This window comes from Megalobrama amblycephala, linkage group LG2, assembly GCF_018812025.1.
Source record: "Megalobrama amblycephala isolate DHTTF-2021 linkage group LG2, ASM1881202v1, whole genome shotgun sequence".
Classification (NCBI taxonomy): domain Eukaryota; kingdom Metazoa; phylum Chordata; class Actinopteri; order Cypriniformes; family Xenocyprididae; genus Megalobrama; species Megalobrama amblycephala.
In genome coordinates this window covers 5,357,453-5,479,348 of record NC_063045.1, presented here as the reverse complement: position 1 = coordinate 5,479,348, position 121,896 = coordinate 5,357,453, and the positions used below count along the sequence as shown (strand labels likewise).

General features: G+C 34.9%; 4 protein-coding genes across 5 annotated transcripts; 2 read left to right on the top strand and 2 right to left on the bottom strand.

Moving 5' to 3' along the window:
- Nucleotides 1-662: 662 nt before the first annotated feature.
- timm44 (translocase of inner mitochondrial membrane 44 homolog (yeast)) lies at nucleotides 663-11,271 on the bottom strand. Its single transcript, XM_048182270.1, has 13 exons — nucleotides 11,130-11,271; nucleotides 10,521-10,628; nucleotides 10,270-10,443; nucleotides 8,149-8,229; nucleotides 6,788-6,937; nucleotides 6,508-6,644; nucleotides 6,242-6,327; nucleotides 5,807-5,899; nucleotides 3,575-3,699; nucleotides 3,437-3,487; nucleotides 3,260-3,349; nucleotides 2,958-3,068; nucleotides 663-1,521 (listed from the first exon to the last, which is right to left on the bottom strand). Exons 1-13 carry the CDS (start codon nucleotides 11,157-11,159, stop codon nucleotides 1,402-1,404), a joined length of 1,356 nt encoding a protein of 451 aa, XP_048038227.1. The 5' UTR covers nucleotides 11,160-11,271; the 3' UTR covers nucleotides 663-1,401.
- A 1,073-nt stretch (nucleotides 11,272-12,344) lies between these two features.
- On the bottom strand, nucleotides 12,345-17,151 carry ticam1 (toll-like receptor adaptor molecule 1). The gene is made up of 2 exons (XM_048182269.1): nucleotides 16,862-17,151; nucleotides 12,345-14,509 (listed from the first exon to the last, which is right to left on the bottom strand). The coding sequence occupies exon 2, from the start codon at nucleotides 14,406-14,408 to the stop codon at nucleotides 12,741-12,743; it is 1,668 nt and encodes a 555-aa protein (XP_048038226.1). The 5' UTR covers nucleotides 14,409-14,509; nucleotides 16,862-17,151; the 3' UTR covers nucleotides 12,345-12,740.
- A 490-nt stretch (nucleotides 17,152-17,641) lies between these two features.
- uhrf1 (ubiquitin-like with PHD and ring finger domains 1) lies at nucleotides 17,642-36,013 on the top strand. Its single transcript, XM_048182268.1, has 17 exons — nucleotides 17,642-17,884; nucleotides 19,524-19,686; nucleotides 21,177-21,437; nucleotides 22,998-23,143; nucleotides 23,762-23,977; nucleotides 24,807-24,922; nucleotides 25,034-25,220; nucleotides 26,550-26,673; nucleotides 26,760-26,867; nucleotides 27,302-27,406; nucleotides 27,491-27,597; nucleotides 27,778-27,940; nucleotides 29,993-30,130; nucleotides 30,221-30,338; nucleotides 30,426-30,577; nucleotides 30,685-30,783; nucleotides 33,612-36,013. Exons 2-17 carry the CDS (start codon nucleotides 19,534-19,536, stop codon nucleotides 33,759-33,761), a joined length of 2,343 nt encoding a protein of 780 aa, XP_048038225.1. The 5' UTR covers nucleotides 17,642-17,884; nucleotides 19,524-19,533; the 3' UTR covers nucleotides 33,762-36,013.
- A 2,170-nt stretch (nucleotides 36,014-38,183) lies between these two features.
- kdm4b (lysine (K)-specific demethylase 4B) lies at nucleotides 38,184-97,332 on the top strand. Of its 2 annotated transcripts, none has more exons than XM_048182267.1 (22): nucleotides 38,184-38,332; nucleotides 43,756-44,167; nucleotides 45,170-45,345; nucleotides 45,572-45,686; nucleotides 46,701-46,894; nucleotides 51,456-51,505; nucleotides 55,880-55,983; nucleotides 63,171-63,308; nucleotides 68,077-68,273; nucleotides 71,163-71,392; nucleotides 71,836-72,017; nucleotides 72,125-72,248; nucleotides 76,208-76,386; nucleotides 76,599-76,800; nucleotides 85,570-85,646; nucleotides 85,729-85,784; nucleotides 85,878-85,986; nucleotides 90,851-91,036; nucleotides 91,110-91,277; nucleotides 91,520-91,639; nucleotides 94,884-94,976; nucleotides 95,155-97,332. In XM_048182267.1, the coding sequence occupies exons 2-22, from the start codon at nucleotides 43,775-43,777 to the stop codon at nucleotides 95,494-95,496; spliced, it is 3,435 nt and encodes a 1,144-aa protein (XP_048038224.1). In that variant the 5' UTR covers nucleotides 38,184-38,332; nucleotides 43,756-43,774; the 3' UTR covers nucleotides 95,497-97,332. The 2 variants fall into 2 exon arrangements, with proteins under 2 accessions (XP_048038224.1, XP_048038223.1); XM_048182266.1 differs by having other exon boundaries at nucleotides 71,833-72,017.
- The last annotated feature ends 24,564 nt before the right edge of the window (nucleotides 97,333-121,896 follow it).

Sequence of the window (121,896 nt, the reverse complement as noted above, 5' to 3'; positions counted from 1 at the left end):
TAATTTCAGTTAGCTAGTTTTTGCAAGTAGCTATACATCTTAATTTCAGTTAGCTAATTTTTGCAAGTAGCTATATACACCTTAATTTCAGTTAGCTAGTTTCAGTTAGCTAGTTTTTGCAAGTAGCTATACATCTTAATTTCAGTTAGCTAATTTTTGCAAGTAGCTATATACAGCTTAATTTCAGTTAGCTAATTTTTGCAAGTAGCTATATACACCTTAATTTCAGTTAGCTAGTTTTTGCAAGTAGCTATACAGCTTAATTTCAGTTAGCTAATTTTTGCAAGTAGCTATATACACCTTAATTTCAGTTAGCTAGTTTTTGCAAGTATAATTTCAGTTAGCTAGTTTTTGCAAGTAACAAATGTACCATTGCAGTTAGGACTACAGGCTATTTTAAACTACTTTAAATGGAATAGCTATGTATCTTATTGGCAGTTATCTAGTTTTTTCCTAGTAGCCTACAGTGTAGCTAACTGCTTTTTACATGATTCTGTTCTAACTTACTGTATATATTGGCAACAGTTTACTAAAAACAGTATGGATTAGCATTTCAAACACTATGATATGTGATTATTAGGCATTTTTAGCTCAATTTTGTGCAATATCGCCTTTTAGCAAGACAATAAAATGAGTGAAATAAATCAGCATATTAGCACATCTTTCATAGTGAGTGGTGAAGCATGGAATAGTTTTAATATACATTTCACGTTTTTGATCCAGATAATAAAGGTCTACAACAACCAGCAACTCATTTTTATACGAACGATATTCTACATACTGTCATTTTTGAAGACGACCTGCTATTTTAGCCTCACATGAGGCGGAAATTAATAAAAGACTATTTGATGGCTTAATAAATTCTTCGAACTCTCCCAAACACTCCGGAAGGAGAAAACATTAAGGCCGACCTTAAAGATGCAATCTGTAATTGATAAAACTACACAGCCAAATCTTTAATAAATATGTCGAACTGCCATTGGCGGCCTGTCAGTTGCAACAAGTCCAGGCTGTATCTGGGTTTAAGACGCCTGGGGAGATCTGGTTATCTTCAGATTCAATCCAATATAAATAAAGTACTTTTATTATAATTATTATTAAACATGGTTACTGATAGCTGTGTAGAATGGCACTTGATAACCACTCAACATATTCCTTACTGAACAGTTAGACAGACAGTACACACAAACAAAAATGAGTCTTTCAGTCTTTCAGACTGATGGGGTTTCGGTCCAATGGCGTGAGTCCAACCGTCGGCCATTTTGGCTCAAACACGAACAACCCTGCGGCTTAGTCAGAGTTCCTGAAAGGGCTCTGAAAGAAGCCAGTGGGGGCGTGGTTATGTAAAACAAGCAGATGTGTGTGTGGCCACGCCCCCTGAGTCCCCTTGTAGAACCATCTTTACAGGATCTGCTCAGTACTGGATGCAGAGATGTCTAGAAGTCTCCATGCAGCGTAGGGGTTCAACTCGTCCTGATCTCGACACAACGCCCAAACGTACATCATCCTCAGAACCTTTTCCTGTGAAACAAGCAAACGCAATGAATGGTTGTTTTTGGCGGCCTGTTTTAATTTTAGTTTTAGTCTAGTCTTTGTATCAAGCTGTCATTTTAGTTATTAGTTTTAGTCACGTTCATACTCTTTTTGTTCTAGTCAAGTTTCAGTGGACTAAAAGTCTGAGCATTTTAGTCTTATTTTAGTCAGAATTATCCATGACTATTTTCGTCTAGTTTTAGTCAATGAAAATTGTATTTTAATCTCTTTTTAGTAATGCAATTCTATTTAACCCAGTATAAGTACCTAGTAGTATAGATGAAACCCAAATTCTCTTTTAGCAAACAAGGTTATCTTATTATATTATTGTTACCTTATAGATAATAGCTTTTAATGCCTTCAGATGTCTCTTAACCCTTTAAGACCTGAAGGCTTTTTTTTAAAGTTTTTTTTTTTCTGAACAACATACACAAAAGTAAAGACTCATAACTCCAAAACTGTAGCAAGGAGAGTCAAAAGAGAGGTATCATTTGAACTCTTTTTAAATTTTTAGAAAGTATAAATTACATTTGGACATTTTCATGCTGAGAAAATGCTGATAAAAGACTTAAAATATATATAATTTTTTAAAATAGTTTTTCATTTTTTTATTTGACATGGAATAACTCAGGAAGGCAATAAGATTGGAGAAAAAAATCTTTTTTGGTGATGCTATTGGCTGCATCTGGTTCAAATTTTGTGGTGATAGCATAAAGTATAGTTGAATAAAGTGTTATTCATTTTTTCGCAGCTAGATGGCGCCCACGGGTGGTAAACTCTGGTTTAGAGGCACTTCTCACTCGCGTCTGCGCAGTGCGACCTGATGCAGCCCCTGAAGTGAGACACAGGAAACAGAAATACTGCAAAATAATAATAATAATGCGACTAAATGAGATGAAATAACGTTATAACATTTCGCCTCGTCTTGTTTTGGTCAACGAAAATTAAAAGACATTTTAGCATAGTTTTTATTTTGTAAACCACATTTAGTCTCGTTTTTATTCGTCAACAATATTGCATTATACATTTAATTATAGTCATAGTGACCAGCATTTACGTCGCGTCTCGTCTCGTCTTTGTAAAGGTTCGTTGACGAAAGCAACACTACGTCAGATTTATCCAGACACATGACAGCTGCTTCAGCAGAAGAGCGTTTCTAATATCCACGACTGTCTGAACTCAATGATTCGAGGGCAGCGGACTGCGATAATGAACTACAAACTTCTAATGTAAAAACATCCCTGGAGTGTCGTTACATTTGGCCTTTTAATAGATTTGTACCCGGTGATTTCTGTGAACTGCAGAGTCACGGCGGCTCCGAGTGAGATCATTGGAGGGGTTGCCGGAGGTGAATCTCAACCTTCGACTCGGCACTTAACGACGCTAATGGCTAGGAGTCGTTTGTCATGTGAGCGCTGACTCACCGGGTCTCCCTCCACGACTTCACCCTTCATGTTACGGATGACCATCACTAGTTGAGCCTGGAAGGTGATGATGAGGACGGGACCTTGTTCCATCATCTTCCCCATTGCCAGCTTCAGAGAAAACAAAACCAGAGTTATTTTATGCATCTGGACTTTTAAGAAGAAGAAGATGTCATAATGAAATTTAGATGATCTCATGTCTGATTATTCTGCATTATACGTCCATCAGGACGCTCTGATGGAGTTACTGAGCCATTAAGATGCAGCAGACGGATATTATGTGTCTTTCCTTCAGTACTTACATCAATGTTATCAATGTCCAGGATCTTGGAGTGAAACTGGAGGCCCATGGCTTTGGCCTGCTGGATGGGGTGAGCCAGCTGACTGTACGTCTGAAACCAGAACCAGTGTTAGAGCAACAAGTTTAACACCCAAAATGAAGCCTAGAAAACACCAGAGATGGTTTGTGGGACACTCACGGCCTCGTAGCACCAGTCTTTCAGCACGTCCAGTTCTCCCTGGATCATGGCCTACAAACAGAGCCAATGTTCAGTGTTTTATCGTGGATGTCTTTCGATGTTTCGGAGCGATGTACGCTGGGATTTTTTGTCTCTCACCTCTAGGATGTTGGGAATGATGTCCCTCTCGCACTGCTTGAGGAAGGAATCCTTTTCGAAATTCGGATCCACCTTCAGGATCTCAGTCAGAACCTCAGACATCTCGGTTTTGGAGAATAAACCGCCTGAGAAGAGCAGGGGACAGTTATGATGATGGATGGATGGATCTATCTCTCTATCTATCTCTCTGTCTATCTCTCTGTCTATCTCTCTGTCTATCTCTGTGTCTGTCTATCTATCTATCTACAAACCCGATTCCCAAAAAGTTGGGACACTGTACAAATTGTGAATAAAAACAGAATGCAATGATGTGGAAGTTTCAAATTTCAATATTTTATTCAGAATACAACATAGATGACATATCAAATGTTTAAACTGAGAAAATTTATCATTTTAAGGGAAAAATAAGTTGATTTTAAATTTCATGGCATCAACACATCTCAAAAAAGTTGGGACAAGGCCATGTTTACCACTGTGTGGCATCCCCTCTTCTTTTTATAACAGTCTGCAAATGTCTGGGGACTGAGGAGACAAGTTGCTCAAGTTTAGGAATAGGAATGTTGTCCCATTCTTGTCTAATACAGGCTTCTAGTTGCTCAACTGTCTTTGGTCTTCTTTGTCGCATCTTCCTCTTTATGATGCACCAAATGTTTCTATGGGTGAAAGATCTGGACTGCAGGCTGGCCATATCCTTCTTCTACACAGCCATGATGTTGTAATTGATGCAGTATGTGGTCTGGCATTGTCATGTTGGAAAATGCAAGGTCTTCCCTGAAAGAGACGACGTCTGGGAGCATATGTTGTTCTAGAACTTGGATATACCTTTCAGCATTGATGGTGCCTTTCCAGATGTCTAAGCTGCCCATGCCACACGCACTCATGCAACCCCATACCATCAGAGATGCAGGCTTCTGAACTGAGCGCTGATAACAACTTGGGTTGTCCTCGTCCTCTTTAGTCCGGATGACATGGCATCCCAGTTTTCCAAAAAGAACTTCAAATTTTGATTCGTCTGACCACAGAACAGTTTTCCACTTTGCCACAGTCCATTTTAAATGAGCCTTGGCCCAGAGAAAACGCCTGCGCTTCTGGATCATGTTTAGATATGGCTTCTTTTTTGACCTATAGAGTTTTAGCCGGCAACGGCGAATGGCACGGTGGATTGTGTTCACCGACAATATTTTCTGGAAGTATTCCTGAGCCCATGTTGTGATTTCCATTACAGTAGCATTCCTGTATGTGATGTAGTGCCGTCTAAGGGCCCGAAGATCACGGGCATCCAGTATGGTTTTCTGGCCTTGACCCTTACGCACAGAGATTGTTCCAGATTCTCTGAATCTTTGGATGATATTATGCACTGTAGATGATGATAACTCTTCAAACTCTTTGCAATTTTTCTCTGAGAAACTCCTTTCTGATATTGCTCCACTATTTTTCGCCGCAGCATTGGGGGAATTGGTGATCCTCTGCCCATCTTGACTTCTGAGAGACACTGCCACTCTGAGAGGCTCTTTTTATACCCAATCATGTTGCCAATTGACCTAATAAGTTGCAAATTGGTCCTCCAGCTGTTCCTTATATGTACATTTAACTTTTCCGGCCTCTTATTGCTACCTGTCCCAACTTTTTTGGAATGTGTAGCTCTCATGAAATCCAAAATGAGCCAATATTTGGCATGACATTTCAAAATGTCTCACTTTCAACATTTGATATGTTATCTATATTCTATTGTGAATAAAATATAAGTTTATGAGATTTGTGAATTATTGCATTCCTTTTATATTCTCATTTGTACAGTGTCCCAACTTTTTTGGAATCAGGTTTGTATCTATCTATCTATCTATCTATCTATCTATCTATCTATCTATCTGTCTATCTATGTATCTACCTATCTATCAATCTGTCTGTCTGACTATCTATCTTTCTATCTATCTATCTATCTATCTATCTATCTATCTATCTATCTATCTATCTATCTATCTATCTATCTGTCTGTCTGTCTGTCTGTCTGTCTGTCTGTCTGTCTGTCTGTCAGTCAATCAATCAATCAATCAATCAATCAATCTGTCTCTTTCTGTCTGTTCTATCTATATATCTATCTAATTGTGACTTTATATGTCTTTACTTCTTGTAGTTATTTTTTGACTATTTCTCATAATTGTGACTACCTGTAACTGACTATCTATAAATAATAAAAAGTAAGAGTAAGCATAAACGCAGTGGTGTCTTTACCGATGATGTCGGTCATTTTGTCTGTGACGGCGCGGGACGCTCTGATGAAAGCGTTGTCACTCTCATCATACTTCATCTTCATCTCAAAGAACCCTGGGAGGACAAAAGCGCATGAAGAGACTCAATAACAACACATACTGGCTGTCATTGTGTCAGCACAACAACCCGACACTAAAATGATCATCTCACATCATAGTTTGGGCAACACGGCAGCCTTTCCTCTGGAAAAGATTGTGATCATGAAGCGAACAGAGTCTGAGTCAACGGGCGGTGAGTGCTCGTTACTGAGCATCATTATCACTGCCCTTAACGAGGCTCTAATTGATGCAGTGAACTCTTCAACACCACATAACTACCAACTAACATCCAGAGCCTCTGTGAACATGCAGCTCTCGCCATCTATTGGTCAAACATGTGCACTGCAGCTCAACTCACTGTTAAAAACAACATTGTTGTCCTTGAAGTCCTTCCACTGCTGATACCATTTAGAGTCCTTGTGAAGCACGACACCCATCGCCTCCCTTTAAGAGAGAGAAAACCACTACGTTAAGACGTTATTAACGATTACATGCGATGATTACGATGAACTAGAGCTCATATTTCTATATACTTGATGTATACAATGCCACTTATTTTTCCATTTAATATACAGCAACATTTATTCTTCTTAAAATAAACATTTGCCGTCATATTAGACCTACTCGTTTGCCTCGAAGACTTTGGCTTCAGCGCCTCCTGCCTTGGATGAGAAATCGCTCCTCTTCCTCAGTCTGCTGGGCGGCCGGTACGGGCCGCTCTGTCCGAGTTCACCAATCTCTTTCTTCACGCTCTCGACACCCTGAAAACAACAAATAAAAGAGCTGAATCTATCGGCATATTCAGAACAGGGTCCATTTCATCCACTTTCACAACATCTAAGAAAGACAGAAAACTCATTGCTTATATGATATAAACAGTATTTCTTTGCATGGCAGTAGGGACCTGTGAGATCGCCCGAAACGCTCCGGTCTTTCCCAGTTTTTCTCCACCCTTAGACATCGTCTCTGCTGACTGTTTGGCTGTTTTGGCAGCCTCCTCCACGCCTTCTTTGATCTTCTTTCCGATGTCCGAGCGACCCACCTCTTCCAAACCCTGAGGAGAAACGCACACAATCAGCATTAAAGGATTAGTTCACTTTCAAATTAAAATTTCCTGATAATTTACTCACCCCCATGTCATCCAAGATGTTCATGTCTTTCTTTCTTCAGTCGAAAAGAAATGAAGGTTTTTGATTAAAACATTCCAGGATTTTTCTCCTTATAGTGGACTTCACTGGACTCCAAACGGTTGAAGGTCAAAATTACAGTTTCAGTGCAGCTTCAAAGAGCTTTAAACGATACCAGACGAGGAATAAGGGTCTTATCTAGAGAAACCATCACTCATTTTCTAAAAAAAAAAAGTAAAAATTATATACATTTTAACCATAAATGCTCATCTTGAACTAGCTCTCTTCTTCTTCTCTATTAGAATTCCAGCAATGTAGACACTGATAAGTGTATTACTGCCCTCCACAGGTCAAAGTTTGAACTAAATTGTCATATACAATATGCTAGTGCAAGTATATAACAATTAGTTCAAACTTTGACCTGTGGAGGGCAGTAATACACTTAGCAGTGTCTACACTGGAATTCAAATAGAGAAGAAGAAGAAGAGAGCTAGTTCAAGATGAGCATTTATGGTTAAAATGTATATAATTTTAAATTTTTTTTTAGAAAATGAGTGATGGTTTCTCTAGATAAGACTCTTATTCCTCGTCTGGTATTGTTTAAAGCTCTTTGAAGCTGCACTGAAACTGTAATTTTGACCTTCAACTGTTTGGGCTCCATTGAAGTCCACTATATGGAGAATAATCCTGGAATGTTTTCATCAAAAACCTTAATTTCTTTTCGACTGAAGAAAGAAAGACATGAACATCTTGGATGACATGGGGGTGAGTAAATTATCAGGAAATTTTAATATGAAAGTGAACTAATCCTTTAATCATTATCAGGTCAATCACTGCTTAAATATCAACTACAATATCGCAACATGACATGACTACAACACTGCGCAGTTATGTAAATCACTGCAGTTTAAATAAGTTTTTCCACACAAAATCAGAACAAAATCCAAAAGATTATTTTGCAATGTAATCCTTCACAGAACATCGCAATACTGCAGCCTAAACACTCTGCAGAAACGTAACGTTCAGCACTTATGCAAATGAAAACACTCTGAGTGAATAAATAAATATTAATGTCCTCTGAAATGAAACAAACTGCATGTCAAGTGCTGGAACACCCAGAAATAGCAGTAATTCTCACCTCCTTCACAGTGTCTGATATCGTCCCCAGAGTTTTCTTCAACACCTCAGAGGTTTTGACTGTTTCTGACTCAATGGTTTTCTGAAAGACACCAACAAATACACAATTCAGCACAATTTCACCGGGGACACACGATGCTTTCAGCCATTTCATAATCACAGTAATAGTAGGGCTGTCAAAATTAACATTAACATGCAATGAATTCAAAATCCTTAACACGTTAAAATAATTCAAATAAATGACTGAAGCATGTGAAATTACGTCATTAACATAATTTACGTCACGCACGTCAAGTTTATCTGTGATCAGATCATTTTAAGCGCTCGCGACACACTGATCAGACACATTTCAGTACATTCACGTTGTTTCCACACACATTCAGGATAGTGTTTTTATCTGTCGTGTGTGTATTTCTGTGTTTAGTAATTCTGAATGGATTCGTTTGCTGTAGTAGGCATACAGTATGCCAAGATGGTTGGTTTCCATCTGGTTCGGTATCACTAAAGACTATAGAATAACACAAGACGCGTCACTCGTATTGTTTTGAATGGGAGAAAGTGTAACGCGTAATATGGCGGAATAAGTCCCGCCTTCTAAATAAGAGCCAATCGCCGACTGGTAAAGTCATCGCGTCACTGCAGCAGCCGTTAGAAGCACCGGTTTCTATAGAAACAGTCAGACGCGCGCCTCAGAAGAGACGCGCATTTAGGTCTGCGCATGCGCATTAGCTTGATCCAGCCTAAAAAAATAGTTTTTTTTGTCATGATTCGAGCGTTTGGATAAAACATTTATAAGACAGCTGTTGTCAGATTTCATTGGTGATTTCAAATATGAAATGTAATCGTAAGGTTGGCGAACAGTTTTGGAGAATTTGATGTTTCCCCATTCAAAGAGATAGGGCATGATGCCCAGGATGCCTGAGAGGCGTTTCAAAGATGGCCGCCGAGAGAAATGACTTGTCTTAAAGGGACTTTGCCTAAAGTCATTGAGACAACTTGCCCCAAACTGAGATGTGTGCTAATGTTGGCTAAATCTCAAGGTTCGCTCAACATCGCACGTCAGCTAAAGTATCAAAAGACACGTTATTGTCTCCTCTATGTTGTACACAATAATAATTTTTAACATTCATATCTAACAAAGTTGTATTGCATAAAATTTAAAGTGCAAATTTTTTACTTTTTAAGCCAAAAAATAAGAAAATTGTGCTAAACTCTGATTAGAGCGATCTTGACCACATGTGAACAGGAAGTTGACTATAGAAGAAGTCACCACACAAAGTGGGATTTGCAATGATTAATCGTTAGCAAAATAAAAGTCTGTGTTTACATAGTGTATGTGTGTGTTCTGTGTATAATAATTATGTAAATATAAATACACACATACACGTATACATTTAAGAAATACATGCATGTTTAAATAAATATATATTTATATATAATTTATAGTACATGCAAATATAAATATTTTATATATAAATCTAACATTTTTCTTAAATATATGCATGTATGTGTCTGTATTTATATATACATAACTATTATACACAGACCACACACATATATTATGTAAACACAGACTTTTATTTTGCAAACGATTAATTTTTTTGAGAGAATGCAAAAGCATTTTAAAGTTTTTTTTCTTCCCCATCTCATATTCTTTCTAACACCATGTCCCTTTAGGGGCTCCGTAGAGCACCAGTAATCCAGATTTGGTAATCTGAAAAAGTGTGTATCTGGATCAGAGTGATCTAATCCAATTCTGCTTTGAAGAACCAGCACAAAAGTAAGATGAATTACCTGATCCTGGACAGCAAAACATGGGATTTCCAAATCCAGATCATTTTTGAACAACTGGCCCTTAGTTATTAGTCCTTATTAGTCCTATTAGTTATTAGTCCATTAGTTATTAGTCCTTAGTCCTTTTTTCAAATATATAATAAAAGCTTGCAGAAAATACAGTTGTGAGAATGACCCTTCAATCTTTACTGGATTTAGCAGCTGACAAAATAAACATGTTAAACAAGATGAATGGTGTATGTTTAATTTCACGATAAATGTGTTATTAATCGCGATTAAAGATTTGACAGCTCTAGTTCATATGCAGCATAAAAACACTCATACGTACATATTTCCTCCTGGCTTGCTTGAGCGCCTCGGATTCTTCTAGTTTTTTGGCCTCCTCGCGAAACTTCTTGATGTTCTCCTTCATCTCTTTGTTCTTGCTCAGTTCCTGCTTGAGATTGTCCAGAAACTCTCCCAGGAAGCCCTTCCGACCACCGCCGCCGGACATAAACCTCGCCTGCACATCACATGCATGTGAAAAACATGGTAAAATCCCAAATCTCCCCCCAAAAAAACCACTGACACACCACTCACCTGTGCCGTACTGGCCGCCGGGCCACATATCCTGTACACGTGAGCTCTGTCGTATAATGCTGCATACTGACGAGTGACTAACAGTGCAGAACTTCTCCTGACACACAGCTGAGCACAAAAACATGCATGATAATACAGTAATGTCATATTTATGAAGGGAAAACACCATTTAAACAAGCTCAGATGAGTTATCTGATACTGATGCCCCTTACAAAACATGATATTATTCATGCATTATTCATATTTCATAAGGTATTTCCATGGTACATAACCAAAATCCATGGTAATACCATGGTATTTTATTATTAAGAGATGTAAACACAATAATAAATACCTGCTTGGTGTTTTATTATGATTTAAACATAAATAATGTCATTTTAAAAAAGCTTTATTAGTTATGTTATAATATTTAATGTCCCATCAAGGCCAGAATCATGTTTCATCAGCATGACTAGAGAATCTTTTCACATTTCTGCATTAAACACATTCTAGTTCAGGTGAATCAAACACGCGCTCGTGCTGCTTTAATCGCAAACATTACGCTTATCATGACGGTATTGGTCGCACTGTTGATGAGCGCTTAATAAACTGTTTAAATGAGAAACTCACCTGGTAACACTGACACAAGGAGGCCGCCATCTTGGAAGCGCTGTGAGTGACCCGTTTGGCTGGTGACCTTGCGACGCAATTCCGGGGGAGGAGCGACGTCAGGGAAGCAGCCAATGAACAGTCGCCTGTTCTCTGACGTCTCACTAAGTATGTTTTTTTTTTATTATTATATTGCATGTAATTTATGTACAGCAAAGTACAACTATAAATTACTAAATTTATTATATTGTCTTCGACAATATTTTTGTCTCAGTGGCTTTCTTTTAAGAAATCGTTTAATCATTTAAAGTTTTAATTGTTTATATTTTATACGAATAGATATTTTTGACAATAATTCTTTCTTTTTCTGCATTTTTTTTTGAAAATTGCAATGATTTATTAATCTCTGTAAAGTTTAGTATAGGATTATATTGATATATATATCAATTTGTTAATTGTTTATATTTTATACAAATAGATATTTCTGACAATAATTCTTAAACTGTTAAAATTGCAATGATTTGTTAATCTTTGTAAAGTTTAGTATAGGATTATATTGATATATATATCAATTTGTTAATTGTTTATATTTTATACAATATATATTTCTGACAATAATTCTTAAACTGTTAAAATTGCAATGATTTGTTAATCTTTGTAAAGTTTAGTATAGGATTATATTGATATATATATCAATTTGTTAATTGTTTATATTTTATACAAATAGATATTTCTGACAATAATTCTTTCTTTTTCTGCGTTTTTTGAAAAATTGCAATGATTTATTAATCTTTGTAAAGTTTAGTATAGGATTATATTAATATATAATTCAATTTGTTAATTGTTTATATTTTATACGAATAGATATTTTTGACAATAATTCTTAAAGTGTTAAAATTGCAACGATTTGTTAATCTCTGTAAAGTTTAGTATAGGATATATATATATATATATATATATATATATATATATATATATAAATTTGTTAATTGTTTATATTTTATATGAATAGATATTTCTGACAAAAATTCTTAAAATGTTAAAATTGCAACGATTTGTTAATCTTTGTAAAGTTTAGTATTGGATTATATTAACATATAGAAATACATTTCATAAAGAAATCTTTCATAAAGGCTTATTTTTTATTCAGAAATTAGCACTCAGGCACAGCAAATCAGAATAATTTATCATAGTTTGTCATGAGAAAACATAATTGTAAATAAAACAGTCATATGGTCATGATTTTATTTATTTTATTAAAACAGCTCTTCACCTCACAGTAACACTATAATCATTTGTCTGTCAGTTGAGTTTTTTTGTAGCAAATTTAGAGTTTTAAAAGCAAAATTAACATACAAATTGTTGGAAATTGGGCTTAGCCTCAAATAATAGTAATAATAAAACAATACCTAGAACCATAAACCACCATGGGACATACTAATAGCCCTAATTATGAATTAATACAATTATATTCTTCAAACCCCGCCCCCAAAATCATATCAGCCAACCGGATGTGAGCATGCAAAATGACTGACAGGCAGAGAGTGTTCCGAACGATTAAAACAACAGTTCTGTCATAGAGAAAGATGGGATTTCTCACAACACCTATTTTAACGAAAAAAAGCAGAAGCTTTAAAAGTCAAACTCATCAGCCGAGTTTTTAACATGGTCAATATTCATCGTCGAGTGATTTCCGATCATAACGTTCTGCGCGTTCTCAATGTGGATGCATGATTGTTGCGGCTGCCATGATCCAGGTTGCGTATACATTGCTCCATTAAACGGAGGTGGTGCGGATGCTGTGTGAAACATCTTATTTTGTTGCATTTCGCTTTCTAGTTTCAGTCGCGCTAATTTTTCAGTCTCTCGTTGTAGTTCCGCGTTTCTGGCGTTCTCCTCTCGCAGTCTCTTCTGTTCCTCGTGTAGCTTCTTCTTCCGCTGGCCCATTAGCCAAATCTTCTTTTGATTTGCCACTTTGTCCGGTGTGATGGCCTTCAAGACGTTGCGTTCGAACATTCTGCTTTCATCGAGAAAGACCTTCGTCCTAAGCACCAACGGAAAACTTTCGCGAGACAAGCGGTTTTCGCGAGGTAGCAGCGGAATAACAGAGTTCAGTTTGTGATGGTTTTCCAGCGAATTCACGATCGCTGAATCGGCGGTGGTCTCGCTGAGGTTGGATTTGAAGTTCTGCGTGAGCAGCAGCAGTGTGAACGCCGAGTTCTCGATGGCGTCCTCAATGCATCGCAACGTCGACCTTCCCGGTTGGGCGAAGTCGTCGGAAAACGTCGCGCCAGGCGCGGAGATTATGCTCTCGAGTCTTTCTCTTAGTCTTTGCGCCTCATCCGCATCTTCTGCTTCGTGGAGGATCACGAAGGCGTAAAACGTATCTTCTACGTCGCTTTGGCTTGCTTCCGGAGAGCAAAAACTGTTAGCTTGAGTTGGTGGTTTGAGATCTTTAGCGTTAGCATCATTTGGGCTGGAAGAAAAACTAATATTTGTGCTTTTGGATGTCACAACTTGGGAGCTTCCTTTGGAGTCTACACACTGCTTTGAATTTGTCGCGTGATTGACTTCCGCTGTCTGTAGTTGGTTGTTCCCGCGAATATTCATAGTTGGTCGTCGTAGCTGGTCTTGACTGGTTGTACTTTCACTATTTGTTGGCGTGCGTAAACTCAACGGCTTTGAATCTTTCGTACTGGATTCTGTAGCAGTTGGCGAACTAATTTCCAGACTATATGAACTGCAGACCGAACTTGATTGCTGAGACAGCAAACGGGTATCGTTTCGCTCAGATACATCTGGAGACGTCAGATTGTAAGTTGCAAGTTCGGTGTTGGATTTATCGATAGCATCAGGTCCGCAGACTTGCTTTACTTCCTCCTCGACATCTAAAGATCGCAAACCACACGTTCTGCTCGCCGCAAGAGCCGCGAGGTAGGCTTGATCTCGTAGTGACTTGTCGCACAATCTCTCCTGCACCAAAATGGTGAAAATTCTTGCTATATCCAATAACGTTTTGGCATCTGTTGCCTTAAAACCGCCAATATGGCCGCCGTTCAAACGTTCTCCATGCATTTTGAGCATTTCGGCCAAGTAGCTTCCAATGCTGCTGTCGCTGTTAGCAGTTAGCTTAGCATACGCCTCGCTGTTCCGCTTCAGGAGAATCAAGCACATGCCGTGCACCAGCTCCTCGGGCCGTTCGCGGCCCATTTTGAAGGTCAGGCTGAACCATCGCTCCTGCGCAGCCTGGGAGAGGATCTCAAACACCTTAGCGAGATTCGCGAATTGCTCTTCTGCCATTGTTTACGCAAGTGCGGGCGATCATACGTGAATATGTGCTCTCATATGACATGTTCACGTCATTCCATTCAATCTGAAGTCACTCAGGTGAACATGAGGTCCTGAAAGATTAAAGACAAAGTGAAAGTTGATTATGAGTCTATTTGAATATTTCAATATTGATAACAATATTTTATAGACTATCAAAGCATTTTACATTTGAATTAAACGTATGCATCTTTCATTCACCAGAGATATTATAAATCAATATGTATGAATAATAAAATAATTAAAAAAAATCCTAATTAAGTGTTTAATGACTCATTGACAGTTTTCTTTAAAGAGCTTAAAGAATAGAGAGAGAAAGTCCAATATGGCTGTCAGCCACAATGTTGCTAAGTCTGCGGTTTTCCCGTGGTTTACTAGTTTTGGACAGTGTTGCCAAGTCTGTGGTTTTCCTGCGGAATTGGGTTACTTTTACACTGTTGCCGTGGGTTGTTTTTCATGTCCGCGGGTTGAAGCGATAACGCGATAACATGATATTTAGCCCCTGGAATGCAAATTTTACCAGAGGAACCCCACCAAAAACGCGAATTTTGCCCCCCGAAACGCGATTTTTACTGTGGGACCCCCACTGATATACGATTGGGCTAGTTTTGAGTAGCAATTGGGCGGGTTTTGGGCTAGTTTTGAGTAGCAGTTGGGTGGGATTTTCCACGATGTAGTAGTTTTGGGCTAGTTTTGAGTAGGAATTGGGCGGGTTTTGTTGTGAAAACCTGGCAACCCTGGTCAGCCATAACATTGACCAAATAATTCATAAATAAATACTACATACCCAGGTAACAGAAGGTTCCCAGAACTTAAGCTAACGATGTGGCAAGGTTCTCTCAAAGTTATGAGCAAAGTGTCTGCACCGATGGCCTCATGGGCAGCGCGCCGACATGTAGCGCCAATACACTTCAGGCGACCCGAGTTTGGGTCCCGGCTCGTGGTCCTTTCCCGATCCCGTCCCCCTCTCTCTCTCCCACTTCGCTTCCTGTCTAACCGCTGTTCTATCATAGTAAAGGCAAAAACGCCAAAAATAAATCTTAAAAAAAAAAAGAAGTTATGAACAAAGTTCTTCCAGTAAAGTTATTTGGTCTTTAAATTATGTTCTCAAAACATTAGCACAAAAACATTATTTATAAGTCGTTCATGGAATGTTATTACCTTAAACGTTTTAATTGCACATTCATCTAATGTTTTTTTAGCGCAACTACTTCAAAAATAACATTCCCATAATGTTTGAAGAGTGATAAAATGGACTACATTAGCATAACCACAAACATTTAAAACTGGACATTTTGAACGTTCAAAGAACATTCAGAAATACTTATTTTTAATAAGTATTTTAATGGCCGAATTCAAAACACTGCTTCAGGAAGATTTGGAGCGTAATGAATCAGCTTATCGAATCAGCGGTTCAGAGCACCAAAGTCACGTGATTTCAGCAGTTTGACACGCGATCCGAATCATGATTCGACACGCCAATTCATAACGCTCCGATGCTTCCTGAAACAGTGTTTTGAAATCGGCCATCACTATATTTAGTCGTTATTTTGTTTATTTTGGCACTAATTATTTTATTATTAATACTGAACCACTGTACTCACATAAACTGATTTAAATATGTTTTTAGTACATTAATTGATCTTGAGAGAGGAAATGTCATTGCTCCCTATGCAGGCCTCACTGAGCCATCGGATTTCAACAAAAAATATCTTAATTTGTGTTCTGAAGATTAATGAAGGTCTTACGGGTGTGGAACAGCATGAGGGTAAGTAATTAATGACATTATTTTCATTTTTGGGTGAACTAACCTTTTAATGACTCATTGACGGTTTTCTTTAAAGAGCTTAAAGCTTAGAGAAATAAGTCCTAAATGGCTGTCAGCCACAGTGTCGTTAAGTTTTCCCGCGGTTTAGGGGTTGGGCTAGTTTTGAGTAGCAAATGGGCGGGTTTTGTTGTGAAAACCTGGCAACCCTGGCCAGCCATGAAGTTGACCAAATAATTATAATAAATAAGCATACATACCCAGGTAACAGTGAGCGTTCTCAGAACTTTAGCTTACGATGTGGCAATGTTCTCTCAAAGTTATGAACAAAGATCCAGTAAAGTTATCTGGTCTTTAATGTTCTCAAAACATTAGCACAAAAACATTATTTAAGTCATTCATGTTATTACCTATTATAGTAGGACGTTCATCTAACGTTTTTTAACGTTACTACTTCAAAAATAACGTTTAAAGAGTGATAAAATGGACTACGTTAGCATAACCACGAACATTTAAAACGTTTTGAACGTTCAAAGAACATTCAGAAAACGTTTTTTAATACATAACTTAAAGGGATCGTTATAGCGAAACGTTCTTAGAGCATTTTTGTTAGCTATCGATTCATAATATTATAAAGAAACACAAAGTGCGTGTTTCTTACCTTTGTAATAGTTCTGCATTAATCCAGAAGCAGGAAGAAACAAACAGACATTCACACTTTCGCAAAAGAAACAGTGAATCTGTAGAAATTGATTGATTATCAAACACAAAGACGCTTATTTTCCCGGTTGTTTTACATCTAAAGCATTAAATGACACACTGATGTTTTTAAAACTGAATGTTTTTCGCTTTCTCTGTAATGCGGAAGAAGGTAAACAGCGTGTGGACTTTGCAGTGCTTCACTAGTTTAAGATGACCAAAAGATGGCAGTAAAAATTACTGGAATAATTTACACTAATGGTCTTGCATAAAAAGACCTGTTGATCTAGTATAACAAACATACTTTTACGTTATTTAGCATACATTTAAAAGTATGTATGACTCATAGATTAAAAGTCCCATTTTATTTGCATTTTTTTTTTTAAAGAGGCTTTTTAAAATTTGTTCTTGTAAGTACAAATATACTGATTGTGTATTAACAATGGGGAATAATCATGACTTTTAATATCCATATTTGAAAAACAAAACTTTTTTATTTTAAGATTCAAGATTAAAAACAGGAATGTTTTCATAAATCACTGAATTAGTCACTTGTAATAAACGAATCAGCGATTAAATATTATTTCTACATTATTTATAAATAAATAATTCTCTTAAGTATGCTCTTATTATATAAATAGGCCACCCCAAATAGCGCGAGATTACAGCTGAGCGGAGGAGCCAAGCATGTGCGATAACGAGAGCAGGGTTTCGCGCGCTGAGCCTAAGTTCCGGCAACGCGCGTAAGTGACGCGCAGCCCAACCAATCAGCGAGCTGATTATAACTTCTTTCCGCCAATCAGGAGCGAGCCGTGCCCGCGGCAGGAGGGGAAACACGTTGTTGAACACTTTTATTGATTCGAGCCCCAGTTTCAGTGCGTTTCGCGGCAGAATTGAACTGTAACAAAAAGTGCAACATTTTCACACTTTTTTCGCATTTATTGAATTAAAATCACGTCTTCTGTTTCCAAGAAGAAGATTACAGGTAAAGAGCTGCATTTAAAATCTCTTTCGGTTTATATTTAAATGTATTGTCTGTTAAACCATGCGCACGCGCCTTATTATACTGTATACATTCTAGTAAATTTGCATATTTATCTCGTGTATGTTAATATTTGGATAACTCATAGCGTTTTAAAATGTTTCTATCTTTGCATGTTACATTAATTTATTTATCAGCCTCAGACCCGAAATTAAGTCTAAATATCCTTAATTGTGTGTTTAATTGGATTTTTTGCCATTAAATTACTCAAAATGTTCCATATTAATGTTTTGTATGCTGAAATAAGTAACCATAACAAACCAAAACAAGCCCATAAGAGACAGGAAAGTGTTTGTGAAGGTCTAACTCGAGTAATGCAGGATTTAACAATGGGGTACTGTTGTAAAAATCACTTTTATACCATTAAAATGATAAATGTTTAATAATTTGACACAAATTTTGTTATTCTTAATTTAGATTTGACATTTAGGGGTCTGTTTTTGATACAAGACCACCCACATCATGGCCAACACACAACCCCTCATTTAAATGAACGCGATTTGCGCGATTTTCCCGTTTAAACGGGTTGATTTCTACAAATGAACATAAAATAACTAGACTCGTATATGAAGTTTATCTCATCCCAACTTCCTGTTGTTTTTTTTAAGTCGACAAGATAAAGACTGATGTTATTCCACCCCCTGCAGTACCTTTAAGTGACTGTTAGGGGGCGTTTCCGTCTATTTCCGCCAATAAAAGGCGAGGTTTGGATGTCAACAAGGGTTTATTACTCTATTATACACGATTGCACACATAGGAATGGATAATTAAGTTTTCCCATCCATTTTAATTTGATTCTGGAAAGGTATCATGATAATATCATGTTTTTGGGGCAAGTAATATGGTAATACCATGTTTTTGTGGCATTTACCATGGTAATACCATGTTTTTTGGGGCATTTACCATGGTAATACTGTTTTTTTGGGCAAGTAATATGGTAATACCATGTTTTTTGGGCATTTAGCATGGTAATACCATGGTTTTTTTAGCATTTACCATGGTTACGCTGTGTTTTTTGGCATTTACCATGGTAATACTGTTTTTTTGGGGGCAAGTAATATGGTAATACCATGTTTTTTTTTTGTTTGGACATTTAGCATAGTAACACCATGTTTTTTCAGGCATTTAGCATTGTAATACCATGTTTTGCCATTGGCAGTCTTTGGCGTATCTTTGAAATACCATTTGTACTATGATGTAATCATAGTCTGGGTTTTAAAAATAGTGATCGTAAATTGGAAAACTTATGGAAAATGTTGCTGAAATGGTGTGGGAATGCTTGTAAATCAAAGGATTTTATCATTCACTAGCATCACTTTACCAAGCTAACACCTGTTTTGTAAATGTAACAGGACTCTAATTAAAGCAAGGAAATGTAAATGGTTTCAAAGCAGCTTTACAGAGTATCAGTCTTAAAACCGCCGGAGGAGACGAACGAGGAAAAAGCTGGCCGTGTTGCTCACGTCACTGTGAAACGAACACCTTTTTCCTGCTCGTTTGAAGGTCCTGGCTTCGGGCCATTGTTTGAACTATAAAATAGAAGGCGGGGAACAATCTCACTTTCTGATGTCACTTGTGCCAGGTTTGCCGCCATGTGGATCCAGGTGCGCACTATGGATGGCAAGGAGACCCATCGGGTCGACTCCCTGTCCAAGCTCACCAAGGTGGACGAGCTCCGCGTGAAGATCACCGAACTCTTCAACGTCGAAGCCGAGAGGCAACGACTCTTCTACAGGGGCAAACAGGTGACGTGTGCCATTCGCAAGCTGTTTTAATTACATAGTGTGAAGTCATTTTCAGTCAATAAATGTTTTTACAGAAATAGGATTGGTTATTTAAGCCAAATTGTAAGGTTGAATTGATTTGGACGAGAAACTTTAAGTGAAAAATGGGCGTGGCTTGGACTTATCCTTCAAATTGATTGGATAGTGAAAAATTTTCCATTATTTTGTGTTATTTAATATATTCGCAAGAACGAATGTGTAAAAATGGTCAAACCACTTTTTTTACGCAAATAAAACAAATTTGCGTTGATTGCTCGTGAAACAATTCTGGCGCAAATTGTCGTTCGTTGAGCAAATCAAATTTAAAAAATTGTCTCGATTCTACAATAAACATTGTATCTTTTGGCTCCTTCATTAAGTTTGTCTCTTGTATGTTTAAATCATTATGTACAAACTTATTTTATTTTATTGTATATTATTATCAACAATTTTTTTTTTTTTATATATTTAAAAGGACTACATTAAAAATAGTCAAGACCAACTTTATGGTAGCTTGAGAAAGTTTAAGAAGTTTTTACGTTTGGAGGATTTCTTTAAGTTTAAAGCAGTTTTAAGTATTTTTTTTGCTACACCAGGCTCTAAAATCATTTCGAATTTGTGTATATCATTAGTATTTTACACATTTACACAATGACATAACATTGTTTTAATATTTAACATTATTCAACGACACTTTTACAGGGGCGAACAGGTGACGTGTGCCATTCGCAAGCTGTTTTACTAGCTGTTTTACTGTTTTACTGTTTTTTAATGTGTCATTTTCAGTCAATAAATGGTCTTACAGAAATAGTGTTGGTTATTTAGGCCAAATTGTAAGGTTGAATTGACTTTAAGTGAAAAATGGGCGTGGCTTGGACTTATCTTTCAAATTGATTGGATAGTGAAAAATTTGCCATTATTTTGTTAATATATTCGCAAGAACGAATGTGTAAATTGTCAAACTACTTTTTTACGCTAAACAAATTTCCGTTGACTGCTCGTGAAACAATTCTGACGCAAATTGTCGCGTTCGTTAAGCAAATCTAATTTAAAAATTGCCTCGATTCTACAATAAATGTATCGTATCTTTTGGTTCATTCACTAAGTTTGTCCCTTTATATGTTTAAATCATTACCTAAATTTAATAAGTTTAATTTTATATTTTAATATATATTATTATATCATACAACAATTTTTTTTTTTTTTTATATTTAAAATGACTAGATTAAAAAGTTTGTCAAGACCAACTTTATGTTGGCTTCAGAGTTTAAGAAGTTATTTTTTTTTTTTTTTTTTACGATTGGAGGATTTTTCAGTTTTTTTTTTTTTTTTTTTGTTACCCCAGGCTCTAAAATCATTTTTAAAATGTTGAATTTGTGTATATTGTTCGTATTTTACACATTTACACAATGTCATAATGTTGTTTTTAACATTTAATTTTATTTCGTCCACTACTTCTTTGGTCATGGCAGATGGAGGACGGTCACACACTCTTTGACTATAACGTGGGTTTGAACGACATCGTTCAGCTTCTCGTACGGCAGGCGCTCCCGAAGGCGGCTCTACCGAAGGACAAAGAGGCCGAGCTGTCCGACTCGGACTCCGGCTGCGGATCGGCCCAGAGCGAGTCGGATAAGGGATCCACGCACGGCGAGAGCGACGGCCAGAGCGCCGCAACCTCAGGGCAGACCGACGCACCGGACCTCATCGACCCGGGCTTTGGGTTTTACAAGGTGAGATGGGCGGGAAAATGAGCTTCTTATGAATCAAAGCCATTCTTTGAGTAAATTGTTGTACCCGATAAACAAATAAAATGTAAAATTGTCGATTCCACTGTGAACGTCTCGTTGGCTATTTTCTTTCTCACATATTTAAAGTGTTTATCTGCAAACGTGAGCACAAAGTTCAGATTTGTTTAATCAGTCGTAAAGTGTTCATAAAACCATTCTTTGGTGTTTTTAGCCATTTAAGCCTTTTTACGCTTGACACATTTAGTTAATAGAACGCATTTGTTTAATTTGCGCAAATTGCGTTTGATGAATAACTCTTAAACTTAAAAATCGTGTCTTTCCACCATAAACGTCTCGTTGGCCATTTTCTTTTTCACTCATGAAGTTTGTCTATTTGAATTATCCACAAACTTTAATGATTTCAATTGTATAATGAACAAAAAAATTAACGATTAACAATTTTTTTTTTTTATCTTAATGTTAGTGTTGTACAATTTAAATATATTAGAGACTTTTTTTGTTACACTAGTTTCTAAAAATGTCTAATTTGTGAAAATCGGTCAAAGTGTTTGTAAAACCATTCTTTTACGAGAACTAATGCGTGATGTTTGTAAAACCACTTTACGCAAGTTGACACATTCATTTAACAGAACAAATTTGCTTTATTTGCTCATGAAATTGTTCTTGCGCAAATTGTTGCATTCAATATGTAACTTGTATTAAAAATCGTGTAATTTCCACTATAAACGTTTTGTTGGCCATTTTATTTTTTTCCCTCATGACGTTTCTTATATATTTGAATTATCTACAATCTTCAATTATTTCAATTGAATAATGAACAAAGTTAATGATTAACTTAATTTAAATTTTAGTTCAAGTTTAATGCTACAAATATTTGTATAAGTTAAGATTTTTAAGTGTTTGTCGCACGACTATTTTCTTTACTTTTCTAATTCGTTAAATTTGTGTAATCTGCCGTAAAGTGTTCGTAAATCCATTCTTAGGTAAAAATAATGTAATGATGATGTTTGTAAAACAACTTTTTACTCAAGTTGACACATTTTGTGAACAAGGAATTTGCTTTATTTGCTCAAACTATTCTTGCACAAATTGTCACATTCGTTGAGTAACTCAAATTAAACATCGTGTCAATTCCACTATAAACATCTCATTGGCCATTTTTCTTTGTTTGCTGACAAAGTGTCTCGTGTATTTAAATTTATTATCTAAAAAAGGAATTATTTTAATTGCATAATGAACAAAATTTTCATTTTTATTAACTTAATTATTTTTTATATAGTTAAAATGTTTCATGTTTAAATTTATAAAAGATATGTTTTTTTTTTGTTACACTAGTAAAATTGTCTAATCGGTCATAGTGTTCATAAAGCTATTCTTTCGCAAGAACTAATGCATGATGTTTGTAAAACTACTTTTTACGTAAATTGTAGCATTTGATTACCAGAACAAATACGCTTTATTTTCTCATGAAACTATTCTTGTGCAAATTGCTGTGTTTGAGCAAATCATCTTCAAAACGTAACATTTGAACACACTTTTCAGATAAACGAGTTCGTAGATGCTCGAGACTTGAACATGGGCGCCTGGTTCGAGGCTCAGATCGTCAACGTGACGAAAACGGAAAAGACTTCAGGGGAAGATGGAGGAACTGATGGGGATGAGATCATTTACCACGTCAAATATGAGGAGTAAGTCTATTGTAGAGTAAAAACTCATTCACTACAGATATTACACTGATTCTGATCATGAATGTACTGCAAAATAATAAATTTTATCTCGGTTGTAATTGTGATTTGCAGTCTGAATTGAATGAGATCAATTAAAAATATTGTTTACAACAAAATAATGGCAAGAAACTGTTATATTGAGTTCTGGTGAGCTGTACAGTAGTCGGATTCATGAATGAAGGACTCTTGTGTGCCAATTCTTTTAATGAATAGTTCAATAATGAGCTTTAAATGCTGCCCTTTGATTTGTAACATCAGCATCAAGTTATTTTTTTATATTTTGTTTTAATTTAAGTTTTAGTAATTTGCTGGATGTTTTTGACAGTTGTTTTTTTCCTTTGTCTATATATTTTATATATTTGTCATGAACTGTTGAAAAGAAACTGTAAGGTGAGTAAATGTTTGACTTTCTTTTCCAAACAGGAAGAAATTATCTTCAGTTTTCCCTCCAATTCATGCACCTGTTAACATGAAGTTTCAGTCTTCCTTTCATCTGTGTCTTAAACTGTTCATCAAAGGCCATCTGTTTAAACCTCCCGCGCCATCTGAATGTTAATCGCGCGCGTGTGCTCTGTGCAGTTACCCCGAGAACGGCGTGGTGCAGCTGCGCGGGAAAGACGTCCGTCCGCGAGCGCGCACCGTCTACCAGTGGCACCAGCTGGAGGAGGGCATGATTGTGATGGTCAACTACAACCCGGACGAGCCCAAAGAGCGCGGCTACTGGTACGACGCCCAGATCCAGAGGAAGAGGGAGACGCGCACCCAGCGCGAGGTTTACGGCAAGATCCTGCTCGGGTAGGGTCAAGTTTTAGCCTTTAACATCAACTTTGCTTGGTCAAATGGTCAGTTTGTACGTTTCGAATTTGTGTAAAGTTTTCATAAACGCTAGAATGAATGTGTAAAATTTGTTAAACCACTTTTTACGTAAAACAAACTTGCGTTGACTGCTCATGAAACAATTCTTGCACAAATTGTCACATTCATTGAGCAAATCAAATTATGCAATTCATGTTTTTTTGTAAATTTAGTTTAAGGCTATTTTAAAAAAATATTTTTTTGTTACACTAGGCCCTGAAATTAAGGCAAAAAAAGTGTTTTTCTTTCTGTTGGTTTGTTCAAATTTCTTTTATATTTAAATTATCAGCTACAAACTTAAGAATTTTAAATATAATGAAATCTGTTCATTATTCAATTAAAATCATTGTGTTTTATTTACGTCTTTTATTTTTGTTGGTTTACTCAAAAAGTTCCTCTTAAGTTTGTAAATAATTGAAATGTAAGTATTTTAAGTGTGTAGTAAAGATCATTTAGTTTATTTATTTATTTTATAAACAAAACTGTATGATAAAAATATTATAAAACAATTATACAGATTTGTAAATTGAATGTGTAAATTGCTTGTAAAATGTTCATAAAATCGTTCTTGCACAAGAATGAATTTGTAAAATGTTTGTAAAACCACTTTTTACACATTGTTGCATTCAGTAAGTAAAAGCATGTAAGCAAATAAAATCATTCGTAAATTTGTGTTGATGGTCAAATCAAGTGTACATTTCACTATAAATGTCTCGTTGGCCATTTTGTCTGACTGTTTGATCACGAAGTTTGTCCGAAATTTCTACAGGGACGCTGGTGATTCTCTGAACGACTGTCGCATCATGTTTGTGACTGAGATCTACAAGATTGAAGAGCCAGGAAGTTCAGATGGTCAAGGAGCCTCTTCTGACAGCCCTCTCAAGAGTGAGTCTGACTTTAGTACCGAACATACGCTTTGATTTTTACTGTATTCGTCCAATCCAGACTCCATATGTTCAGTGCAAATGTTAAGGTGCCTCGTTTCTGTCAAATCAGGGTCAAACGGACCCGAGTGCAAGGTCTGCAAAGACGACCCGAAGAAGAACTGCCGCGTGTGCAACTGTCACGTGTGTGGCGTGAAGCAGGACCCAGATAAACAGCTGCTGTGCGACGAATGCGACATGGCGTTTCACACCTACTGTCTGAACCCGCCGCTCACCACCATTCCCGAAGACGAGGACTGGTAAATGAGTTTCCATCGTTTGCTCTTCATCTAATACTTTCATCCAAAGCAAAAATAAATGGACTCTTGAAGGATTTGAAACAGTTTGTTAGCTTAAAGTGTTAGCTTTGTGCTCACAAAGTTTCTCTTGCATTAAATTCGTTAACGATAATGAACGTTTGATTACACAATTACAATATTTTAGTTCATTCTCTAAGTTTAAATCATGATCTACAAACTTAATGAATTTTATTTTATACTTTTTTTGTTACAGTAGCCTTTAAAATCGATTGTAAATTGTGTAAATCGTTCGTAAATGCAAAAATTGCGTTTTCCGCTATAAATGTCTGGTTGGCCATTTTCTTTCTGTTGGTTTATGTAGTTTTTTTTTTTTTTTTTTTAACATTTTAAATGATCTAAAAACATAATGATTAATTGTATCATGAACAAAGTTCATTATAATTAGCATCATTATTTATCATGCAATTGTTTATATAATTATTAAAGATTTAAAACAAATATTTAGTTTGTTACTCTGCTTTAAAATCATTTGTAAATTGTTGAATTTGTGTAAATTGCTCGTAAAGTCTTCATAAGCATTCTTGTGCAAAAACAAATGTGTAAAACGGCTGTAAAGTAAAACTGCATTTAGTAAGAACAAATTTGTGTAAATTGCTTGTAAAACCTTTGCGCAAATTGTCTACGAGCAAATGAAAATGAATATTTTGTTTGTAAAATATTTAAATATCGCCACGTGTTCATAAATCATTCTTGCGTAAGAATGAATTTGTAAAACATTGTTCAATTTGTTTAAAATGTTTCGAATCGGTGATTTGGATCTCCTATCAAACGGCTACACTGCTGAAATCACATGACTTTGGCGCTCCTATCCACTGATTCAATTCGTAAAGCTCGAAGCTTCATGAAGCATTGTTTTGAAATCAGCCATCACTAGATATTATAATAATTTTTGTAAAACCACAAGTGTTCAGTTGCTTTTGTATAATGAAAAAGTCCATTGTTTACTAACTTTTTTTTTTTTATCAAACATTTTATACAAGTTTCAAATATATTAAAGATATTTAAAACATGTAGATTTGTTACGCTAAGCTGTAGACTCATTTGTACATTGTTAAATTTGCCTAAATCGCTCGTAAAATGTTCATAAAAGCATTCTTGCGCTAGAATGAATGTGTGAAATGTTTGTAAAATCACTTTTTATGAAAAGTGTCACCTTCAATTAGCAAAATATTCACGTTAATTGATCATGAAGCCATAGCACAAATTGTCAGCAAGCAAATCAAATTAAAAAATGGTCGATTCCACTATAAATGTCTTTTTTCCTTGCAGGTATTGTCCAGAATGCCGTAACGATGCCAGCGAGGTGGTTCTGGCTGGAGAGAAGCTGAAGGAAAGCAAGAAAAAGGCCAAGATGGCGTCTGCAAGCTCTTCCAGTCAGAGGGACTGGGGGAAGGTGCGTTTCAGCTCAACAAGTTCGCTAAGAGACATCAGATTCGTTAAGATGAAGTGTGTTTATGAGCGTGGTGACTTGTTTTGTAGGGTATGGCGTGTGTCGGCCGCACCAAACAGTGCACCATCGTTCCCTCCAACCATTACGGGCCCGTTCCTGGAGTTCCAGTGGGAACGCTGTGGAAGTTCAGAGTGCAGGTGGGCATCTCTGATACACTCGAGTTTGTTTTGATTTAATTTTTTAAATGATTTTGATTTTAATTTTTCTAAAATTTTAATTCAAATAATTATTATAGTTTCCATCATTAAAGCTTTTTTTTTCATTATCTAAACCATTTATATCTACAAAATTAATCAAATTGTATAATTAACTATTAGAAAAGTTAGTGTTTTATTACTCTAGGCTGTGAATGAATTTGTAGCAGTAAGTGAAGAGATGTCATATCGATCATAAGTTTATGGAGTACCACAAGGCTCAGTACGAGGACCGTTGATTTTCACTCTATATATGCCACCCTTGGGAGATATCATTAGGAAACGTGATGTTAGTTTTCACTGTTACACTGATACTCTGCTCCACTCCCTGGCGGATGAATACATGGTGGATATTAACATGATTTTGTGTTGGTCAGGTGAGCGAATCGGGCGTCCACAGGCCTCACGTCGCAGGGATTCACGGCAGAAGTAACGACGGCGCTTATTCTCTGGTGCTCGCCGGAGGCTATGAAGATGATGTGGTATGTGTGCGAACACTCTCTCCAAACCATCCTTCAGGAAGTCCTTCCCTTTGTTTACCTGTGGTGGTGTTTTTTTCATTCCAGGACGATGGTAATGAGTTCACCTACACGGGCTCCGGGGGTCGCGACCTGTCTGGGAACAAGAGAACGGCCGAGCAGTCCTGCGATCAGAAGCTCACCAACATGAACAGGTCAGAAACGTAGTCCTGCATGTTCAAGACAACAAACTTAATGATGAAAATGAGAATTCAGACAGACGTCACGTAGGAACTCCATGTTCGGCTTTCATATTAATATCTTTTGCAACCATGTGGCCTTGATTGCATCAGCAGAAAAGTTAATATATTGTGTAATGCGATTTGTTCTTGTAGGGCACTTGCTCTAAACTGTAACGCGGCGGTGAATGAGAAGGAAGGCGCGGAGGCCAAAGACTGGAAGGCTGGGAAACCTGTGAGAGTCGTGCGCAGCTCCAAAGGACGCAAACACAGCAAATACTGTCCTGAAGACGGCAACCGATACGACGGCATTTACAAGGTGAGCCACTTATGAGTGTTCATTAATAGGCTTGTATTTATCTATTGTATTTATTTATTCATTAATATTATTCATTCATTCACAGCCCTGCATTCATTTATTTCTTTTTCATTCATTCATATTTATTCAATCATTCTTTCAATCATTTATTTATTCAAGCATTCATTTATATTTATTCATTCATTCACAGGCCTGCATTCATTTATATTTATTTAATCGTGAATTCAATCAATCATTTATTCAATCACTTTTATATTTATTCAATCATTCTTTCAATCACTTATTTATTCAATCATTTATTAATATTCATTCACAGGCCTGCATTCATTTTATATCTTTTTCATTCATTCATATTTATTCATTTATATTTATTCAATTGTTAGCAGGCCCTGTATATTTTATTTATATTCATTAATTTGCCTGTATTATAATTTATTTATTTATTTATTTATTTATAATTTATTTATTTATTCACAAGTCGCTTTATTTTATTTATTTTTTCAAATATTCATGCATTCATTCATTCAAACTATTCATTCATATTTATTTTTATTCAATCATTCATACGTTTGTACATTTATTCATTCATATTAATTAATTTGTTAGTTAAATCAATCAATCCATTTATTCATTTATATTTATTCAATTATTACCAGGCCATGCACGTTAATTACATTTATTAATATTTGTTTTATTTTTTAAAAATATTTATTCATTCATTTATAGTCATCTATTCCATTCATTCATTACCATGCCTGTATTTATTTATTTATTTTTATTTATTTATTCATTTGTTTTATTCATTTATTTGTAATTTCATTCTCAGGTCTGCCTTCATTCATATTTAATCATTCTTTCAAACATGCATTTTTATATATAATTTTTTTTTTTTTTTTTTTTTCAACCATTCATTTTTATATTCATTCAATCATTTAATTTAAATTTATTCATATTTATTTATTCAATCATTCATTCAATCAATCATTTATTCAATCATTTAATTTAAATTTATTCATATTTATTTATTCAATCATTCATTCAATCAATCATTTATTCAATCACTTTTATATTTATTCAATCATTCTTTCAATCATTTATTTATTCAATCATTAATATTTATTCATTCATTCACAGCCCTGCATTCATTTTATATCTTTTTCATTCATTCATATTTATTCAATCATTCTTTCAATCATTTATTTATTTACTTATTCAATCATTCATTCATTCATATTTATTCATTTATTCAATTGTTACCTGTATATTTTATTTATATTCATTAATTTGCCTGTATTTGAATTTATTCATTCACAAGTCGCTTTATTTTATTTATTTTTTCAAATATTCATGCATTCATTCAAACTATTCATTCATATTTATTTTTATTCAATCATTCATACGTTTGTACATTTATTCATTCATATTAATTCATTTGTTAATTAAATCAATCATATTTATTCATTTATATTTATTCAATTATTACCAGGCCATGCACGTTAATTATATTTATTAATATTTATCTGTTTTATTTTTTATTTTTTAAAATATTTATTCATTCATTTCATTTATTTATTCATTTGTTTTATTCATTTATTTGTAATTTCATTCTCAGGTCTGCCTTCATTCATATTTAATCATTCTTTCAATCATGCATTTATATTTTTTCAACCATTCACTCATTTTTATATTTATTCAATCATTTAATTTAAATTTATTCATTCATTCATATTTATAATTCAAATTTATATCATTCATTCGTATTTATTTGTTTGTTCAATCATTCATTCATATTTATTCATTGATATTTATTCAATTATTACTAACCTGTATAATTTATTTATAGAAGTTAGTAATAATTTACAACTCTAAGTTTATGTATTTGCTATTATTTCTGAAGATTTTATTCATTGATTCATTCCCATGCCTGTTTTATCTATTAATTTATTCCATTCTATCATTACCAAGCCTGTATTTATTTATTCATTGATTTATTTATTCACTTATTTTTATTTATTTATTCAATATTTATTATAATTATTCAATATTAATCAGGTGGTGAAGTACTGGCCGGAGAAGGGCAAGTCTGGTTTCCTTGTTTGGAGATACTTGCTTAAACGAAATGATGACGAACCGGCGCCGTGGACCCGTGACGGAAAAGAGCGCGTTAAGAAACTGGGGCTCACCATGCAGGTAACATCACGCTTCACCCCAAATCCACAAGCCTTTTTGTATTTCTTCACCTATGATTCACCTATTAACCCTGGCTCTCTCGTGCTGCAGTATCCTGAGGGTTATCTGGAAGCCGTGGCTGCGAAAGAAAAGGAGAAAGAGAACAAAAACGAAGAAGACGTTGAAGAAACGCCCACAAAGGGCAAGAGGAAGAGGAAATCCCAGACCGGTAGGTGTAAAAACGTCCCGGTGTGACGTTGACCATACCTAAAGATCTTTGTTTGCATCCCTAACATCCTCATTTTCCCAATCGTAGTGGACGAGAAGAGTTCTCCGGCCAAAGGCACACCCAAGAAGATGAAAGTGGAGGCGTACAAACTGAGCAAAGAGCAGAAGAACTTGATCAAAGACGATGAGCTGAACAAGAAGCTGTGGGACGAAGCCATGGAGTCTCTCAGCCTCGGACCTGTACGTACAGGCCAACGTCTTCATTATTTATTTGGCGATGTATAACTTGTAATTTAAGCTACTGGGGGGGATTATTGTCCGATTAATGTCTTCATATCGCACTGTAGCGCTTCCTGAACAAAGTGGAGGAAGTTTTCCTGTGCATCTGCTGCCAAGAAGTCGTCTATCAGCCCATCACCACAGATTGCCAACACAACGTCTGCAGGGTGAGAGACGAAAACCACAGACACGCGGGTTATATCACAACAGACTTCAGAGTGGTCAATGTGAAGTCACTGAGTATCATTTGAATACATGTGATGGGCCTGATAATTCAAACTTTTATTTACTTAAATTATTCCTTTAAATTTTATTTTTTATTTATTTTAGTTAATTATAAATTTGTTTTTTTCATTTTAATACTTTCACTTATTCTTTTAATTTTCTTATTTGTTTATTAATATTAATGTCACTGAATATCATTTGAATACATGTGATGGGCCTGATAATTCAAACTTTTATTTACTTAAATTATTTTAATTTAATTTTTTATTTATTTTAGTTTAATTTTTATAAATTGTTTTATTTTTATTTTATTTTATTTATTCAAACTTTTATTTACTTAAATTATTCCTTTAAATTTTATTTATTTATTTTAGTTAATTATACATTTTTATTTTCATTTTAATACTTTAATTTTTTTTAATTTTCTTATTTATTTATTAATATTAATGTCACTGAATATCATTTGAATACATGTGATGGGCCTGATAATTCAAACTTTTATTTACTTAAATTATTTTAATTTTATTTATTTTAGTTAATTTTTATTATAAAGTTTTCATTTTAATACTTTAATTTATTCTTTTAATTTTCTTGTTTGTTTATTAATATTTATGTCACTGAACATCATTTGAATACATGTGATGGGCCTGATCATTTAAACTTTTATTTACTTTTAATTTTTTTTATTTTTAGTTTATTTAATTATAAACTTTATGCGTTTTATTTTCATTTTGTTAATACTTTCACTTTATTCTTTTAATTTTCTTGTATATTTATTTATTCATTTTAATGACTTTAATGCTTTAGTCCCTTCCAGGCCTGGAAAAAGTCATGGAAATTATTAAAATTAATAATATTTAATTAAAGGGTTACTTCAGGATTTAGCATTAAGCTTTGTATTAGTAGAATGCCACTAGTATTTTCGAATTAGCGTGCTTTCCCCCTTCATATCAGCCCGAGATGAGAGATTTATGCATTTTTATTCTGTAAAAAAGCCTCCGATGACGCAAAAATCGTCATTTTGCGTCATCGGAGGCTTTTTTGGCCAGAGGCTTAAAACTACAGCCAGTAATAGCAGGTAGTTCTGCATTTTTTTCACCACGCCCATACATATGCGCTTTTGAGGTTACTCACGGACATAGATCAAAGATTTTATCAAAAGTGGGTGTCAATTATATTTTTAAGCTTACAGTAATTAACTTTATTTTGTCTGCACTACATCAGTGGTTCATCTCGCAAATGTATCGGTCTCTGCAGTCATCTCAACCAATACAGCAACAGGCTTTTGTGGTAACGTTAGCATAAATAGATAAATAGACTAACTCAGTTTTACAGAACAGTGGCTTTACTTTGATAACAGTCAACTTATATGCAACTTATAAATTGTCTATCTAACGTTACTTTGCTAAGTTTGCAGTTTTACTGCTACCTACAACACTACATATAGGCTACTGTGTTATCAGTCTAGTATCAGCGAGTCTTACCTCTAGGCGAATACGCTTAGTACCAGATGCCCAGGCTGTTCGTCCTCTGGGAAAGTGAATATCGATCGCGGTGTCCTTCAGAATGGTTCTCTTCATTGCAAGGATATTTGTTTGTAGTCCTCGTGCTTGAAATGGAGACTACATATTCTGCGTTTTTTTTTTTTTTTTTTTTTAGGTTTTCTATAACGGTGTCATCTCCAAACTTCGGGTGTTTGATGGCCCGCAGCCACTGTTTACATCGCTCCAAATCTTTAACTTAATCGGAAAATGATGGAAACTTACTTGTCCTTTCCTGGTTTTGGGTGTACATCCACGTACAAAGCAATTTAGCACCATTTCGCTGTAAATGTATGAACTAACTCACGATTTATTTGTTTGAATTTTCCTGAATGCCGCCTGTAACCGATAGGCGTGGTTTGGGCTTGGCCTCGCAAGGGCAGCAAAACAAGTGCATTCTGGGAGTTGTTGTCTTTCATCCACATTAGTCAAAAATACATTTTCTGCCTTTTCTCAGTCTAGAAAGCTCCAAATTCAAAAATAATTTCACATTTCTACTACATAAATGACCAATTTTAAATACACAGTCATCTTTCCAGGGGTGAAGTACCCCTTTAAGTTAATGGAAAACCTATTTGCTGTATGCCAATGACATTTTTAAAAATTGTCAAAAATTAGCTTCATAAAGGGCTTTTGCACTGAACAGTTAAAGGAACTAGCCACTAGGATAGTTCCCCAGGAAGTAATTTCTCCTCCAGGCCATGTTCCTGGTTGTACTCGCACCGGGAATAGGAACTGTGAAACGTTCAACAGCAGTGTCTTTAAGTGCACCATTTACAAACGCTAAAAACCGGTGATCACGGCATCCTCCATCCACAGCTGTGTTTGTTGTGTGTTGTGGGTTTTGGGTTTTGTGATAAAGGAGATGAAATGTAAACATAATTTACAGGACTGAAAGCGCAAAAAGTGGGGCTAAGAGACAAAATCTCTTAGTTCCTATAGTGCTGGTTTAGACGCTACTCTGAAGTACAAACTAATTTAGTTCCCCCAAAAGGAAAACACGGCAAAATCCGGGTACTTCATCCAATAGTTCTAGGAACTATGAAAAGGTTCCTCTGGTGCAAAAGCCCCTTATGCTTCTATCATAGCCTTGATTTTGTTGGCAGCTAATTAAATTTGCCGTCTGTTTTCATGGCAGCATGTGAAACTCAAGTCCGACGTCAGGGATTCCATTCTGACGGTTCGTGGATCTTCGAATAAGACTAACACGATTTTCTTCTCTTTATTAGGAGTGCCTTCAGCGATCTTTCAAAGCCGAGGTCTACACCTGTCCGGCTTGCCGACACGATCTGGGCAAAAACTACCAAATGACGGTGAACAAACCTCTCCAAGCCATCCTCACCCAGCTCTTCCCAGGATACAGCAGCGGCCGGTGTTGACGCGGCGCGACAATTCCACTAACGAAATGGATTTCGTTTTTTATTATATTTAACAAATGCATCAGGTTGTAGGATTGATCGAAACACCTCCGCCTACTTGATTTGGCCCTGTTTTGTGACCTGCCTCTATCTAGCCACTCAACTTCTGTCCGTTGTAGTAATTTCTTCTGAATCGCAAGCTTCATATTTACAAATGGTGATTCTAGCGATCTAGTTGTGTTTTAGCTATAGGCACTTCTTGCCCCCTACACCAGCACAATGAACCATAGCTATGCACAATTACAATCTTCGTTAATAATTTCTTTGCTGTAATTTGTCATTGCAGTGATTTGTACGAAAGCACTGGCTGTAGAATCCCGTTAAAATGAGCCCGTCAAGATCAGTGCGTTTGACGTTTTTACTGTACCATCGTTAGTGCCGAATACATTTAAATGAACTAGCTATGCATTATTACGACGTTTGCAATGCTAATCTGCTAACAACTTTTTGTCAGTGGTATTTCGTCATTTGTAATGTTAACAAGCCTTCGTACGAATGCTATGAAGATTGATAATTTGAAGTTGCCGTAGCTTTACTTGCGCACAAATACGATGTTCGTTAATCAATTTTTTACAAGTAGTAACGAAGATTTGTACGAAAAGCACTGGCTGTAGAATCCCGCTAAAATGATCCCGTCAAGATCAGTGCGTTTGACGTTTTTACTGTACCATCGTTAGCGCTAAATAAATTCAAATGAACTACCTGTTCATTATTGCGACGTTTGCGATGCTAATCTCCTAACAACTATTTCGTCATTTGTGACGTTAACAAGCCTTCGTATGAATGCTATTAAGTTGCCATAGCTATACTAGCCCCCAAAAACAAATACTATGTTCGTTAATCATTTTTCGCAAGTAGTAACGATGATTTGTTCGAAAACATCCTGTTTTAATAACTCTTTGTGCAAATGCTATTAAGATCCGCAAGTTTTTTTTTTTTTTTGCTTGCAGTGTTTCGTCATTTGTGACTTTAACAAGCCTTCGTATGAATGCTATTTAGACGTTGCCGAAGCTTTACCAGCACACAAAAAGAAATGTTCGTTAATCATTTTCGCAAGCAGTAGCGATTATTTGTACGAAAACGCTGGCTCTAGTATCCTGTTAAAACGACACCATCAAGATCAGTGCGTTTGACGTTTTTACTGTACCATCGTTAGCGCTAAATACATTTAAGTGAACTAGCTATGCATTTTTGCAACGTTTGCGATGCTAATCTCCAAACAACTTTTTTTTTTTTTTTTGCCTGCAGTATTTCGTCATTTGTGACGTTAACAAGCCTTCGTACGAATGCTATTAAGATCGATGATTCGAAGTTGCCATAGCTTTACTAGCGAACAAAAACGAATACGATGTTCGTTAATCATTTTTCGCAAGTAGTAACGATTCGTTCGAAAAACGCTGGCTCTAAAACCATCCTGTGTTATCAACCCTTTGTACGAATGCTATTAAGATCCATAAGGTTAAGTTGCTGTAGGTTTATTAGCGCACAAACTTTTTTTCGTTTCGGCTTTATTACGTATTTTTTATTCTCATTGTACTGCCATTTATTGGTAACTAACTAAATTTAATCTAAAAATTTGATTCCTTTTAACCTAATAGTAATTTACATAAAATCTCTACGTTTGTTGAACTTTTTCTCATCCATTTTGATAAGCGACTAAATTTTATAAGCTCTGAAATTAATAGATATCCCTCTTTTTTTTCTTTTCATTTATTTGCTTCGCTGTTTAACTGCTGTATGTGCTTTAGGAACGGAGTGTCATTTTTCCACTAACTTCTGCCGTTATGCAAACAGTGGTCATGCGCGTAAAACCGATCCGGTTTTAAGCGCTCCTGGTCTTCCTTGACTTTTCGAAGGTTTTCGAGGTTAATCCTTGAACTGTTTTCCGCACAAACCCTGACAGTTTCTCATTCAGGAAGTATTTAAGTGTATCGTCTTTTTCGCCATTGACGTTCTTTGCTTGTTTTGAGTTATTATAGTATTTGCTAAATAAATGCCTGAGGCTGCAGATAATTTTGTTTTTGTTTTCCTTAGTTATACCTCAACTATTTCTAATATTTGCATAGACTGGAGCTGTATATTCTGAAATTTGAAATTGTATATTTTTAGCACTTGTATTTAGCCATTTTATGTAGTGGTTGGTGCATAGCTATTTTTGTGCACTGGGATGAGTGCTATATTTTTCAATAAACTGTATTGAACTTTTATATAAACCCCACTGTGTGTGTGAACTCTTCTTTTCCTAATAAAATGCTCTGTTGTGTGTTTAAAAGCATTTGAGTCACTCATAAATGTTTGTATAGTCATTAACTTGATGTTTTCCCAGCAAATATGACATTCAACACTTCCTTAAAGGGTAATAAAACTGCATTATTATATTTATTTTTCTCTTCATTTGAATAGTTGATTTTATGTAAATAATTCTATGAAACGTGTGCCATTTCCATTTTGCATTATTCAAAATTTTCATTAAGGAATTTCTTTTATTATTTTTTTTTTAAACAAAACTACAACTTGAAAGAGATGTTAATCCTCCAAAAAACATATTTTTCCACCTCAGGCACACAATCTTTATTAATAGTATCATTTTTATTCGGTCAAGGCAGCCATTCTTGTACCACCCTGTCACGGACAAATGTGTATGTCACTGGAGTAGTAAAACAAGAAAGATTTTTAAAATGTTTTCCTAATAGTTAAATGTCCCTTTTTTGGAAACCATCAATAGAAAGTCTGTAATTTTTTTTATTTATTTATTTTTTATTCTTAGATTTTTAATCTTGAAATATGAATTTGACGTTTCAATGGCCTCATTGTTTGTACTGAAAAAATGAATTCACTTAAATACAAATGAAGTTACATTTATCTGATTAGTCCACAGAACAAAAACATAATTCAACATTAATTTATGTAATATTTAATTTTCTTTTGATAAACTTTTAACAAAATGACCCTGTGACTGGGTGATAAATTTCATCCCAAAATATCTGCAAATCTCCTGTGGTCAAGTTTCTCACCTAGCATGCATGCATTCAATCTGAAATATAATTTTGTTTGTATTAAATTAATTGTATTAAATTAAATTAAAAATATTTACAAAAAAAATGTTTATTGTGCATAAATATATCTTGTGTAAACAGGGACACATATAATCCTGAAAATAGTATATGTTTAGAAGAAATATATAACTTATTTGCTAATATTTTAGATGCAAATGTCATGTTGGTTAACACTGACGTGAAATTGGCTATGTAATAATGAAAAATGATTAAAAATAGTTTGCTAATCTTCAAAAAAAGCATTTTATTATATATCATGTTAAAAAGAACACTTGAATTAATAACCTTAAGCTTTGGAAAGCATTTTTTTGTGCTTTATGTATCTGATCAAACGTTGCGGACCCAAATGGCACCCGTTTTGTAGAATGACTCAAATATCCAAGTTCCCTTTCAAATTAAAATTTCCTGATAATTTACTCACCCCCATGTCATCCAAGACGTTCATGTCTTTCTTTCTTCAGTCGAAAAGAAATGAAGGTTTTTGATGAAAACATTCCATTATTATTCTCCATATAGTGGACTTCAATGGATCCCAAAAGGTTGAAGGTCAAAATTACAGTTTCAGTGCAGCTTTAAAGTGTTCAATGTGATCCCAGACGAGAAATAAGGGTCTTATTTTTTTTTTTTTAGAAAATGAGCGATGGTTTCTCTAGATAAGACTCTTATTTCTCGTCTGGGATCATGTAGAGCTCTTTAAAGCTGCACTGAAACTGTAATTTTGACCTTCAACCTGTTGAACCCCAGTGAAGTCCATTATATGGAGAACAATCCTGGAATGTTTTCATCAAAAACCTTCATTTCTTTTCGACTGAAGAAAGAAAGACATGAACATCTTGGATGACAAGATTAATTAAGATAAATTATCAGGAAATTTTAATTTGAAAGTGAACTAATCCTTTAAGATCTCATTGAGTCATAGGAGTTTAAAATGCTGAAACCCGAAGCCACAAAGTATGATCTTGTAATCCTGAAGGTTGTTTTGTGAAACAAATAAAGTGGTTATATAGTATGTTGTTTGTGTGTATGTGTATATATGCTTTTATACTCTTTAAACATATTTAAACGTCGTTTTCGTCGAGTTTTCCCTCTATTTGTAACGTAATGTTTTTCAAAAAATGCTTAAAACATGAAAAACTTCGAATATAAACGGAATATTTTGTATTTTCCCAACTGACTACAAACGTAAGCGTACGATCATACCGGAAGACATTATTATTTCGTGAGGTACGTGTTTTCCGTGATAGTAGAATGCACAAACACAAAGCAATAGGTCGGTTGAGCCATCAATCAAACGCGCCAGCCAATGGGCGATTACGCAATAGCGCACTACGGCCAATCACAGCACACGTCGCGCTGCAGTGGGCGGAGACGCGGCCCAGCGCTGCTGTAACACTATCGAGCCTTTCGAATCCAGAAAACGGACAGAATCGACAAGAAAACAGCGAAAAAAGAGCGAGAAACGATCCCCAGCAGGAGGTAAAGCGATAGATAGTGCTGTTGTAGTGGTTTCGGGTCGAGCTCACGGGGATTGGACGAGTTTTTATTGTTATTTGAGATGCTATAGAGCAGCTGTGTTGATATGCTTGTCAAATGAGCAGCATAAGCGCTGCTAATGAGAAATATGAGCACATTAGAGCATTTGCACATAAATACAGGCGTGCATTTATTCTATAGGTGACAGTATGTGATATATATGCACTGGTTTGATAGTTTATCGTGTGATTTTTGGATGCATTTGCCCTGGTAGCCATGATGGATTGTGCTATAGTCAGGACACATATACACAAAGGCCATTTAAACCCCCTCCATCTCTCATGCTGCTTGAACTTGAGCTCAGATTAATTTTGCGTGCATTTATTGTATATTTATGGTTGCACACAGTGTGATTAATAATATATAATCAAATTAAATATATTAATTGAAAGATATTAACAGAAATCTGTTTGTTTTGTACTTGAGCTGGGTTGTATTTGTATTATTTTTATTTCAATGCATATGTAATCTTTATTTTAATACATATAATCCATAGTATGGTTATTAATTAAATGAAAATGATAAATAGATATATGTCTAAGGAATTGAAAAGCATCCATTCGATATTTAGATGCAAAATCCATACCAGTTTATTTATTTCATGCATAATCTTAGACTATTATGTGATTTAATAATACTATTTGAAAAATAATATATCATTAAATGTTATATATTTAGTGAAAGTCAAAGAAAGCAGTGAAAGATGCATGCGTGTTTGATTTTAACGGAATATTTAATTGTAAAAATCATTGGTTATTAATATCTAATCGAAGTAACAGTTAGTGAAAGTTAAATAAAGCTGTGGAAATGCATGTCTTCTTTGGTTTGTACGTGAGCCGGGATGAAGTTATTGATTATTTAAGTCATGCATGCTTAATCTTGTGTAGTCATTAAAATATAATCAAATTAAGATGGTGATTTAAAGTTTTAGCAGTCCAGAGAGAGCATGAAATCGGGTTTTCATGCAAGTCTGTTTCGGTTTGGCAAAAAAAACGTGAACCTTCTAGCTATTATTGATAATTTTATTAGTAAATTATAATGTTTTTTTTTTTTTTTGCTCGTCATAAGGTTCTGTATTTGCATGCCGTTTAAGCTGCCTGATATTAAAATCCACTGCCTTGTGCATAAGAAAATATGCAAAGCATCATGTTTGTCAGGCTCTATGTGACTATTCTGTGCAGAAAATTGAGCTGTTTTATCATTTCAGTTATTTAGTTAGATGTTTTATATGTTATTATGGTTGGCAACTTTAAAATTGATGATGAAATGCTGATATAAAATGCATAATATAGACAAAAGTGTATAAATGCGTTTCCCTCGTTAAATCTGTATGGTTAATTTTACATTTATAATACTGTGCTTCAAAACGGCATCTTTATCTCAAAATGTGCTTTAAAGAATAATGAGAAGAAATATTTGCATTTGCTAGAACATGCAAATTCTGTTTTTTTTTTTTTTTTTTAATTTAAAACGTATGCACAAGATCCTGTTTGCCCACATATTTTATATCAGTACATGTTTTTTCACAGCTGTAGTGTACAGTGTTTTTCATCATTCTTGTGGTTGTTTGGTTTGTGTGTTTCTGATGAAAGCGTGTGCAATGCAACAGGTCAGGTGAGGATTTCAGCGTGGTGACAGTAGTAATGTCTGGGGGATATTTGCTTTTCAGTTTTTGGTAATTGGATTGTGTAGAAACATTTTTTATGCTTTCATTTGATACGTTTTGATAATTTTCTTTCATACGGTTACTCTTAGCTTGTGTTTTTGCACTTGAAGTGAAATTTTGTGCTATAGACATAATTTAAAAGTGCTTTAAACAACATTTTTCTATTCTTGAATCATTTGTATTCATGCAGTTTTATGTTTATTTAGACTCTACTTGGAATATTTGCACTTTGAAAATTAATGTCACATCGCAAGGCCTTTGAAATGAACTAGTGAAGATGTAAATGGATGAAAGATAAAATAGTAAAGTTATTCCCCACCTACCAGAATAAATGTTTTGATTTATAGATTAGTTTTATTCTTAGGTTTATAGTTGTTCAGCTCGTTTCTCTCAGCACAGTTTATATTTAAAAAACATGAATTGAGGGTGTTTGTCACCCTTTGAAAACTGATAGTGATGTGTTCATTGATTCAGGCTTATATATTTTTTTTGTATTTCTGTCTTAAAGGACATGAAATATACACACGTTAACATATAAATTGTATTTTGTTAAAGAAAATGTATCCCTCAACTAAAATTGTGTTCATAGATTAGTTTTATTCTATATGTAAGTTTATACGTTAATTGATTCATGCTTATTTTAAAATTATCCTAACCTAAAATATTGATGTTAGAAAATAAAAAAAAAATGCAGAAAAGTTATTCCTCAACTACCAACTATTTATTTCTGATTGACTGAATGGAAGAAAAAGTTAAAGTACATTGATTCATTGATTAGTTTTATACTTATAATTATCTTGTTAGTTCATCTAAGCACAGTTTTTCTCTGAAGGTTTTAAATGTTTTTATTTGAAAAATATGAATTGGGGGTGTTTTTGTCACCCTTTAAAAACAAGTTTCTCATAGTGACATGATTATTGATTCAGGCTCGTTTTTAATTTAATTCTTAATTCTCTCTAATTTTTTTTATTTTCTAACATCAATATTTTAGGCTACAATTGAAATGAATGAAAAATGTGTGTATATTTCATGTGCTTAAAAATGTTGAATGAAATATTTAAAAACATTTAAATTGTAGCCTAAAATATTGATGTTAGAAAATAAAAAAAAATTACAGAAGATATTCCTCAAATACCAACTATTTAAGGAAAAAAATGTTTTGATTCGTAGATTATTCGTTTTATATTTTTAAGTTTGCAAGTTCATTGATTCAGGCTTATTTTAAATGAACCTAACCTAAAATATTGATGTTAGGAAATAAAGTTACATAAAAGTATTGTTTCTGATTGACTGAATTGAAGAAAAAAGGGTTTTGATTCATAGATTAGTTTTATTCTTAAGTTTATAAGTTCATTGTTTCAGGCTTATTTTAAATTAACCTATCCTAAAATATTGATGTTAGAAAAAAAATACAGTAGAAATTATTCCTCAAATACAAACACTTGTTTTGATTCATAGATTAGTTTCATTCTTTAGTTTATAAATTCATTGGTTCAATCTTATTTTAAACTTTAACCTAAAATATTGATGTTAGAAAAAAATAATTACAGAAATGTTATTCCTTAAATACCAACTATTATTTCTGATTGACTGAATTGATGAAGAAAAATTGATTCATAAATTAGTTTTATATAAGTTCATTGATTCAGGCATATTTTAAATGAACCTATCCTAAAATAAAATTAAAAAAAATGCAGAAAAATTATTCCTCAACTACCAACTATTTATTTCTGATTGACTGAATGGAAGAAAAAGTTATAGTACATTGATTCATTGATTAGTTTTACTTATAATTATCTTGTTAGTTCATCTCAGCACAGTTTTTCTCTGAAGATTTTAAATGTTTTCATTTGTAAAATATGAATTGGGGGTGTTTTTGTCACCCTTTAAAAACAAGTTTCTTATAGTGACATGATTATTGATTCAGGCTTTTTATTTTACTTGTTTATTTTTGTATATTGTCTTTAAGGACATGAAATATACACACTTTCTCATACATTAATTTAAATTGTAGCCTAAAATATTGATGAAAATAAAATAAAAAATGTACAGAAAATGTATTCTCCAACTACCAGCTATTATTTCTGATCGACTGAAATGAAGGAAAAAAAGCTTTTGATCCATAAAATAGTTTTATTCTTAAGTTTATAAGTACATTGATTTAGGTGTATTTTAAATGAACCCAACCTAAAATATTGATGTTAGAAAATAAAAAAAATTACAGAAAAGTTATTCCTCAAATACCAACTATTTAGGGGAAAAAATGTTTTGATTCGTAGATTAGTTTTATTTTGAAGTTTGCAAATTCATTGATTCAGGCTTATTTTAAATAAACCTAACCTAAAATATTGATGTTAGGAAATAAAAAGTAAAAAAGTTATTCGTCAACTACAAACTATTGTTTCTGATTGACTGAATTGAAGAAAAATGGGTTTTTATTCATAGATTAGTTTCATTCTTTAGTTTATAAATTCATTGGTTCAGTCTTATTTTAAACTTTAACCTAAAATATTGATGTTAGAAAAAAAAAATTACAGAAATGCTATTCCTTAAATACCAACTATTATTTCTGATTGACTGAATTGATGAAGAAATATTTATTCATAAATTAGTTTTATATAAGTTCATTGATTCAGGCATATTTTAAATAAACCTAAACCTAAAACCTAAAATATTGATGTTAGAAAATAAAAAAAAAATGCAGAAAAGTTATTCCTCAACTACCAACTATTTATTTCTGATTGACTGAATGGAAGAAAAAGTTATAGTACATTGATTCATTGATTAGTTTTATACTTATAATTATCTTGTTAGTTCATCTCAGCACAGTTTTTCTCTGAAGATTTTAAATGTTTTCATTTGTAAAATATGAATTGGGGGTGTTTTTTTCATCCTTTTAAAAACAAGTTTCTTATAGTAACATGCTTATTGATTCAGGCTCGTTTTTATTTTATTTATTTGTTTATTTTTGTATATTTTAAAAATTTACAGAAAATGTATTCCCCACTACCAGCTATTATTTCTGATCGACTGAAATGAAGGAAAAAAAGCTTTTGATCCATAAAATAGTTTTATTCTTAAGTTTATAAGTACATTGATTTAGGTGTATTTTAAATGAACCCAACCTAAAATATTGATGTTAGAAAATAAAAAAATTTACAGAAAAGTTATTCCTCAAATACCAACTATTTAGGGGAATAGTTTTATTTTGAAGTTTGCAAATTCATTGATTCAGGCTTATTTGAAATAAACCTAACCTAAAATATTGATGTTAGGAAATAAACATTTACAGAAACTGTACCAACTATCATTTCTGATCAACTAAATTGAAGAAAAAAAGGGTTTTGATTCATAGATTAGTTTTATTCTTAAGTTTATAAGTTCATTGATTCAGGCTCATTTTAAATTAACCTAACCTAAAATATTGATGTTAGAAAAAAAAATACAGAAAAGTTATTCCTCAAATGCCAATAATTGTTTCTGATTGACTGAATTGAAGAAAAGGTTCTAGTACATTGATTCATAGATTGGCTTTATACTTGTTCATTTTTTCATCTTGTTAGTTCATCTCAGCAGTTTTTCTCTGAAAATTTTACACGTTTTCATTTGTAACACATGAATCGGGGTGTTTCTGACAGTGGTGTGGTAACTGAATCAGGCTGATGTTTGATCTGTGGTGTTTGTGTATTTCCGTCCGCAGCATTAGCTGACCTGCAGTCATGGACCCGTCTTTACCTCCAGACCCAATCCCAGACGCACTCGCAGAGCCCGAACCCTCTTTAGACATGACTCCACAAGCAGACTCTGCCCAGGATTCACCTGTGGAAAACACCTCAGATTCGAATCCGCAGCCATGTGAGGAACCAGTTTCGGTTTCAGTTCCAGCCCAGGAACCATCTGCAGAACCAGCCCTGACCCCAGAAATAAAGCCAGAACCATCTGCAGCAGAAATTACACCAGAACCACAGATCCAAGCTCCAGCACCTCCTCCACCAGCGAACTCCTCCTACAAGATCATGACCTTCAGACCCACCATGGAGGAGTTCAAGGACTTTGGAAAGTACATGGCTTATATTGAGAGCCAAGGAGCTCATCGAGCTGGTCTGGCAAAGGTACCGACCCAAATTTTACCTTTAAGTTTAAAAGGTTTCAGTATGCATGATGGTAACACTTGAGGTTCAGTCAATCAATGCATGAAGTATCATGAATAAACATGCTATTGTTAATTTGAGTTCATTCATATTTAACTATTCATTTTAGTTATTTAGTTATTAAAGTTCATGTATACAACTTAAAATGTTATACATGATGTATTAGCATCATTCATGTGCATTCAATCTTATTGAAAAGTTTTACCCACATGACTTACTGCGACAGTGGTGGTAATGATAAGATTTAGTACTTTGTTTTTAATTTTAAATACAGTTCAGTACTCAATTTATTAATAATAATTACTATTATATACCATAATAAGGCAACATAATTAAAATAATTGCAAAATTTAGCAATTTTGTTATTTTTGTCTGAGTATGTATATCAGTATCGCTGTAAAAAAGAACTTTTTAATATAAATATAAATAATATTTAAGAGCCTTTACTTCTTCAAATATTAAACTTTTTGTCTAACGCTTTTACTCTTAAAGGGGACCTATAATGCTCCTTTACAAGATCTAATATAAGTTTCAGCTCAAAATCCCCCACAGATCATTTATTAGAGCTTGTCAAATTTGCTCCTATTTGGGTGTGAGCAAAAACACGCCGTTTTTGTGTGTGTCCCTTTAAATGCAAATGAGCTGTTGCTCCCGGCCCCCTTTACAGAAGAGGGCGGAGCTTTAACAGCTCAACAACAACAAAGCTGGAGAATCTCACGCAGCCAAAATGAGGATTGTCAGTAACGGTGTTCAGCCTTACATTGGTTAATGTATTTTCTAACATATCTAGTTGCATAAATAAACATTAATGTATTATGAATGACTGTGAACAATAGTATATTTATAAATGAACATTAATACTTGATGAATACATTTATTCATTTTTTTATCTTCTAAGGACTTAATAAAGTTGTACAGTTGTTGATCACCTGTATTAAAGTACTTTCGCCATTGTTTTCTCAGGTTATTCCACCGAAGGAGTGGAAGCCACGGCGTTCCTATGATACCATTGAAGACATGGTCATTCCCGCTCCCATCATGCAAGTGGTGACGGGCCAGTCAGGACTCTTTACTCAATACAACATCCAGAAGAAGTCCATGACAGTCGGAGAATATCGCAAACTGGCCAATAGTAAAAAGTATGGTCTGTTTTATCTATAATGTGATTTCTTTGTGAAGTTTGCCTTCTTATCTGTCAATAATGCGAGTAGAATTTAATTGAAATGCACCTTGGCTTGTAAAAAGTACATTTTCATGTGTATTTTTTCAAGAATGTAGATTAAGATGTAAGTTTGCACTTTTACTACAGGCAGTTTTTCTTTGGTCCTTCAAGCATAATTTACACTTTAACTTGGGCGATCGCAGGTACTGCACCCCTCAACACAAGGACTTTGACGACCTGGAAAGGAAATACTGGAAAAACCTGACGTTTGTGTCGCCCATTTACGGTGCCGACATCAGCGGCTCCCTCTACGACCCGGTTAGTCACAAAACATCCGTTTAAGGTTTTAGCACAACAGGCTCACTTTTATTCAATGATTTGAACTGATTTCAGTACAAGTTAAGCTGCAGCGACAGAACTTGTAGCGTAATGTTGTTTAACTTTTCAAAAACACTTTTCTTTTTTGGAATTGTATAACAAAAATCACAGACACTTATAATAAATTTAGGCCAAGTTATAAGTGTGAAAATACAAATGGTGTCAAAAGTACAGCTAAAAATCAACATGTTATATGTTTAAAACGAGACTAGCGTGTACTTTTAAGTAATTTTTGTGTTTTTATAGCACAATTTTAAAGTTGTTAAAAGTTGAAATTGTGAAGCTTGTATTTTTGTTTGTGGCTCGTTTAATTGTTTTTTTATTAAATTGTTTTTGATTAAATTAAATTTTTAAAGGTGCTTTTTAATGATTTCTTTTGTATTTTTATAGCAGAATTTTAAGGTTGTTATACATAGAATTTGCGAAGCTTGTATTTTTGTTCATGGTTCCCTTTACAAAAAAAAAATAATATATATATATATATATATATATATATATATATATATATATATATATATATATATATATATATATATATATATATATATATATATATATAAGTTTTTGATCAAATTTATTTTCTAAAGGTATTTTTATAGCATTATTGTAAGATTGTTAAAAGTATAATGTGTGAAGCTTGTATTTTTGTTCAATTACATTTTTTTTGGTTTTTATCAAATTGTTTTTTTTATTCAAATTTAATTTTTATGTATATCTCAATATTTTTGATGTGTATCTCAATATATCTTTTTTTATATGGTAAACAATATTATGCCACAAATGCTGTCGAAAACATTTTGTTAAAATATTTCCATATCATGAATGTTTATAAATCATTTTCAGTCATTGCAGTTGAATTATTATATGTTATATTTGTTTTCTTTTCTTGTGCATGCAATAAATGTTGTGTAAAATTAGTCATATATGTTTGTACTATGTTTTGTCTTGGTACAGGACATCACGGAGTGGAACATCGGCCATCTGAACACTCTTCTGGACATGGTGGAGCAGGAGTGTGGGATCGTCATCGAGGGTGTGAACACACCTTACCTGTACTTCGGCATGTGGAAAACCACCTTTGCCTGGCACACAGAGGACATGGACCTCTACAGCATCAACTACCTACATTTCGGGCAACCAAAGTCTTGGTGAGCATCCTACAGTTACTATGTATGGGCATTTAGTTGAATTCAAAAGATTCAAAGGTTTTTTTTGAACACATGAACTAGATTAATGTGGATAAATATGTTCGGATTTGGTCATTTTGCCAGCATTTTTCTAAAAAGTTACTTGACGCTTGCCATATGAGTCTTGTGAAGATAAAATGGTGGTCCATAAGTGGTACATTCACAGTAAGTGTCACACAAATATCCTATACTATAATCTATGGGCACAATATGAAGGAACTTAAATGTAGATCAGCTTTTGACCACATGGGGGCACCATTGTCATTCACCTCAGCTGTGAACGTTCAGGATGATGTCATCGAGAGAGATGAATCATGTGTGCTTTGTCTCACTGTATCTCGCTCTTACCGCATTTAAACGCACAACAGGCTCTTTATAATTGAGCAAATCGATTCAGACGCACTTCGTTGCGTAGTAAATCCTCTAGAGCATTAGATGTACATAAATGAGAAGTATTGTGCAGCAAAAAATGCAGCATATGTTGAAGTATTTGCCCTTTTTTTATTCATTGGATAATTTTGCATTGAAATCAAGTAAGATGTTGACAACAGGTGCTGACTTAAAAGACGTGTAAACCAAGCATAACATCCCTCGATAGAAAGCAAAATGCCTTTGAAATGACTTGGTATTCTGTTGGTTTGTTTTCCTGAAGTTCAACTTGACTCTCCTTTCTTGCGGAGAGACGCTTAAATACTGTATTTTGAGGTTCAGAATGCACAATTTTCCGACTGGATGTTTTTCCCGTGCTGGAAGAGTTCAAATAAACATGCTTTTAGTGTCCTTTTTTCCACATGTGAGTTCACTAAAGACATTTCTCTCTTTTTTTTCTTCACATTTTTCTTTTATAGCATCCCCCCTCCCTCTTGTGTTTGGTCTCCTCCCTGGTGTATGCTGTCATTTTTTTCCCCCTCTTTTGAAAAGGATGCATGTGTGTTTTGCATACTTGCACACTAGTCCTTGATGCCCTTGGCTTGTGTCATCCTAAAGAAGCCCCTGTTGCTGTGTTCATTAGACGCAGCTGTTTTGTCAGTATCTCGGGCTGTTGTACAGAGTGATATTTCATCCATCTGTGCGTCCCGTTTCTTTTCCTCAAGCTGGAAAGCAGTAGTCAATCAAGGGTGTTTTGTTTAATGTTGGATCTTTGTGGGGACTGTAGAAAAGGGCTTCAACACAAGCGTAATGCGTGACATGAAAAGCATAATAGATTGCTTTTACGAAAAGAACGTTTTTAAGACTTGGGTTGAAAGTAGTGAAGTTTACACAGTGAACAACAGGGTTCCCACGATTACAAAAGTATCATTTAATGATGTTCGGCACTGGTGGTAATGCTGAAATTTTCATTGTGAACTTCACAACTTTCTCTTAAGACCAAAAAAGCTCTTGTAAGATGTGCTTTCTATCACACATCAGTCATCTCTATCCTTTCAATTTAATTAGAAGTACATAAATGCACCAAAATGTAAATGTTTCACAGATCCACAAGTTACAAGCGCATTTGTTTGTCTTTAAGGAAAGTTAAAAGAATGTTATTAATCATAACGTGAGAGTGTAAAAATACTGTTTCTGCTAATAACAAACTGTAATGAAACACTTTCACTTGTAATCCCTGATCAAAACATGTGGGATCCCTAAAACAGTGAATGCAAATGCAAGAGGTAACAAGGACTCCTTATTTAAAAGTTGCATTAGGGCCAGATTTTATGCTATCGCTTGACGCTTGTATCTGTAGCGTTTAATGCATTGACATGGATCATCTGAAAGGGTTGTAGCATGTTTGAGTCCTGGTCCGGTACGCACAGGTGTCCAAATGGATAAGGGTCCAAAACCGTGATTCTTTGAGAGGAGTTGCGTAAGTCTTTCTTGCTCTCTTGAGTATCTTTCAGTCTCCATTTCTTCTGTGTCCTCATATCTCTCTGAAGTGTTAGCTCTTGATGTCTCTAGCTAAGCATTCTCTCTTTCTCTCGCTCTCCGGAGGCCTTATCTCAAGTTAACTTTCCGTCGCTTCTCAGCATAACAGAGAACGGCAAGACTCTTGCTTAGTGAAAAAAAAAAAAAAAGGAAAGAGGAGAAAATTTACTCACCCTTCAACTCGGCTTAATGCAACTTTGTGTGCGCTCGTCCTCCCCACCCAAACACCCCCTTCCGCTTTTGAAATTGAATCCGTTTTACTTTTCTGGTAATTACAGTATGTTAAAGTGTGTGTGGTAGCTGTTTGCCTAACCCTCTGTTCAGCCACTGTGAAATTAACTTCATTCGCCTCCAACTCTCCTCCCATCAAAGTCATAATTCTCGCCGCCTCCTGAGATCTAGTGTCAGATTCTTAAAGATTGCGGAGTGGCCCAAAGTGGTGCGCACGCTGCCGGAAATAATCGCTGTGAGAGGGAGTGCCGCAGCCGAGGGGATAACTTGATTCTTATTGCTTGTTTTCTTGTTCCTGTCCTCTTCGAGATGATGACAAATAAAACCTTAACGCCGCTGGTGGCGTCGGTGCCGTTTGGCAGGTTGGGGTTTTGTGTTGCCGGCGTGGGATTGGAGAGACTTTGCATCTGGGAAGTGAAGTACGGAATTGTTTCATGGGTCATAAACAAGGTAAATGGGATGCGTCCCTTACATATGCCCAGGCATCTAAGTACCCTTGTCACAAAATCCCAAACGGTGTTTATTGGACACTTTTTGTTAATTTTGTTGTTCCGGTGGTACATGAGGAACCTCATAAGACTAGAGGCCTTCCTCCAAGCGGGCGTTTCCAGTCACACCAAGTCAAACCCCTTGGATTTGGCTTGATTTCTGGTGCCCAGGTGTGATTTTTTTCATCAATACTTGCTTCTTCCCCAGACTTTTCCAGATCGAATTGAGCTTCTGCATTTTTTGGTTGCCAGATAGAGTTAGTGTCAGCTTGATATGGTGGGGCTAGTGGGGTGTAAAGATACTCCTGCTGGCAGGAAGCATTTGTACCCTAATTACAGCCGCCCATCAGATCCGGCTTTTATCTGCTAGAAAAGGAGAGAAAGAGACATCTAATTATTATTGATCTGTGGTGGCACCTCAAACACCAAATTAAATCTACTACTGCCAACGTCTTCAGAGTTGTGGGCGGTAGGGGCACTTGTGGGCAGCCGTTCGATTTCTTGATGGCTCCGTCTTTGATGTTTTAAGGCACCATGCAACAAATGCATGTCATCATGGGAAGTGATTAGCAACCCTGTTTGTTGCAGATTGAATTGTACTATTGGTCTGTTTAGGACATCTTTGGCACCTCACTGCTTTTTAGTGTTGTGTGCCATGAGCGGCATAGATTAAAGACAATGTATTAAAGTTTAAAGTTGTTAAACTTTCTTGAGATCCAGTTATATTGAGCTTAGATTGTGTCTAGATGTTTTTGAATGCAAGAACGCCTCCTTTGTGAAAGTTTGCTAGTAGTGTCAGGTCTCTAACAATGACTCTAATTTCAAGATATGTGTTAAGGTATCAAAAGCAGCAATCATTGAGTTCAAGAGGCACAGAGCTCCTAAACTGGGATACCATGCTACTGCTAATTTGATATGAATATGGGAATCGCATACTCCTAACTAGCCTCCATAGATATTTCCATACTGTTCTTGTTTGGTTAGTACATGCACATGTTAAGCCATGGTGTTCTTTCAGTTCCAGTCCCTCCTTGTACTTTTACTCCTTTTTCTTCAGTAAAAGCCACAAGACATTATAAATGTGTATCCCATTCTGTGTATCCCATCAGCTGCATACAAACACAACCTTTTAATCTGTCCACTTGGTATTCAGTTGACTTTCAGATGATCCTCCGTCTGTGTAGAGAAAACCACTGCTGTGAAATTGGCCTGTGTTTAACTAGAAAGTGCCACTTGCCTGTAAAATCCCTGTTTTGTCTCCTGCCGCCAGTAGAGGACAGTGTGATGCAGCTCAAAAGCATCCTAAAGCCATGTCCTCCTCTTTGTGAATGTGTGATTTGGAGCTGGAGCCCAGGGGAGGGTGATGCACCGGATTTACATTTGCGTTCAGGGCCTCGGGAGGGTCTCGACTCTCTGGTAACTTGAGGAAATAATTAGGCTAATACAGACAATGTCAATAACCACGTCAAGCGAATTGAACCTTTAGCAGCACAGAAGATATTATACTGTTTCCTTCCCCAGCAAAATCATTTCAAATTATGCAGCACAGCACAGTCTGCAGTTTCGGGTGGAATATTATTATTGCGCATGTTTGAGCCGATTAGCCGAAATAAATTGGCCCTCGTGCAGTAATTTTCCAGGCTTTGTCTTAGTGACATTTGAGTGCCTTTGTCTTTAAACTAGCGTATGACTGGTGAATGTGAAATAGGGGTGAAATGTTCTGTGTGCGCTTCTCTGAGATGCGTTTCATGTTTTTGAGGGATGTAGAAAAGCGTATGATGATCAGAGAGTGATTCGCACAGAGGCGTCTCGCTGTGCGTCCCTCCAGTGTCTTTCCCTCTCGTCTTTTCTATTGATCCCATTAATTGATCTCGGTTTTTTCCTTTTCACCGCAGGTATGCAATTCCTCCCGAGCACGGCAAGAGGTTGGAGAGGCTGGCGCAAGGTAAGACCTCACATCTGTTCGTTATCATGTCTTCAAGCTTAGCCGATCAAAACAGAGGGGTCATTTATATAGAAATCTTAAAGGTACTGTAGAAAAAACAGGAACAGTTTAGGAACCTCAGTCGCTTATTGCACCAAACTTTTCTTCTTCAGTGCGACAAGAAATGGAGATATTTCACTAAATGTTCAGGCTACTTTCCATATATTGACAGAGAATGGAAATGGGTGCAGTTTAAGCACATTTACATATAGAAATCTTAAAGGTACAGTATAGTGTTGACAAAAGTACCGACTTTGGTCAGAAACGTGACGATACCAGAATTTCCCTCTAGCATTTAGAGCTGTTGAACAGATTCTCAAACACCTCTGATTGGCCATTGTGTTCACGCACTCAACAGATATGTCTATGATTGGCTATAATGATCAACACTTCAAAAACATCTTGTAAGTAGATGTCTTTGATGCTCTTCATCAAGTGCTTACACAGATACACACGGGAGCGTTTGAAAGCAGGCGTTTATCAGCAGACACCTATCCGCTGATAGACTGATCCGATAACGGATGTTTTTGAAGCGTTGATCATTGTAGCCAATCACAGACATGTCTGTTGATCACATGGACACAATGGCCAATCATAGACATATGTTACACAGCAAAATCCCCAGAGTTAAATCAACTCTGCTTGGAGTACATATGGTCCCTCTCTAAATAGTGTGGAAGTAACACTGAAGCAGAGTTAGTTAATGAGATAATTAAGTGATTAAGTGATTGAGCAGTAGTGATGAACACCTGCTGTTAACAAGCAGTCAATGAAGCAAAGAGAAACACAAGAACTACAACTGACTTCAGCCACAGTCTTTGATGAAATCACCTGAAGATAAAAGACATTATATCTCTCAAGATCTCAGCAGAGGAGGATTATCCTTTCTTCAGTGGTTCTGCTTGTTAACAGCAGGTGTTCATCAATAATGCTCATTCATCACTTAATTAATTGCGTAATTATCTCATTAACTTGAACTCTGCTTCATTTTTACTATAACACTATTTAGAGAGAGACCATATGTACTCCGAGCAGAGTTGATTTAACTGATTTTCGAATAGAAACTCGAATAGTTCCTGTAGGAACCTCAATCTCTTATTGACCTAAACTTTTCTTCTTCTGTGCGACAAGAAATGGAGATATTTCACTAAATGTTTAAGTTGCTTTCCATATATTGACAGAGAATGGGAATAGGTGCCATTCTCTGTCAAAAATACGGTCCAAGGAGCCATACTCTATATATCAAGTCTTTTGTATTCGTGCAATAGATTTTTTTAAATTTCTCATTTTGTGTTTTACCAAAGACAGTCAATCATAAGGGTTTGAGGGCGAGTAAATATTGACTGTGTTGTCATTTTTGGGTGAATTATTTCATCCCTAAAACACAAAACACTGGCATAATCCTGAATGAGATGCGAGTCGGCGCTGACAGAAAATCCTTTTCGCACCCTCCCGAAATTTTGACGCGCTCTCTAGGAAAGCCCTCACGTCTCCCTCTGGTTGTTTGGATTACGAGATGTGAAGATGTGTTTGTGCCTGTCTGAGATCTGAGGCTGTGAAAGCATCTGTGTGCTGTTGTACTTCAAAACGCTACAGCGCCGGAAAGTACCATAACCCACATACACGGTCCTGTCCCACTTAAACAAACACGCCACAAATAGCGCAGTTGCATGCATGAAACAAACGAGCACTGCGACACAACACAGCGTTTTTATTGATCATTGTTGGGACATCGTACAGAAAAACGGCAGCAGAGTTTTGATGCCATGACTGTATCAAGACTCGTCTTTTTTGGCCCTCTTTTGGTCTGTGTCAAACACAAACCATCCTGAGGAGAGTCAGAGAAACGCCGCACACATTTTGGCTTCTCGTGTGATAAACGTTTCTGTTATGCAAGGCGTGACACCCACTAATGGTTTATGCAAAACTCCTGTACTTCACATCCTCGCATAAAAGCACATGAATTCACACTCCATCGCGTCAGTCGCCTCGTTTTTACCATCAGAACGTCCTTTTCATCTGTTAAATCTGCCTTAAAGGACAAAACAAAGCCAGTCCCAGCTCTTTACGATAAATTAATGATGTGTGCCGCCGAAATCATACCTCACGATCAGCCTTCCACACCTCCGGGAGTCAATCTGAGCTGTTTTCGTGCGCTTCTAATGGTGTTAACAAATGACAAAATGTCTGACGATATATATTATCGGTCGCAATGACTAACAACGTTCGTCTGCGGTGCTCGGGAAAAGACGCGTCTCAGTTGGACGATCCCCTCCTCGGCTGCCGAAGACATTTAATGTTGTTTTGAAAATGCGAGGCTTCTTTTTGTGCCATGTACCTTGTTGCTGCTCTCTTTCTGGTGTACGAATAACAGGAAGTGGAAGAAATCAATTGTGCACGACAGCAATGTGCTAGCCGGAGAAAAGTCTCGTAAACTAGCAAGATTGTCAATATTTTTGACTGTAAAAGTTTTGCAGTCAATGTTTAAGAGTACAGAAGTATATAGATGAGCTCAAACCTAACAAACATGGACTAAAAGACATGAAACTATATATTTTTTTATCATAGACTGTGTTATACTGTAATATATATTTTTATAAAATTTAAGTGTATATTATTTATTTAAATTCATTTTAATGTATTATATGAATTTTATTATTTATATGAAATATTGTAATATAATTTTTATAAAAAAAATATTTTTTATTTATATATTAAATGTTTCATTTGTTCATTATAAATATTAACCCAAGATGATATTATAAAATATTATTTATATTTATTTTTTATATAGTATATGCATTTTATTTTTATTATTAGTAATAAATATAATATATATATATATTTTATAAAAGTATTTAATTTTTTTTTTCATCTGTTCATCATAGATATTAACCCAAAATTATTTGTATTTTGTATTGTATTTATATATTTTTTTAAGTAGTATGTGCATTTTATTTTTATTAATTATATTAAATATTATAATATATAGACATTTTATTAAAAATGTAATTTAATACATTTTATCTGTTCATTATAGATATTAACCCAAGATGATTTAAAAATATTTTTTATTTTTATTTTTAATATTAGTAATAAATATAAAATATATATATTTTATAAAAATTATTTAATTTAATTATTTTTTTATCTGTTTTTCATAGATATTAACCCAAAATGATTTTATTTTATTTTGTATTGTATTTATATTTTTTAATGTAGTATGTAGTATGTGCATTTTATTTTATTATATATATATATATATATATATATATATATATATATATATATATATATATATATATATATATATATATATATATATATATATTTTATTAAAAATGTAATTTTATACATTTTATCCGTTCATTATAGGTATAAACTCAGGATGTTGTTTAAATATTCATTATATTTATTCATTCATATTTATTTTTAATACAGAATATGGCTTTCATTTTATTATTCATATTAAATATTATATATTTTTATAAACATTTAATTTTATTCTGTTTTAAACATGTTTCATCCGTTCATTATAGATATAAATCCAGAATGATTTTTTAAAATTATTATTTTTATTTATTTTTAATATTTTACATGTATTTTCTAAAATTTAATATTTGAACATATATTTTTTATAAATATTTTTTATTTTATTATTTTTTTTGGAATTTTTGGAATGCCACATTCAGAGTAAATTTAAGAGATAACTTTTGCGCACAAATACTCTCGATGCATTGAACTCAACTTTGATTGTTTTAATGAGATATTGGAAACAATAGAGCGAAAAAACTGGGAAAATGCGTGTACATTTGTAACTTTGAAAAATAAGGGCTTCGCCAAATGAAAATTAACCAAGATCTGACATATTTAATCTGAAAAACCCACTTAAGCGTGTCAGCGGTAATGACAGAGGACACGTATGAATCACATGCTCTGAAGCGCCGTGTTTGTGCTGTTGGGCCGATCGTCAGACGTTTGGCCGTGTCGTAATGACCCATATTGTAGTCTGTGGGCAGGAATGAGGCAGATGATTATAATAATTAAAGGCTTTCAGAATGATTCAGCGTGTGTCTGGTGTACTGACCCGGACCGGACCAGACTGACGCAAGCAGAGCTTTTACCGATAACCTCCAACCGGCAATTATACGTTACGCTCGTAATAACGACTCGCTCTTGTCTGAATCTCCAAAGATGATGAATTCAGAGAAATGGCTTTGCATTGGATCTGTCCTAAAGCATTTTGTATTTAATTTTTTATTTAATAATAATAAAATAAATGTACGTATTATATTTTAATGATACTATGCATATCTCTCTCTTTCCTGTTTGCAGGTTTCTTCCCAGGAAGTTCTCAGGGCTGCGACGCGTTTCTCCGTCACAAGATGACCCTCATTTCTCCATCGATCCTGAAGAAGTACAGCATCCCCTTTGACAGAGTGAGTTATTCATGGATTACATCACTTCCTGTCTCTGTGGTGCAGCACATACAGTCTCTTCTGGCATCACATCACAGATATTCAAATGATTCAATGATTTTATCCATGCAAATGTTAATTAATGTTATTATGTGATAATTATGATAATTTACGTAATAATATACAATAATAATAATAATGTATTAAAATCAACAACTATTTATTAATATTATATAACTATTATATATTAAAAGTATTATACAGAATAATATATGTATGTATTCTTATTAATATTATTAAAACTACTAATTGTTATCATTTAATGGTCATTAAGATTGCTTATTGCATAATGTTTCATATAAACATTTATTTTTTTATGTAATCATTATTAATATTTTATTTAATTATATTACAATATAATATTTATATTTACTTATTTTTATTGCATTTAAAATTAAACTTTATTATTATTATTATTATTATTATTATTATTATAAGATTAAGATTGCACGATGCTTCATTAGATATATGAATTTAATTATTATTATTTTTGTTGTTATTATGATATTATATAAAGATTACATAACGTTTCATAAATTTAATAAATTTCATATTTCAAATTTGTGATAATTTGCATAATAATGTTAATTGTAATAATTGTAATAATTGCATTTTATTTTTAATACTTTTTTATTTAATATATTTTAATTCATAATTTATTAATTATATTTTTGATTTATTTATAATGCAAATTATAACACAATAACATGACAAATTACATAATTATCATTATTATTCATAGTGTACATGTATATAATTTATTTAATAAACAAATTAAAGTTTTTTTTCTTTGCAAGGGTAAAATCATTGTCAATTTATTCCAGTTATTACCAACTATAATATAATAAAGTATTGTTATTTAAATATTATTATTATTAGTGGTATTTATTTATAATTTCTCAAGATTTTGAAATAACTGGAACAAAATAAATGCCAGTTTATATGGAATTAGTTTTTGTTTCTGCAGAAGCGTCATTCAATCTTCATGTCTTGCGGTCTGATGCAGTAATGATCTGAATATAGCAGAGTTTATTTCAGATGGTGTGTGTTGTGATGTTGTCGTAGTCGTCGCCACAGTAACGCTCTCTGATGGGACTTACGGAGATCAGCGCATCCATAGCAACCCAACAGTGCCGTTTATATTGACTTTAACACAAAGACCTGATCTATAAAAGCCATATACGATCTGTATGTAGCTGCTGGATATCAGAGGAACGGTTTTGAGCCGTAGATCAGATATCGTATTATATGAGTGTCGGATGTGCTTGTATCAGAGAGCTGAAGCCCAGATCAGCAAAACTGGGCTTAAACCATCCAATTCAGGAGGATGTCTGTGGAAATTGTTTGTAAAGTTGTTATGCTACATTCACGCCACCGCGTAATTACCGTAATCTCGAGATGGTCAGGTGGTACGGCTTTCAGAAAACTCCCAGCTTACAAACTGTAATTACGAGCTCTACGAGGACGTGAGCGCTTTTTACGAGCCGGAATCTCGTTACAGTAATTACGATATGGTGCAAACGCACCTTTATTTCAGTTTGTTTGCATTTAATGAATGAAGATTTTTTGCGCACAATGTATCAAACTTTTGTCGAAATCATCTAACTTAACACACTGTCGAAGCACTAATGCCAATTCATTGAATTAAATGCGACAATTTTCAATTTAAAGAGTGGTTTATTGAACAGTTTACACACAAATTCATTTCATTAATATGCCATTAAAAGAAGCTAATAAAACTAATTTTATTAGCTTCTCACTGACGTATTAATAATGACTTTCTGTATATTGTTCGTAAAACAATTCTTACTCTTGCTGTCTACGGAAAGCTTTGCATGTGTAAGTTCAGTAACTTGTGATGCGCGGTGCGAGTGAAGCTAATGAAAGGAGCTAATAGCGTTTATTATCAATGAAACATAAGCAAAGCAAATTTTTGTGGGCATTTTCGTAAAAACCTTACTTAATGCTTGCGTCTGACGACGATGTCAAACTTTTCAGTCAGATTTTTACCTGGGGAAACGTTTTAACGAAAACTGTGAAATTTACACTTACGAACAAGTCTAAAGTACACGCACACTTTTTCGCGAGCGAATATTTCAGTTTTCGTAAAGAAGAAACATCTTTGCGGTAACTACTTTTATGTGCGAACACTTAGCAATTTCACAGTTTTGCGAGTTTTTGTAGACGTGTTTTAAATGTTACGTTTTAAATGCTAATGTAGCCACAGTGTGCGCCAAAATGCTAATGCTAATTCATTTAGGTGAATAACAGTGCGCACACTTTAGAATTTTGCTTGTGTGTATTTCAGTTTTCGTTAATTCACTTAACTTTTTGTAAAATGTTTTCGCTAATTTTTAGGTAGCTACACTTGTTTTTTGCATTTTCGTACTGTAGTGTTTATGTAGGCCACAGTGTGTGCCAAAATGCTAATGCTAATTAATTTACATAAATGTGACAGTTTTTATTAGAATGGTTTTACTAACAATTTACACAAACCTTCTGCTTGTGTTTCATTAATGCGCCAGTTAAAGAAGCTAATAAAGCTAATGTCATTAGCTTCTCTAATTCTCTAACATATTAACATTAGTGAAGCAAATTTTCTGAAATTTTTCGTGAAACATGCTTTTCATTTACGCAAACTGTTTTGGAAATACAATTTCAGTAACTTGTGATTTGGATGATGACAAACATTTCAGTCAGGTTTTTACCTAGCGAAACATTTCTACGTATTTTAACAAACGCAATGTGTGTTGCACACATATCAACCGCGCTAACAACACGTGCACACTTTAGAGTGTAATTCATAGTTTTCACAAAAGGTTTTCATTAACTCACTTTTCGTAAGAGGTTTTCGCTAACTTTTAAGTAGCTACGCTATTTTTTTGCACAGTAATGTTTATGTAGGCCACAGCGTGCCAGAATGCTAATGCTAATTCATTTGAATTCAAGTGAATGCGACAATTTAAAAAAAAAAAATTAGAATATGCCAGTGTTATTTTAGTTGTATTATAGTTTTATTAATATTGTAAATTAGCTTTTATTTTATATATTTAGTTTTAATGTTAATTTTAGTTTAATTTTAGTAATTTCGTTATGTGCTTTTGTCATTTTATAGTTTTTTTTTTTATTTATTTTTTAAATATTGCTATTTAGGCTTAATTTATTTTTATTTCAGTTTTAATTTTAGGCAGTTTTAGTCTACTTATTTCTATTTAATGATTTTAGAGGTTTAACTTAAAAACTAAAAATGTTGCCTTGGCAATAAACTGAAATAAGTTTGTTTAGTTTAAGTTTTTAAACGAATACTTATATTTTATTTAATTTCACCTTTATTTCAATTAACAGAATTGTTTTTAATAGTTTTAGTTAACGATAACAACCCTGTAATGTGCGCACTTGGATATTTCACACAGTTGTGCGAGTGTCTGAAGTATGCTAATGCTAATGTAGCCTGAAGCGTTAATGTCACAGGCCGCCTGTGGGCAGATATTGTGGCGTCAGCGCTTAGCTTCGCATACAAACATGATGAGGGTGTTCAACTAAAGGACTGTGACCCTCACACACATAAATTTTCATGTATACACACATTTATTCGAAGCCCTTCACACGAACACACTTAATACTCCAATCACGGACCCCTGCTAGCGACCGCACCACGGATTACATTTCAATTTACTCCGCCGCCGATTTCTGTCCGCGCAAATTAGTCACTGCACTCGTTTTTTCTTCTCCATGGATAATTCCCATTGTCAGGGGCCCGGGCCGGGACTCTCGTGGTGATTTCAGGCTGAAGATTAAAACTGGAATAAATCTCTTTAATGAGGCTAGATAAAGTTCAGCAGTGCTATACGTTGTGCTCAACTCTTTCAATCTGCTTTTTTCCTGTCATCGGTGCTGATTCTCACTTCCTGCCGCTCCGCTGGTGGATGTTATTGTCACTTTTGAGTCGATGTGACACTCGGTGGATTTGGAGTGAGATAAAACAGAGAGAGAGAGATGGTTGAAGTGTTGATCTCAGCAGGTAGCCTGTCTGTCTCTCTGTCTCTCGACGTGTCTGGGGACGTTATTAGAGCTTCCAGCTCAAAACTCCTGCTAGGGAACAATCATCGAGAACCCAGAGTGTGAGGAGAAATCGAGGATGGAAAATAATATATAAAAGCTCATCCGCTTTGCTAGTGTGGTGACGTTTAAGACCCTTAAACCATCATGAAACATAACATGCATAATGCCAATGTCTTGTTTTTTGGACAATATAAACATTTTGTCTTTAAAGTATTATACAATAACTTAGTCAGCGTGTAATTTAAATGTACTTTTTACTCAATGAATAACCAGTTACAAAATAAGGATGCATTACGAAAGTAAAATTGGTGGTAAAATATTTCATGTTGATTTTAATGGATTTCAAAGTTGGGATAATTATTTTTTTTTTAAAGTTTTGTAAGGACTTTTCAGTTCAGAGCAGGTTTTTTGTGACTTTCAGAGTCGTTTTTCATCTGATTTTCTGTAAAGGTGCTTTTAATATTTTGGGGGGGAAAACTTATAAAACTTTGATAAATTAAAGTGCCAATAAATATATTAGAATAAGTAAGTTTACATTTATTTTAAATTCACATTTTTAAGCTATTTATTTTAAATGTTTAATTTATTGTATTCATTTTATTTATATTATTTATTTTCATTAATATTTTTCTTATTTTATTTTATACTTTGAAAAACTTTGAAAAACTTAGTGTAAGTAAATATATTAGTGTTTAAGTAAATTTAAAATTAAAATATTTTAAGTTATTTATTTTAAATGTTTAATTTATTGTATTTTATTTATATTATTTATTTTCATTAATTTTCTTATTTTATTTTATACTTTGAAAAACTTTTAAAAACTTAGTGCAAGTAAATATATTAGTGTTTAAGTAAATTTATTTAAAATTAATATATTTTAAATGTTTAATTTATTGTATTCATTTTATTTATATTATTTATTTTCATTAATATTTTTCTTATTTTATTTTATACTTTGAAAAACTTTGAAAAACTTAGTGTAAGTAAATATATTAGTGTTTAAGTAAATTTAAAATTAAAATATTTTAAGTTATTTATTTTAAATGTTTAATTTATTGTATTTTATTTATATTATTTATTTTCATTAATATTTTTCTTATTTTATTTTATACTTTGAAAAACTTTTAAAAACTTAGTGCAAGTAAATATATTAGTGTTTAAGTAAACTTATTTAAAATTAATATATTTTAAGTTATTTATTTTAAATGTTTAATTTATTGTATTTTATTTATATTATTCATTTTCATTAATATTTTTCTTATTTTATTTTATACTTTGAAAAACTTAGTGCAAGTATATATATTAGTGTTTAAGTAAATTTATTTAAAATTAATATATTTTAATTATTTATTTTAAATGTTCTTATTTGTTTTAAAAAGTATTATTTTTTTACATTTTTAAAAAAGTCTACTTTAATTGTTCTTATTTTAAATATTTTTTTTTTATTTATTTCAGATTTACTTGAAATGCTTATTATTATTTTTATTTATTTTAAAATTATACATTTTGTTTTTATTTATGTATTTATATATTATGTTTTATTTATTTTAAAATAGACCCATTGATTTATTTATATTTATTTTCCACCAACTGACACACCATAACACAATATATATCCTTCTCTACAGTTGTGCAAATAATCTTTTTTTCGTTGAGTGTATAAAAACTAATTCTACAAACAAACCAGACACATAGAAGTGAAATATCGCTCTGAATGCCGTTAATGAATCTAACTTTCTTTCTAATGGACGCCAGCGTGACGCTGAAGCGTGACTTGACCAGGAGCTTCAGCGGCCGCAAAGTAAGAAAACGGAGGGAAATGAAAGTATTCATTAGCTAAGGCCGGCTAACTCGCGCCATGCTCAGCGGCTCCACCTTAATTGCACTTGTACAGCCTGAAAATGGCTTTTCCTTCGGCCCCCGGCAGCTGAAGAGTGAGAGATTTGAAGGAGACGATGAATGGAAGGAGAAAGTGTGCGTCGTATGAGAGGGGAGGGTAAAGATTTCTCACAGCAAATTTCTCTTCCCATCAGCCACTAATGGCTGTAGATATTAACGATGGAAGCCGACATGTTTCTCAGTCTCGGCTGATTTTCCCACGTCGGGTTTTTCCCCCTCTGAAGTGTCGTTTGCAGCTTAATTCACCAGTTATTGGCTCTTTCATCAAAGTACAGTTCACTGAGTCCTTTAAATGTTGCCTTCAACCAGATTACCTCCGAGCTCAATGAAATTAATAATATGTTGTAGGGTAACGGAGCGATAGCTGGAAAAAAATTAAACGTCCACCACTTCCTTCTTCAGAGACGCAATTGAAGGATGTGTTGAGAAGTTCAGGATTATTAGGACACATGCAGAATTTAAAATAAAGGCATTCAAAGTCTTGGGTTTTTATTATCTATTTGCAAAAATTATATATTTATTTTTTTGTAATGCAAATTTACACCATAATACCTAACTTTTTATATTAATTAAATGTAATTACTTTTTAATGAAAATTTTATTACATTTTTAATTAATTATTTTTAAGTATTGATATATTAATTGATTAATAAAAGTTATAAAATTAACACAAACATTTTTTTGCATTTTGTTTTTCAGTTAATACCTGAACATTTATTAATTAAATAATAAAAGTAATAAAAGAAATGTTTATTTGTTTGTTCCATTTTTTTTGTTGCATTTTTTTTTCAACAAAATGCTGTACTTTTTAGCTAATACTTGACATTTAATTGTTTTTATTATTAATTTATTAATTAAATAAACAGTAAAAAAATATAAAAAATCTTTGTTTTTGTTCAAACACATTTCTTTTCTTTAGTTTGTTCATTTTGGTTTTTATTTTAACTTGCTTTTTTTGCATATAAACTATTCTAGCATTTTTTTTTTTTTTTTTTTTGCAATAGCAAAACACTTTACAGTTCACCAACATTGCCATAAGACATGTAATAGTCTCAGTTTAACATATTTTACTATTAAATAAATTCTGGGGAATTACGATTATACAGAATAATCAGTGCAGATAACGTGAAAAAGTTGCGCAAATTGTGTGGGCTTCCTCGTAATGATTTCGACTTTTTCTCTCGTAGATCACTCAAGAAGAGGGCGAGTTCATGATCACGTTCCCGTACGGATATCACGCCGGATTCAACCACGGATTCAACTGTGCCGAATCCACCAACTTCGCAACCCTGCGCTGGATCGATTACGGCAAGATGGCCACGCAGGTGAGACGTCTCTCTCACACTACTTCCTTTATTTCTCATTCGTTTGTTTTTCTTTTGCTCGTTCATTACTTCTTCACAACCTTTCATTCATGCTTTCGTTCTTGCTGCTTTCATTTGTTTGTTCAGTAGTTACAGTTTTTACTTTTCATTATTGTTTGTTTTTTGTTTCATTTTTCTTCATTCGTACTGTACCAAATGGTCAAAACTGACTCATTTTGCTTAAAACTTAAGAACAGTTTGGCCAAAAATCACAAGACTGGTCGCAGCAGTCCAACGATACCTAATTTTCACATCTTCCATTTTGGGCGTCAGCCATTTTGAATTTTGTTGTAAAATGCCATATTTTACGAACACATTGGCATATCATTACAAAACAAGGGTATTCAAAATGTTTTGTGGCAGCGCCATCTTGTGGTCAAAAATTATAATGAAATTTCAAAAATGCTAATAGCTTTTGATTAGTTTAGGCTATTGTCATTCCTTGGATCATGTCGAGAACATCAATACCAGTTATGCCATATTTGGCCGAACTTCCTGTCCGCCATTTTGATTTTTTTTTTAAACTTACTTTTCCGAACTCCTCCTAGACCTTTGGTCCGATTTTTACCAAATTCGACTCAGATTATCTTCAGAATATGCTGGCAAAAAATTATGGATTTCATGCCAATGGACAAAACCGTTTTCGTTTACCGTATCAACAAATTTGATGGCATAATGCCAAACTGCATCTGAAGCTGTATCTCTGGAAAGATTTGACCTATTGACACCAAAATTGGTGTGTGTCATTGCCACCCAACACTGACCACACCACATCAATTTTGTTTCAGTGCCACCTATTGGTCAAAAGTAATAAGCAATTATGTCACATTGAAAGTGATTGTATTTATTGGTTCTCAACAAATTTTCTTTCTTTCTTTTCTTATATATATTATAAGAGAGACATGTTCCAGATCATTTTCTTGTCTGGCATGTAAAGATTCCTCAGCACATGTTAAACACACGTGTCACACACAGAGCGTCTTGTTGTGTGATGATTAGAGCGATCTGAAGAGATGCTGGCGAGTGTCGGAGCACGAGAGGGTCAGAGATGTGTGGCGGCGGCTCGCTGCCGCTAATTAAACCACACGAGCAGCAGTATCTTCTGTGGGAATTTGATAACGGTTTGAGTCATTATTTCAGTTCTGATAGAGCAGCTCATTAGTTAGAGATCGTTAAACCTGCACATTCGTCGCAAAATACTGTTTTTTAGCATGTTGCAGAATGTTTATGTGTGAAAATGGTGGAGTACAGCCAAAATGCATTGGGGGGGGGCATTTACACAACACCGTTTTCAACTAAACTTTAAATCTTTTATGCGTTTTGGCCATTCATTTACATGACGACAGTGTTTTGGGGGCCTGAAAAACGCAAACTTTTGAAAAGTTTCAAAGTGTAAGTTTTTAAAAACGATACCATTATCGTCTTCATGTTAAACTACAAAAACGCATTTGAGAAAATGGTGATGTCATGTGCACCATATTATAGGCGCATCATGTTTCTTTACAAAGTGACATCGCCATCTACTGGTCTGGTAGTAGAACACAGTGTTTTTAGTCATTTTCACAGATTATTTTGACATTGTACGTGAAAAACGTAAAGAAAAATCTAAAAAAACCTAAATATTATCCAGCCCTTTTGATGATATATCACAATAATATTAAAGTATTTGATCTCAAATGGCATAAAAGGATGTTTTGTTTCGACTTTCAAAAGTCATTGCATATTTTCCACTAAATGAAAACAAAGAAAAATGGTGTGAATATTTGATTTATATTAAATTGTATTTTTATGTGCACCTACATATATATCAGTGCTTACTTAGAAATGAATTGAATGTACTGACAAAAATTTAAACGTAATGCTATTAAAACACAAGTCAGTCTGAAAAACTAGTCTGATGACTCTTTAGCGCATTAAATTTGTTGTGATATTGCTTAATTTTACATCATTGTGAATGTAATGTGAATATTTCGCCCATCTCTTGTAGTCTGTGTATGTTTGAGATCCCAGAGAAGCTGCTGAACAAACGAAGATGTTAGTAATAACACACCTGCATCACGTCCAAACGGCTCTTGTGAGAGTGACGGCATGAGTTATTAACATGTTTAATCTCAGATATGAGGCGCAGCATCACTGCTCTGGTCTCTTCAGGGGCGAACGATTGTTTCCTCCGTTTGGATTCTCACTCCATTTCCATTTATTCATTTAGCAGTGACAATAAAAGACATTGAGTGTGAATTATTTTCATTTTTTTAAATTTTTTTTATTTTACAGTTTAAAAACGTCTGTTGTAACATTTCGTCTTTATCTTTTGTTTGTTGTTTCATATTTTCATTGCTATAATCATTGTTATAATCTGAAATGTATCATTATACATATACATATATATATATATATATATATATATATATATATATATATATATATATATATATATATATATATATATAAATATGTCATATAGTGTCTCTCAGTGAATGGGACACAGATTTTAATAGTAAAATGTATATAATGAATAATATATGTGTCAAATAATGTTCTTAGTCTTTCGATCGATCGCGGATGGTTTCATTATATTGGGCAGATATAAAAGTATAAGAGGATAAAAATAATAAAAGCAAAAAATGTGTCTCCAAATATACTTGGGCGGCCGTTATTATACCAGGCCCGCTCAAGTAAAGTCTATGTGTGGGAAGCACTATATATATATATATATATATATATATATATATATATATATATATATATATATATATATATATATATATATATATATATATATATATATATATATAAAAGGTGTGTGTGTGTGTGTATATATATATATATATATATAGTTTATTTATTTGTTTTTATATATATATATATATATATATATATATATATATATATATATATATAGTTTAACAAAGTATTCAAATCATGAACAAATTCAGCTTTGCATCACAGGAATAAATCAAACATCTTCAAATGTATTTAAATAGAAAACTGTTATTTTAATAATTTCTCAAAATATTTCTGTTTACTGTATTTTTTAATATTATTTAATATTATGTATTAATACAACCATTAAGAAAACACAAAAAATATTCAAAAATCTTGCAAATCGAAAACGTATAAAATTTTATAAAAACTAAAATGTATGTTTGTGTATATATACTTTTTTATTTATTTATTTATTTATTTTTTATCTTTTTCCAGTTTCATTTTTCATTGTTAGTCTAAAATACTAAGGAGATATATATATATATATACTCAGTTTTGTCAGCTTTTTGTAGCTTGTGAAAGCTGCTGTATTTTGGAAACGGCTGCTGTTGAATGTTAGTAACATCAGTAGTTTCAATGTTAGCCGGTTCTTCTCCACAGGTGGAGTCGGATCCTTCCAGTCGGGCTGCAATTGCATTTCTGAGTATAATATGCCAAGCCCTGGAGTTACGCTGCGAGTCGTTGACATTTGGGAGTGAAGAATAGCGCTTGTTGCCGTTATTACACACACACTCGGGGCTCGCGGTGTTTGCGCTCGGCCTGTCTGCTCTTCAGCTGCAGAATGTTTCTGGTAATTGAACAGCAGCTCCAGCGCAGTGCTGGAAATAACGGCCAGATGTAATACACCCAACCGCAGCTTACGGGAAAATGACTTTTATTCTCATCCGTCTCTCTCTCTCTCTGGCGCTGTTGATTGAGAGATGTTGATTTGTGCGTTCAGTCCACGCCGCACAAACTCTGCGATTAAAAGCCTGTTTTTCCCCCTCACAGTCGTCAGCGCTGATGATTTAATAATCTCACGTCTGCGCACCTGGATGAAGACGTGTTTCATCTAATCATCACGTCTCGTCTCCAACGCCTTCATTTTCCTCGCAATCATCGTTCAGACACGATGCTGTTAATGTGATTCTGTGCAGGACTGTACGACTTCATCTTTTTTAACTCAATATTTTGTAGTTTTTAAGGACTTTTTAGGTCATTTGCATATTAAAATAATGTAAAATATTATATTATTATTATTATTATTATCATTATTATTGTTATTAAAATATTCCACTACAGATTTACTTTAAATCTGCTTTTAGCAACTTTGGATTTTTCAATTTAATTTTTAATTGGTTTTTATTATTATTATTATTTGTATTTTTAGCAGGACTGTATTTTTTTTATCCCCAAAAGTTTGTAGCTTATAGACTTTTTTTTAAGGCATTTTTAGGTAATTATCTTATAATTATAGAAGTATTTCACTGCAACGTTATTTTGCAACTGGATTTTTAACATTTATATATTTTAATTTGCATTATTTTTTAAATTTTTTTTTTAATTTAATTGATATTATTGTTTATATTATTTGTTATTCATTTTTAAAATGTATTTATTTGATTTTAATTTATAGTGCTTTCATTATTCATTTTATATATGCTTTCATATTCATTAATTTAATTATTTACATTTTTTGTATTTTTAATATAATTTTTATAGTTTAATTGATTTTATTTTTCACCTCCAGTTTTGAAGATTTGTTAAATATATTGTTTACATCATCAGAACTATTTATTTATTAACAATATATGTCGTTGTGCTGATTAGCCCTGCCCACAGTGGAATCTCATTGGTCTAAAATATCACATGTAGCTGTAAACTGTCCTGATTGGCTGTGATTGTCACATCACATCCAATCAGAGTTTAAAGACAGGACTGTCTGTTTCACACTTGTTGATTTCGAGTTGTTTTGTTTCTGCAGTGCACGTGCCGTAAGGATATGGTGAAGATCTCCATGGACGTGTTTGTGCGCTGCCTGCAGCCCGACCGCTACGAGCAGTGGAAACAGGGGAAGGACGCCATGGTCCTGGACCACCTGAAACCCACAAACCTCACCAGCCCCGAGCTGGAGCACTGGAGGAAAAACAGAGTCACATTCAGAGAGAAGCTCCTGCGCAGGTGCCAAATACTTCACATTTCCACAAACAAACTTCCACTTTTTTTGTGGAATGTAACATTACAAGTCAAATTGCACCAGGGCCGTAACCACCATAGACATTGAGCGGGACAAGTCCCCCCCAATAATTAGAAATGTTAAACGACGGAGAGTAACATCCAGGGATGCAAACTATTTGACTCTTTTCTCAAATATGGCTGTTTTGAAATGAAAATATGCACTTGCATGATTGATGTAATTCCTATCTGAGTGTGACGAGAAACTTTTACATTTTCAACATATTAGGCATAGAAATAAAAGTGGGCTACATGTGTGCAAATTTTAATGCCAATTAATGCAAATATTATTTGCAAATAGTTCAAAATGATTATTTCTCAACTGGAATTAGACCTAAAATTTCCTTCACTGTTCTGTTTCTTTTTGCTGTTTAAAAATTGGTCCCCCCAGTGTTCAAAACATGGTTACGGCCTTGAATTGTACAATAGGATTTACAAAAATGCATTTTTTAAAGATTTTGGTCACTTTTTTTTTTTTTTTTTTTTTTTTGCTGGGTAAATAAATCAAAAACAGCTTATTTTCAGTGTTTTTGTCTTTAAAAAGCTTAATTGAAAAAAAACGTCATGCAAATTCATTACATTTTATTGACGAGTCACTGTGAAACTTATTTATACTAATAGTATTTATAGTAATAGTACAGCTTTTTTCGTTAAAGAAAAAAAGTATGCAAATGGATTGTTTGCTTTTACGAAACATTTTAACATCTCTACCTATGAATAGACCTTTACTGTTCGATTCGTAATCTTAATAATAAAAAGTCTTACTAACGACTAGTGGAAAACTTTTGTTTTGGAAATAAAAATCATATTGATGCTGAGATTTGTTTTTTTTTTTTTTTTTTTTCCCTCAGAAATAGATTTCTGTTTTAACGACGTGTCTGCGATAATTTGTCATAGCTGTGAATCGACTTTTACTTTTCCAATCTTAATAAATGAAAACTAGTTATAGTAATAGTAAAGATTTTGTAATAAAGAAGCTTTTTCGCTGGGGGAAAAAAGTATGCAAATGCATCATTTCATTTTAACGACATGCGAAAACACGCACATTTTTCATAGCCATGAATTGACCTTTACTGTTCAAATCTTAATAAATAAAAAACGATCTTACTTACTAAAGACTAGTGGAAAACTTTTGTTTTGAAATAAAAATCGTACTAATGCTGAGGGTTTTTTATGTGATAGCATGATGTAGGAATGTCACGTTCTAATGATACTTGTGGTTAGTTATAGTAATATTATATCTGTTGAAATAAAATGCTTTTCAGTGCTTCCCACAGGTTGAAATATACTTGCGGTGGTAGCCGGGCGAAAAATCCTCCTATTACCCACGGCACAAAAATGGTCTACTACATGTGACAAACAAATAATGTGTGATTTTTAACAGTATTTTTATTTACTGAAATTAATTTTAATTACATAGCATATTACATTTAATTACATACTAATATTATGCATTGTAAATTATGCAAAATTACAGCATTTAAATGGTTCACATTTTCCTATGTTCTCCTTGCTGTCATATAGTGTCTCTCTCAGTGAATGGGACACAGATTTTACTAGTAAAATTTATCAAATGAATAATATATGTGTCAAATAATGTTCTTAGTCTTTTCTTCCTGTGGGAGAGACTACAGTAATTTACTATGAATTAAATGGAAATCAAATTAAATACAATTTATTGTGTAACCAAAATACCAATAATGCCCAAAAGAAAAAACTTAGCGTGTGACTTTTAATTATAAACAAGCCCGAAATACACCGGGACTCTTATTTTGAAATGTCTGTACTATTGCAGGCTGATCCTTCAGATTCTTACAATCGTCTAAAACATTTTATATAAAGGCCATGAAGCAGACTTTGTAATAATTCATCAGTTCATTAGCAATCGCTTGGCATAAATCTGCGCTTTTCATTGATTGAGAATCACTTTTAAGCAGTCTGAAGCGCTGTCGCGCGAGCCTGTAGAACATGCAACAGCGCCCCCTTGTGACTTTGCAGAATGCAGCGCCCGTCTGAATGTCAGCGGGAGTAAACAGTTCTGACGCACACATAACGAGCAGGTACAAAACGACTAGTTAATCGATCGCGGATATAAAAGTATAAGAGGATAAATATAATAAAAGCAAAAATGTGTCTCCAAATATACTTGGGCGGCCGTTATTATATGTGGGTGGCCCGCCCAAGTAAAGTCTATGTGTGGGAAGCACTGCTTTTATATTGCTGCAAAAAAAGCATTTTTTAATTTTTTAATTTATTTTTTTGCTTTTTCCCCAAATGTGTTGTTTTGTCTTAACGACACGTCTCTGCGAAAATAGTAAAGCTGTTGTAAATTTTTTTTTTTTAAAAAAGCTTTTTTTTCACTGGGGAAAGAGTATACAAATGCATTGTTTTATTTTAACACGTCTCTGCAAAATTCAGAAAATTTATCATAGACTCGTAGTCGTGAATTGACCTGTACTATTCGAATCTTAATAAATAATACTATCTATATACTAAATAGTGTCGTTTAGATACGATTATAGATATATTTAGATGCAACATATTTTCCTGTTTCATTTTAATTAAAGATTAAGTAATTTTGTTGTACGTTTTTGACATTTTTATTTTAACAATGTCATATTTATTTCAGTTTTAGTTGCAAGTTTTTGTATATTTTATTTTTTTTCCGATAACTTTCATTTTATTTCAAGTAGCGAAAATGTTTTTTTAGGATTTTGGTTTCAGTTAACTATAATAACTCTGATACTATCTATAATAAATCTATCTATAACTACTAGTGTGAGAACTTTTGGTTCAAAATAAAAGTCGGTTATCCGCGTGTTTTGTTTGTTGCAGAGCTCAGGCGAAGGTGAAGCAGTTCCGGCGTCTGAAGCTGGAGGAGGTGAAGATTCTGGCGGACGAGGGCGTGGAGCTGGACATGAGTGACTACATGCGCAAGGTGGAGGAGCGCGAGGAGCAGCGGCGGCAGCAGCGGGACGAGCGGATGGCGCGGGAGGCGCTGCTCACGCTGGAGGCGCTGGAGAGGGAGGAGCAGGAGCAGGCGGAGGCGGCGCTCCGGGGAGGAGGTGACGGAAATCAACCTTTAACATGTTTTATTTAAGCGCTCTTCAAAGCTGAAGTCCCATGCTGCAGATGAATACTAATGCTAAAAGATGCATTTGCATCTTAATGTGAGTGATTTTTAACGTTTTTGCGGGAAATCAGTCCCTGAAGAGCGCCTCGAGTTTGATGAAAGCCCTTGATGCATTCTGAAAGGGAAGAACGGCAGTTTCTGAAAGGAAAACATCTTTTGTACAGCCTTGATTGTGCTAAAGTCTTACAATAACATCATAAATACAAAATGAAACCTATAATTATCAGATCAACTGCATTTTACTGGTAAACGGTGTAGGTTTTCATCTGATGAATGACAAAATACAGTTGATTTGCAACATCCTGGCAGCAACACATAGCAATTGCCTTAATACCACTGATGGTATTTTCTTCTCATTCATTCATCTTTCAGCAGGTGAAGATGGAAAAACGGATTCGCAGGATCCTCCGCCGGAAAATGGAGAGAAGAAGAAGAAGAAAAAGAAGAAGCCGAAGCATCCTGACGATATCTCCTTCCAGCAAGCTTTTGAGCAGTTCGCTTCAGTGAACGACATGCAAACCCAGAATAATGGAGCCGCTCCTCTGTCCGGCCTGCAGGTGAGCAGTTTCTCTGATCCCACGGGTTTTTACAGCCTCTAATTCTGGCCCACAGACTTTAAACATTGCAGTGAATTATTGACAAATGTATATTTTATTGTTCTCAGCCGAATCCCTTCACGAAGCTGAAGAAGAAAGTTGAGGTGAAGAAGAGCCGAAGGCATCCGTTCAGCAAGCCGCCCATGCGCTCGCCTCACTCCATAGTCAAACAGGAAGCCTCCAGCGATGAGGGTGGGTACTGCTACCATGACATCATTCGTGTGAGACCAAAATGAAATTGATAGTAATGGAAAAACGCATTATTATTAATATTTTGGTCCTCATTCATGAAAGAAGCAGATTTCTGTGAACCATGTCACATTCAATTCAACATTTTATGTAAGAACATATTTCAGAAGATCTTCATGAATGATGTCATTCTTACATGGACATTTCAAAAATGTTTGAAATAATATATAAACAGTCTAATGATGTTCTTAAGGTTGTTCATACAAAAATTTACCTGAATTCGTTTTGCTCCTCTTTTATAGATGGCGGTTGTAAAAAACGAATTATATTTATATATATTAAATTGTTTGTAAAACTGTTCTTATGTTAATTTTCAGATTTAATTCAACATTTTATGTAAGAATATATTTACAATAGATTTTCATGAATTTCAAATGAAATTAAGAATGACGTCCTTAAAATGACGTACATAAATTTATAAAGTCATTTTTGCATGGATGTTTCAGAAATGATGTTTGAAATATTATTGGTAAACTGTTACGCAAAATTTACCCGAATCCGTTTTGCTTCTTTTTTATATGGATGGTGGTCGTAAAACCAAATTATATATATTTTAAATTGTAAACGGTTTTTTTTTTTGGAGATTCTATTTTTAAATTGTTTGTCATTCTTATGTTTATCCAATTTGTTTAATTTGCGTCTTTTTCTATGGATGTATTTTATATGGATTATATATATTTTAAATTGTTCGTAAAACTATTAAAAACTATTTTTAATAGCAACATTTTACATAATATATTTACAAAAGATTATCATGAACTTGTTTTGCTTGTTTCAAATGAAGTTCGTAATGACGTCCTTAAATTCGAATTACGCATGCAAATTTATCAAGCGATTCTTGTATGTAAGTTTCAAAAATGATAAATGATTGTTTGAAATAATATACAAACAGTCTAATCATTTAGGTTGCTCGTACAACCATTCTTGCGTAAACTGTTACGAAAGATTTACCCAAATACATTTTGCTCCTCTTTTACAGATGGAGGTCGTAAAACTGAATTATATTTTTTTAATTGTTCATAAAACTATTAAAAACTGTTAATTGTCTGATTCAATTCAACATTTTACATAAGAATATATTTACGAAAGATTTTCATCAACTTGTTTTGCTCGTTTCAAATGAAGTTCGTATTGACGTCCTTAAATTCGAATGACGTTTGTAAATTTATCAAGCCGTTCTTGTATGTACGATTAAAAAATGATGTTTGAAATAATATACAAACAGTCTAATGATTTTCTTTAGGTTGTTCGTACAACCTTTCTTGCGTAAACTGTTACAAAAGATTTAGCCGAATTCGTTTTGCTCCTCTTTTACAAATGGCGGTCGTAAAACCGAATTATATTTTTTAAATTGTTCATAAAACTATTAAAACTGTTAATTGTCAGATTCAATTAAATATTTTCCGTAATATATTTACGAAAGATTTTCATGAACTTCTTTTGCTTGTTTCAAATGAAGTTCGTAATGACGTCCTTAAATTCGAATGACGTATTTTACGTAAGAAAATGTTTATGAAAGATCTTCTTGAATTTCAGAATGACGTCCTTAAAATGACGTACATAAATTTATGAGGCCATTCTTGCATTTCAAAACTGACATTTGAAATAATAAACAAAAAATCGAATGATGTTCTTAAGATTGTTCGTACAATCATTCTTGCGTAAACTGTTACGAAAGATTTACCCAAATTAGTTTTGCTCCTCTTTTATAGATGGCGGTCGTAAAGCAGAATTACATTTTTTAAATTGTTCGTAAAACTTATTCTTACGTTAGTTGTCACATTCAGTTCATCATTTTACTTAAGAATATATTTAAAAATCCTTAAAATGATGTACATAAATTTATAAAGTCATTCTTGTATGGATGTTTCAGAAATGATGTTTGAAATATTATTGCGTAAACTGTTACGAAAAATTTCCCTGAATCCAATTTGCTTCTTTTTATATGGATGGCGGTCGTAAAACCAAATTATATATATTTTAAATTGTTCATAAAACTATTAAAAACTGTTAATTGTCTGATTCAATTCAACATTTTACATAAGAATATATTTACGAAAGATTTACATCAACTTGTTTTGCTGGTTTCAAATGAAGTTCGTATTGACGTCCTTAAATTCGAATGACGTATGTAAATTTATCAAGCCGTTCTTGTATGTACGTTTCAAAAATGATGTTTGAAATAATATCCAAACAGTCTAATGATTTTCTTTAGGTTGTTCGTACAACCATTCTTGCGTAAACTGTTACGAAAGATTTACCCAAATTAGTTTTGCTCCTCTTTTACAGATGGCGGTCGTAAAACCGAATTATATTTTTTAAAATTGTTCGTAAAACTATTAAAAACTATGTTAATTGTCAGATTCAATTAAATATTATCCGTAATATATTTACGAAAGATTTTCATGAACTTCTTTTGCTCGTTTCAAATGAAGTTCGTAATGACGTCCTTAAATTCGAATGACGTATTTTACGTAAGAAAATGTTTATGAAAGATCTTCATGAATTTCAGAATGACGTCCTTAAAATGGCGTACATAAATTTATGAATTTGAAGTAATAAACAAAAAATCGAATGATGTTCTTAAGATTGTTCGTACAATCATTCTTGCGTAAACTGTTACGAAAAATTGACCCAAATTAGTTTTTCTCCTTTTTTATAGATGGCGGTCGTAAAGCAGAATTACATTTTTTAAATTGTTCGTAAAACTTATTCTTATGTTAGTTGTCACATTCAGTTCATCATTTTACTTAAGAATATATTTAAAAGTCCTTAAAATGATGTACATAAATTTATAAAGTCATTCTTGTATGGATGTTTCAGAAATGATGTTTGAAATATTATTGCGTAAACTGTTACGAAAAATTTACCCAAATTAGTTTTGCTCCTCTTCTATAGATGGCAGTATAAAATAGAAATATATTTTTAAATTGTTCATAAAACTGTTCTTATGTTAATTTTGAAGATTTTCATGAACTTGTTTTGCTCATGTTTCAAATGAAGTTCATCATGACGTCCTTAAAAATGAATGACTTGCATAAAAATGACATTCGAAATGACACAAAAAAATCAAATGATGTTCTTAAGGTTGTGTGATGTTCGTAAAACCTTGCATAAATTGTTGTATTTAATGCATTTGAACAGACAAATAGACGCACTATGAGAAATATGCTTTCGTTGCCACATGGAGAAAAGAAACATGTCATCCTAGATAAATGTCTGATGGTACATTTTCAAGTGAGGAGAAAGTTGTTAAAAGTTAGATTAGTTTTTACAATATGAATGTTTCTAGAACATTTCATTTCAGAGTGTTCTGATTTGTTTGTTGTGAAAGTGTGTGCTTGCGAGCACAAAGAGCAAAAGCAATAAAGTATGAAAGAAAGCAGCCACAAACAGTAAGCGCTTTATAAAATCGAGCGGCTGAAAGACGGTTATTGATTTGTCTGTGCTGTGTGTTATGAACAGACAGACAGCTGTAAACCTGCACCGCCCGCTGTCACTGCAGGGGGCAAAATACAGGACAGAGGGGCATCAAAACGCTCCAAAAATACATCTTCACCTGCTGTCTGTAGAGTCACGATTGACAGCAAGAGGAGAACACTAACATTCAGCCCCATTTAACTTCAGTGTGATTCATTTACCTGTGAACTAGGTGTACTGTCAGTGTTAAAAACACATCTATCTATCTATCTATCTATCTATCTATCTATCTATCTATCTATCTATCTATCTATCTATCTATCTATCTATCTATCTATCTATCTATCTATCTATCTATCTATCTATCTATCTATCTATCTATCTACTTTTCAGCTCTATCTATCTATCTATCTATGAAGATGTAGTTATTTGTGTTAATTATGTGTGAACCTCACGTGTGTCGTCTCTCTGTGTTCCTGTAGAGCTGTACTCGGGGCTGCCAGTAGGTGGAGGCGTGGGTCCGGAGACCAAGAAGGACCTGTGGCAGAACCTGTGGCAGAACCGCTCGCCAAACTTCCTGGCCGAGAAGCAGTTCAACGCAGCCATGGCGACCATTGAGCCACACTGCGCCGTGTGCACGCTGTTCTGTCCGTACACGCAGGTAATTAATAATGCATCACGGTCAACATACTGAGATAGTCTCACATATTCAGAGAAGGAGGGGCTTTATAGAGACAGGAAGTAAACAGTGTGTTACTGACAGAGCATTTTATATGAGAAAAATTGTGTTTATTGAACATTCAAGCTTGAAAATCAATTATATTAGGTCCTCTTTAACATGCTGACCTGTCTCATGTGTTTTTCTGTGTTTAGCCTGCGAAGGACCCCTTCCACACCTCAGACACGTCCGGGCTGGTGTCCCGGGTCGGGTGTCGCACCCGTCCGCTGGTTCCAGAGATGTGCTTCAGTGCCGGTGCCGAGAACACTGAACCCCTGCCGTCAAACTCCCACATCGGTGACGACGGCACCAGCGTCCTGCTGTCCTGCAGCAGCTGCGGCCTACAGGTCCATGCAAGTGAGTTCAGACACCTCACACCTGTTTCTCATGAAGAAAAAAAAAGATATATATATATTTAAAAGTCTGACAAAGAGACATATTTTTGGAGCTTTGGTGTGCCGACTTTTTTTTCTGCTTTTTATTAATATTTTTTTTGGTCGAGCACCCATCTTTGAGTGTGTTTGCGTGCTTTTATCCTGATTTTGCTATATTTACAAAAAAATACATATTTTCTTTTCTAGTTTTCAAAAAGCAGTTATTATAATAATTTATTTATAATTTTAATTATTGTTTATTTATTATTAAGAATAAATGAATGTATTTACTTAATATAATAAAATAATAAAATGTGAATAATAATAATAAAAGTAATAGTAATAATTAATAAAAGTTTAAAGATGTAGGAAAACTAACTAATTAATAATGAATTATATTTATTATTATTTTTTAGTTTTTTGGATTAAAAAAATAATCCTTCTTTGGACAACTCAAACAAACCCTTCTTTTTTTTCCTTTTTAAAAATGAATAATAAATAAATGTATTTATATAGTATAATAATTTCACTAAAATAGTGTCTCTCTCTCTCTCTCTCTCTCTCTCTCTCTCTCTATATATATATATATATATATATATATATATATATATATATATATATATATATATATATATATATATATATATATATATATATATATATATATATATATACTAAATATTGTATTATTATATTATAGGACCTTTCATTTTTTCTGTAAAATAATCAATATAATAATAAAATGTATTTATATTATTTTATATTTTTATATTATATTTAATGTAATGTAATTTAATATAAATGTGAGTTTTATATATATATATATATATATATATATATATATATATATATATATATATATATATATATATATATATATTAATGTAATATATTTTAAGCATTATTTGTTTATTGTTTAATAAATTAGCTTTTTTTGATGAGTGAAACTCTATTTAATAAATCAATTTTTAGAACATAGTAATATAAATAAAAATGATATATATTTTAATAATATAGGTCAAAAGGACCTTTTGGTTTTTCTTTAGCAAGATGTATATTAATTTTTTTTTTTTTTTTTTTTTTGTCATATTGCCACATGCCACAAGAAACATATTGTAGGTTAGTTTGGATAAATGAAAAGTGTGTTTCCAGACAGATAATATTAGTGTTCATTGTCCTCTCAGCCTTCCTCCTAAAACAAGTAGTAGTTCACTTCTCCAGCTGTTTGTTTGCCTTCCTTCACGCCAATCCACATATTTCTGTGTGTCAGTCAGGAGCCGTGTGCCTCTGATTAATAAACGCCCCTGATTCCCTCTTTATCTCGTCGCCGGGCCCTCGAGAGCCTCTTACGGAGACCTGGACGTCACTCCAGCCAATTTACCGTCAGTCAGGCTGAACTCCAGCGCTGTTATTTATTTAGAGGGGCAAAGAAAAAACCTCCCGAAGAGGAAAACGCAGACCGCAAAAGTGGTTTGTTTCTCTTCGGCGCGAGTCTAAGCCGCGTAGCCAATTAGTACGAATGTGTGTGAGCGACTGGGACGTACGAGTGTGACGCCGCGCTCTGATTGGCCCGTTTAAATAAAATTGACAGTTCAGATGAAACTATTTCACTTCAACTTTTGCTTGATGTTTTTTGTGTTTTCCAGAAGCATCCGGCCGTGATATATGATTATATTTACCATCAAAACAGCGACGGATGCACTTCACTGTACCAAACAAAAAAAAAAGCGCGAGCATTTCGCTTGGATGCTTTCCAGAGTGGTTCGATTCGAAAGTACGACTCGCCGTATGTCGGCTTCTTCTAAAGTTCATTACGCCGAGCGTGAAGCACTCGTTCAGTTTGCGTGACTGATTTATGAAGTGTGATTGCTCTGGGATGAGCCGTCATGTATTAGTCTGCTTTTAGCTGCACTAATCAGTTTACCGTCACTCTGTTTTCACTCTGTCAAACTAATTAAAGTTGTCGCTGTGTCATAAACGCACTTACTCATATTTTACCTTCACTCAAGCTTCTTCAGCTTATAAAACGGGTATTTCTGGCTCGTAAATCTCATCCGCTGACCCACGTTCAATTAAAATAGCTGATATATGTGCACCTGTGTTCATACATCATCTGAATTATATATATATATCTGCATTAGTTATGTTAAACAGCCTACTGTATTACTTATTGGAAGCACTGTTGTTATTCATCTCTTCAAGAGTTGCAATATTGGTTGTTTTTATCTTTTTTTTGTTCTGTCATTCGTAAAATGGTGAAATCACTTTAAGTTTTGACCTCAGTGCTCTTATTGCTTTAATTTTCTGCCTCCATGCTGTAAATTTCACTCCCAAAAACACCAGAGCTACGGAAAGCAGATCTCCCGCTGTGTTTTAAATGCTCTGATTCCCTTGACTGGTTCTTGTAGAGGCGACACAAACCACTGTCCAAAATGTACGCAAAGGATCCAGCCGTTCTAGGGGAAAAACCACCACCAACAACAACATCATCTCTGGCTTGTTTGCCCTCCAAAGCTTTGAAGAATGGGCCGTGAAGTGAAACGAATCCAAAATGTACAGTACCAGTCAGAAGTTTGGAAACATTACTATTTTTAATGTTTTTGATAGTCTCTTATTTCACATCAAGGCTGCATTTATTTGATCGAAAATACAGGAACAATCAGTAATATGGTGAAATATTATTACAATTTAAAATAATGGTTTTCTTTTTATTCCTGTGATCAAAGCTGAATTTTCAGCATCATTACTCCAGTCTTCAGTGTCACATGATCCTTCAGAAATCATTCTGATATGCTAAATGTTGGAAACAGTTGTGCTGCTTAATATTTTTTTGGGAACATGTGATACTTTTTTCAGGATTCATTGTTTAATAAAAAGTTAAAAAGAACAGCATTTATTCAAAATAGAAATCCAAACTAACATTAGAGAGCAGTGGCACTGGTGCCACTAATTTCTGCAGAAGATGGTGCTGGATTTTTTTTTTTTTAAATCATAAAGGTAATTTAATCAAATTACTATTGTTTTGCATTAATACGTGCAGTTACTAATAATATTACATGTTTATTCATTGGAAATTTGTCAAAGCACTGAGCTTCAATTGAGATGCAGATAAAATTAACTTAACAGTAATGTGCAAAAACATTTTTAAAGGTAAAAATGTAAATGTTCTACTCTTATGTACTCGATGTACATCTGACTAAGCTTGATGCGATTTTCCGAGCTGATACGGGCGCCTCTGAATTTGCATCTGAAAAGCGTGATAATGAGCTGACTCACAAACGACTGACATCTCTCTCTTTTCAAACAGATTACATAAGTCCAATTGAAAACAAATATTCTGTTTACGTGATTTAAAACCTGACATTTTAACGTTTCTTTAGATATATGTCTCATGTTTGTGTGATTAGTATTCACTAAGTTGCAGTTAATTTTCTGAGAATGGACTTGATTCAGAGAGAGACAACAGATAGCGCAACATGTTAGTTTTCTTTTTTGCAAAAAGCACAACATTTTGTTTTTACTCTGAGTGTACACAAATAAAAGAAGACATTTCACAGATGGTGTAGAATGGTGTATAACTCTAAATTTTATGTGCAAAACTGACAGAGTATTTTGAGTCTCTTTCACACTGATAACAAAAAATGCAAGGTGGTATCGCCGGCGCGACCGCCGACTCGAGGGTGTTAAATGTACCAAACTGAGCTGACCGACATCTTCACTGATTATAAAAGGAGCGCTCTTTACTTGCTTTCTATGTAATTCAGTCACAATTTGAAGAAGTTTTTGTTTTTCATGAGACTTTTCCTACTTTTCCATCAATAAGTGCTTCTATCTAGTGATAATTTCATGTCTTTAAAAAAATTGTTTGCCTAGAAGTGTTAGTTTTCCTACGTCTTTTAGTTTTACAAATCATCACATTCAAAAAAAACATAAAACTTGGATAATATTTAGAGCTTTTAAGTGCAGGAAAAAGTGTGAAGCACTTAAAAAGTCCTTGAAATGTGCTTGAAATTCAGTTTGCATGAACCCTGAAATTAATAATGTAAAAGTATTTCTGTCACAATACCATAGTTTCAGTAACTACAGTTTCACGTTACTACATTAAACACATGGTGATTTGTGGACTGAGGAGTCTTAACTTGTTCGTGGCACAGTGTTTCTCCTGCTGGTTGATCTGATATCTGTGGTTTAAAGCAGAGAATTTGAACGCTTCCCACTAGATCTCGCAGCGATGTTATTAATTTTTGCAGCAAATTCAAACGCTTTCTCACTGGATCTCCCAGCAGTGTGTAGCAAACAGTGTCACGTGATCGAGATTGGCGCATCTGATACACAAGTGCTGCAGAGCTCAAATGAGTAGAGCTCGTTTTTGTTTGCCGTTTGATGTTTCTCATGTGAAACGGTTATGGCTGCTCTTATCAGTTGTGCAATGTGGTGGTCACACTCTAACAAATAGTCACACTGGCAGAAAAAAAAGCCTTGCATTGATAATAAATCTGCATATCAGAATGATTTCTGAAGGATCATGTGACACTGAAGACTGGAGTAATGATGCTGAAAATTCAGCTTTGATCACAGGAATTTCAAAGTACATAAAAAACAACATTATTTTAAATTGTAATAATATTTTACAATATTACTGTTTTTTTTCCTGTATTTTTGATCAAATAAATGCAGGCTTGAAGAGACTTCTTTCGAGAACATTAAAAATTGCAATATGTCCAAACTTTTGACCAGCTCTGTAGGCGAAGGATCCGCCGGTCGAACCGTTCTAGGGGAAAAAACACCACCACCACCAACAATAACAACATCTCTAGCTTGTTTGCCTCCGAAGCCTTGAAGAACGGGCCGTGAAGTGAAAGACAGCTTGTTAGTTGTGCTGTCTTTGCCTCCTCATTTCTTGATGCTATTTTCTGCCAGCCTGGTTTCGTAAGCGCTTGAACTCACAAACATTCTTCCAGCGGTTATGAAAACGACTTTCCTGAACATGCGTAAGCGCGTGTTTGTGCTCATGTGTGCGTGTTGCACATTAAACTAATGCCCGGAGGCCGTATTTGTATCCCGTCTGCTGTGGCGGAGGCCATTACGGCTGGAGCTGGGCTTGGGCGCGCGGTTCCTGCTGTTAGTGTTTACCTGGCGCGGATGAGGTGGGCACAGCTGCTGAAAGCTGGTGATTTCGATAAGACGGGGACGAGAGGGAAATGACAGCATGTCAAAACGAGCTTTCCATTTCTGTGAGCTTTCACCTCCAGCTGGAGCGTTCTTCTAAAAGGGTCGCTCGTACAATATCACAGTCCACTTTTGTGCCTTGCAATCGAAGGGTGCCTGGTGTAATTACGGGAAACAGCAGGTTCTTGAATGCTGCGCAACGACAAACACCTTCAGATGATATCGCTGCTCGCTGCTGTGGTGGTGACGTCATCCTTGAGTTTCAGAGTTTTAGTTTTGAGTACATTTTCTACGTTTGTTTAATTATTGAAAACATAAAAGGTGTAAAAGAGACCTAACATCCATAGTAACACGTTCATTTTTTGTAATTTGTCTTATTTCCAACTCAGCATTTGGCTGTGTCGGCCATAATTGTTAGGTTTTTCCAAACGTGAAGTTTATTTGCATTTTTCGATAATTTACATGAAAGATCCTTCGTAATTTGACTTACTTGCAACTGAATATTCAGCGATTATAGCCATAATCGTTGAGTTTTTCCAAACGTGAAGTTTAACAATTTATTTGCGTTTTTCAAATAATGACTTGAAACATCCACAGTAACACATTCATTTTTTGTAATTTGACTTATTTACATCTGAATATAAAGCATTGGTAACCGTAGCTATTGAGTTTATAAATTTTATTTACATTTTCCATTAATGGCCTTAAATGACTTTTGTTACACATTCATCTTTCGTAATATAACTGATTTGCATCTGAATATTCAGCGTTGGTATCTGTAATCGTTGACTTAAAAAAAAAAAAATTCGTTTTTTGATTAATGACTTGAAACGTACTTCGTAACACATTCATTTTTTGTAATAACTTATTTCCAACCAGATATTTAGCTGTCGACAATAATTGAGTTTTTCCAAATGTGAAGTTTATTTGCATTTTTCCAATTGACGTGAAACATCCTTCATAATTTGATTTATTTGCAAATGAATATTCAGCAATTGTATTCATAATCGTAGAGTTTTCCCAAACGTGAAGTTTGAATTTTATTTACATTTTTCCATTTATGTCTTGAAACATCCACAGTAACACATTCATTTTTTGTAATTTGACTTATTTACATCTGAATATAAAGCGTTGGTATCTGTAATCGTTGATTTAAAAAAAAAAAAAAAAAATTACTTTTTCGATTAATGACTTGAAACATACTTCGTAACACATTCATTTTTTGTAATAAGACTTATTTCCAACCAGATATTTAGCTGTCGACAATAGAGTTTTTCCAAATGTGAAGTTTATTAGCATTTTTCCAATTGACGTGAAACATCCTTCATAATTTGATTTATTTGCAAATGAATATTCAGCAATTGTATTCATAATCGTAGAGTTTTCCCAAACGTGAAGTTTTTTTTATTTGTCTTGAAACGTCCTTCGTAACACATAAATTTTTTTGTAATTTGACTTCTTTGCATCTGAATATAAAGCATTGGTATCTGTAATCGTTGATATATATATATATTTTTTTTTTTTTTTACATTTTATTTACATTTTCGATTAATGACATGAAACATCCTTCGTAATTTGACTTATTTGCAACTGAATATTCAATGATTGTAGCCATAATGGTTGAGTTTTTCCAAAGGTAAAGTTTAAGTTTTATTTACATTTTTCTATTTATGACTTGAAACGTCCTTCGTTACACATTCATCTTATGTAATTTGACTTATGTACATCTGAATATTCAGCATTTGTAACCGTAATTGTTGAGTTTTTAAATTTTATTTACATTTTCGATTAATGGCTTTAAATGTCTTCCGTTACACATTCATCTTTCATAATATAACTTATTTGCATCTGAATATTGTGCGTTGGTATCTGTAATTGTTGATTTAAAAAAAAAAAAAAAATTAGTTTTCAATTAATAAGTTGAAACGTCCTACAAATTCAAATTCATCTTTTGTAATATGACTTGTTTGCATCTGAATAATCAGCATTGGTAACCATAATCATTGAGGTTATAAATTTTCATTCATTTTTTTTTCTATTAATAAGATTAAGCGTCCTTCGTAACGCATTTATTTTTTGTAGTTTGACTTATTTGCATCTGAATATTCAGTGTTGGTATCTGTTTTGTTAAGTTTTTATTTTTTTACATTTTCGATTAATGACTTGAAACGTCCTTCGTAACACAATCAATTTTTGTAATTTGACTTATTTGCATCTGAGTATTCAGCGTTGGTAACTGTAATTACTAAGTTTTTAAAATTTTATTTACATTTTTGATTAATGGCTTTAGATGTCTTTCGTTACACATTTATCTTTCATAATATGACTTATTTGCATCTGAATATTCAGTGTTGGTATCTGTAATCATTGAGTTTTTAAATTTTAAAATTACGTTTTTTCTATTCATGAATTGAAACGTCCTTCGTAACATTCATTTTTTGTAATATGACTTATTTCAAACTGAATATTTAGCTGGCGACCATTATTGAGTTTTTCCAAACGTAAAGTTTGAATTTTATTTACATTTTTCTATTAATGACTTGAAACGTCCTTCGTAACACATGAATTTTTGGTAATTTGACTTATTTGCATGTGAATATTCAGCACTGGTAACCGTAATTATTGAGTTTTTAAATTTTATTTACGTTTTCGATTAATGGCTTGAAACGTCCTTCATTACACATTCATCTTTCGTAATATGACTTATTTGCATCTAAAACTTGTTTAATGACCAATGCATTGAGACGAACTTTGTGACATGTTTAATTTGCGCAACACAGTGTATACTGAATCTGAAAATTCGGTAGGACGACCTGATTTTATTCATTGCGATTTAATTAGTTCTTTAAAGAAGTGCACTAGACTGTTATTGGTCAATAAATGTGTTATTTGTTCCTGTGGCCATTTTTTAAAACAGCGTACACTAGTGAATCATCATACACAATATCTTTAATATATTTTCGCTTTGTTAGTTTTTACTTTTTTCGTTCATTTATTCGTTTGTTCGTTCTGTTTTGATTTCTTTTCTTTCTTTTATACTCTCGTTTGTGCTTTTCTCCTTCATTCTTTGTTTCGTTTGATGATTTTTTTTTTTTTTTTTTGGTTTTGTTCTTTCATTTGTTTTTCTACTTTTGTTTTAATTAATTTGTTCATTTTTTCGCTCATTTGTTTTTGTTCTATCTGTTCTCTCTCTTTTGTTTCTTTCGTCTTTTCATTCGTTAATTTTTTTCTTCATTCTTTTTGTATTAAATTGACAAAAATTGTTTTCATTAGTTTGTTCTTTGTTTCTATTTCCTCCATTCTTTTCTGACGTTGTGCCTTTGTTTCTTTTGTCGATTGTGTAATTTTTTTCTGGCATTTGTTTTTTTTTTTTTTTTTTTTTTAGCTTTTGGTCATTTTTGTTTATTTTTTTCTGTCTGTTTTGTCTCCTTGTTCATACGTTTCGTATCAAACTCTGTCAGAGAAAGATGCATTTTTTCAATAGAAAACTACAGAAACAGTTTTTTTCTGTGAAAATAACGTACACTGGTGAATCGCACAGAATATGTTTAATAAATAACGTTTTCGTTCTCTCTTCCGCCAGGTTGTTACGGCGTCAATCCCGACACGAAACAGGAAGGCTGGATGTGTTCTCGATGCTCCTCGATGGAGTGGACAGCAGTAAGTATTGAACACCGTTCACATATGACACGTTTATTATGGCGTTGAAGCGTTGTGTTCATGATCGGTTTAATCGTTGCAGGCCTGCTGTTTGTGCAGTTTAAGAGGAGGAGCTTTGAAGAAAACCACAGATGACAGGTGTAATATCTTAAACTCTATTACGAGGAGCATCTGTTCATGCTAATCTGCAGAACAAACTTTACATGTAAGCGTTTGTTTTCCTGTCCGTAGGTGGGTTCACGTGATCTGTGCCGTCGCTGTGGCCGAGGTTCGTTTCGTCAACGCTGTGGAGCGAGAGCCTGTGGACGTCACCGCCGTCCCCGACACCAGGAAGAGTCTGGTGAGTGACCCTTTCACCTCTTTCACTTCCTTTACTGTCCAGTTTAACTTTATTATCTTATCTTATTATCTTATATTATCTATTAACTTTATACTCATAGGTTTTTTGTGTTTTTTTGCTTTGATTCATACTTTTCCGTTCGTTGGCATCCATTGATTTGTTTCGTTGTGTGTTCTGCTTTTTCATTCTTGCATTTGTGCTTTTGTTTTTTTCTTTTCATTTACATGGATTTTCTTTTTTTTATTTGTTTGTTCTCTGTGTTTTGTTTTATTTTCTACTTTTGTTTCTTATTCCTTTATTCTTTCGTTGGTGCTCGTTTCATTCCTTATTTCATTATTTATTTTATTCGTTCTTTCGTTGGTATTTTTTCTGTTTGGCTTCTACTTTTTATTGTTTTAGTTAATTTTTGCTCATTAAATCTTTTAGTTTTTTTCTTTTGTTCATTCCTAATTTGTTTATTTCTTTCTTTTTTGTGTTTTTCATACTATTATTTTTTTTTCTTTTTTGTAAATGTAATTTAATTTATGCTTTTTTTGTTTATTTTTTATTTGTTTTATTTGTTTGTTATTTATTTGTTCTTCATTTAATTTTCATTGGTATTTTTCCTGTTTGTTTTTGTTAATTAATTAATTTGTTCTTTCATTTGTACTTTTGTTTTTCTTTTGTTTATTCCTAATTTGTTTATTTCTTGCTTTTTCTGTGTTTTTCATACTTTTATTATTTCTTTTTTTTCTTTTTTTGTAAATGTAATTTAATTAATTTATGCTTTTTCGTTTGTTATTTTTGTTTCTTATTTGTTTGTTCTTCATTTAATTTTCATTGGTATTTTTCTGTTTGACTTCTAATTTTGTTTGTTTTCGTTAATTAATTAATTTGTTCTTTAATTTGTGCTTTTGTTTTTCTGTTGTTCATTCCTAATTTGTTTATTTCTTGCTTTTTTGTTTTTCATACTTTCATTATTTCTTTCATTCATTCATTTTTTGTTCATGCAATTTAATTTATGCTTTTTTGTTTATTTCTGTTTCTTATTCGTTTGTTCTTCGTTTCTTTTTCATTGGTATTTTTCTGTTTGACTTCTACTTTTGTTTGTTTTCGTTAATTAATTAATTTGTTCTTTCATTTGTGCTTTTGTTTTTCTTTTGTTCATTCCTAATTTGTTTATTTCTTTTTTGTTTTTCGTACTTTTATTATTTCTTTTTTTTCTTTTTTTGTAAATGTAATTTAATTAATTTATGCTTTTTTGTTTATTTTTGTTTGTTATTTGTTTGTTCATTTAATTTTCATTGGTATTTTTCTGTTTGACTTCTACTTTTGTTTGTTTTCGTTAATTAATTTGTTTTCATTTGTGTTTTTTTTTCTTTTATTGATTCCTAATTTGTTTATTTATTTCTTTTTTGTTTTTCGTACTTTTATTATTTCTTTTTTTCTTTTTTTTTTTTTTGTAAATGTAATTTAATTTATTTATGCTTTTTTGTTTGTTATTTTTGTTTATTTGTTTGTTCTTCATTTAATATTCATTGGTATTTTTCTGTTTGACTTCTACTTTTGTTTGTTTTCGTTAATTAATTTGTTTTCATTTGTGCTTTTGTTTTTCTTTTGTTCATTCCTAATTTGTTTATTTCTTTCTTTTTTGTTTTTCATACTTTCATTATTTCTTTCATTCATTCATTTTTTTGTCCATGCAATTTAATTTATGCTTTTTTGTTTATTTCTGTTTCTTACTCGTTTGTTCTTAGTTTCTTTTTCTTTGGTATTTTTCTGTTTGACTTCTACTATTGTTTGTTTGTGCGTATTCGTTTGTTCTTTTTTTTTAGTTCTTTCATTTGTGCTTTTGTTTTTTACCCTTATGATCATTATTTTGTTTCTTTCTTTTGTGTAGTTCATTCGTTCACTATATTTGTTTCATTTGTTCAGTTTTCTTGTTCTGTAGTTGTACTTCTCTCTCTCTCTCGGAGGGAATGATGCATTATTAATGATGTGGAATGCCTGAATAATCAGGTGTGGTTCCTCGCTGTGCTAAACGAAGTGCATTGATTATATAGGCAGGTTTCTCCTCCTCCGCCACACGTCTGAACGCGCTCAAACACAGAAGCCAAACCACAAGTGGCATCAGCACATGACGAAATTAAAAATGTGCTTCGCTCCTTCATACGTGTCCTTCTGTTTCCATTCCTGCTTTCCTTTGTGCTCTTTTCTTTCATTCTTTGTTTCTATCTGCTGTTTGTTTTCTTTAGTTTTTTGTTCTCTTCTGCTTTTGTTTGTTCTGTTTCTTTTGTTCACTCTTTCATTTGTGCTTTTTTTCATTCATTCTTTTTTATTTGCTGTTCTTCATTTTTTGTTCTTTTCTACTTTTGTTTGTTCTTTCTTTTTCTGTTTCTTTTGTTTGCTCTCTCTTTCATTTGTGCTTTTTTCTGTTTTTTTCTGTTTTTCTTTCTTTTTTGTTCTTCGACTTTTGTTTCTTTATTTTGTTTGCTCTTGTTCGTTTGTGCTTTTTCTTTCATTCATTTGTATTTGCTGTTTTCTTTCTTTTTTGTTCTTTTCTACTTTTGTTTCTGTTTGTTTATTTTGTTCGCTCTTTCTTTCGTTTGTGCTTTATTTTTCATTTGTTTTTATTTGCCGTTTGTTTTCTTTCGTTTTTTGCTCTTTTCTTCTTTTGTTTGCTCTTTCTGTTTCTAGTTTCTTTGTTTGCTCTTTCTTTCATTTTTTTTTTTTTTCTTTTGGTGTTTTTTCTTCTACTTTTGTGTGTTCTTTCTGTTTCTGTTCACTCTTTCTTGCCTTTTTTTTTGCTTTTTTCTTTCATTCATTGTTTTTATTTGCTTTTTGTTTTCTGTTTTTTTTCTACTTTTGTTTGTTCCTTTTTTCTTTTGTTCGCTCTTTCTTTAATTTGTGCTTTTTTCTTTCATTGTTTCTTTTGCTATTTGAACTACTTTTGTTTGTTCTTTCTGTTTCTTTTATTCTTGTGTTGGTGCTTGATTCTTTCGTTATTTCATTCTTTATTTCTTTTATTGGTATTTTTCTCTTACTTTTGTTTTTAGTTTATTTTTTCAATCTTTCGTTTATTCTCTCAGTTTCTATCATTATTGTTTTTTCTTTTGTTCATTCTCTTTTTGTTTGCTTTGTCTTTTTTCGTACTTTTTGTTTCTTTTCTACTTTATCGTTTCATAAAGCTCTCGTAATGTTCATCCATCTGACTTCAGCTTATGTAAAAGATCGATGACACAGTTGCTTTGTCATCATGTTGCGAATGTTTATATAAACATCAAACATTTATTCTCATTATTTGCACACTAGAACAAGTTGAAGAAATGCCGTCATATTGTAGATTAAAAGGAAGTCTCTTCTCGCTCACTGCAACACAAAATGGACGCCAGGTCTTGATGTATGAATAAATAACTGAGAGGTTGATGCTCGTAAATCACATATTTTTCCCTTCCCTTGTCCGTTGGCCTGTCCTGTGATCAATCCCTGAGGGATGATAAATCAGAGCCTTTCACCAGCCAATGAAATATTTCCGAGCCGGCGCCACATCAAAAGGCCGTCGTACATTACGGCCGCTTGGCCACAGGGGGCTGAGATGAAGTATTGACAATTTAATAAAGAATTTTTATTCCCGTCGATATCCCCGTGTCCGTGCGCTGTGTGTGAGTTTGTGTGTTTGGAGGTGGTGCATGAGGAAATGGAGGAGAAGAGGAGAGAGACGGGGAAGAACGGACACAAAGAAAGAGGCAAAATGTTTTCCATTTAGAAGATATTCACATAAAAATGGCTCAGTTTTAAACAATCAACAGCTTATTGACTTCATTTGCCTCAAAATAAGGCCTTATTTCTACATGTGAAATCAAAATCGACTGTGTTTGTGAACATTTCTGGTGTTTTTATTGTTGTTCACTATTAATAAATGTTCCTTTTCATGGAAATGTAAGCTGCCGCACTCTTGAAATGACTTTCCTGACACATGAAAATAATGTTAACCAGTAGCCAAATAGCTATTTAGCATCGACTTAGCAAACTTACATTTGCCTCAGGCTCCATTTTCTGATGAATGAAGTCATTTTTTCTCATTGAAAACCCTGTCATTACAGTAGTTAAACGAGATGAAAATCACTTTTAATGTTTCCTTCTTGTTTATACTTTTGCACATTTTTTTGTTTGTTTTGGTTCATTTACTTGTTGTTTGTTTCATTGTTTCTGTTCTCTCTCATTTCATGTTTTTTGTTTCTTTCCTTCTTTATTTTTTCATAAACCTTTCATAATGATCATATGTCTGACTAGCTTCTGGTCACCATTACCAATAATTCATGTTTAAATTTCCTTGTTGATTATAATTTTGCACTTTTTTGTTTTCATTAATGCACTTGTTGTTTGTTCATTCATTTGTTTGTTTTTTAATTTTGTTTTTCCATTCTGTCATTATTTGTTTCTTTAGTTCATTCTTTTATTTATATATTCCTTTCATTTTTTTGGTGTTTTTGTCCTTTTGTTTCTTTTGTCCTTTTTATTCTTTCCTCCTTTTAGTTTTTTTTTCTGGTGTTTATTATAGTTTGCACATTAATAATTGTTCATATTTGTAATCTTTTATTGAAATGCAAGCCGCTCCACTTCTCAAACTGTTGTTTTTTTAGCTGTTCACCATTAGCCAAATAGCTATTTAGCATTAATTCATCATACTTGTATCAAAAATCCCTTTTAAAACTACTTTAAACTTCAAAGTACTTCAAACTGAAAACCTTCAAACATCAAGCTTTTCAGACTTCTATACACTTTCTGAAGCCAACTTCAAAGTTTGTCTTGATGAACTTTATCTAGGCGAATATCCTATTTATCACGTAAATGACATTTCATATTTCCTCGTTTCAATTTTCAGAAGTGCGTCTACTGCCACAAGACGACTAAGCAGATCTTCGGCGCGTGTATCCAGTGCTCGTTGGACAACTGCTCCACGTCCTTCCACGTCACCTGCGCCCTCCTCGCCGGAGTCGTCATGAAGCCGGCCGATTGGCCGTATGTGGTGTCTGTCACCTGCCACAAACACAAACAGACCAATCATAAGGTGCGTAGCCTTGGTTAACACTCTAAAAAGAGACCGCACTGTTCCTCAAACTAAAGGTTTGCTTCCGTCGCAGGTCAAAAGCGGCTCCCGCGAGTTGTCTCTGGGTCAGGAGGTCATCGGGAGGAACAGCAATGGTTGGTTCTATCGCTGCACCATCACCGGCATCGGCACGCAGAACTACTACGAAGTCAACTTTGACGACGGCTCCTACTGTGATAACGTCTTCCCGGAGAACCTGCTGGTGAGATAAACACACCAACAAATAGTATCTTCAACATATTCAACAGTTTATAGTTGCTAAAACCTCCTTAGTCATGATAAAATCACTGTAATGTATGGCCTCTTGTGGCCTTATAAAAGCATAGTTCTGGTCCTGGATGCTGATTGGTTGAAATCTAATTGTAGGTTGTTGCGGTGGCTTCATGCATTCATTTGGCTCATCTAATCAGATTTGATCTATCGTCTCTTTAATTTCTGTCTCAGAGTCACGACTGCCTGCGGAACGGCCCTCCAGAACAGGGCGAAATTGTGGTGGTCAAGACAATCGATGGACGGATTCTCAACGCGTCTTTTGTCAAGGAACACGTCCACCGTTACTACCAGGTAACTGACCTCTTACATTTATTTTTGTATTTATCCACATTTGTTTTTCCAGCACTTTGATAAAGACATTTTGACCCTGTTTACAAGATGCGTTTTGGTCTATCGGATCACAAATGGATGAAATAGACACCTGGTGTTTTAATCCTGTCTCTTTTGTCAACTTTCAACCACTTCTGTCCTGCTTTCTTTGAGGGAAGGGTCGATGGGCGAGTAAATGTATGGGCTTTTTCAGATCTTTCGATCTAATGGATAATATAAGCTTGCACAATTTACATATGAACGTGACCGGAGATGATGTAAAAACTCACGGAGAGCATTAGCTTTTGTTTCTGCTCTGATAGCCGCAAGACCAGCTGAACGCTGTGAGTGTTTGTTAGAAATCAGGAATGGAGAGAGAACATTGTGCTGGGTACATTTTTCATCTTCAAACCAAATTTGGGTCTTCAGCCGACAAATTTTGAATCCCGTCTGGCTAGAGCGCTTCCAATACTGTTTACACATTAGGTCAGTAGGCGGTCTTTTGTGTGCATGAGTGTTTACACTACGAAAGTAATCCAGTCGATTGTGTTTTCGACGACCTCTGGAAGTGGTTGAAAGAGGACAAGCTCAAAGCGTTTTAGACCCCGTTTACACCTGTATTTAGTGTTGTTCGCTTTTGATTCGATCGATTTGTTTTATTTGTTTGGCTTCTACTTTAATACAGTTAATTCATGTTAATTACAAGTTATTTAATTAATAGAATATGAAGAGTTTGGTTCCAAAACGCGATAAATGCCATTTTCAAAAAATTGAGTTTCCGCCAAAATCAGTATCTGGTCGGTATTTAAAAGTAATTTATTAATTTTGCGCAAAATACGATATCCATTTTTATTCTGTCATGTTTTCTCCCGTTCTTTCCAAAACGCGACAAACGCCAGTCTCCTTTTTCTGCAGATACTCTTTAATCGGTAATGACAAATAATTTATAACATTAACAAGATGACCCATTGAATTCATTTCAGGAGCGACGGCTGAATGTATTTTTAGTAAAATGTCTGTATATAAGATAAAAATTGGATTAAAAGTTAATAAAAATAAGTTGATAATAAGTAATAAAGTTGATAAAAAGTTTAGACTCTGTCTAAAAGTTGATGTGAATCAACTTACTTTGCTGTGTATTTTCAATTTGAAAAATAACTTTTATATTGATGGATTAATTGCATTTTGAAAAAAAAAAAGTTTCATGGATTTATTGCATTTTGGGGGAAAAATATGTTTTTATAATAAGATCTTTCTGAAGATGAAAAGCATGAAATGGTCCAATGTTGTGCAAAAGGCATGAAAACAACTAATATTGTGTGAAAACTGAGACTGATACATTTTCTTAGAAAAATAAATCTGACCCTTTTGCTCAAGACATCAGTGGCTCCTCTGTAGATTTGAATTTTTAATGTTTTTATATCCAAAATATGCTGTGTGAAAGTTTGAAACAGAAAATAGTGGTTTTCATCTTGCCGCTTTCTTGGTAAAGAAAACACCTTTTTACCCAAAATAATCAAAATGGAGTTACTGTGTTTTGGAACCAAACTCTTCATATCTTTTTTAATTTATTTATTTATAGTTTGTTTGTGTGTGTTTTGTATATAGACTATTAGAGGGCCACAGTGTCACCTGATTATTAGGTTAGGAAACTGACTCTATATGTTAATTTTCTTTTGATTCCCGCCTTTATCCGAGTCTTTCACGAGTCCATATTTGGTGTCAAGTTTGCTTTCCTTGTACACAGAGGAGCCACTGATGTCTTGAGCAACAGGGAGGAGAGATTAATGGGAAAATGAGAAAACTAGGCATATGTGCTGCTTGGGGGATTTATGGAGTCTGTACATGAAGCTTATGAGGTGTGATGGACCGCAGACAGCGAGAGTAGACCGCCATTCATCTGCTATTTCTCCTACATGCGACACTCCATCACAGGAAGTGCTTTTGTGTTCTTGTGCAGGGATGGGATGATGTTTTTCCTAACATTTGGGTCACATTTTGATGGAAAGGTGACTCAGAAACTTCTAAAAAGCTAAATCGAAACATGCTTTTTCACTTTTTCTCCATCTCCAAACGATGTTAATACATTGTTTGACACATTTGAAGAACTAGTTTTGGTTCACGTCAGATTCTCTCTCATTAAAACCCAAACACACACACACACACACACTCGATACAGTGTTTCATTGCTCGGCTGAACTCTTGAGAGACTCCTCTGTCAGCATTAACGAACCATTTGATTCTCTCCTCCGCCACAAGACTCCATTATTTATCAGAGCCGTGTGAGTCACCGCACTCTATAACAACCACGGATCACTTCAATGACGTCACATCTACCTTTGCTAGACGCGCCAAATGTTCTCCCACCCACTCCAGGCGATCTGTAACTGGATGTCTGGAAGTCTGACAGGTCTTGAAGCCATTGGGAATTGATCTGGAATAGGGTGTTGATTGCAGACTGGTTGAAAGTTTGGAGCTTGTTATGTTGGTTGCTCTTTCTTTCCAAAAATAAGAGTTCCTGGGTTAAATGCGGTTTTTACAGCTCTATCAACAGCGTTAGCTGTTACAATTATTATTAAATTACACCGCGTTCCAAATTATCATGTAAGTGACATGATTTCAGTAGAATAAACATTCAAATTTTAGTTTTTCTAAGAAAATGTTTGTTTATTTATCCATGTCTTTTTAGATATCTGGTATCAATCTCAGACAAAATAATTTGCCAGGACTATTCAGTTTCACACAATATTAGTTGTTTTCATGCCTTTTGCACAACATTGCACCATTTCATGCTTTTCATCTTCAGAAAGATCTTTCTTCCTCCCCATATTGCATGAGAACTGTGACTTGCTTAATAATGTGGAACAACCTCTAAGTAGGGTTTCCAGAGACCTGGCAAATAATTTTATCTGAGATTGATACCAGTTATCTAAAAAGACATGGATAAATAAACAAACAAACATTTTACTAATATGTCACTTGCACCATAATTTGGAACGTGGCGTAAATGTGCTAAATGTAATCTGCCCAAGCAGTTCGTAGATTCACGTAGATGGAGCTGTACTTGTATAACTGGAAAATAGCTTCCCAAGGGTGTTAGTAAGGCGGCACACAAGCTTTGAATCGACACTAGTAGCTTTTCTAAACTTCTGGATTGCATCAAACAGTTGGGTTCCAAGAGCAGTGAAGGATCTGAGGCGTCTAAACCGACTGCATTTCTTTCCAGGTGGAGTTTCAGGACGAGACGCAGCTCTTACTGAAGCGCAGTGAGATTCACTCTCTGGACCAGGAGCTGCCCAAGAGGGTCATGTCTCGTCTGGTAAGCGCTTTAATCCGCTTCAGGCCGAGTACCGTACGTTTCTGCACACAGAATTCATCAAGCAGAAGTCAAAGTTGCTTTCGTGTTTGCCAAACTTGAACTTTTCAAGCTAACAGAGCCTATTTCGAGAGCTCTGATTGACGTCACTGAAGGATAATAGTTTTTTTCTCATCGACAGGCATCTGTGAACCAACAGCAACCTCAGGCCCAATCGTCAGACGAACCGCTGGCCGCAAAACGCCCGCGTCTGCCAACGCCGCCACCCACGCTAGCCATCGAGCCCTCAGCACTACCTCCGGAATTAGTCAGCGCTTTCCTGCCCGCTAGTATTACTCCGAACACCAGCACTGCCCCTTGCTTGCCACCCGCCACACTTCCTGTCTCAGCGCCCACACTTCCTGCCCCGGAACCCAGCGAGAGTTTCACCCACAGCTCCAGCTACATAGCCTACATGGAGTCTCTCCTCAACACGGACTTTCCTCCAGACGAGGGCGAGCAAGGTGTTGAGCCGATGTATTGAAGCGCAGCTCTGCGCTAGCAGCTATTCGTCAACGCTTACTGACTTTAAATTCATCCACTGCATGTCTTTGTTTCATTTATTCGCTGTCGTGCTAATCTGAGTCTCCCACCCATGTACGGTGCGCGTGGGACGCATGTGTGTCATTATAGACTGAAGCCGAAACGGACCCAGTACAGAGCCTTGGGGGACGCCACATCCTTCGGACCCCATTTCCACGATCCCTCGCTCCGCCCCTTTCACGAAACGGCAGTTTTTCAGACGGAATAATCATTTACTGTTTGTGCTGTTTACTTTATACCTGATTTTTTCTCTAACGAGTGCTAAATATTTTTCTAACAAGCCAAAACATTACGCTACCCGGTCACAGATCAAACACAGTCTATATCTGTACAGTTTCAGGTATTTTTCTCTGTACTCAAGTGTTCGGGGGAGTCACTGGAAGTTTTAGCAGGGCTCATGGGATTTAACAAGTATTTAAATGTCTTTTGTCACATATAGATTTAATATTTGTATAAAGAAAATCACAATTATGACAGCATCCGAAGCTACGGTTTTCAGTTAGCGCACACATGTGTTTGGATAGATTCGCGCATCTTCATGTATTCTTCTATCGACTATAATCAACGATAAAGAGTTTTTCAGCGCCAGATGATTGGATTTGTTTTTGTAGCATACTTGGTAGATGTTTATATGGAATACTATTCACCTTGTCTGTTTTTTTTTATTATTATTATTATTATAATTACTGTTGTTATGATTTTTATTTTTATTGATTTTTATTTTGGTGAAACTTTGCAACATAATGTTGGAATATGGAAGAAAAAAAAAAATTGAATTTATCCTTTCTATTCAAGAGGTTGAAGTGGCGTACATTTAAGCATATAGTCATAGGTGATGTTAAACAGATACGCAATCCGCCTTCTCAAGGTGCTATAGAGGTCTTAGACTACTGAGGGGCGCTCCGGGTCACGTGACCCACGGTGAGGTGTACATACTAGACTTCCTGCTCACGAAACTGAAAATTCTTCAGTGTAACTTCTAGAGTCTTATCAAAACCCATGCCACATTCAAATAAAAGGGTCTGGTTGTCGCTTCGGATTTCTTTTCTCCTTTTTGTTGTTTTGTCTTGTGAGACCTCCATCGCCAGTACTTGCAGGTTTGTCGTCCAGATAGCATTGAGAATTTGCTCCAACGGCCGCCCACTGGATTCATTCAGAGGCAAACGCTCGTATGAGACACTCCGAGACCTTTCCAGACAGAGTCGCTTCGGCATGCCAAAGATATCTGAGAATTGTTCAAGACGCAGGATAAATTAATGCATTAAATTCCCCAAATTAAGACATTATTGCAAACATTAAATAGACATTTCAAAAAATGTAATTGCATTGACAACCCTTCTTTTTCTCATCTCATACTTCGTACTATTATTCCTCCTGCTTTCGTTTCGACCCGTTTGTTTTTTTTAAATAAGAACATGTTTTATAATCTCGGAGATCATGAATCTTCATGGACGAAGTGCGTACTGAGGTTAGAACCTCTCGCGCTGTTGCGAGCACATTCCGTTTGATGTGACGACCGTTGTTCTCGTCTCACGACTGATTGTTTTCCACCTGTCAGTGACGCCTAAGGCCGCTCTAAGGCTAGACACAGTGTGTCCATGGCATTTGTACTCCTCTGTTCCTGAGGTTTCTGCCTTGCATTAAAACAGAAACTTCACAAGAGGCAAGTTTAATGAAATAACCCACCGCAGCTTGCATACTGATGATGGAAAATGTTTATCTGTTCAGAAGTAGGCCTACTAGGAAAGATTCTAATAAAATGTGAAGTGAAACTGTGCTTTGTGTTCAACTGTGTTTATTTTCTTGGTAAAGCCATGAAAAACATGGTTTAAATGAATAATAATACATTTAAGTTTCTAGTGACGTCTGATTTGTGATTGACTCATTTTTTGACCTGGTTCCTTGTAATGAATCAGTTGAACCAGTTCACAAATTAGTCAGCTTCCTCAAATTTAATTAAAGGATTAGTTCACTTTTAAATTAAAATTTCCTGATAATTTACTCACCCCCATGTCATCCAAGATGTTCATGTCTTTCTTTCTTCAGTCGAAAAGAAATTAAGGTTTTTGATGAAAACATTCCAGGATTTTTCTCCATATAGTGGACTTCAATGGACTCCAAACGGTTGAAGGTCAAAATTACAGTTTCAGTGCAGCTTCAAAGAGCTTTAAACGATACCAGACGAGGAATAAGAGTCTTATCTAGAGAAACAATTGATCATTTTCTTAAAAAATAAAATGATATACATTTTAACCATAAATGCTCATCTTGAACTAGCTCTCTTCTTCTTCTTCTCTATTAGAATTCCGGCAGTGTAGACACTGCTAAGTGTATTACTGCCCTCCTCAGGTCAAAGTTTGAACTAAATTGTCATATTCAATATGCTAGTGCAAGTATATTATAGTTAAAACGTATTTAATATTATTTTATTTAAAAAATGATCTATGGTTTCTCTAGATAAGACCCTTATTCCTCGTCTGGGATCGTTTAAAGCTCTTTGAAGCTGCACTGAAACTGTAATTTTGACCTTCAACCGTTTGGAGTCCATTGAAGTCCACTATAAGGAGAATAATCCTGGAATGTTTTCATCAAAAACCTTCATTTCTTTTTGACTGAAGAAAGAAAGACATGAACATCTTGGATGACATGGGGGTGAGGAAATTATCAGGAAATTTTAATTTGAAAGTGAATTAATCCTTTAATTAAAATTGTCCTTCAAATACTTATCCAATAATCACAAACAACCGTGAAGGTCATGGAAATGCATCTATCAATGCACTTTTGCTCTTGAAAATGCTTCGTTTTTATAAATGGCTTTCTGAAAACTCCAGCCAAGTCCTCTTCTGAAGTTCAGAGGTCAGTAAATTGCTGTTTAATAATTACAAATGATCACAATCGAACAGATTAAAAGCTTTTCTCGGAGACCAGCGAGACCAAAAAAAAAATGCCATGAATCATCCGAGGCAAAAACATTAATCTGTTTGAGAGTTATTTTGTCAAATTGAACCCTCATTGACATTTAGCTGCTCTAAATGTGCCTTTATCTGATTAAAAAACAATTAGGCTTTTAAAATATCCTCTAATTGTTTCGCACAACTAAAATGAAACGTCAGTCAGGATTTGTTTGGCGCCACTGTAGTTCCCATAATACACCACGGCGTTAGACAGACCGTGGCAGTCGCACACTAACTGTTGATAAAGTTATGAATCCTCTTACGCTCGGAGATATTTAGAGACACAGCTGCCTCTGTAGGGGCCGAACTGAAGAAATGTGAATTGACACCTGTGCTCATTACCTGCTGTGTATCTTCATTAGTTCAGTGGTGTGTGTGTGTGTGTGTGTGTGTGTGTGTGTGTGTGTGTGTGTGTGTGTGTGTGTGTGTGTGTGTGTGTGTGTGTGTGTGTGTGTGTGTGGTAAAGTTAGTTCAAGCTCCGATGATTTTAACCTGAAGAAGCACGACGTGAATCAAACACGCGCAGCTGTGGCTCGTAATAGAACAAGATGCGGGAAATAAAGCTGCTGCTAAAGACATGAGTAGAGTCTTATGAAACTGCTTTGTCCACCGTCCATGCACTATATCTATCTATCTATCTATCTATCTATCTATCTATCTATCTATCTATCTATCTGTCCGTCCATCCATCCACTATATAATCCACTATCTATCTATCTATCTATCTATCTATCTATCTATCTATCTATCTATCTATCTATCTATCTATCCACTATATAATCCACTATCTATCTATTCACTATATAATCCTATCTATCTATCTATCTATCTATCTATCTATCTATCTATCTATCTATCTATCTATCTATCTATCTATCCACTATATAATCCACTATCTATCTATTCACTATATAATCCACTATCTATCTATCTATCTATCTATCTGTCCGTCCATCCATCCACTATATAATCCACTATCTATCTATCTATCTGTCCATCTGTCCGTCAATCCATCCATCCACTATCTATCTATCTATCTATCTATCTATCTATCTATCTATCTATCTATCTATCTATCTATCTATCTATCTATCTATCTATCTGTCTATGTGTCCGTCCGTCAGTCTGTCTATCTATCTATCTATCTATCTATCTATCTATCTATCTATCTATCTATCTATCTATCTATCTATCTATCTGTCCGTCCATCCATCCATCCACTATATAATCCACTATCTATCTATCTATCTATCTATCTATCATCCATCCATCCATCCATCCATCCATCCATCCATCCACTATCTATCTATCTATCTATCTATCTATCTATCTATCCATCTGTCCGTCCATCCATCCATCCACTATCTATCTATCTATCTATCTATCTATCTATCTATCTATCTATCTATCTATCTATCTATCTATCTGTCCATCTGTCCGTCCATCCATCCATCTATCTATCTATCTATCTATCTATCTATCTATCTATCTATCTATCTATCTATCTATCTATCTATCTATCTATCTATCTATCTATCTATCTATCTATCTATCTATCTATCTATCTTTCTGTCTGTCTGTCTGTCTGTCTCTTTATTTCCATCTCTCTCTCTCTCTCTTGTGTTGCTCTGAGACGTGATCAGCATCTCGATCTTCATCTTTGATGCTGGTGAAAGTTGTTTTGAAGTCAGCAGATGAAACGGAGGCCGGCGTGTCGAGAGCGGGTTTCTGCGTGACCCTCGGTGACCCCGTCGACGTGGCGAGGCCGTTTGATGTGAACGCGCTCCCTCCTAATTACAGTCACCAGACCGGCACCGCCTAAGACAAATTCTGCCAGCGCAACGGAGCTGCAAGTGACAGCGTCGGTCTGACCCGTCTGTCTCTCTCTCTAAACGGGCGGCATTGATATTCCACTCGCGTCTGTACGTCCAGAACAGGGCACTGGGATCGTGCCAGATTTGCAATTACAGATATTAAAATGCATTTAGAGAAAGACAAGGCAGGATTTGATATTATGGATCAGGGCAGTGAAATACTAAAGGAGAATTTAGTGCCGGCCAAGTGAGATCACCTGTCATGTGACAGGAAATTAACAGCCTTGCTGAGTCACATATGTGGCTACTGAAAACCAGCTGAAGTTGGATGTTTAGGATTTTTAATTTTATAGTATTTCTATTGGGGTTTTTTTTTTTTTTACATTATTTTCTCATTTGTTAAAAGCTGAATGGCAGGTCATGTGACAATTGTAAAGCAGGAGTGTACAGTGCAGTATATATTATATAGTTATTTACATTACATATATATATATATACAATTATTAATAGTATGTGAATCATTATCTTATGCTAAACGTTTAGTTTATTGAATGTAAATTTAAAGTTCAAGTCGTCTTATTTCATTAATAAACAGGGTTATGGTATACATACTGCAAAAATGGTATCGTAGTATGCAGTGTTACTCACAGTTTGAGTGTGGTTTTCAGCCGCTGTTTGTATATAAATGTCTTGTCTACAGAGTTTGTGTGTGTGTGACAGGCAGCGAGAGAGAGACATATAAGTCGTCCTCCAAGTTTAATGAAAAACAGCGTTGTGAGTTACTGGCATGCTAATGAAGCATCTTCGTCCAGTCAGGGACGACAAACTAATCGCTCCTCTCCTCCAAACGTTCCTAAACGCTCCATTAGTCCAGAAGTGGATGAGGGATCTGATACGGCGAGCTCGGCTCTATTTATTAGCGTCTCTAAAATGGTTAGCCACACACATTTGCTTAGCCATCTAAATGAGGCCATTTGTTCTGTTTATATATAAAGTTAATTGCAGTAACTAACCTAAAAGAAGTATTTGAGTAAACAATGTTTAAGCTAATTGCTTAGCTAAATGCAGTATCTAACACAAAACCCTACAAGTCTTTGAGTAAATCATGTTTAAGCTAATTTTTTTGTAGCTAATTGCAGTATCTAACACAAAAAGTAGCAGGGTTAGTCCACTTTTAAATAAAAATTTCCTGATAATTTACTCACCCCCATGTCATCCAAGATGTTCATGTCTTTCTTTCTTCAGTCGAAAAGAAATGAAGGTTTTTGATGAAAACATTCCAGGATTTTCCTCCTTATAATGGACTTCAATGGACTCCAAACAGTTGAAGGTCAAAATTACAGTTTCAGTGCAGCTTCAAAGAGCTTTAAATGATACCAGATGAGGAATAAGAGTCTTATCTAGAGAAACGATTGGTCATTCTCAAAAAAAATACAACTGTATATGCTTTATAAACACAAATTAATACCTTGCACGTGCTTCCGCTTTCCGTATTCTCCAAAACGCCTACACTGTATGTCCTACACCTTCCCTATTCTACTTACGGAAAAAACGAAACTGGCGCCGTGTTCGCTCCGTTTTGGAGAATACGGAAAGCGGAAGCACGTGCAAGGCGATAATTTGTGTTTATAAAGCATATACACTTGTATTTTTTTAGAAAATGAGTGATGGTTTCTCTAGATAAGACTCTTATTCCTCATCTGGGATCATTTAAAGCTCTTTGAAGCTGCACTGAAACTGTAATTTTGACCTTCAACCGTTTGGAGTCCAGTGAAGTCCACTATAAGGAGAAAAATCCTGGAATGTTTTCATCAAAAACCTTCATTTCTTTTCGACTGAAGAAAGAAAGACATGAACATCTTGGATGACATGGGGGTGAGTAAATTATCAGGAAATTTTAATTTGAAAGTGAACTAATCCTTTAAGCTATTCTTAGCTAACTGCAGTATCTAACACAAAACCCTAAAAGAAGTCTTTGAGTAATTTTTAGCTAACAGCTAATTCCTTCATCTATCCGTACAAACCAACAGAGACCGAAACTTTTCTATACAATAAAACTCTGTCCATAGACATCTAGCTTTTAGACTCGAGTTATTAATAATAGACAGAGAAACTGGTCTCAGATCGGCTCTAATTCTGCTGCTTAAAACCTAATTTCAGATTCAATTAGCCTTTAACCTGTTAAAAGCCTTGAAAGTTTTGTGGTTTTTATTCAGTGTCTATTAGAATTAGCTTCGAGGCCATCGAAAGTGAAACTTTCAGCAGATGTACAAAATGTCTTCCTAGAAAATGAACCAAAAATAACTGATGACAAATGAGAATGTCTCCTAAAAGCATACCTCTGACTAGCAATGGAGTACCTCAGGGATGACGTGTTTTTGTAGGCCAACCCGGAAGTTAGCGGCGCACGGGTTCCCTCGATCGAAAGCCTATTCATTTTTCCCATAGACTTTTGGAAAATCGCAAAAAATAAGCTCAGTGTTTAACAAAGGGTTATGACACTTACACGTTTTGTCTATCAAGATAATCTATACAAGTTAACACAACATTTATACATTTTGAAGCCTAATAAAGTCGTCAGATATAAAAAGCTAACTAAACGGACTACAGCACACCATGGGCGTGGATCAACGTCACCACCACCAAACTTCCTCAAACTTTATTTAAAAACATGCTTCGCTGATTATGATCGGCACTGTGTATGAATACTTATTCACTTTTTCATGAGAAATGCTGTCCAAATGTCCTGTTTGTCATGATGACGTCTAAAGTTCCCGCCAAAGGAAGTAGTACCTTTTAGCAACTTGTTAGCAACCGCCGTTTTTAAGACACAATAAAGGTTTTAAAAATCACAAGCAGGTTATAACTGGTGTGTTTATGTCATAGATCAAAACGTGAAAATATTTAGAGGCTTTGTTAACCACAGACCTTATTTCAGGCGATTTAGCGAAAACCCATTACAAAAAATCCCATAGACTTCAGGCCGATGGAACCAGAAGTCCTAAAATGCTAACTTGTTTCACGTCATCCCTGAAGTACTCTATAGCAATCATGGTTCGCCAGTGCTAGCATTCACTGTTGTTGTTGTTTTTTTCTATTGAGACCTTCAAAATATAGGTAAAAAGAGAGAAAGACTTTGTTAACATTCATCTAATTTAGTTTTGCCAAAGCCACTGGAAGGCAAACCTGCAACCTTTAGCGAAAAAAGCATAACGGCTAATGCTAACTGGTGGTACGTATGCAGGGAGGAGTTTTGAACTGAAACACGATAGGCTGAGAGATGAAAATGAAAATAATGTAATTAATTAATCACCCTCATGTCGTTCCACACCCGTAAGACCTTCGTTCATCTTCAGAACACAAATTAAGATATTTTTGATGAAATCCGATGGCTCAGTGAGGCCTGCATAGCCAGCAATGACATTTCCTCTCTCAAGATCCATTAATGTACTAAAAACATATTTAAATCGGTTCATGTGAGTACAGTGGTTCAATATTAATATTATAATGTGACAAGAATATTTTTGGTGCGCCAAAAAAAAACAAAATAACGACTTATTTAGTGATGGCCAATTTCAAAACATAAATGAATCAGTGTATCGAATCATGATTCGGATCGTGTGTCAAACCGCTAAACTGCTGAAATCACGTGACTTTGGCGCTCCAAACCGCTGATTCGACACACTGATTCATAACGCTCCGAAGCTTCATGAAGCAGTGTTTTGAAATCGGCCATCACTATAAGTCGTTATTTAGTTTTTTTGGCGCACCAAAAATATTCTCGTCGCTTTATAATATTAATATTGAACCACTGTACTCACATGAACTGATTTAAATATGTTTTTAGTACATTTATGGATATTGAGAGAGGAAATGTCATTGCTCCCTATGCAGGCCTCACTGAGCCATCGGATTTCATCAAAAATATCTTAATTTGTGTTCCGAAGATTAACAAAGGTCTTACGGGTTCATTTTTTTGGGTGAACTAACCCTTTAAGTTAGCCATTACGCTTTCTCCAGACCCTCTTATCTCCCTATAATAATACGATCTCTGGTTTTGCTCTTATATTTAGAAATGCGCCTCATATGAACACTCAGGTTTTCTTGACGTGGCCTCAGTTTTGCTAGGTCTCTGCGTACATGTAGCGATAAACCTCAATGACAGTCTGACATGTAGATAAGTATGCCTTATGATCTAATCCTAGTATCTGTGGGTCATGGTGTAATCATAACTGTAATCACGCGCGCGGTTATTATGGCGCGTGTCTGTCAGCGCGCGTTCCCCTCCGAGGAAACCTCCATGTTTCGCTGCGTTTCCTTCTGTATTTCTCAAAGGATTGTAATTAGAGAAGAGCGAGGAAGGCGAGAAAACGCTTCCGCTCCTTAATTATCTGTGGAGGACTATGTGTGTGTGCCGGCGCGGAGTGGGAGATTTCATTTGAATAAAATTGAATTTAATCACCATGTAGAGAGCGCGAGAGCAGGGGAAATATTTGCAGCCCTCAGGGTCAACATTACATGAAAAAGAAATTAAAACAAGTAAACATATTTCTCCTGTTTGGTGCCGTGCAGCTGGAGGGGGCTGCAAAATTGTATTTGCTGCTGTGTGAACAAATTTTTCACTCTGTTCCGGGAATATTAGCTCTTTCTGCCCTCTCGCCTTTCTTTGACATCTGCCTGCTTACGTCCTGTGAGCGGTTTTCCTCAAATTAACGTCTAAACTAATATTCTGCCCAGTGTGTGGTAAAGCTTTGTTGACAACGGTAGTGCATTGTGTACTTGGAATGCAGATAGTTTTGTTGATTATTTTTATTTCGTACTCACACATTTTAATTAGACTATATTCTCAACTTGAAATGTTTGAGTACTCTAATTTAACTTAAAATTATCATGTAGCCTCAATGTAAACAGCTTTATAAGTGTAGGCTAAACTTAGCTACAAGCTAATTCAGAAAATGCTAACTTGCTAATTTGCTAACATGTTAAAGGGTTAGTTCACCCAAAAATGAAAATAATGTCATTTATTACTCACCCTCATGCCGTTCCACACCCGTAAGACCTTCATTCATCTTCAGAACACAAATTAAGATATTTTTGATGAAATCTGGTGGCTCAGTGAGGCCTGCATAGCCAGCAATGACATTTCCTCTCTCAAGATCCATAAATGTACTAAAAACATATTTAAATCAGTTCATGTGAGTACAGTGGTTCAATATTAATATTATAAAGCGACAAGAATATTTTTGGTGCGCCAAAAAAAATTATGATTCGGATTGCATGTCAAACCACCAAACTGCTGAAATCACGTGACTTTGGCGCTCTGAACCGCTGATTTGACACAAAAGATTCATAACGCTCCAAAGCTTCATGAAGCAGTGTTTTGAAATCGACCATCACTATATAAGTCGTTATTTTGTTTTTTTTTGCCGCACCAAAAATATTCTCATCGCTTTATAATATTAATATTGAACCACTGTACTCACATGAACTGATTTAAATATGTTTTTAGTACATTAATGGATCTTGAGAGGAAATGTCATTGCTGGCTATGCCTCACTGAGCCATCAGATTTCATCAAAAATATCTTAATTTGTGTTCTGAAGATGAACGAAGGTCTTACAGCTGTGGAACAACATGAGGGTGAGTAATAAATGACATTATTTTCATTTTTGGGTGAACTAACCCTTTAACAATAGCATGGTATAGCACTTACTGAATGAGTGCAGCAGTATAAAGCATTTAACATATTTAAATTACACCAAAAACGTCATTCTGTTTAACCAAAATTTCGTTTTTACCGAATGACGATATTTTCGAACATTGCTAACAGGCTGATATCTGGCTAGCTAGTTAGTTAGTTAGATTGTAAGCTAGCAAACAAAAGGTCAATCAAACATTTTATATTTAGTACAAGTTTTTAAAATATTACAACATTTTCCATGTTTTATAGCGGTTGCACCGAATGACCTGATGTTTCGGGACATGCGTATAATCAAGTGAGAACATGAATTTATCAAATAGTTAAGAGAGAATTAGTTACTTTGCTTCACGACCATGTGGTCCTTTGCAGGTGTCTGAATGATGTCACATCCTGTCACATGATCCTGACCCCATGACTTGATCCAAAATGGTCCCTTTATATTGGTTACTCCAAATGACATCAATGAAATTATTTTTTCCTGACACTCTTTCTCATAACAAAGCAATGACTTCTACACACAATACCACACAACAAGAGTCCACACAACGGACGATAACGCTGTGTTTATTTGTTTTGTCTATCTGCCGCTTTAAATGCTCGAGCTCTTTAAAGCAGGATGGATTCTGATTGCCTTTCAATGTTTTTATCGTTCATCAGCTGGAAAAAATTGTTCTGAAAGCGATTCCAAAAATATTGTTTCTCTGTGCCGTTATAGTTGTGGTGCGGACTCGCTATTCTTCTATATTTAGAGTAATTTTTAGAACCATATCTTTAGCGTTATATAGTCTTTGGTGTTAATAGGCCTTAAGAATGTAGACATCTTTGTTGATTATAATGGAAGAGATCAATTTTATTATACTTTTTGTGTCGCGCACATGCAGTGACAGTGAACGTTTCAGTTAGTTTGCTAGCAGCTTCACTCACTTACAGTGTAGACATTGATTTTGTGCTTTTTTTCCCCTCAAATTAACGTCTAATCAAGTATTCTGCCCAAAATAGTTTTCTCTGGAGTTGTGCTCCGCACCTCTCCTGTTATCACACTGAGACTTCACACAACTTCCATCCTCTTTGACTAAAGTTTGTTTTTTATATTCCTTGTTAATTGAAAGGAAACGAACACCACCCGTCTCCTTCTGCTTTATTTTCAAGCGCTCTTAATCGTGTTTTAAGCCCTGCTTTGCGAGGGGGCTTGTAAATTCATTACGGCTTTGCGGTCGGCAGACGGATGCGGCCTGTTTCTGGTCTCACTACATTATAAATGGACTTGCTGGGCAGATAATTAAAGCCACGACGCTCTGACATAATTCTCCATTAAGCAATAATGCGATAAGGATGAAGTGCGAATCCTTGCCCTCTTTAGGAACAGACGTCTTCAAGCATAATGTAATTCTGTTTGTAGCAGTTCGTAAACGTCTTAATGAATCGAAATAGCCTACGGGGCACATCAACTGTTAGAGTGGCATTTCAGTTGTGTCAAAAAACCTCCTCATTTAAATTTATTCATTACAACAAGTCAGGAAATCCTTCAGAACTGAAGTGGTTAATTATGATAATGCCGTATTATTGGAATTAGTTGACAAGCATCTGCTGTCAACCTCTAGATGCTAATCCAGAGACATTTATGGTCAAAACGTCTTATGTACAAAGTGTATTTCAAAATTCCCATCTTTAAGCCCTCTGATTTGAACGCTCTGTTTTAATAGTGTGGCAAGTAACAGAGAGACTCTAACGCTGGGTTACTAGAGCTAGCAAGCAATTAAGATGGCTTCAGGGACGGCAAGATGTGAATGTCTAAGCTGAGCATTATTTATTTGTATTCGGTACATTTCACTGTGGATTCTTTGGTCAGTTTGCAAACAGACTTTTACGATATGGACTTGACAGTAATGCGACAACACGTGAGTAACTATGGTAATTCTGCCTGATCTGGGACCAGTGATTTGTAATGATTCATGTACAGTCAGATATTGTTCGTCTGTGTGCCAGTAAATCAAACCAGTGACTAAACGCTCAACTTCATGTTGATGAAAATAATCTGTTATTTAAACTGTGATTAAATTATATATAGAACGCGATCAAAGAACGCTCCCTTTACAGTCGCTGGAGCTGTCAATCAAACAGCGCGAGTTTATTGGTGACTCTAGAGTTCTAGAGTCATGCCAAAACTCACGTTTTATTCAACAAATCTCTTATTTACATCACGTTTGCACTGTTAGTGATGATGAAAGCATTCATGAGAGTGCAGAAATCGAGTTGCAACGATGAGATCACTGCTTTCATGAATTCAACAACATGTCTGTGATCGGCTACAATGTTCATCACTGCAACCTTTCATGCCACCATCTAAATATAATGCTATGATCACTTTTCACAATTAGGGTTAGTTCACCCAAAAATGAAAATAATAATTACTCACCCTCATGCCGTTCCACACCCGTAAGACCTTCATTAATCTTCAGAACACAAATTAAGATATTTTTGATGAAATCTGATGGCTCCGTGAGGCCTGCATAGCCAGCAATGACATTTCCTCTCTCAAGATCCATTAATGTACTAAAAACATATTTAAATCAGCTCATGCGAGTACAGTGGTTCAATATTAATATTATAAAGCGACGAGAATATTTTTGGTGCGCCAAAAAAACAAAATAACGACTTATTTAGTGATGGCCGACTTCAAAACACTGCTTCAGGAAGCTTCGGAGCGTTATGAATCAGCGGTTCAGAGCGCCAAAGTCACATGATTTCAGCAGTTTGGTGGTTTGACACACGATCCGAATCATGATTCGACACAAAAGATTCATAACGCTCCGAAGCTTCCTGAAGCAGTGTTTTGAAATCGGCCATCACTAAATAAGTCATTACTTTGTTTTTTTGGCGCACCAAAAATATTCTTGTGGCTTTATAATATTAATATTGAACCACTGTACTCACATGAACTGATTTAAATATGTTTTTAGTACATTAATGGATCTTGACAGAGGAAATGTCATTGCTGGCTATGCAGGCCTCACGGAGCCATCGGATTTCATCAAAAATATATTAATTTGAGTTCTGAAGATGAACGAAGGTCTTACGGGTGTGGAACGGCATGAGGGTGAGTAATAAATGACAGAATTTTCATTTTTAGGTGAACTAACCCTTTAACCTTGAGAGCTGTAATAGAAAAAAACATGATGAAAGTTTTCGAGAGAGTAATACTTAGCTATTTCATATGCAAAGATGTTAGCCAATCACAGCAGTGGGCGTTTACACTGAAGTCTCACAGCAGACACACCCCTTAAAACAGAGCGTTCAAATAGGAGGACTAAAATCAGGGCAGAAAAAATGCCTTTTATTTCTAAATTATGACAATTTTTGATGTAAAAAGCATACTAACATTATAAGTGCACCCCTGGAAACATAAAACAATGCAGTTTATTACCCCTTTAAACATGAGGTGTGCCGATTTGTATACAAATAACACCACCACGAGGAGTTGCACAGAATTTTTAATTGTTTTCAAACAGGTTTCCCAAATACTCTCCATCTGCCATTGGCAGTCGTGTCCTAAAATTAAAATTTATTTATTTATATATGTGTCTGTGTATTATACTGAGATGGAAAATAACATATTTATACATGTTTATAATAACAAACATATTTTAACATTGTAAATATCCAATGTAAAATCTGGCCCCAGAAGCAAAACCAGTTGAAAACCACTGATGAAGGCACAACTGAATGATGGGTTTGAGGCTGGTCTGGAGCTCTACTAACAAGCGAACAGCTTGCAGAGATAGAGCAAAGGACAGAGGGAAGGAAGGAACGGTGCCAGAGAGATTGCGGGGTCATTGGGCTGAAGGACGCGTGTTGTTGGCCCCTCTGGCTGTGCTGTCCACAGCAGGCATATGTTCCCGGCCTCAGCGGTCCCTCCTGTCTGAATGTGAAGGGGGTCGCGGCCACTGCTGCATTTTAATCCTCTAAATGGAAAGTTTGGAAATGCTATTATCTTCCATCTGTCGGCCCCCTGCTCACGAAAGGGCCCCCGCTCCGACGGCTGACAGGACCCAAACGTCTCACTGTATTGTGCTCCTATCACGAGAGGGCAGCCAAGATCTGTGTTAACTCGAGAACATGTCTGACATCAAAAGAATCAGAGGTTTAAAGATTTTAAACTGCATTTGCCTCCCAGCCGGAGATCTTCAAAGGCAAAAAGTGCTTCCTTCACTTAGCTGTAGCGCTTAACCAAAGTTACCAGAGAGACGCCGCTTGACCAGCACAAAATATATTATTTATACTTATTTATCAAATGCCTATTTAATGTTTCTGAGGAGCATGAAGCGGCATGTATGCAGAATGTATCGTGTTTTTATGTATACCATGGTGCTACAATTAATTTACCATGGTACGTAGCACTCAAATGTAGTTTTGCCTCTTTTGTGATTACCTTACCCATGAATCAGGATTTTTATGGTATTTACCATGATTATACAATATACCATGTCCAAAAAACATATTAAAGAGGATTTAGAATTCATAAACCCTTATTAGCGACACCTGTGGCCTTTAAGTGAACTGCAGTCAGCTCATGCTTGCGCTCGTGCACGTACAAGAGGCTGAACGTGATACACTTAACGAACATCTCGATGCTGTCCACGCTGATGAGAGCGACGTTTAGATGAATATGTAAATATGTGTTGCGCGCTATCCTCTCATAACAAAATAATAACATAACAAATGACAGCTATGAGAAAACAGCAGTTAAGAAAGAATCTGATCACAGCGATGTGGATATATTTGCATCAGCTCTGCGATTCACCATCATTCATCATGTCGACAGGTGAGGTAATTAAAATTACACTGTTATGATGTTTGATACTAAAGACTATATCTGACTATGTGAGACTATGGTTTAAATGAATCCCTTTTTTCCATTTGTTATGGAAGTGAGGCTCTCGGGAGCGCGCGTAACCGTCACATTCTTTTGATTTTCCCGGCAAAAACGTCCCGAGTCCTTAACATAAAAATCAGTTTATAGGCTTTCATAGACAACCTAGGAAATCGGGGAAGGTCTTGTTTTCTAAGTTTCGTTACAAGCTGTTCACACATTGGCAATACATTACGATTAATACATGAAAATACTTACATTCAGCCCCTTGAGCATGGTATCATACAAAAAAGCATGGCACGTCATTTTAAGAGATGGTAAAAAAAATGGTAGGGTATGTACGGGGCTAAAGGCACACCTTAACAAAAAATGTGCTTTTCACTACTCTCAAAGTGTATGATTGCAGGGAAAATATATATGTTTGTATTGAACATTGATGGAGCAACAGATTTTGTGTTTAAATAAATCATAAAAGTGGTTAATTTTGTATAAAATCTTATAAATGTATGAGGTGGTGAGGGGTAAAAGGCACACAGTATTATACAAATAGTATTTGTTTTTAAATAATGTCTAGGTTAATACTTGTTCAAAAGAATCACTTTAGCAAAGTTTGTACTATTTTCTGTTTAACAATAAATGATATTTTATTATGAAATTATAATATAATTTTTTTTTTTTTTTTTAAATATGATTGTTTCATTAAATATGGGTATTATCTCTAAGATGGATACCCAATTTGATATGATATTTGCCATCTGAATCTAACCATGTCATGTCAAGACATGGAAAAGTCAGTCAGCTATTCATTATCATGTTAATTATTGTGCCTTTTGCCCCAACAGCAGGGGCACTTTTTACCCCAAATACCATACTTTTACATATTCTTCCGTTATTGAAAAACTGCTTGAATTACCTTGAACAAAACTGAAAACCATTAAGAAGACCTTTGTCTGAAAATACAAATATTAATTTAATAGATTCTCATTTGCTACTTTAATCAACAACATTTTAAAAAACATCAAATATTGGATCAAACTACCTCAGAATCAACTTTGCGTTGCTGCCCGCGATCACGTCAAGGATCAGACAAATTTGCACATGCATTTTGAAAAGCGGATATTTAGGAAAGTGCTGCAGCAAGTTTTTGTACCATTTAGTGGTTTAGAGGAAAATAAAATCAAAGGCGCCTTTAGCGCCGCGGCGCCTTTATCCCTGTTGTACCCTACCATTATACCATGGTATTTTTTTGTATTTGGTTATGTGTGCAATCACTTTAAATGGGGATGCACCCTCTTACCAAAAGTGATCAAAAACATTACCATATTTTGGACATTGTATCATAGTATTGCCATGGTATTTTAGACATGTAACATGGTACTATCTTGAAACACCATATATACCATGGTATATTATATTTAGATGGTACTCAAAGGTACTTCAAAAGTTCAAAAACATGCTATTTACATCTGCAAAAAAACATAGTAATACCATGGTCCTTTTCCATCGAGTCCATATGGATGAGCAGAACACAAACGCACACATTCAGGATGTGGCCGAACCTCTAGTCTGTGTGTGGCAGCTTTGTGCAATCACCTCCGTGGATTCGTGGTGGATGTTATTCCGGAAACTGGAATTAAACCTGACTCTAACCTAATCCCGGCTTATTGCCATCTATTTCATTTCAGAGAATATGGAGGGGTGCCACTAAGCACTAACACACACACACACACACACACACACTCATATCAGAGGTGATAAAGCTCTGCAGTAGGATAGTGTGTGCTTAGACAAGCCGCAAACACATTGAGCTCACATTACAATCGTAGTCACATCACTACACCTCATTTTACACTGGAAATTCAATTTCAACTCAGCAGCTGAGATACTGATTGAATAGCTAGCTGCTCACCTCAGTCACCCTTTTGATTATTCATATATTCATGTCTCATTAGTAGCACAACACCTTAAATCTCTGAAATAAAGTTAAAGGATTAGTTTACTTTCAAATGAAATTTACCCCAAGATTTACTCGCCCTCAAGCCATCCTAGGTGTATATGACTTTCTTCTTTCTGATGAACACAATCAGAGATATTTTAATAAATATCTTTACGCATCCGAGCTTTATAATAGCACAAGGGGTAATTTTTAATTTGAAAGTGAACTAATCCCTTAATGTAAATAAACCCGAGGGATCGCGCAGTGCAGCCGTTGCGCGCTATGGATAAAATCAATCTCTGAACTCTAGATGTTAGGAGCACAATACCCAACCAATTCGCTTCATGTAAACAACCACGAGAGATTATGAATCGAGAGCTTTACCTGTTTCATATTCAAATTTATTTTGTGATAATTAATTGACCTTTACCCGCTCGCCGCCACGTGGAGGCCGTGAATATCGTTAACTCCCAGAACTCAAATGTCAACAGGCGGAATGGGGAACGTCTAATTCACGCGAGTGTAAAATAAATTGCTTCTCATACATGTTCCTGCATATGACAAATTGATTTGTGGAAACTCAGAAGGAAAGAGGGAAAATCCAGCAGACAGTTCTGCAAACACGCACTCAGATGTAATTGAAGTCCCCGCAGCCGGGAGGCACAGCGCGCTCTTTCCCGCCCTTAATTTGTTCGGTTAACAGTCTTTCGGTCAATAAAACGAATCTAAATCATTTTCCCTCTGCGTGTGAGCGCAGATGATTATTCAATATCAAGCAGTTTTTGAGATGTTTGCTTGCTTATGCACTATTTCCTGTCAGTCTTATAGCAACACACCGCTGATTATGCCAGTAATGTTTTTTTTTAATGTACAGTTCGTAACGTGATTGAAAATCCATTACGTCGCGACGTGAGGCAGAATGAAAGAGATTGCTTTTTGTTTGCTCCCGTGTCTGTGGGATATGATAGTTGTCGGATTTCACTCTTTTCGCTAGGATGAGGCCCTGACGGTACGCTTACCGCCGTTGTGAAATCCGGCGCTATAAAAAGAATGATATTCATGAGGATAATGCCCAAATTACAGGTTCCTGCAGCCGAGCACCTGGCCTCCGGCCCTCCTTTAACCATAGTCCATTTAGTCATGTTCCCTGCTCTCAAAAGCACAGGTGATGATGACATTGGTTAGGCACATTATTTCTCCTAATTGCCAGGTTGACACAAAACATTACGGATGGTTTGCGCTTTCCTCCGTTCCCGCCCTGGCGCGCGCTGGGCTTCCTCGCCCAAAAAGGAAGCTGCAGCCCTTTTTAAGAACTGCTGATGGCCTTATTTTTCTTTTTTTCCCACACCAGGGATAAGGTTATCTGAGCAATTCGTCATGGAGTTTGCAGATAATTAGCTTTTTAAAGTTTCCCCCGAAGTCAGGACTGTCCTTGCAAGGGCGAACCTGTCTCTGGAAAAATGATTCAGCTATAAACAAAAGTTTTGAGCCGGAATCCAGAAAAAAAAAAGTGTAGTTTCCATGATGCACTGTTGCATCATTTTAGATGTCAATGCATACCTACATAATGCTTATCTACAAAAGCCTAATGTCCTTTACATAATATTTATGACATATTTAAATAGCCTATGGACAGAAAGAGAGACAGGCCTATATTTAGTGGTATTATATTATAATATTATATAGTTGGCCTATACAGCATTATCGTGATCTAGAAACATTTGGAAGTAACTTCATTATTATTTACAAATACATTTTTTATTTGTTTCATTATAAAACAAAGAAAGCTGTTGCATTTAATAACATAAATATGCAAATTCTATCTATTTTGACAGGAGTAGAAAAGAGACACAACAGAAAAATCAATTAACCACCCAGCAACAACCAATGAATGTGATTGGTTCAAGCCTCTCAGCGCTAAGAAAAGTAATGGCTTCCATGTGACTGTGTTGTTTGTAGCTGTTTGGATTCATTTGAGGTTTGTGTGCTAATTCACGTTCACATTAAAGCATCGAACACACCTAAAAGCATCGGACTAATCGCAAATGATTTCCTGCCACACCCATCTAATGAGAGGCATGTTGCGGCAAACACACCAACATATCAGGTCGGCCATTTTAGGTTTCTTTGAAATTATTATGCTTGCTATGTACTCTCTGTGGCATGGTGATTTGGTTTTAATTTGGGCCCGAGCACCGATGGTGTGAGGACACTATTGTAATTGCTCAGTCAATTATGCTTCTTCTCCGAAATGAATTGCATTTCTGAGGGCCTAAACATGCTCGAAAACTTATGAATCTTCAACGCGTCAAAAGTGGTGAACATTTACGTCTGATATGGGTTTCAGAATTAGGTGTGGCAAAATGGCTCGATAGCGCCACCTACAAAGTTTCACATACAAGTATGAAATTTGGTAGACAGATGTAATGGCCCAATACCTACAAAAAAGTCCTAAGGTGCCAAATCTGAAAACCCAACAGGAAGTGAGATTTGTTTTAATTTTCTCTGCCAAATTTTTGCAGTTTTTGCCATTTCCACACGTTGTACTTTAACGAACTCCTCCTAGAGATTTTATCAGATAAACATCATATTTGGTCAGTCTAATTTAAAGACCTTTGCAACATTAAATTGCGAAGATCTTACGTTTTCGCTGAAGGGTGTGTCCGTGGCGGCCTGACAAAATTTCATGTTTCGCCATGAAACTCTTTTTGTCCTGTTGGTTGGGTTGTTATTGTATTACATTTGGTATTTTACTAAAATAACCATGCCTCAGTATATTATTAGCTACATTAACCAGATTGTATGGCATTGGGTTGGCTTTACTGGCTTTGTTGTGTTTGGCCTTTGCTCTCAATATTGTAGTTTTGAGTTTTGTGCACACAAATGTTTACACATATTCATATTTAGTGGAGATATTTCATAAAAGTGGGTGTGTCAATGTCAAAGATTGTGCAAAGACAACTCAAAATGAATGATTTTGCAATATTTCAGTGCAGTTTCAGGGGCCTTTTACACGAAACTAAAAATGGAAAACTTTTTTGTGGCCTGAAAAATGGGCAAGCGTAAGGATTTGAGCGAGTTTGACAAGGACAAAATTGTGATGGATAGAAACTGCAGCTCTTGTGGGGAGTTCCCGGTCTGCAGTGGTCAGTATCTATCAAAAGTGCTCCAAGGAAGGAACAGTGATGAACCGGAGACAGAGTCATGGGCGGCCGAGGCTTATTGATGTACGTGGGGAGCGAAGGCTGGTCCGTGTGGTCCGATCCAACAGATGAGCTACTGTAGCTCAAATTGCTCAAGAAGTTAATGCTGGTTTTGATAGAAAGGTGTCAGAATACACAGTGCATCAGTTTGTTGCGTATGGAGCTGCATATCCGCAGACCAATCAGGGTGCCCATGCTGACCCCTGTGCACCACCGAAAGGGCCAACAGTGGACATGTGAGCATCAGAACTGGAGCAGTGTGATGCTTTGGGCAATGTTCTGCTGGGAAACCTTGGGTCCTGCCATCCATGTGGATGTTACTTTGACACGTACCACCTACCTAAGCATTGTTGCAAACCATGTACACCCTTTCACGGTATTCCCTGGTGTCTGTGGCCTCTTTCAGCAGGATAATGCTCCTGACACAAAGCTAAAATGGTTCAGGAATGGTTTGAGGAGCACAACAACGAGTTTGAAGTGTTGACTTGGCCTCCAAATTCCCCATATCTCAATCCAATCGAGCATCTGTGGGATGTGCTGAACAAACAAGTCCGATCCATGGAGGATCCACCTCGCAACTTACAGGACTTAAAGGATCTGCTGCTAACATCTTGGTGTCAGATACCACACCTTCAGGGGTCTAGAGGAGTCCATGCCTCGACGGGTCAGGGCTGTTTTGGCAGCAAAAACTGGACCAACACAATATTAGGAAGGTGGTCATAATGTTATGCCTGTATATATTTATATATATTTTAAGAAAAGCGCTAGAGTGTGGCAATATCCTGTTGTTCAAAATAATTTTGCATGCTTGAAGTCTAGTGTGAGCAGGTGCAGTTAAAGCCACATATATAATAGGTTTCCATTGCAGTCGCTATTTTCTCAGTGGCAGGTAGAGGTCACATCACTCCTCTGTTAGTGCTGGCACACGCATTAGCCCTGGACTCTTTAGCGGGGCACAAATTCGAAAGCACCGAGCCCCTATCGACAGCCTGGGCCTCGTTCTATTGACTGCCTCATTTCCTGCTATCTGGAGAGCTCAGCCGAGCATGTGCGTGAATGACCACAACACCGGGTGTGTGCGAGAGTGAGAGTGTGTGGTTTGACCCGTGACTGCTGGGATATGGACACCGCTGCTCTCGCTACAGCAGTGAGTCATCGCGCGGACCGGACTCAGTGAGCACACAGCAGTGATTGATAACTACACAGAAAGATGCCTCTTCCCCTAGTTTATTTATACCGCCGTCCTTCACTTTAGCTTTCTTCTGAGCAGGCATGCATTTCCAATCTAAATGAATCGTTTTTGCCTTTTCTATCGTAGATCTGTAAATGCATGTCACAAAATGTCTTACAAAAGTTTTGGATTACCATATTTTTTTGTTTTGTTTTGTGCTACACTCTTAGAGGAAAAGGTTCTATATAGAAAAGTGTTTCTTAAAGGGGTGGTTAATTATGATTTGACTTTTTTTTAACTTTAGTTAGTGTGTAATGTTGCTGTTTGAACATAGACAACATCTGCAAAGTTACGACGCTCAAAGTTCAATGCAAAGGGATAAATCTCTGTTTAAGGACTACAACAAACGGCTGGTAGGGGCTACAACGAGATTCTTCCCGGGTTAGTGACATCACTAACCCTAAAATTTACATAAACCCCGCCCCCGAGAACAGGCAACAAAGGGGGCGGGGCCATGTAGGGCTGCTTTAGAAAAGAGGAAGAGTTGTTGTAGTAGAGTGTTGTTGTCATGCCGTCATTTTCACTAACGAGAGTCAATTCAATGCTGGATTTGCACAAAAGATGAACATGACGGCACATGCTAGTGGATGAGTTGAATCAACTCCACAGCAACTACATAAATGTATCCACTAACCATTCAGAAACGTCCAGTTTCATTCTAAAAGTTGTAACTTCTTCCTGAGTCTCTCCATCAGTGTCGACTCCGGTTTGAACAATGTAAGGCTGAACACCGTTACTGACAATCCTCGTTTTGGCTGCGTGAGATTCTCCAGCTTTGTTGATGTTGAGCAACCGAAGTGCGAGCTGTTTTATATATATATATATATATATAGCGCTTCCGGAAAGCAGACCATCCAAAATACCTTAGCAACCACATAGCAACACCCTAGCAACCACCCCAAGTACCTTAGCAACCACATAGCAACACCCTAGCAACCACCCCAAGTACTTTAGCAACCACATAGCAAAACCCCAGCAACCATATAAAACCCTTGCAACCACTCAGAGTACCCTAGCAACCACATAACAACACCCTAGCAACCACCTTGAGTACCCTTACTCTATCTATCTGTCCGTCTGTCTGTCCGTCTGTCCACTACAAACTTTCTGGCTAGGCTTTTTCAAGCCAACTTAAAGTTTGTCTAAACTTTTTTTATCTAGTTCAGTTATCCATATTCAGTCTATTTGTACTATTACAGAAATCTGCATCTTGTTAAGTTTATTCGTTTGTTTATGTTAAAATTATGTAAATTGTAAATGTATGTATTTTTTTTGGGGGGGGGGGTAATAGTCTCAAAATATTGGGTTCATTCACTAATAATTGCTTGGTTTATTCCATATTTATATGCACAGGAGAACTTCACTTTTTTATGGTTTTAGTTTCAGTTTTAGTCTTAATTGACTGTATTAACCCTGGTATAGTGTAAGTTGTTCCTACATTTTGTGACTCATTCAGTGTATTTTCTGTGTCCTTTTTGCACCTGGTTGCTCTTTCTTCACTGGCTTTTGACTTTAAATCACTTTAACTTTGTCTTTTGCTCATGTTAAGGTCAGGACAATACCAGCAGTCTGTGTGGACAAGTTTAGCACCCAAATTGCTAATCAATTCATGCATTAGATCTGCTATATTTGACAATAATATAGCATTCTACTGTTTGAAATGTGTATTGATGTGTTTAGTCAGAATATACTGTTCAGAATGCTAGCCTTTGTCTCCTTTGCGAGGCTTTGTCTTCAAATCCATCCGTTCAGGTTGTAAATATTGACCTTTTTCTCTCGAGATCATCGTATCACACATCCTCACATCCCATGTATGTGCCGCTTGACGCTCTACTGGGTTCGTCTTCATGCTTGGGTTCCTTTCGACTGTCTGATGAGCCTCCGTCACTCTGTCATGCTTGATCCCCGTCAGTTTTTTTGTTCCTGAAATCAAATGAAAACGCCAAGTTTTTTTCCTCAGCAAAACTCTCTCCATCAACCATCACTATTTGCTGTCATTAGGAGGAAGTACCCTCTAATTTGTTAATCAGTCTAATTTGTTGTTGAATGTGCTAATGGAATTAATATCAGTATTATTGTTTGCGGGTCAATTTGACCCGAATATATCATGGTTAAAGGCAGCTGCACAGAGCTAAAATAAAACAGTTTTTCATGTATTTTATGTCAGTTTCTCTACTAACTTCTGAAGGCATTTACGTTAATGTATTTGGCAAACGCTAAATGTCCAAAGAAACGTACACTGCGTTGAAGGCGTACATGTTAGTTTAGCTAAAAATCCGAACCCATGATCTTGGCGTTGCGAGCGCCATGTTGTTTTGTTTGACACAGCTATTCTCAAATATGTCCTCATTTTTATTTTTTGACATTTTACAGTAAGATCACATTAGTTAATTTATTAACTAACATGAACTAACAATGAACAATATATTTCTTAAAGCATTTATTAATCTTTATGTTAGTAAAAATATAATTGTTTCTTCATGTTTATTCACAGTGCAGAGAAATTAACTGATATTTTGTTTTTTCAGTGTGATTTATGGGAAATTGTATTGAATCAAATTAGCTATAAAAATTGTACCCACAATTTTTTTTATTTTTTTTTATTTATTTAAAAAAAAAATGATAGTTGGAGAAAATACTATTTCAGTCTTTCTACTTGTCGTGTTTAATTCAATGTGTTACTTGCCATTTCTTGAATTTTTTGCGGAATTATTTACTAGCGATTTTTGCTTGAAAATTGTTTCAAAAAGGAAATCCAGCATTTTGTTTTGAGTTTACAAGTGTTAAACTGTGGTATAATTACTTTAAAAAAATGACAAAAGTAGCATAAATGCTTATCAAACTATTAAGCAACTTACAGTTCATTTGGTTTCATTCTGTCTGTCTGGCACAAATTATACAAACTGTAAATGATAAAGGGCAGAAAATGAAAGACAAAATGTCTTTTTTCCCCCATCCCCTAAAACAAGCAGTCAGCAGAACACACAGAATGGAAAGAGAACGTACACAAGGCAAAAAGTGTCTCATCAGAAAGAAATTCCCGCATCTCGGCTCATGACCTGACAGATACACGGCAGGCCGGAAATTAATAGCGTGTATTGGAGCGACGGCGTGGCAGTGAAGGGCTATCGATTTCCCCTCGTCACCTGTGAGAGTTTCTCGCTGGGCTTTTCTGCAGTGTCAGACGCACACGAGCAACACAAAGAAACAATTAAAACTTTCCTGTTATGGATGGCCACGCTGACGGCTGCTGTCGAAGGGTTAGGTCACCAGGGCTTGGCTACTTCCTGTTGTTTGATGATCTTGTAGGAAGTACAATGTACGGTTGTTTATGTTATGAATAGTCTACCTGCTTAAACCATCAAACCAGACCAGCCTGACTAGTGGATGCCAGCTAAGATCAGTAAACCACATTAAGTCGGTTTTAAGACTTTTTAGTAAGGATGCACGATATATCGGCCACCATATCGGTATTGCCCGATATATGTTCGGCTGTGTGGAGGTTATTCCAATTTATTCATCCATGGCACGTGTATTTTGATTCTATGTGTGCAAGTAATATTGTCCAGTTACTTTTTTTTGCATTATTTAGGCATTATTTTATTTATTTGTATGGCAATAGATTTTATTTGATAAGGAAAGTTGACCATAGGAGTGTTAAATTAATTTTAAAACTTACACAAGTTCAAACTAGGCTACTGTACTGTATATATTTGAATTATGTTGAAGTGTTTGGGACATGGTTTTTAATAGTGAGACTTATGTTTTTGTAATCAGCCCCTTAAAAGTATATCAAGTTTGGATTTAGATTTATCAGCCAATATATCGGTTATCGGCTTTCAAATATACACAATTATCGGTTATTGGTATCGGCCATACTTTTCATATCGGTGCATCCCTAATTTTTTTGTATTATAGTACATCAAAACATGTTGAAATATTGGCGAAAGTTCAAATTCTGAGAATTATTTTTGAACCTAATTGGATTCAAGACATCAAAAATCACACTATGAAAAACAAAATGTCAGGTAAAAACTGTAAACTGTTTAATTTATTTATATTTTAGGTTACTGTAGTGTATATATTTGATTCATGTCGAATAACTTGGGTTAGGCTTTTAATGGGGAGACTCTTGATTTCTTATTCTCAAAAATAATTTTTAAGAAGTTGAATTTAGATTTATCAGCCAATATATCAGTTATCGGCTTTCAAATATAAAGAATTATCGGTTATCGGTATCGGCCAAAATTTTCATATCGGTGCATTCTTACTTTTTTGTATTATAGTACATCAAAACATGTTGAAATATTGGCGAAAGTTCAAATTCTGAGAATTATTTTTGAACCTAATTGGATTCAAGACATCAAAAATCACACTATGAAAAACAAAATGTCAGGTAAAAACTGTAAACTGTTTAATTTATTTATATTTTAGGTTACTGTAGTGTACAAATTTGATTTATGTTGAAGTGTTTGGGACATGGCTTTTAATGGGGAGACTTTTGTTTTTGTATTCTCAAAAGTGATATTAAAAATTGGATTTATAATTAATGGCCAATATATCGGTTATCAGCTTTCAAATATAAAGAATTATCGGTTATCGGTATCGGCCAAACTTCTCATATCGGTGCAT

What these genes read in the sequence shown, in the direction of transcription:
- timm44 (XM_048182270.1), bottom strand. Translation starts at nt 11,159, where the DNA reads ATGGCGGCCTCCTTGTGTCAGTGTTACCAG. An exon ending in CAAAATGACCGACATCATCG is followed by an intron (nt 3,700 to 5,806) that starts GTAAAGACACCA and finishes TGCTCTTCTCAG; the next exon opens with GCGGTTTATTCTCCAAAACC. An exon ending in TCATTCCCAACATCCTAGAG is followed by an intron (nt 3,488 to 3,574) that starts GTGAGAGACAAA and finishes CTCTGTTTGTAG; the next exon opens with GCCATGATCCAGGGAGAACT.
- ticam1 (XM_048182269.1), bottom strand. Translation starts at nt 14,408, where the DNA reads ATGGCAGAAGAGCAATTCGCGAATCTCGCTAAGGTGTTTGAGATCCTC.
- uhrf1 (XM_048182268.1), top strand. Translation starts at nt 19,534, where the DNA reads ATGTGGATCCAGGTGCGCACTATGGATGGCAAGGAGACCCATCGGGTC. An exon ending in GTCAGAGGGACTGGGGGAAG is followed by an intron (nt 26,674 to 26,759) that starts GTGCGTTTCAGC and finishes CTTGTTTTGTAG; the next exon opens with GGTATGGCGTGTGTCGGCCG. An exon ending in GAGGCTATGAAGATGATGTG is followed by an intron (nt 27,407 to 27,490) that starts GTATGTGTGCGA and finishes TTTTCATTCCAG; the next exon opens with GACGATGGTAATGAGTTCAC.
- kdm4b (XM_048182266.1), top strand. Translation starts at nt 43,775, where the DNA reads ATGGACCCGTCTTTACCTCCAGACCCAATCCCAGACGCACTCGCAGAG. An exon ending in CGGCCTACAGGTCCATGCAA is followed by an intron (nt 76,801 to 85,569) that starts GTGAGTTCAGAC and finishes CTCTTCCGCCAG; the next exon opens with GTTGTTACGGCGTCAATCCC. An exon ending in AGAGGGTCATGTCTCGTCTG is followed by an intron (nt 94,977 to 95,154) that starts GTAAGCGCTTTA and finishes TCTCATCGACAG; the next exon opens with GCATCTGTGAACCAACAGCA.